The sequence below is a fragment of the Cornus florida genome, unplaced genomic scaffold (assembly GCF_030987335.1).
Source record: "Cornus florida cultivar Cherokee Brave unplaced genomic scaffold, ASM3098733v1 CherokeeBrave_3.0.0_Hap2_Chr09, whole genome shotgun sequence".
Lineage (NCBI taxonomy): Eukaryota > Viridiplantae > Streptophyta > Magnoliopsida > Cornales > Cornaceae > Cornus > Cornus florida.
The window spans coordinates 81,366,480-81,510,322 of NW_026775579.1; the positions used below are offsets into that span (position 1 = coordinate 81,366,480).

Here is a 143,843-nt window from a genome sequence, read left to right on the forward strand (position 1 = left end):
TAAAAAAGTAATCTTGCTTGCTTTAAGGAGCTTCGTATCCATTTCAAAGACATACTGATAAGTAGGATATTTTTTTGAAAGGTAAGAGAAATGGAAATTACATGGTAAAGAAATTCTAAAAATGTCGATCTAAAAGGTAAAAAGGCAATTGGATAGTGTCAGAGGATATTAAACAGAATTAACTTTGTTAATAGAAAATTTCGTTTAGAACTATTATTTTTACTTTTTCATTTTGAATGTTGAAACTATACCACTGGTTTCTTGTGTTAATTTAACAAAAAAAATTCTCTTTAACTTCTATTATTTTTTGTTTTATTTTTTCTTAATCTATTTTATTTTATTTTTCTCTTAGAGCACGTGTATTGATCCTACAACACACGCACCATTCAAATTAAGAGTGTGGTTCGAAAGCTTCTTAATCTATTTGTTAGATGTTATGTACTTCTGAGCAAATATGTTAGTACATTTTAAAATGTTTAAGTTGGAAGTTGAAAGCTAAATAGTTAAAGGTTATAATTCTTAGAATTTCCTACGAGTTACATGTACCTCTCTTTCTTAGCACTTTAATCAAATATACTCCTGTTATATTACATATTTTGGGTATTACCACTCTTTCATTGTTTTGTATTAATTTTTTTTTTTATATTTTATGGTGTTTATATATATTTATAGATTTTCATGTATTAGAAATCAATGTTTCATTTTGATGGATTGTCATGGAGATTGACAGCGTTTGAAGTTGTGGTCAGAAATATGAAACTTCAAAATACTATTTAATAGGAAATTTAAAGAGAGAACATTGTTGTAACTATTTTTATTTATAGTTATTAACAAATAAATGAGATAATAATGTGACTATTTATTTGGGATAAAAAATATATATTTATATATATATATATTTCTTGACAAAACTCAAAAAAAAAAAGTCGTCTGCATTGAATAAATTCTTTCTTTTGATAGGACCTAAAAAAAATTACTAAAGGAGTATAGAAAGTTTTTTCTTTTTTTATTTTAAAGAAAAGAAAAAAGTTGAAATCTAAATATATTTTAATTAGATTCGGATTTTAGTTTTAGGTTTAAATATTAAAATGGATCAGAATATGAATCTTTTTAGACGATCCATTCACGAATCTAAGTCAAATATAGATTTAATTAAACATGAAACAGATTGAGTTTAATCGAAATTTGATTCATACTGAGTTTATTTTTCTTTATAAGCCTATATATTAGGAGTTTATAGATTATACATGTATTCCATGACTTCGAATATGAAATGTGTGTAACAAAAAAATATAAATATATGAAATGTGTCATTGATCCAAATTCGTATATTGAGATCTTTTCTGAATTTTAATTCTTAAAAAATTTATCGAACTCGCTAGAAGAGAAGCAACATGGATTTTTTCATTAAAATATAAAAATAATTTTTTTGCTGGCAAACCAGTTAGACAATAAGAAGCCTTTTTGAATTATAGTGTAGAAGTTTAATCTGCAATGTAATGTCTGAAAAAGGCATTGCCATTTATACAATTAAAGCGGCAAATGACCCAAGAACCTGCAACCTAGACTTTCAATTTGGAGCACAAACAACTGAGTTTTCACCTAGTAACAACTGAGTTTTCACCTAGTAACAACTGAATATTGCACAGTGAGATGGTATTGGATGAGAATCATTCTGTTCTCTCCAGGCTTCATTTCCCTGTCCTAATTGTCTTTTATATTCTATATATCTAATTTATTAATTTACTTCATCTAAAAAATATCAATCTCTCTCTATGGACCATTTGTATACTCCCATAAACACTGATTTATATGTATGCGTATTATTTTCTAAACGAACATATATTATAATATTATTTTCTAAATATACATATATTATAATGTGTATGCCCCACACTTGAGCTCAAAATATGAAAACGGGAATCAAGAGGAGACAAATGCTGACCACACCATTATGATTACTACCAATTGTTCCGAAAGTAAAATATTTTATGTTATTTTATATTCAACTTTATCAAATTAATTATTTTAAGTAAACATAATATTATACTCAACTTTATCAAATTAATTAGTTTAAGTAAACAGGATATTTTTTCCCAATAAGAAGTAAAAGAAGAAAGTGAAACATTATCTTCACTAGGCATCTCCATCTCGGACAAAACATAATCTTCATCACGTGGGATGTTGTCGGACAACAGTGAATGGTATTGTTGGGATTTATATGCCCTGGCATAGCAAATTCCTGTTTGGATTAAAGTGACATATGTTCCTGACGTTTCTGAAATATTTATGTTTTATACAATTGATGAATTCAATGTATTATATTTCGATTCATTATAAAATTGATAGTGTCCATTTGATTACAAGAGATATTTATATATATATATATATATATATATGTGTGTGTGTGTGTGTGATAGCAATCAATGCATGATATATAAATAGTAATCATAAATTGTTCATAGTCAGTAATTATGGATGGACTCATAATTAATTAAGACTTGAACTGGATCCGCGTTAGGTTGAGATATATTGCAAGAGCCGTCGTATGAAATTGCACCATATCACCGTCATGGCATTTGACTCTTAAGCATAAGAAAAGTATAAACTCTTTTATTAATTAATAATTACTTTGATTTGTTCGGCGGATTCTTCGAGATCCTTAGACCGACACTTTAGGTAGTTATATAATTAATAGTTAGAGGGTTATATTTTCAATATTTGCATCATTACTACTTGTATTTATTTTGTATTGATTATGGTTGATCACAAAGTAAATTCGAAGGCCTTCGTGTGTTTTTAGACAAAATGATTTATTATATATTTATTTATTTAAATTATTATTTTTGTCAAACAAATGTTTTATTGTGATCGAGTCAGAAATAATCAAAGGTACCAAAATAAATATATTAATTAAGTAGTCGGATTGATGGCTTTATTTATCCGATAACTAATTATGCATAGAGGGGTCAAAGTGTAATATTGATTTAGAGGTTATTTATTATTTAATTGGAGTTCAATTAATTTCTTTTAGTGGAGTAGAAATTAATTTATGAATTAATTGAATTGGGTCCGTGGACCAGGCTAATTATTAATTCATTGTAGCCAATAAAATAATAGGCCCAATGGATTTTTACTCATAGCCCAACTTGATATTGGAATCATATTAGATTTGAGACATGTAAATTAGAGATTGAGAAGGATTCGTTGTTTCCTTTTCTTTACCTTTATGTTGCCTATAAATATACATGGTCTATGTATATTTTGGTGATGATTTTTAGAAGAAGGAAAAAGGAATTTATTTTCTCTCTCTAGAAAATTATGGTTTATGTTCTCATCTAATGGAGACTCCCACAAGCCTAGTTTTTCAAGGTCATTCATGGAGGCTTATGAGTGATTCCTAAAGGCAAAACAATTACCAAGAAGATGGAGATCCAAGGAAAAGGCATCTTGCTAAGGGATCTACAATAAGTGAGAACATTCACTTTAGAGGAAAGTTTTAAAGATTTACTCAGACTTTTGATGTAAATATTCAATCTGTTAATTGAATGATACATCATATTTTTATTTTTGCATAAAACTTGTCTCTATGTGATAAATCAAGATCTATGAATCAAAATCCCTCGAAAAGTTTTAAAACTTGTTCGTTTCCCAACAGTGGTATCAGAGCATGGTTTGATTTATTACTAGAGATCATGATTTTATGAAAACCATCATTCATGGATCCGAATTTATATATGCATATGTTTATATTATTATATGATCATGATGTATGTATAATTGTGAATGAATGATAATGAATGTTTGGGCCATGGATGAAACTTATAGGTTATTGGAATGTAATTTTATCTTTAGATGAATGTAATTAAGGCTTTGATTTAGCCGTTTGAAAGTTCAATGATGTAATTTAATTTTTTTCATTGTATTTCAAATTGTAAATTTATTTAAAGCCATGTAATATTCATCAAATGGTGCTATGAAGCTTCAAGAAGGTCCAAAAGGGTTAAATTAGGCTTCAGAAATTTTTTGGAATTTTTCCGGAATTTTTCGAAATTTTTCTGGAATTTTTTTTAGGCTAAATTTATATTTTATGGAATTTTTAAATGATTTTCTGAAAATTTTCGGCGATTTTCGGGCGACCGGAGTGTTGCCGACGGCAAGAATGGCGCCGGAATAAAGTCTGTTGATCCAGTGTAGCATGGTACACTAGCTTTTATTGCAACCGGATCATGAACCATTGGATCAGTTTATGGAAGCTGAGAAAGGATCCTATGTAGCGCAGGTACATGACAAGTTCAAGCTACACCCAATGAAGGGGAGCGTGAACATCACGCTCCAAGGGACGCAAACCAAAGAACCTTCCGGCGCGTGAGAAGCACGCGCCGGTATCCAGTAACTTGCTGGCGCGTGTTTAGCATGCGCCAGACCAAGCTGCAACATCTACGCGCGCGTGCCACGCGCTGCAGCCCCTTCCAGGTGCGTGCGAGCGCGTGGGGCCCCGTGCTATGCGCTGCTTCATCCCTCAGGCGCTTTCCAGTGCATGCGGGGTCCTCCGGGCGCGTTCCAAGCGCTGTTTTGCTATTCTAGGTGCTGTTTTGACCAATTCGAACGCGTACAAGCCTCTGCAGGTGTTCACAAGTTTTTGATTGACCCTTGCGCAATACTTAGAGCAATTAAATGTTAAAAGCTGATTCCATTGGCCGTTTTTATTTGCTTGATCATTTATTTATTTATGTGATGTATGAAATGCATGAAATAAATAATTATTAATTATTATTATTCATGCGTTGGATCCATGATATTTATTTAAATGGCTTGATTTATATTAGTTAAATTATGAAAATTAATTGGATTTAATTACTAATTAATTAGAGGGCACTTATTGGGAAACGAAAAATTATTTTTGTAAATTATTTTTGAAGTGTGCCTCAAATTAAATATTAGTGAATCATTTAAGTCCAAATATATTCTAAATTTAATTGGATTAAAATCAAGGCGTTTTGCATACATTATATCATGTAAATGAATAAATTCAAAACCCTAATTATGAATGATTAAAAATTTAGTGGGAGCGGGAATTTTTATACATTACCCCATGGCCTTCGTTATTAAAACCATTGTAATTAGATCTTCAAAAATAAGGTCCCACGCATGATTTGAAGAGTCTTAATATTACAAGAATGGTTGTCTCATGAAAATAATAATATTAAATGTTCATTGTAATTAGATCTTTAAAAATAAGGCCCTACGCATGATTTAAAGAGTCTAGATTATAATGACAAGATATTTAATGTTTTATTTTTCATTAGAGCATTAATAATGTTATACACTCAATCTAAAATCAATAGTGTTAGCTCCCCAACGGAGTGGTCTACACTAGGTGATTTTAGAAAGGCTAAACATAATCGAGAATCATTTCATATAGATAGACAAGGCATCGTCTTAAGAGATATGGAGATGATGGGATTTGCCCGCCAATAGCAATAATGAACTTCGCCAACCGAATAAGTTATTGGCGTATTGGTTATCCGATTTTTCATGCAGTGGTTAAGGGACCCACATACTATTTTAATGGAAGTGCTCGCCTAATAGTAAATGAATCTCAACAATAGAGATAATGAACTCCTCCAACAGGATAAGTTATTGACAAATTGATTGGTTGATTTATTGTGCTACAGAGTTGAGGGACCCGCATTAATTAAAAGGGATTGTTCACCAATAATGATAATGATCTCTTGTTCGATTGAGATTTATTATATTATGTAGTTAACAAACTCATTTTAATTTTAAATATGCATGATAGTATTAATAATTCACCTTGTATATCGTATGAATGCATTTATATTCAGATTAATTATGTCTAATCCAGTTTATCTGCTTGCTTACATATTCAATGTAACTGGACCTCATTAATATTGACTGGAAAAAGGAACTTAGATATTTTATTCACAACGTAAGGGTACAAATATATTTACTACTCCTAAATCTAATTCTTTTTACTTTAAGATACCCAAGAGAACATTAATGCTTTGAATAAGTAAAATAAGGCAAATGAGATGACTTGGTGCAATATTCTAGAGATTACCTCGAATAAGCTCCAAAGCTAACATTTACATTATTTTATTTTCTACAAGCATCATGTTAAATGTCAATAAGATGTTTTGGTGAGATTAGATAGAGAGTATGCCAAAGTACTATGTCAGACTTGAATAGCATCAAGATAGCCTAAGGAACTCCAGTATGAAATCGAATTTTGGAAAATGATTGTTTATTATTTAAAATTAGCTGGAGATCAATAGGGCTGACTTGGGTGGTAAGTTTCAAGTTGACATGATTATTGCCTTGTTACCAAACTCGTTCGACTCTGTTAGAGTGAACTAAATAAGGAATTAGTTTGAGTTCACACTCGCTGATATTCTTATAGAATTGGTAACAGATGAAGGGATAATCAAGAATATGGGCGTTCCTATCAATCAAACCTAGTCTATACCATCTTTTTCTAGGCCCAAGTGGACGGGCAAAACAAAGAAGAAGGATGATAATAGGATTAGGCTAGCACAAAACATGGGTATCCAAAAGGTTAAAGGAAATAAGGCAGTATATGTTGAGGGCAAAGAAAACTGTTTCTTTTGTCGCTAACTAAGACACTAAAGGACAAACTGTCTAAGCAATGACGTGGCATAGGAAAATATATATTTAATCATTGAGCCATGTTATGTGGTTGTATCTATTAATTCCTGATGAATAGATTCTGGAGCCACTAAACATGTTTGCAATTCATTGCAAGGATTTCAGGAATCCAGAAGCCTCGATGATATGGAATATATTTGTACTTAACCTGATGTCAAGGTTGTAGCTAAGTCAGTGGGAGTATTACATCTGAAATTATAGAGTATGAGGATATTAGTATTAGAGAATTATCTTTATGCACAGAGGTTAGACGCTATCTAATTTTTTGTTTCACTTGTGGTTTATAAAAACTGGATCGTTATTTTGTAAAACTGGTTTTATAAAATTGAATAGATATGCGATTACTTCTGGTGCATTGAAAGATGGTTAATATACTATAATCACAAACTCTTAAGATTTACAGGATGTAGAAATTAATGTTGCATATCTAGATTGAATGTTAAAAGAAAATTTGTTATTTCTGACTCATTGTATTTTTTTGTGTCTATTTTTGGGTTGTAATCAATCAAAATGAGATTCAAAGATTGGTCAAAAAAGGTTTATTACCTAGTGAGGCAGAGGAGCCTAAACCAAACTTGTGAATCCTGTTTTGAAGGATAGATAACTCTAAGGGCTTAATCAGCCAAATGAAATAGACATAAAGGACAATTGGAGTCGGTACACACAGACACGTGTGGTCTTATGAACATCCAAGCAAGATTACTCACGTTTTGGATAAGTTTATCTGATGCAACACAAGTCTTAAACTCTTGGTATATTCTGAGAAGGTCAAGACTGATGTGGAGCACAGATTAGGTAAACTTATCAAGATACTTCGATCTGATCGAGGAAATGAGTATTTCTTGGGATAATGCAAAGACTATATGGTCAATGAGGGTGTTGTGTACCAGTTTTCACCAATTGACGCTAAATGCATTTAGGTGTCAAATAGGAATAACAGAATTCCACTTAACATGGTTAGATCTATGATCAGTTATGCCACATTATCTCTTTCATATAAGAGTTTAGCGTTAATGACATCGATGCGCATTATGAACTGCATTCCATCTTAGTCTGTCTCAAGGATACCGTTGAGCTGTGTTTTTTACTGAATCTTAGTTTGAATCACATGCACGTATGGGGTAGTCTTGCACATGTGCGCTTGATATGGACAAGTAAGTTGGAAACAGATCATACGCATGATAGATTTGATAGCTACTCTAAAAGTCACTAGGACAGATTATTTTATGATCTCAATGATAAAAGTTGATTGTTTACACTCACTGTTTATCTATAAGAGAATCATATTATGAATCACATACCTAGTAGCATAGTGTTAGAGAATATGGTATGAGTACCAGATGTACCACATATGAACACACTTAGTATAGAGATTTAAAATAATATATGAATTCCCTATTGATGCGTTAGCATCATCTAGTACACAGATTCCTGCATCGGTACATTGATGTAGTGGGAGGATTATCATCCAATCCAATAAAATCATGTTTTTAGGTGAGACCATTATGGACATCCCTGTTAAACATGAGTTGGATCCAGTAAGCTACACGGAAGCGTGAACCGATATGAATACAGATCATTTTGGCAAGTTACTATGAAATCAGAGTTGGAATCTATGTATTCTAATAAATTCTGGGATCTTGTAGAACTTTCTAGTAGGGTGATACCTATGGAAGGCAAGTTAATCTACAAAAAGACACCAGAAGATTTCTTAGTGAATAAATCATGAGTGTACAAGGGAATGTCATTATTTTTCTGATTCTATATATATTGATGACATCCTACTCATTTAGGATGATGTGGAAGTTTTGTCATCAATAAAAAGGTAGTTGTTCAATTACTTTTAAATGAAGGATCTTCAAGATATAAGTTATATTCTTAGGATCAAGCTTTTGCAAGATCAGGTTAAAAAGGAAAATAGGCTTATCTTAATAATCCTACATTGATAAAGTTTTGACTAGATTTGGTATGTATAACTCAAAGAATGAGTTTTTGCTTTATTAATATGGATTGCTCTCTCTATTAAGTAGTTTTCTAAGACTAGCAGAGGAGATTGAGCAAATGAGACTGGAACTATATGCTTTGGCATATAGGAGTCTCATATATGCTATGGTCTATACCAAACACGACATCCGCTACATTGTAGGGATAGTCATATGATATCAGCCTAATCTTGGACTTGATAACTGGTCTGTTGTGAAAAATATTATTAAGTACCTAAGGAGAATCAATGATATCATACTCATTTATGGATGTGATGATATGATCCTAGTCAAGTATGCTAATTTTGATTTTCAATCAGAAGTAGATACTATGAGGTTCATGACTTTGTGTATGTTCACTTAATAGAAAGGAAATCAGTTGGTAGATTGTTAAGCAGATTTCAACTGTTGACTCAAACCTGCAGGTGGAATATATTGCAGCCTTAAAGGCGGCAAAGGAAGCCTATTGGTTTGATCTCATTGATTTAGAGGTTGTGGAGTATACTAGCCTGCCTGTTGAGCTATGTTGTGACAATAGTGCAGAAGTAGTCCAAACCAATGACCCAAGGTACTATAGAGGAACAAGATACACTGAGAAGAAGTATCATGTTCTACATGATATTGTCCGGCAAGAAAATGTACTTGTAGCTAGAACATTGCATTGGAACACAACTTTGTTGATCCATTATCAAAGGTGTCATTGATCAATAATTTTGATCATCATCTGGATAACATTGGAGTTAGGTGCAATTTGAATTGGCTATGAGGGCAAGTGGGAGCTGTTGGGATTTATATGCCCTGGCATAGCAAATTCCTGTTTGGATTAAAGTGACATATGTTCCTGACGTTTCTGAAATATTTATGTTTTATACAATTAGTGAATTCAATATATTATATTTCGATTCATTATAGAATTGATAGTGTCCATTTGATTACAAGAGATATTTATATATATGTATGTGATGGCAATCAATGCATGATATATAAATAGTAATCATAAATTGCTCATAGTCAGTAATTATGGATGGACTCATAATTAATTAAGACTTGAACTGGATCCGCGTTAGATTGAGATATATTACAAGAGCCGTCGTATGAAATTGCTCCCTATTACCGTCATGGCATTTGACTCTTAAGTATGAGAAAAGTATAAACTCTTTTATTAATTAATAATTACTTTGATTTGTTCGGCGAATTCTTCGAGATCCTTAGACCGACACTTTGGGTAGTTATGTAATTAATAGTTAGAGGGTTATATTTTCAATATTTGCATCATTGCTACTTGTATTTATTTTGTATTGATTATGGTTGATCACAAAGTAAATTCGAAGGCCTTCGTGTATTTTTAGACAAAATGATTTATTATATATTTATTTATTTAAATTATTATTTTTGTCAAACAAATGTTTTATTGTGATCGAGTCAGAAATAATCAAAGGTATCAAAATAAATATATTAATTAAGTAGTCGGATTGATGGCTTTATTTATTCAATAACTAATTATGCATAGAGAGGTCAAAGTGTAATATTGACTTAGAGGTTATTTATTATTTAATTGGAGTTCAATTAATTTCTTTTAGTGGAGTAGAAATTAATTTATGAATTGATTGAATTGGGTCCGTGGACCAGGCCAATTATTAATTCATTGTAGCCAGTAAAATAATAGGCCTAATGGATTCTCACTCATAGCCCAACTTGATATTGGAATCATATTAGATTTGAGACATGTAAATTAGAGATTGAGAAGGATTCGTTGTTTCCTTTTCTTTACCTTTATGTTGCCTATAAATATACATAGTCTATGTATATTTTGGTGATGATTTTTAGAAGAAGGAAAAAGGAATTTATTTTCTCTCTCTAGAAAATTATGGTTTATGTTCTCATCTAATGGAGACTCCCACAAGCCTAGTTTTTCAAGGTCATTCATGGAGGCTTATGAGTGATTCCTAAAGGCAAAACAATTACCAAGAAGATGGAGATCTAAGGAGAAGGCATCTTGCTAAGGGATCTACAATAAGTGAGAACATTCACTTTAGAGGAAAGTTTTAAAGGTTTACTTAGACCTTTGGTGTAGGTATTCAATCTGTTAATTGAATGATACATCATATTTTTATTTTTGCATAAAACTTGTCTCTATATGATAAATCAAGATCTATGAATCAAAATCCCTCAAAAAGTTTTAAAACTTGTTCGTTTCCAACAGGTACACCTTGGTAATGAATTTGTGGTATCAACCAAAAACTTTAATATACAATTGTTTATAGATTTATATTTTTAAAGTTTGAATAGCACTTTATTCTTTTCAAAGGAAGACAAAAATGATTCACAAGTAATTAAAAAAATAGAACAATGAAAATTTTTTATTTTGTTGAAAGTTTTCTTCATATCTATGTTCTGGAAACTAGGTAACAGTAAAACATACTCTCATATAACACTTTTTTTTAAAAAAAATGGTTATTTTTTTCCACATTTCTTGAGAAGTATTTACATAAAATAATAATAATAAAAAAAAAAAACCATGTTTCTTTATAAAAAAAATTACATAAGCATAGAACATAGAGTCAAAAGTCAATACATTTCAGTAAAATATGGAATATTCTAAAAAAATAATAATGCGAGTGACATGGGAAGACACTCTGCACAAAAAATTTGATACCCATGTTGAACTTTTTGTTTTTGGTGTGAAATGACTGAACTACCCTCCCGTACACTTCACCTACACAACCTATCTTCTCTCTCTCAGCTCATGATTTCTCTTCCATCAGCGAGAGTGCAGGAGGGAGGGGGAGAGAGAGAGAGAGATCAGAGAATGGATGGTGGGGTGAGCAAGATACTGGTATTTGGGGGAACTGGATATGTAGGTAAGTGCATGGTGAAGGCAAGCATCAAGATGGGACATCCAACATATGTCTATGGAAGGCCACTCACACTCGATACTAACCCCTCCAAATTACAACTACACGAGGAGTTACAATCCATGGGCGTCACAATCATCCAGGTAATTTAATTCTGTCACTTTGATTTTCAAACATATATATATATATAATATGTCATATCTCTCACTCTCATGAGTCATGACTGCAGGGAGAATTGGACGAGCATGAGAAGCTTGTATCAATCATGAAAGAAGTGGATGTTGTAATCTCTACACTTGCAATCCCTCAGGTTTTGGACCAACTTAATATTATCAACGCCATGAAGATTGCTGGTAATATGAAGGTACACTTATCAATTGTATTATATATATTGAAGAGAAATATGACCGACAGTGGTTCAATGTATATATATTAATAAAAAATTTCTAATTTTGAACGCTACAGTAACTATCGTAAGCCCTATTTATGGTTTGTCCATTTTTGGTGATGTCGCCCAATCATACTCAAAAAGAAATGTTTGATGCAAGGAATGCTAGCTATATATATGCTTACCACATGCAGGTATATGAAGATGGTACTCATCAACAATTTTTATTTAATTTTTTTTTCTCAAAAGTTACAATAAACATGTACACACTCACAATATTACTCTTAGCAATACTCGAATACTCAATCTATGTATCATATCATCAGCACTAATGCCCATTAGTGATCAACAAAAAAAATTTCATAACACATTACAAAAATAATGAAAATTTGATCCACATTTTAGAACTTTTTCCTTATAATCAATCGTATTATATAAATTGAAGTCCCACCTTAAGTACTTTTTGTTTTTGTTTTTTCTATTATGTCACTGTCATGTATGTACCTGCAGCGATTCATTCCATCAGATTTTGGATGTGAAGAGGACAGAATAATTGGTTTGCCCCCATTTCAAGCTTGCCTTGACAAAAAGAAGAAGATTAGAAGGGCAACAGAAGAGGCTGGGATCCCTTACACATATGTTTCTTCAACTTGTTTTGCTGAATACTTCTTTAATCATCTGTTCCATCCACATGACCAACCAGAGGAACTGGCAATATATGGCACCGGTGATGCCAAGGGTATTTCCTTTTTCAACTATACAATAAAGGACTTCTTTATTTCTTCAGTTATCTAATAACAATACTTTCTATTCTCATAGATTCGAAAATGAAACTGTTTTCTAAAAACTGAACCAAACAAATTTAATTCGTTAGTACCCTCATTTACGAGGGCTGGCTTTGACGTAATGGTAAGATTGCTCTATTGAGACCTTCAGGTCACGGGAGGACAGGTAAGACTGTGTACATCAAACCCTCCCCAGATCTCATAGTGGCAGGAGTAATATTGTTAATCTCTGTGCTCATTTCTTTTAATCTGCAATGTCATGTATAGTGGCGTTTGCATCTAAAGAAGACATTGCCATTTATACAATTAAAGTGGCAAATGACCCAAGGACCTGCAACAAAACAGTCTTGCTCCGGCCTCCACACAATGTTATGTCTCAACTAGAATTGGTATCACTTTGGGAGAAGAAAACAGGTCGAAATCATAGGAAGGTTCATGTTTCAGAGGAGGAGATTGTGAAGCTTTCAGAGAGTAAGGATGTTTCTACACCATTTTTCTAAATAGTATTAGTCTAATGTCTTATATGCTAACCATGTGGCTAAAGCTTGAGTTTTTAAGACAGTTCAAATTTTAATTTTCTTGCAGCCTCAGAACATCCGCATAATGTACAAGCTTCAATCCTTCATAGCATATTTGTGAAGGGGGACACAACAAACTTTGAACTAGGAGAGGATGACATTGAGGTGTCAGAGCTATATCCGGACTTTGAGTACACAAAGATTGACCAAATCATTGATAGTTTTGTTGCTAATCCACCAAAGCTCGAGTATACAGCATTTTGATCCATCCTAGAGTTCTTCGGTACGTACTTCTCACGGACTTCTTGGATATATGATAAGATAAAATATGTCTTGTGGCTTTAGAACTTGTTCTCAATAATCAGTATGATTTGTGGAACTAATAAGATTGACCAACAATCCAGTTGCTTGTATGCTGTGCATGATCTCCAGTTTGCTGCAGTTTGGGCTTATGTTTTGGTTTAGGCTTTCAATGTTGTTTATGTTCTGTTTTATTTTTCAATGTTGTGGCTTTCTGTAGTTTTAGGGGATTTGATGTTGTTGTTCAGTTCACTAATTGCCTTATTGGTTTCCATGAAAATGTGAATGTTATTTGTAAAATTGAATGATCTTAGCTTAGTGATTGTTTAACACTAGCAATCCAGTTGAGTTGTTTGACATTCTTCATAATAAAAAAATAGATCAAAGTCATAATTATGATGATCAAGGTCAGTGTTTATCAATTTGTACAAGTACCCAAAAACTAATTAATCACAATGAAACAAAACAAGCATGTGATATTTGATTGTATGAAGTAATAGAGAAACAAAAAAAACAAAAAATATAATTTTTGTGTGTGTGTGTATGTGTGTGTGTTCTACAAGTCCCAGCTAGGATTTGTAAGATGAGAATCCAGATTCCAGATTGACTATTTATATCTAAGTTGTAGTGCTTGTAGTAATCATTCCCAGTACCTTATTCCTTCCTTTGACAACCTCTTCAAACACTTGAGTCACTGCTGAATCAAACATCTCCAAACCCTCCTTGAGAGCCATAGACCTCTGCTCTAATAACTCCAAACTCTTCACAAGCTTGTCTCTGTCCACAGCTACATGCTTGTTTGTAACCTGAGCCTGAATGTCCATTATTGCTGCCTGAATCATCCGGTTCTCAACTAAGGCCAGCCGTGAACCAATATCCCCATCCCTCGGAATTATTTTCGTAAAACAAGCAACAAGCCTCTCAATAGATTCCAATATTGGCTTCAATTCATGAGAAAAACCGCGAAAATCTTCCTTATCCATCATCTTAATTGGAATTGGGAAGATTTCTACAGAAAAAATGAGCATAGACAAAATATTTATGCAACAGTTTATCGCAGAAATTGCATGATCAACAATAGTACTACCCTTACACCTGGTTTTAGGCATGCCAGCTTTATATAAATTCACTTTTTTCCACTTCTCAGCTCCATAGACCTTCTTACTCTCCTCTCTGAGTCTCTGAATTTCAGCAATACTTGCCGCGGCTTTACACTCGCTGTCGGATATATTCTTAACAGCAAAATCAACCATTAGTCTATACCTGGTGAGTCCAGAAATGGCTGATTTGAGCAGATTGCACAAGTCCAAAATATTTAGAGTGTCTTTCATGTACTCATCATCCAACAAACCATCCACATCAGCCCCTGAAATCGGCACTTTGGATTTCTCAAGAAATCCAAGCAACTCTGAGTGCATCTTTTTGAGTACTAGCATGGCTTCTTTGCACCATTGAAGCGAAATGGAGGGTTCTTCGAGTGACTTCTGGAGCTTCTGGAGATCGGTCATCAGAGAAGTGAAAACCGCCGCGACTTCATTGTTGTTGATAGAACAAGATAGGGTTCCTCTGAGCAACAATGGAGAGAAACATGTAAGAGACACCCTTTCCACAATTGCCTCCTTCATAGGTACAAGAAGTAGTTTCTTTTATTATTATTGGAATAGTACTTAACTAAACTTTGTTTGATGTATATAAACCACTTTTGATCAATTTGATGAGAATCAATTTTGGTTTGTGGTATAAATTATACCCTTTTTCTTACTAGTGGGGAAAGAATACTTGTAGCTGAAGAACTTTAGCATCAAACAATTTGATATGTTATAAAGGTGAAGAAGATAAAGTCACGCAAACAATTCTAAGATAGGTGAAGAAAAATTGTATATATAATTAAATATATCATTTATTATTATTATTTTTTTTTATTTAAAAAGTTCACAATCATATTTATGTTTGAAAGATTACGTTATAGAACTTAGCATCTTTACGTGACTAGTTGTCCCAATTTTGGATGCGGACATGGTGCCAAAATTGAAATGACATTAAACAAGTATTAGCTAGACAGTACATAGATGCTTGAACAACCAGTCATGTTTCTTACAAATACAACATGATCAATAAAATACATAAATAAAATGATAAATAAATAAAACAGTATTTATAAGAAAAAATTTACCAACCCTTTTTGCTTCATGGTTGAGGATAACGTGTTAAATGAAATGAAGGAAAAGAAAAGTAAGCAGAAGGTGCTTGGAAGAAAATTGAGAATGAATATATATATATAAGCATATATATATATATATATAAGCATCGTTGCATTAAAATTGATGCATGACATGCATAAGCCTATAAATACATAATTAAATGGAGGGAGACAATTGCATGTACTATGCACAATGAATATGGGAGAGGGAGGGTTACTTCTGACATAGGGAACCATGCTATATTAATTAGCAATTATAAACAAATAATTCACAATATCTTGCAATTGTACATAATCATTTGAATATTGTAGCATAAATAAAGTTTTTTTTATTATTTTTTTTGTTTTTTTTTTTGTTTTTGCTGTGTGATTAGCATAAGGAAAGTTAAGAAGCCAATGGAGCGACGACACTCACTTTTTTTTTTTTTTTTTTTGGGCTGCCAAATTGGCTTGTGTGGGCCGACCAACTCAGGCCCAATCTAATTGGGTCAACAGGACAATGGACTGAGCCCTGTCAACCAAAAAATTCTTAACCTAGGACTAGTGGCTTTTTGAAATGGCCAAATCAGGCATATTCTGCCCGTCACAATAATGGGGTCTAATTTGGTACAAACAAGAAAAAAATATAACCTTGTATTTATTTTCTTGTATCTATTAATCTAAATATGTATATACTCTTATACTTGAGGTTGCATTGATTTGTCTTACTCCCAATTTAGCATTCTAAACAAACTGGTTGAATAATTTTTCCAACTTAAAGATGCCCAAATAGGTGCGTAAACGCACTCCCTACGTGCGTGCATTTTATTCTCAATTCCAATGTGTATGCATGATAGATCTATTTAAGTATATTACCTCCACTGAAACAAAAAATAATAATAATAAAATAAAATAGTAATGTATCAATTGGTCATTACTATTTCCTCTTTTAATTGGCTTAGTAATTTTTTTTTTTTTTTGGAAAGAATAGTACATTCTAAGAATTTAAAAAATGTCAAATAAGGATGATGTGAGTGGGGTCAGGAACCTCATGACACCACCCTAACATCATATTCGCCTCTTGAATTTATAGGATAATAACGTATATGGTATGACAAATGTTCTATTTATTAACAAATATTTTAGCATAAATTCTTATGTGTGTTAACTTCTTGGTTAATTTTAACATTTTGTCTTGCCTTTTTTTTTTTTTTTTTTTTTTTTTTTTTTTTTTTTTACTAATTTTTCTCTCTATATCTTGCACGTATCATCAAAGATGACTACCATATCCAAATCCCATGTAAATCAAAATCTATTGGTAGATGAAACAAGCTACCGTATTTAACACTTTCTAGCAGAAAATTTCAGATTTTCAAAATAACATTTGATGTAATGTAAATATAAATACACGTCGTGTCTCTCTACAGTTAACTCTCTCTTTCACTTGTATCTTTCCACCACATATCATGTGAAACGATTACAAAATGAAAATAACATCTCCCATTTTCAAGTAAGTAATTCTACTATACAATCTTACACCACTTTGCCAAATTAACTAACATTCATATATATAGTTGGTGCATCTTCATTTCATTTTTATGTGAAATGACAAAACTACCCCTTTATCCCTGAACTGGTGCTCTGAGCTATCCCTTAATCCTCATATACACAAACATATAATATATATATATATATATATATAAATATATCAATCAAATTAATAGCCATTGAGATCAATAAACAACAAAATCGAAGCAAAAGTTAATTTGATCACCATGATGAGCTCTTGATCTTGAGCTTAGGATGAGAGTTCTGAATCAAGAAGAGCTTCTTCAAGACCTTCATGAAAGTCACCATGCCTGGCCTCTTCCTAGAAAGCACTGTGCCACCAGTTCTTGACAACTTTAAGGATTTAACACAACCAAACTCCACAATCCTCCCCGGCGACATATCCGGAAATTCCGGCCTTGTTCTGGACAGTAGTACTTCTTCATTCAAGTCCTCCCATAACATGTCCATCTTGTCCTCTTCATCACCGTCGTCTTCACTACCATCTTCATCAGTTAAACCATCTTCAGTTCTCGTCTTTACGCCCCGCTCTATCCACGAAAAGCTCCTTCTTTCAGTATACTTGATTGGGTTTGTTGCAGAAAATTGAAAGAAGTCATCTTTGTGATCTTCTTCTTCTTCATCTTTGTGATCTTCTTCTTTTGGACCTTCTCTTGCTGTGTATTCATGACCTGAGGTGGTTGCGGTGGAAGAGGTGCGCCACAGCGGTGGTGACTCGAGGAAGCGCGGTGGCGTGTCGGGGACGGTGGGGAAGCTGAAGTCTTCGGTGGCCATGGTTTGGTTAATGAGCTCCATGCAATAAAGAGAGAGGGAAATGATAGGCTGGTGGTTGGTGTGGAAGGTCTCGGTTGATGTTTGTTTTGGAAAGAAATATTAGTTCAACTGCTGCAGCTTTTTATTATTTACACTCACTTGTTTATTTGAAGTGTGTGGTGGGTGGCAGTGGGCACCACTCAATTTTAGGGGCTTAAGAAAGCTTTGTTCATCTTTCTTCATATATATATATACACGCACACACATACATATATATTTGATATTTGATATTAATTGCACAAAATTATTTCTCTTACGGTCTATTTGGAGGAGAAGACGAACTTTAATTGCACCGTCACTGCTTTCACACTCAAAACCTTGACCTTCGACCTCACATTTATTAGTCCAAAAAAATAAAAATTCCATTGTTGTAGACAATTAGTTTGTGTGGATAAAAAATATGACATTTGAACAGAAAATTCGGGCTTAAAAGACTCCATATTTTTTTTTTACTGTTATATATATTTCAAGTGGGACTATAATTCAAGGGTGGGAGAACTCTTCCATAGACGTTTTAGGTCTAAGTTATCGACTAAAGTAATTGTCTTTGTGTGAAAATCATCCGCATTTGTGTTAGAATTGAGCCAATAGACACAAGCACCATGTGACCACAGCCGTGCATTTAAACTTTTCCTTTGTGTTATATGCATAGATGTATATGTGTGTCTGAGTGCATATATTTAAATATATATATATAAGTTCAGCCTCCCATTTGTAATGGCTAGAGTTACTACTAGATTAAGCCAGCAATTAATTATTTATTGTAAGTTTCCGGTGTCTGAATATGTTGACAAGTGAATAGCATCCTAGCATGAAAAAACATGTTTTTTTTGTTTTTTATTTGCTACATATGTATATTTATAAATATATTATATATAATTGTACTCATTTAGTGACATCTCATCTAACGCCGGATTGATCGGGCAATTATAGAACAGAGACAATTACTTCCCTTTTTGCTGATTTTTCTACAATGTTTATGATATTGACTACTGGGCTTACAGAAGGCGTTAACCATATTCCTGGTGCTATAGGTTGTTTTCATTCTGTCATTTGGGCACGGAAGCTTCCACCCAGTATGACCCCATTAGAATAATGATGGAAAGCCCAATAATAGGCTAAATTTTCGAAAGCTTCCACACGTTATGTTGCAAGTCTACTACCTAATGACCTGATGTCAAACAATAGGCTAAATTCATATTTAATGACATTATGATATCATCCTCACTCACATAAATCAATAAAATACATCTAAAAGTCGGACTACTCGTCATTATTCTTATTAATGACTTTGGGATTGATGAGAGGTGAGATTTATAGTTGGATCAGACCAAGCCTCTATTCATTTCATTAAAGATCCTATAGGGAAGTTGTAAAAGTTGGTAGTGTTATCAGCAACAGAGTTGGTTCAAATCCTCCCAGGACTTGGGAAGTCCATATTTATCTACTTCAGAAATGTTGTTATTTCACTAAATTTCACAAAATCCAAGCTTTCTTAGAGCTTGCTTCAACCAAGAATATTTTTGCTTTTATAATTGTGTGTGTGAGTGCTTGACCTATAACACAGGTACCAAACAAATTAGACTAAAAAAAAAAAATTCAATGCATGAATTATGGTAACCTCTTAAAGCCCCAAATCCTTAACTTTCTAGGGAAAATCTTTCAAGAAATGCATAGAAATAAGCTCTTAAATGCCTTATTGCAGATGGTGTTTTACAGAAGGTACTCACAGAGAATACTATATTTTCTTGATTCAAAGTTCTCCACCTATACCTGCATGCAAGGAGCTTGCATTTCCTTCAGCCCCATTCCTCACAAAAATCCCCAATTACAGAGTGAACAATAAAGTACAACCAAAGAAATATATGCAAAGGGCACCGCATCATTTGATTCCCTCTTCTAAATGATTAATAATAAAAATTAAAAAGCACGAGGAAGAGTCTTAGTTCAGCTGTAAGTATATTGAACAAGCATGTTCTCTGAGTACCTGTACGGTTGTGTTTGACTTGCCTTTTCCTCAACTTCGTGAGCCAAATCAGCTGGGATGTCCCTTCTTGGAAAATTTGAGATCTAAGATACATGATACAAATTCAATATGCTCAATGCCACCACGATTGCCAAAGATGGTCCTTGAATGGAAGAAAGGGAAGGTTGAGGAGCTGAAAGGGGTATTCGAGTCATTTGACAGCAGCAGCTGAAAGAAAGCATGTGATATCATTTCAATCCAATCCAATCCAAGACGAGACAATTCCTGCCATCTTTTCTAATTGCAATTGGAAGGAATATGTGGGCTAGTTTACTCCATCCAATATAAATACAGGTTGATGATTGTTTCAGTGTTCCTCCCCGCCAAAAATAATGCAGGTCCTGGTTAATGGCAGATTAAAGTTTTGAACAATACCTTCATGGTGATTTGGGTTCTTGGCACCGAAGAGGGATACCTTCAGGATCAAATCCATTTTCTTCACTATACTTAGAAAGGCGCATTGACATGCATGGTGAAGAAGCTGTAAAGAAAGCACAATGGAACTGTTGACCAACACGCTATGGAAAACCAATTCAAAATAATAGGAAATAAGCCAGAAAAGCGGGAACATACAGTCATTCATGTCCTTAGTTTTGTGAAGAAGAAAGGTACCAGAAATAATGGTCACAAACCCACAAAATTCTGTAACAATTTGAGTTGGATTTTGCCCGGCCCAGTCCTGTGTCATGATGTATAAGACTAACAGAAATACAAGATTAACAGGTATGTTCCAGCATTAATTGTGAAACTTGAAATAAGTAGATACAACTAAATCCCTAAAATGCAAAATTAATATGAAACACCTAGGAATGGCAATGGGGGAGGGGATGCCCTCCCCATCCCTATCCTTGTTTAGAAGAAAAAAAAAGCCCCATACCCCGTTCCATTTAGGACAAGCCTCATTCCCACCCCATCCCCACCCCATCCCGCTTTCAATTTTTTTTTTAGTGTTATTTGATATATCGTGATAATATATTAGCATGTAACACTTTCTATAAATAATTATCAAAAAGAACATATTCATGGAAAATTATATGTATGTATTTGAAACATTAGTATAATAAAATTTAAAATAAAGGATATTATTGCATTTAATACATAAACAATACGGGGCAAGGTGGGGGGACCCCTTCCTCGACCCTGCCTCGTCTCAGTGTGAGAATTTCTTTTTCTTTTTCCTTTATCCCCATCCCTGCTCTAACCCCATTCAAGCTTTTTCCCTCACCCATCCCATTAGGGGGCAGGATGCAGCAGATTGTCATCCCTAAAAGTACTGAGCATGTTAGATGATAAAGGTACTATTTTCACATCCAAAATATATTTATACAGAGAAATAAAAAAATTCATCTAGTCAACCCAAACGTGATGCCAGGAAAGGATTCTATCATCTCATATTCTGTAAGTCATAGAGATGATGAATTTTTTGTTAGACCAAGGTATAAATGAGTGAAAAAAAAAATTACAAAAATATGCAAATATGACACTTCAACGAAGAGCCTCCTCAACCAACAACATAGAAAAGAGAAAATGAAGGGATTTGCAACTACCACTCTTCAAGTGACCACGAAAAGTAATATTAGCTGATCATCGAGAATGTTAATATTCTAAACATGTAAAGCATATGTTACTAGGACACGGGTATGTACCGGGTGCAGGCATGTATCAAATCCACAAACAAAAAGACACAATGACGCCACTAAAGATTCATACTACTTAATATTTTACTTCTATTTTTTGGAATAAAATAATATTTTTATATAACATAGTGTTCAAAATAGACGTTTAACTCTTTTCGAAGCTAAAATTGAATAAAGTTGAATTATTTGACATGTTTTTTAGGTGTATACCCCACCAAATGTGTTGGACACATACCAGCACCCTTGTCCTAGTGTCATGTATCTGACACGGATGCTACATGTAGTGAAGAGTCCATGTAACATAATTTAAGACATTGCACAATGTCAGTCCCATCAATCCAAGATGCTGTGAGAGAGACGAAGTACAAAAACTGGATCTCCAACTATAGTCATGCAAATTAGCTGACTTCATACTCAATTTAGCATTTGACAGCCCAAAGTTTACAGTTGCACCATCCTTTTTAATAATCTAATCTAAGCATACAAAACTAAACTACTTACAGCCCTCCTCCAAAGCCAATTTATGATTATGATTTTCATCGAATCTTTGTTTAGGAGTCATTCACAAAGGAATTGGCTATATCCACCTTTTTTTTTTTTTTTTTTTTTTGGCTATATCCACTTTAGCATCAAAATATACCTATTCTTTTCTTTTCGCGGATTGGCATTGCAGGAGAAAGGTCAGCTACTGGATGTTAGTATGGGTTGCAAAGAGGCAATCTAGCGCTTATAATTCTAACCCCAAGTTTCTAAACTTGTATTGCGAGAAGGCATTAAATGCAATAGAGTACAATAGTCAAGTTACACATTGATAAATGCATACTAATAGTCATGAGCTAAAGCTACCAGTGCGATCACAGTAGTTTCCTGGAGAAGTCTTTGTCATGCATCTTAGTAATAGTTTCTTGCAATTTTGGCAGATAAGCACAAAATTTTAAATATCTAAAGCAACAGAAGCACATAATAGATCAATCAAGAGTGTAGGCAGGTATAAAATAGGCAGCTATTCAAGCAAAAGCACAAGTATACTTTAGGTTGGCAGAAAATAATACCTTAAACATGATAACACTAGCCAAAATGGTTAATGATGTAAACGTCACATAGTATATAGGTGATACAACAGCTGTATTGAATGTATCGAGAGCCTGCAATTAGGACATTTAAAGAAATATATTTCAGTTCAAAACAATCAACAATCAAGGCCATAAATTTCAAAAAAGTTAATAACAATAATAACGCAGAAGATGAATTATAGCTCCTTTCTCTGCAAGGTAAAATTTGGGGAGGAAAAAGGGAAGAAAGATGGAAGAAAAAGCATGATGACCAAACAAATTCATGAAGACGTTAATAAAATTAAACGATAATACACACCAAAATTCCTTGAAACCACATATCACGCAAGGATTGTACTGTAGATAAAAAGTAGTAATCCATTCTATGATGGATTGCACAGAAGGACCTTAATATGGAAGATCCATAAAGTAAAATTTGGCAGGTAGGCAATCAGACACAAAATGTGCACAGCCAACCTCTACTTTTTGGGACTCAAAGGCTATTTGTTAAGGACAATGGAATGAACTAAAAAGTCCAGTGCCACTGGAACTTGTGTTCTTCGAATTTTTCCACAAAACCCTTGGGACTCAAAAAACTAGAGGCTCGGATTTCTAATATTGTATTCACTAGAAAACATGATACCATACTCATAGTTTTGAGAAAGTAGCTTAGTCATGATATCAAACCAATTATTTTAATTTAATAAGTTTTTATCATTTCCATTGCAAAACCCAAGATTATAAAATAAAAAATACAATGTTGCTGAGAGAGACCATAAACAAGTTTGGACAAGATAAGGCTGTGGCATCCACCACTTTCAAGTAAACCACCAGAATATAATCAAAGTGAATTAGAGTATTCAAATTTCGGATTACTGGAAAAGGCTACAAAGGCATTTCAAAATTACCTTGTTTAAGTAGTTCATTTGGGTAAGCACACATGTAACCACAACAACGGCAAAGACCCATGTTTGGGGATACAATAACTGATTAATTCCTGAAAATGTTAACTTCAATGCAATACCAAGTGCTCTGACACTCATAACCTGTCAGAATATATTACGCCATTAGTAAGAATTGCAAAAGCAAAAAAAATGTTACTTATACAGAAATAAGACAACCTACCACAAAAATAATGGAACACAAAACTACCTACCGAAAGTGAGCCTACAAGTGAACAAGCACCAATGTAAGCAATTATATGTGTCTGCCCATACTCTGGGATAAAACGGAAAATGATTACAAGAGCTGTTGTTATCACCAAACCTGCATACACAAGAAAGGCTGACACACACACACAAAATATTAATAATAATATATGTTCAGAAGACAGATGAATTTTTTTGGCACAAACTGTTTACATTGAGAATATGAATCTTACAGATAGTGAGAATTTCACCATTAGCACTAAATTTTCCACATATAAATAAATTATACCTGGGTCTGTGGCAAGATCCCAAACTTCCTTAACAGACTCAATTTCGCGTTCTTGAGGAGCATGTAGAACAATTGTTACTGAACCCACAATGCATAAAATACAACCAAGAATTCCAAAAATGTGTAGCCTCTCCCGTAAAATAATATGTGCAAGTGCAGCACTGCAAGAAAATCCAAAAGTAAGCATTCAGAATAGAGAGAATAAAAAACGTAAATATCACGTGTGGCTTTCCCTCTTGCCTGATTATGACACTGAGTGCACCAAGAGGAGTGACTAAAATCGCAGGTGCAAATGCATAAGCAGCAAAATTAGCAATTTCCCCAACAACCACTGTCACAATAGGCAAACAACCAAATTAGATCTTTCAACATAAATTTCTAATAAAAAATTCATAGACTACAAATTCAGATTTCACAATGTGAAAGAAAACTATATATATATATATATATATATATAACCAAAAATATAGAAAAAGTATGCATGTATAAAACCAGGAAGAATAAAAACGAGAGAATGAAAAATCTTCAAAGAATCTTTCATCTAGAAAACTATTCTCCAGTATAAGGGGAGAGGATTAAGGGAGGGAACAAGAACCACTACCAGAAAGATAAAAGCTACCTGTATGTATAAAGCTAGAAAAAAATACAAAGCAGCCTATAAAAAATGTTCAAAGAACCATACATTTAAAATTTTAAAGAACTTTCACCAATACAGACAAAGGAAGGGAAGAACCACTTAACCACAAAGACTAGAACAAAAATTTCAAAATACCTTTAAATTACACTAAATGCACAACAACTGCAACATGTGATAAACAAGAGGACGATTGTAATTTATTACGAGTATCACAGTTTTGGACTGCCAATTAATACTGAATAAAAATATTCAAATATGTTAACTATCTTTAAAAGAAATATTCAGATGAAAAACCTTAATCTACAATTAATACTGAATAAAAATATTCAAATATGCTAACTATCTTTAAAAGAAATATTCAGATGAAAAAGCTTAATCTATTTACCCAAAAAAGGGGAGATGTTTGGCTAACTATAGAATAATTCCATTTCAAGTAAGTTATTTTTTCTATCAATTATATTATTTTTCTCTTATAACTGATGTTGTATTCAAATAACTAACCCATATACACATAAGGGATACGAAACTTACAACTAGGCTCCTTCCAATAAATTCAAATATCCTACCCTGTAACTCAAAAATGAGAAGTGTTAAATACAGTATTCACTCGATACGAACTATATCCTCAAAGTTTCTTCTGTTTGCTCCCTCCAAATGCTCCACACGTGAGACAGAGGAGCTGCCATTCAAACCTCTAATGACCTTTTGTTAGCACGATCCTTGTGAAGCTTTCTACGTGGATAGGATGTATCAACACCTTTTGCATATTTTAAAGGAAATATCTAAGAAAAATATTGTGTTGGGTCCTAAGACCAGGATGGCCGAATATCAAAACCTAAATGCACCACGGATTGGTCATTGAAGCCAGGGCAATAACATTCATTGATCATCACCTTCTATCCAACTAGTGGAAGTATCCACCATTTTCTGTCTGTTAAGCCTCTCAGCTAAAGGACTTTCTAAAGATAACTGCAAATGCAGTTTATCAAACACTCCAAGGGGTTCAGAAAACTGGCCATCCATTCTGAGATTTGAACCAACCCTGATCCATATGGTCTCGTTTGGCACGGGACTCACTTTTTGAGAACCACAAAAGTCGGTTCAGTTTATGATTGATGGTTTAGTTAAATCAAACCAACCTGAGGACCGAGCCTTTTACAAAATAATATATCACCTACTCTGATCCCACGACCACCAAATCTCCAACTTACTGGAAACTTTCATCAAGAGCCTCATATAACCAAAAGTTTCTTCATTACCAATGTGGGCTTACTTACACAACAGATGAGTACTCCCCTTGATAACTTGTCCAATGTAGGTTCGAAAAGAAAATTCCTCCTGTCCTCCATATAGATTCCCCTTCCCACCTAACTTTCACTAACACAAGGTGGAGTTGCACCATGCCCAAGCAGGCCTATTGACTATTGAGGACGAGTTGACCAAGTAATTTAGACAGCTGCAATTAATCATATTATTACAGTGATTGGATAATTATTCTTTGTAAAAAAATGAAGGTTATAGTTTTGAAAAATATTTAAGGAACCAAAACTTTACCTAACTTGGCATTTTTTGTGCAAATACAAAATTTGAGTTTTCATATAATTGTAATTTGAGAGCCCAAAATGCATTTTTCAGAAGTTTTCCCTATTACCATAACATATTTTGGTGTGCTAGTACCTGCTTCTTGGTCAAAATTTTCCCTCCAATTCAACTTTTACCCTTGGGTTTCAGTTTTGGAGCATTACTTTTTATTCTTTCAGTCTTTAACCTTACAAATATGTTTTTAAAAATTAAAAAACAGAACTTAAAAAGCTTATGCCTCTGTGTCGCGAGGTTTATGCCTACCTTCTCAGGAGTAAAATGTGCAGTCCTGTGCTTTTGCTTTTTCATACTTTGCTTATATAGTCTATGGTGCATCAATACGTCCCATACGACACAAAAGAAAAGACTATGCAAGTGAATTATAGAATTAAATGGCTAAGCATAGGTAAAGAAGACAATTACTCCATATGTGACTTCTTTTGTGCCCAAATGTTTCCAAAGATGCTCAAAATACTCCAAAGAAAATCACTAAGTTGATTGATTTGCACACTCATGTCATATAATGCCTGGCAATATAGCCAACTATTTCTTTGTAACTGAGAGAAAGAAAAAGGCAAACTCACTTGCTATCATGCCAGTCCACCAAAGTGGCTCATACAAGTAAGAAAACCCTCCAGCACCTGTGACAAATTATCAGAAAATTTAATCAAAGAGAAGTTCATGCAACTTCATGGTGGCAGATCGAACAATTTCTGGGAGACAATACAAACAGAAATACATGTTAAAGCATGTAATATCTCGGGGCGTGCAGAACACACAGAATATTTGGCCATTACAGCAGCAAGAAGTGCAAGGATAGCATAAACAAGTGTTGTGGAAAAACAATTGGATAAGTTCTGGGGGGTAAACATGTGTGTGGACACATTAGTGATTGGAGAAAAAAATCTATAGTTCACTGGTGAAGATCTTTTACATCCTTAATATTTTGATGCAGTGGAAATCCTTCCACCTAAAACAGACATGTCTTTTGGTAGCTGATTAACAGACTTAAACATTTAAGTAACCAAATTATCAATCTCCTATAATTAATAAACTTACCAGGTAACAAGGTAAGGCATCACACAATCAATACATCTTCTAAAGCAAGTAAAAGGAAATAATTTTGAAAATCATGATGGGTGGACATTGTCTGTCGAACAACTTGGTCCTCTAGATATAACAGCTCCCTAGAATGAATTCTGAGACTCAAGAGACATAATCCCTCTGCACAACTCATCAATTACCTCTGCTGGGTGATAATTACTTATTACATTCTTAATTGGAGGTATTAGAGATGACACATAAAACCATCTTGAAAAGAATGATAAAACGTGAAAGCAATGCAAGCTAATTCCCTTCTAAACTGCCAAACCAAGCTGACTCCAATACAAGACCACAAAAATATTACCCAATTACTAAAATGCAAACTCAACCCAGCATCATTATCATGATAATGGAACTCATGTCAGAATTACACTATTCTTCCCGTGAAACACAATTTCATGTATTTTCCACATAACTCGCTAATGAAATATACATGAGAATATAGTCAACTATATATACCAACAGGCCAGTGGCCTAGCGGTACAAGGCCCCTACTTCCCAAATGGGGTCAGGGTTTCGAGTCTCAGTGAAGGCATGTGTGTGTGAGTACCAACTAAGAAAATAGAATATAGTCAACTATATTAAAGCCCTCATACATTTTATTCTAAGAACAGAGATTATATTAAACCAAAAAAACTCTAACGTGACATGAAAGGTTACCATCCTTTGAAACATGATGCTCATCTGAGAATCACACACAACATCGAGTCACCCCCTAAAGTTGGACAACGTTAATCCACTAAGGCCCCAGTATTGGATTTCACAACACCACCTTCGGACTTGCATAGCCCAGATCCACTCTATCAAGCAAAGTCAAGATTTATGCATTTTAAGTTATACACATACCAACAGGATTTTAACACCCAGAAAATTTTCATTAGCATCACACACAACACCTCCACTTTAACCCAGAACCCTCTGGAGTGTCCATTAATACGTGATTTAACAGAAAGCACCAGAGATTTGTCACTTTCCCACACAAAACTAGCACAAACTTGATGAATTTTGAGTAACCAAGTCTTAACAATGTGCAGCTACTTTGCAGATAAACAATGAACAGGCTGGATTCACTTTTCATATTGCTATAGCACAATATCTTCCAACATTCTAAACATGACATATTACCAAAACAAATCTCACCAAGCCCACCCAAATTATGGTTCGATATGGCACGCTAAATCAAATTAATTTACTTCCACAACTAATAAAAAACTGAAAAAAAAAAAATTAAAAAACAAACCATGGACTTTCTTTGCAAAATTCTCATTGAAAAAAAGAAAAATGAAAATTTTTCTGCTCAACATTAACATCCCTAGAACCATGGTTGTCAAAATCCTGATCTGGATCTTAGAATCTCACTTAGCAAAATTGATCCGGATTGCATGAAAAAATGATTGGAAACAAGATTGCGGTAGAATCACATAGGATCATTTGACGCTACTGATCCTACTAAATCGTGTTGTTTTGTTCTTCTTTTGAATTTATTTGGGCCTACAGTCCATTTTGCACAAAGAAATTTAAGCCTTTTAAATATACCTACTCTTTAGCCAAATTGCCTTTTTTCCTACCAAAAAAAAAAAAAAAGAGAGACAAAAGGCAAAGACCGAAAGCCAAAGATAGACACAATCCAGCTCTAAACTTCAAAGATATGGCTCAAAACTCAAAAATTTCCTCCATTTTGCCATTTTATTATTGATTTATCTTCCTTTTCTTTCATTTTCAGAATAAAAAACAGAGAGAGCTCTGTTTTCCCGCATATTCTTTGCCCATTTTGAACCAAAACAAGAAAGAACCGATGTCTTTTTACCCTCTGTTCTTTCTCTCTATTTCGTTATTTTTCGAAAGCAAAAAATAATAATCTTTCCAATTATGTTGCTAGGATAATTAGGCAACTAAATTGGTCTTGTCTCTCTCCGTTTCACAGTTCATTTTTTTCTCTTTGTTTAGGCTTTACTTTAACTGCTTCTATGAGATTCTGTTTGGTTGTTATTCTAATGTTTTAGGATAGCAGAAATCAAAAAATTGGTTTCAAGTGTTTGCCATGTGTCTTACTCGCTTAATGTTTTATATTAATTGATTTCTGCAAGAATGTTGGTGATATTGGTGTTTAGCCGTATTCTCTATTTATTTCAAAGATATTTTTATTTATAAAGTTAATTTGAATTATTTTTCTACTAGTTTTATAGAATCTTACGATCCTTGATCTAATTCTACGATCCCAATCCTATGAACTCCCATCAATCCTGCTTAGAATCCAGATCCAAATAAACTTGACTAAAACCGTCCCTAAAAATTTTCTACATTACAATTAAAAATTTTAGAGTGATCTATCAGATTATTTCCCTAATAGTCAAACTTCATAGGAGTTTTGACTGATAAATTCCATGAAAATATTTATAAGTGAAAGCACCACTAAGAGAAGCTTTCCATGCTTTTGAGAGAGGGCATGCCTGAACTATCTCTTGATAAATGTCTTCTGGGAAGAGAATATAATCAAGCTTTCAGCTCCAAAACATATACAATGCTGCACTGAATCACTACAGCAAATTAACTACCCTTAAATCCCATAAATCGCAAAACATCCGGATGAAACCTATCTATTTCAATTAAATTTACTGGAGAAAACAAAAGGCAAATGAAAAACAGTCAAGTTTAAATACTTCTTAGAAAAGTTTCATTTATGTACCCCAAACATAAGATACTTTTCAAACCACTAATAGATTGATTTACTGTAGTTTGACAAATTCACAGTACTCACTCCAATCATTTAAATTGTGACAACAAATGAAAACACAAAACAACCAAGCATACAACATCGTAGGATACATTGGTAATATACCTGCCTAGTTCTTGCACTGCTTTAACATATACATATATATGTGTGTGTATATATATAGATATATATATATATAAAGCTTCAAAAATATGACTAAAAATAACAGACAGTCTTGATCCAATCAATTCTTTTTTGAAACAAATATAGACACAAAACTCGAAAATCCAACTATTCGATTTGCATATTCTGCCCAAATTCTCGCAATGCATAGCGAGATCAGCATGAGATGCATTTTTAGGTCATAAAAATTAATTATTACGCAAAATCCTCTGAAATCAGACACATCCAAATACGACATCCAATGAATTCTATAGATTCTGAAGCCAATAGAAGGGCATAAACATATCAAAACAGTCCTACCAGAAATGCTTTGACTAACAAACTTCATGCAATAGTACGAAAAAATGGCTCAATGTCTATCAATCCTATTCACTCCAAATACAAAACAACATTTAACTTCCAAAAAAATCAAACAATTTAAGCAATGAAAATAGTATTACCTGCCCTAACTCCAGAAGCACCAGCCTTCATCAAACCCTTCTTTTTAATAATGAAGCTAGCCCCAATGAAAAAACTAGAAGACAAAGCCAAGACTAATCCCTTTATGTTGTCGGAGGACATGCCCTTGTACGAGTGTGACCAGCTTGAATACTCATCTGCAGTTGCCATTATAGCAGAAAAACCCTAAGAAATCCACTTCTTCCTCCTCTTCGGCGGACAAAGTCACCACAAAACCCTTAATTTCCATCCCATTATGCCCATCTGAACACAATCTCATCAGTCCCGGTCCTCGTTTGTCCATCTTCCATAGTAAGCCACATATATATATATATATATATATGTGGTGTAAGTATATGTATAAATGTATATGTAGAGATAGAAAGCAGTGAAATTAAGCGCGGATCTTGAGAAGAAAGAGAAGAAACCAATGGTTTAATAAATGCCCCTTCAAGAAAGAGAGGAACAGAAAAGTGATGGATGAAGATAAGCTATTTGAATTTATGTTGAAGGGAATGAGTTTTAGAGAGAGAAAGATAGGAGAGAGAGAGTGTGTGACAGAGAAAGAAGGGGAACAGAGCACTTTCTGAGTTAGTTCTGCAGATCGGGAAACAGAGAAAGATACAAACACTGAACAGTTTTTTTTTATTATTTATTTAAAAATCATATAACAGAAAGCTGGTTTTGCTTTTAATGCTTACGCGCGTACACAACTGGCTTTGCTTTGTCCTCTTTGTCTACAGTAAGCTACCACCTCCATTTTGTCATTTTCTTTAATTTGGTCAAACATTTATCTGGGTTTACAGTCAAAACCAAACATTTATATGGGTTTAGAGTCAAAATCATATGATAAGATTGAATCTAATTCATGCACAAAATAATGCTAGAGATCTATAATCTGATTTCTACAGATTTTAAATTTATATCGTACGGATTTAGGAGCTTCTAATTTTAACATCTCATTTAACAAAAGTAACGAATATTTCCCCCTAAATGAACCCTTGTATTACGTTTTAGTGTCACATTCACTATAATGTTATTTTAATACACAACAAAATGCATCAAATAATGCGTATAAAAAAGTTAATTTGTTTTAAACTTTCAATTCAAATTTTGACTTGATTTGAGGTGCTAGCAACTTAAACTTTAATATTATTTATATATTTTTATTTTAAATATATTATATATAATATTTAAATTATGATTACCCTTTTTTTTATTTTTTGTTTAAATTTTAATTTATAGCATGTTAATACTTTAGAGAATTGATTTCTTAAGAATTTGTTGGTATTTAAAAAATATATATATTTGCATGTTTTTAAATTTTCTTTGCTCAAGGAGTTATAATATGAAACATGATATCTCATAAAATTTTAACTCGAAAGATTGCCCATATGGGTAACCTGAATTCCTAATTTGAAATCTCAATTCAAATTTAAAATTTAAAAGATGGATTGGACTCAACTTTAATAGTAAGAGTTAAAAACCGTCTTAAGATTAGGTTAAAGTTCAATATTTATATATCGGGTTGGGCTTAAGTTCATCTCCAACCCACCCCACTACCGAATTGCACCTTAGCACATGTCATTTTAAAATTTTTATAGTTGTGATATTTGTCAAAATACACCAACCTTCCTTTTAATTTGGACAACTCTCATATTGGTGGAGTATTTGAGGTTTATTATAATGACCTCCCCTAGTAAAACTTTAATGTAAAAAGTCAATTTTATTATTGTATTATAATAATATATTTGTGTTACAAATATCTGTGAATCGAATATAACCAAATAATGAGTAATGCATACAACGTCTTTGTATTTGAATTTTTACGTTTTTATTTTTTTAGCCGAACTTTTATAACGTATTTCTAAAAAATAAATAAATTGTAAAATTATCAAATTATTAAATTTTCGAATCCGATTTTTTCTTGTACCATATTTTACCTTGCAGCTTTGACATTTGTCAATTTGGAATATCATTATCTTATTTTAGGCTCACAGCTCAACTAGTGGGTTACACATCATTATAAGATACCTACCAAAACCCCACCTTCTTTGTTAGTGCAAAAACTTACATCATAGGCAGCAAAGCATATCAAAACTATAAATGTAGATTGCATTAACCGTATTATACAATGATGAAAGTGTAATATAGATGAATAAAAAAATCAAATATGAACACTAACTGTAATGAACTAAGTTATTATACAATTTAGCATGAGCCTATGGTGCAAGCTTTTCACCACAGATGCTTTGGTTTTGATGCTAAGTTGTTTAACACAAATCAAGTAAAATCCAAGTTGTGATTGATATAAACCTAAACATCATTTTCAGCTAGCTTAAATGATCAAGGAACTGCTGCAAAAACACACAATACTATTTTGTCAAAACACAGAATGTCTTAAAAATGCAAATTCACTCATTTTTACACCAATGAGAAGTAATCCTTAGAACAGGCAAACTGAAACACAGAACTTCAGTCACATACAAATGATATTATTTTGTTTTATTAATGATTCAATTACAAAAAAAGTTCTAATTAACAGTATATTGCTCCCTTTGTATCAGAAAAAAATAATAATAATAATTTAAAATTAATACAGCTAAAATCGAACCCAGCAGCGAGTGCATTGTGCCATACAATCTCCTTTACAATCGACATTATACCCCAGCACTTTTGGATTGCGAAGAAGAAGGTTTCGTAGAGATTTCCCTGTTATTCCCCAATCCTTTTCTAAAACCTGCACATTGGTCCTCAACTCATCTTCAAAACTACATCCAAGAACTTCAGGGAATTTTTTTAGCAGCTTGCACAGATCATCGTCGGAAAGGTTTAGACCCCTTAAATAATCCAATATTTCATTTACAGTTTCAAATTTTGGCACCTCTTTCTTCCGCTCTTCTCCCCAGTAAGGCGAATGGATCTGCCCAAATGCTTTTCCTAGTATTTTATCTTCCTCCTCCATGCTGAACTTAAATGCGGATAAAGCTTGTCTGCATGCTTCCCACGTCTTCCTCTCTTCGTCGCTTAAGGCTATATTATTTGTTTGTGCAGTTGAACGCAACTCCCATTTCTTAGGTGCTAACATGGAGGTCCAAGCTCCTCTGGTCACATTTGATGGAACACCATTTGAAAAGTTAACATTTATAAGCGCAATATTTGGAGCAACTGGTGCAAGATCAGGCTGCAACAGAAGATTGTAAAGTAAGCTTCAGATTTTTAATCAGAAAAAAGAAAACCAAACATAAAGGAAATATCCCTTCTGTTTCGTGTTATAAATTAAATGTAACAAGCTCACAATCTAGGCATCAGTTGTATTTTTGAAGCATACGAAATTGAGTCATACACAGGAAGAAATTTTTTGTAGGAAAGTTTCCCTGGCAATATGCAAATATGCCCCCCAAATGTGAAAATATCATGGACATCTACCAAAAATAAGTTTTACCCCAACGCTTCTCTAACTATCCAAACACAAATATGAAATAACTGTACTTTATGTAAACAGTTTAATCGCTGATCAAAAACATTTTTAACATCATCTAGACTGTCCTCATTCCAAATTCTTTTTCAAACACTATTGATATGCTAGTCTAAAAGCTCTATCGTTGCATTCCTGGTAAACGATGCTAGTGCATTGCCTAGTATGTCCCACCTATATGGGATGTTGGGGTGGAAGACTATATTGAGACCTAGCCGTTGACATTATTTACACGACTCAAGTAAAAATTTAAAACCTTTTCTCAGATCTCCTTCACATGGAGACAAAGCTCAGTGTTGAAAAAAAAAAGTGAAATTTAAAGCCTTATAGGAATTCTATATTTGGTGATTTCACACATTTGCCTTTAGTAAAACCAGGTAGAAGTTGGTTTTGAGCCTGTTTGAGCATGCTTGATCTCCCAATTTTGGAAATCAAATTGAACATAAAGGTCATGCAACTGCAGCCTTTTTCATTGGTATAGACAGGGAAGTTGGAAACCTGGAATCAAACTTGGGTATGCGGTTTCTTAGTCGCCATTTTCAGGAGAAAACTAATTAAGAACTGCAGGTACGGCAGTTTATTTGAGTAACAATATTGACAAGAATGTAAGTAAAATATGTTAAAATAAAGCTAAAACTCGATTAGCTGTTCATAAAGTAGAGCCATGATTCACTGTTCATGCGTTGCGTGAGATCTTACCTATGACCCGCTGCCTGCAGTTAATGGAAAGAACATCTACAAGACTACAAGTTACCTTCCGAAAAAAAAAAAAGAAAGAAAAGAATTAACAACTACAAGTTCATACTAAAATTTAGGACCCACAAAGAGCCGGAATCTGCTGCATACAGCAGCAATCTTTAATTCATTAGAATTGCCCATGCATCATAGAATGCCTCTTATGTTTCACCACAAAAGAATATAAAAACTCAACTCCACAAATTAATGGGAATTTTTGGAGGTCCCATGGCAATGGATTCAGTCCATTGACTTCCACATCTAAATTAGAAATGAGTTCTTTGCAAAAAGAGGTCTTCTAAGAATGAACAAAGAACTCCGCTCTATTTTATTTAATGATACTGGTAATGTCCCTTTACCACACTAAAATTTTGTGGATCTTAATGCCACATAAAACAAAATAAATGAATATAATTTCCATGGATTTTCAAACATTCTAGGGTAATTCTTCACCTAAAAATAATGAAAGGTTGTCATGTTCATGAAAATGAAATACATAAATTAAACATATTTCCCTCCAAAAAACACTGATATGCTATGTTGAAAACATTTTCATTGAATGTCACATGGAACATATGAGTTCTAAAGAGTGAAAATATGCCCTAATGTTGAAGCCTTGCCTTTGAAGTTTGAAATAACCCACTCACCCCGTACCAGAGAAAGAGACAGTGATCATGTACTCTCCCTCTCTCTTTTCACAAAGAAATGGCCTCAAAATGAAAAATAAATTAGAATTTTATTAATTATTGATCTTTTGTTTCCATGTTTTGGTAATTATCAACATTATGATTCACATGATTATGTAATTTTTTTCCACCAACACCTAAAATCAGATGGGATCTGGCTTGGATACTGTTTGGAAATGCTAAAGTTTTCCAAATTTACAGAACTAACATCAGAGCTGGAACTTAGGTAGTGACAGTAACTATGGGCACAGTGAGAATAGGAGCTCCCAGTTAAATTGCTTCCTGATAAAAACCAAAACCACTTCGCCTTAAGATTGTTTTGGAACTTGTTCTTGAGTGATGTGCCATAATTTGTTATAAACTTATAACTAAAGTCACCTTCCAAACTAAGCATTGACATACATGCTCAATAAATTGGCAAAAACGAACATATCCAAGTACACCTTGGCTTTGGAAAACTATACCTTTTTTAGTTTTTTATAGGTTTAATGTTCCTGTAACCCCTTACCTGTGTAGCACTATACTTTCTGTAGTTTTAATATATCTGATATCAGCCTACTTATCAAAAATAAAATAAAAAACTACCGATATCAGCATAGGCAACCTACAGTAGCCTTTTCCTTTTTATACGACTCAATAATTTGGTTTGTTCACTTATCAAAAAAAAATAATAATTTGGTTTGTTTACTTTCTTCACTCTACTTCAAACTCCTAATTATTTGTATGCTCTCGTGGGGTTTCGCAATATCTCAACACTAAATACCAACGGAAACAGTTCAATTAGTTGTGCAAAGTGTTTAATATTATCAGTTCAATTAGTTTTGCAATTTCACACCGCTAAACGTGATGGTTGAACAACAATTGCAAAGCGGGGATAATCACACCAGTAAGTTTCTGCAATATGTTTAATATAATGTAAGTTATTCTTTGCTTCTGCAAAGCGTTACTAAACAGTTACAGTTACTCTTTTGTCTGCATGCTTTTGTAGGGTGTGGCATTTCTCACCAATAAATTTGATGGCTGAAGAACAAATGAAAAGAGTGGATCACCACAACAATGAAACCAGTTCAGTTAGTTTTCCCTTCTTCCCTCCTAATCACACCCCTACCCACCACTTCCGTTTTTATGCCATACCTGCAATACATGTTAAAATGGTATTGTTCTGTCAAAATTCAATTGAATTTGCAGCAAAAATACAAATGAATTTCAAGAGAGTTGCAAGTATTGGAACACCGCATCAATCACATCAGTTCATAGGATTTGGCGTTGAGCTTGAAACAATTCTATCCTGCTTCTAGCATTCTAAGTGAGTAAAACACGATGATATTTAAATTAGTTGTGTCATGTCCATGTACACAACACAACAAATATATCATTTTCTGAAGAAAAAAATTCAAGAGTTTGTCCTTCACTTTCATATACTACTAATAGTATTATCCAAAGTCCATACAGCCCCTTACAAAATTGAGTTAAGAAAGTCGTACTTACGGAAAAACAGAAGCGTGTCACAGAATCGCAGGTCAGCATGGGAGAAGCCAATGATTTTCCCAGCATCCCTGCACTGCACTGTAAAGGAAAAGAATAGAAATATAAAAGGAAATTAAGAAGGATAGATGATAAAGGCTGACAGACAAAACTAGACTGTTGAAAAATAAATTTGTCCTATGTAACCAAAGGAAAATAACAACAAAATGAAAGAATAATCATCAGATTAAGCTTAGAAGTAAAGCCCAATGAATGCACTAACTTTCAAGTAGAATAACATTGCTACTTACTACTTAGGTGCAAACTACTCATGAGTCTTGACGTTCCACTACCTAGGTGCAAACTACTTCAGAGTTGAAGGCTGCAGCACACTAACCTGATCAGAACTTGGCAAACTTACTGCGTGTATGAATGTTTGAACTTTGTACATCATCATTCAAGAATTATTTTGTGCAGTCAGATGAATGGTTGTTAGTACTAAGCTGTAGCAATAGCTCAATTCATAGGCCAGAGCCTATGAATTCTCTTTAAGAACTCATCAATGAATGCCTACTAACAAGAATCTAAGCCATTCTGTTTGTTCCCTATGTTACTAAGGGCCAACAACTCAGCTCCCACGGATATCCCAGAGATACAAGTTCATAGATTTCCAATGAAAAAACCATTTACAAGTTTGCACAGCTTCCTAACGAAACAACTGTTTTACCACAAGTGAAACATATCCAGCAATGACCATAGCGGCTTAGCATTTTTTTAATTAGAGATATAAATTGTGTCACTATAACATTCAATTACAGAAAAATAACCCTTCATTTTTTTATTGTTAAAACAAATCAGTAGAGATGCCAAGGGGGCATAACCATATACACACTACTTGTCAATGCACATACTTAGTAAGGCGTCAGTTTTGCGCAACACCTTCACCATTGCTAGTAGAGGACTGCATTACAGATCAAGTTCAGAATGTTGGTTTTCAAGGTTTTTTTGTGATTCAAAATTTTAAAAATTCATAACATCCAATTTTCCTTATGCTTATTCTCTTGCTTGAAGTGAGTAAAACTGTAAAGTGCAGATAGATACTAGTTTTTTTCTTTTTTGTCCGCAATTATCCACTCCTGGATTATTGCATCAGCTATTCTCACAAAAAACATTCCCATCCAGGTCTCTCCTCTTTTCTTTCAATTCTTTTTATTTTCTTTTATTTTTCCTCCAAAGAAACATAAAGTTCCAATTATGAATGAACCAGCACTTTTCTCAGACACAGTTAAAACACAACTCCTCCAAAACCAGAGGACGCAACTCTTCGTAAATCAAAAGAACTCATATAATACAGAAAAGTTGTTTTCCATCTTGTGCATTTCTGACAATGCTCTATGCCCATGAATAGAGTTCGATTTTCATTGTTGGCCATTCAATACTTCTTCACATTCTTGCGTTCTATTAACATAATATTGTGAGAATCCATATCAATGGTTTTTCAACGGTAGTAGAAGGTTCATTTCTCTTATTTGAGTTCATGTTCGTCCACTAAAACTTAGAATCTAGACACCAAAGGCTGTTTGGCTTGTGCATCTTACTACTAATGCCCATAGATGAAAAGTCCCATGTCCCATTTGAGACTTGTAGTAATAATAATGTAATATCTATTATTAGTACCGGTGACTTTAAGCTATTAATCTGTCTTCATTCTTTTGCTATCCTCTTATTCCTTTCTTGTTTGAAGGTTGACATGTTGAGTACATGATTCTAAGACAACTAAAAGGGCATTACTCAGTTTTTGTCCTGTCGTGGCATGGTCCTGAGGTGGGAGGACTCGAGACAGACCCGACTTTTGATATTTTCACAAAGTGGTTGCCCTGAGACACGAACTGGCGTCGGTGGCACCGATGCTCAAGTAACAAGCTCAAGAATAACAATGACTTCAAGAGTTATGCCTCTTCTCCTTTTGCCGGAGTTTCTACAAGTTCATCTACACCCTAGTAAGGAATCACAATCTCAAAGAAAGTTTCTTGGAAATCCCTGGCCAAATAGACTTTTTCCCTTCTTTTTTTTCCCAGTTGATAATCAAACAACCCCCACCCCCCCCAAGAATTGTTTGCACCCAAGAGGATTGGAACCTTATTTTTTTTTTTTCAACTTTATGTTCTTTTTAATTCTTTTTCTTTTCTACCTACTTCTAATTTCCACAAACAACCTAGAAACTCCAAAATGAAACATCTTGGCAAACAATCAAAATAATTATGGTAATAAATGTGATTTTGGGCGACCTCGTATCTAAATTGTAATAACGAGGATAAGAGAATTGAAACAAAACAATTACAACCATACAAAATTGAGTCGGTTCGAGCAAACGAAAGTAATTGTCCTCAGTTTCAATCTTTTAACATCTATTTTCATGCTGTGCATATTGAATTAGAACATTAAATTAAAGCTGTGTGTACAATTCATACCTGGATTAAATGGGTCGTTCCAGCGAACTCAGAGAGAGCGGCTGCCTTATGCAGTTATGCGGCTTATGCCTACAGTGTGTGTGTGTGTGTGTGTGAGAGAGAGAGAGAGAGAGAGAGAGAGACAGTTGAGTTGGCTGGGGGAAGACCATTCGGTGAATTGAAGGTGGGTTCCACTTCACTGTGATTAGGTCCGTGGGTTTGGATATTGGAATGGATTTAAAAGGACTCCACAGGAATTAACAATTTTCTTGGCAGTGTGTGAACTGAGCCAGGCTCGATCTACATGGGTTGGGTTGGGTTGGCCCGGCCCAAAACCTAATCCATCCTAAAGTTAGAAGACTATTTATTAATCTGTATCTTCTTGATAGGGTTCTCTCTCTTCATCCTCTTGTTGGTCTAAACCAACCAAAATAAAGTGTCCCGGAAAGCTGAAGTTATGAAGCATCTTATTTTGGTATATATATATTTATCCCGGCAAGAAACTCACCTACCCACACGTTCATTCGAGGACTTGAATTATGGACCTTCTTGAAAAACAAAAAAATACCAATAGATTACGGCGCTTCATATTTTGATAAATATATCAAACGGCACATTTATATACTTGACATACTAAAAATAATAACTTGTGGTTGATATGTAGCATAAAATGGTGCAAGTTCTCCTTTTCAAGAGAGAGGAGTTGAAAAGGACAAACATGGTAGTGCAAAAGAATTTTAAAAGACAGCCGATTATTTGATGAGGGGTGCTAAACACAGTTGCGAGCGCGACTGTGGAATCTCAGTCGCAACTTTAGTTATTGACGCGTGTATTTTCTTTGCTGATAATAAATTACTATTTTTCTGCTAACTTCCTTTTGGGCTCTCATTATGTGTAATTACTATACTAACCTTTTATCCTTAAAAAGACAATGAAAAATTATTTGCGGAAATTTTCTCTTTATTCCATCTCACTCTAAAATTTTCTTTTTAACAAAAGTCCATAAATGTTTGAAGTTCAACTCTAAAATTTTTCTGTATTCAAGTTATGCTCTGATTTTTCAGATTAAAAAATATATAAAAAAATCAGGTAAAAAAGTACTATAATCTGGTTCTCTTTCTAAAATTTCTTTTTTTGAAGTTAAATGTTTGAAATTCAAATCTGATTTTTTCAAATCGATATTCTCTGTTTCGAAGTATTCGATTTTTTTCAGATAAAAAAAAAAAAATCAGATGAAAAAAAAGTATAATCTGGTTTTCTTGCATTCGTCCTTTTCTCTCTCTAAAAAAAGTAATTGTCCTCAGTTTCAATCTTTTAACATCTATTTTCATGCTGTGCATATTGAATTAGAACATTAAATTAAAGCTGTGTGTACAATTCATACCTGGATTAAATGGGTCGTTCCAGCGAACTCAGAGAGAGCGGCTGCCTTATGCAGTTATGCGGCTTATGCCTACAGTGTGTGTGTGTGTGTGAGAGAGAGAGAGAGAGAGACAGTTGAGTTGGCTGGGGGAAGACCATTCGGTGAATTGAAGGTGGGTTCCACTTCACTGTGATTAGGTCCGTGGGTTTGGATATTGGAATGGATTTAAAAGGACTCCACAGGAATTAACAATTTTCTTGGCAGTGTGTGAACTGAGCCAGGCTCGATCTACATGGGTTGGGTTGGGTTGGCCCGGCCCAAAACCTAATCCATCCTAAAGTTAGAAGACTATTTATTAATCTTTATCTTCTTGATCGGGTTCTCTCTCTTCATCCTCTTGTTGGTCTAAACCAACCAAAATAAAGTCGCCCGGAAAGCTGAAGTTATGAAGCATCTTATTTTGGTATATATATATTTATCCCGGCAAGAAACTCACCTACCCACACGTTCATTCGAGGACTTGAATTATGGACCTTCTTGAAAAATAAAAAAGTACCAATAGATTACGGCGCTTCATATTTTGATAAATATATCAAACGGCACATTTATATACTTGACATACTAAAAATAATAACTTGTGGTTGATATGTAGCATAAAATGGTGCAAGTTCTCCTTTTCAAGAGAGAGGAGTTGAAAAGGACAAACATGGTAGTGCAAAAGAATTTTAAAAGACAGCCGATTATTTGATGAGGGGTGCTAAACACAGTTGCGAGCGCGACTGTGGAATCTCAGTCGCAACTTTAGTTGTTGACGCGTGTATTTTCTTTGCTGATAATAAATTACTATTTTTCTGCTAACTTCCTTTTGGGCTCTCATTATGTGTAATTACTATACTAACCTTTTATCCTTAAAAAGACAATGAAAAATTATTTGCGGAAATTCTCTCTTCATTCCATCTAACTCTAAAATTTTCTTTTTAACAAAAGTCCATAAATGTTTGAAGTTCAACTCTAAAATTTTTCTGTATTCAAGTTATGCTCTGATTTTTCAGATTAAAAAATATATAAAAAAATCAGGTAAAAAAGTACTATAATCTGGTTCTCTTTCTAAAATTTCTTTTTTTGAAGTTAAATGTTTGAAATTCAAATCTGATTTTTTCAAATCGATATTCTCTGTTTCGAAGTATTCGATTTTTTTCAGATAAAAAAAAAAAATCAGATGAAAAAAAAGTATAATCTGGTTTTTCTTGCATCCCTCTAAAAAAACAAGCTTTCAGTTTTGATTATCTTCCCCGCGACTGTGTTTAGCACCCCTCTTATTTGAATTGATAGACAGGTAATCTTGTGTAACGGGTGGGCGCTTACCCATTTATCGAAAAGTTCAAACTATTGGGTAGTGTTGCATACCCACCCATTTATACACACTTCAACCCCCATCCAAATCCGATGTGGGACAAGTTTCACTTGTAACATTCTCCCCCACTCGAACCCACGCAACGCCCTCATTGTGGTCGGACCACCCTGCCTACCTGGAGGCAGACCCGGATGCTTGGCGTGACACCAGATTAAGGATTGGGCATGGCTCTGATACCAACTGTAACGGGTGGGCGCTTGCCCATTTACCGAAAAGCTCGAACTATTGGGTAGTGTTGCATACCCACCCATTTATACATACTTTAACCCCCATCCAAATCCGACGTGGAATAAGTTTCACTTGTAACATTTTGGTTGCAGGTGAATAACTATTTGATATATAAGTAGATGTGTTCTCTAAGCTTTATTTAATTATTTCAACAATTCATGAACCGGGTAATAATTTCTGCAAATAAAGACACACCATTATGCACACAGACATATCGTCAACGTTGAATTTTGATTTGTTTTAATGGTACGGACTAAACATTGGATTATTGATATTATGATTGTGATGATATTAAATAGGTTGTTATTTGACGCGAGAGAGGCGTCTGGCCACACAAGAATACACAAGTTTTTCCTTTATAAAGGCCTATTGAAGCTTTTGTAGTTCGACACCCTCTCTCTCCTTCTCTTTCTCAAATTTTTTTAAGGTTTGGGAGAGAGAAATGGCACCAGCAAAGGCAACACTGGCATTGGCACTCCTTTGCTTTCTCTTGGTACAAGAGGTACGTACATATACATATATATATATATATATGTATATATATATATATATGTCTGCATACATATATAATATTGTAGCATGGGAAGATATTGTTAGAAATGACCTCCAACATGAGAATTCTATTCTAAATTTTTAGACAATTTATTTCCAAACGCATTTGGTCCTGCTTTGGCTCTAAATTGGTGCAGGTTCAGAGCATCTGGTTATGCACAGCTTTAAAAAATAATAATAATAATTAAGTAAATAATCCAAATAGTACAAAGTATTATTTAGACAAAAATATAAATTTAAACAAAAAGTCAGCAATTATACGTAACATGTATAAATTTCGTTAACTTTATATTTTAAGGATAGTAAAAAGAATTGAAAGTAAATAGAATATTTATATATATACATAGAAATGTGCATATAAGCATTTCTTCAACAAGCATAATGTGCAAAATTAGTATAGGAATGATCATTTGGTCAGACTAAAATACCCCTGCACCCTAACACAAAATAAATAGAAACAGCACATCTCAGTAAACTTGTAGAGCTCAATGCTCTATAATTGGCTATTACTACCACCAGCATATAGGTATATATATGTACCATAAATTCCAGATAAAAATGATATATTCATATGGTTTAAATCCTCATTAGAAGTTTCTTTCAGGCATCACAGTAGTCCCATATTTTGTTTTCCTTTTCTTCACTAATCAAATCTTAAACCCGATACTTCACCTTTAATATATCATTTTTATAGATCAAAGCTCAATGGTATAACGTTCACATCTTCAAAAAGGAGGGGAGAGATTCAATTTCGTGAAGAAAAAAAAAAAGTGTGCAAACTGACCGGACCAAAATAAAATGTATGAAAATTTCGGTAGTTTAAAAATCATTTGGTCACTATATGGGTTAATTTGGGCATAACCATGACTCGTTCTCTGAATTACTATGGAAAAAAAGCTACTAATTGAAATTATTTTGAAAATTTCAGATGGAGGTCTTCAGTGGACAGCAATTGTCAGTTGATGCTCAACAAATAGGTAAGTGTGTACAACATGAAGATAAATTGTCATGCATTTGTATTTACCAAAAAAGAAAAAAATAATAAAAAATTCATTTGCAGCCACTGAAAATTACGCTAAGAAAACAATTAATCTTTATCCAAATGTACTTATTTTCGAACACTCTCAAAGGGAATTTTGGATGGTTAGGGTTTGAAATATATTAGAGATCTTAGAATGGATTGTGGAATTTTAATGTAGATGGTATTAATACCTCTCACTTTTCTTATTTGGTTGAATTGTAAGAATATTTAGAGCCCGTTTGGGCTTGCTATTGGAATAAATAAATAAATGACGTTTCTCAATAGAGATGTCAAAAAAATTGTTGTTATTAAAAAGGATGTTAGGTATTTAGTGACACATTATAATAAGCATTTTTTTTACAATTAAATTATATTTTTATTACCATATTTGATATTAACAATTTTATTAAAATAAAATAAAATAAAATAAAAACCAAAATTGTCTAATGAAAAATAGTTACCTAAAATAACGCAAATTCAAAAGCTCTAAATTCTAGCTTCATTCAAACGCTCTACTGCATTAAATTTGATAACCATTACAAGCACTTATAATGGTTATCAAACACATCTAAACACAATTTTAAAAAATAAAAACGCTTCTAAGCAATTCCAAACGGGTTAGCAAAAGAAAAAATTATTTTCTTGCCGATCAACTTCACGCAAGAGAATTTGTCTTCCTGGCGTGAAGTCGATGGGGGTAGGATTCACCAAGGAATTGTCGGATTAAATATAAATACACCTTGTGACATTGTTTGCATAAAGTACTTGATTTTTGCTATTGAAATGAATAGATGTTCATTATGACTAATTAGGGTTGTGTTTGTGAATATATATATATATATATAGATTGCAAGGGCAAATGTGCGTTCAGGTGCAGCAAGGCGAAGGCGCAAAAGATGTGCATTAGGTCATGCAATTCATGCTGCGAGAAGTGCAACTGTGTTCCACCAGGTACCTCAATGAATAGGGAGATGTGTCCTTGCTATGCCGGACTAACTACCCATGGTGGAAAACCAAAGTGCCCCTAAATTTTCAACCCATTCAATGCAATGCCATAATTAACATACTTTTTAACTTTTTTTTTTTTTTTTTTTTTTTGGGTAAATTATTTTTTATTGTTTGGATTTAACAATAATAAAAGTCAGGATATATAATATACTGATTAAAACCATACCTTTCATTGGTTTTCAGATCTATAATTTACCAATTTGGATTGTAATATTCAATTCTCTCGATTTCAAATTTAAGCTATTGTAAGACGAGTAACACTTTTGCGATGCGATATCATGACAAAAATTTAATCTTTCTCTCTTAATTTCAATTTTAAGCTATTGCAAGACGAGTTACATATTTGTGTTGTATATCATGATTCATGAGACTGTTTTTTAAAAAAAAAAAAAAATCTCAAATCGAGTAGCTTATGCATAACTAAAGGCTTTACATTTTCTTGTACCAACTAATTAATTCCTTTTTTGCTTTGAAATGAAATGATCAAAATGTCCTCATTTAAATTTGTCTCAATTTTATTATTATTATTTTTTCTTGAGATGAAACACACATCCACATGCAGTGATAGACCTAGAAAATTTCGTGAGGATGACGGCAAACTCATATAGTGGGTCCATTTTGGTAATTTCAAAAAGGTTTTCTTCATAAACTTTTAAAAAATGTAAAGTATAAAATGAAAATATATATATATATATATATATATATATATATTCAGTGGGGTGAATTATAATTTTAGTAGGGTATCTTCATAAATTCTCAAAAAATTAAATTATAAAATGAACAAAAAAAAAAGAAAAAGAATTCAGTAGGGGCGAATTGTAATTTTAGAAAGGACATCTTCATAAATTTTAAAAAATTTGAGATATAAAATAAAAATATTAAAAATCTATGGGACGGATACCCCTACTAATCCTATGTTGGATCCGTACCAATCCACACATTTTTTTATTCACAGTCGGGCTTCAACTCCATTGGACTAGATACCAGTAAGAAATTTATGTCACAATTAAATCCCATCTGTATATAACTTATATTGTTCAGAAAATATATCCGTAAATTAGTGCATAACTTATTATTAATTTTTTTTTTTATTTTTAAAAGAAGAAATCATGCAGTAATTATACCACAGTGCATATATATATTGGATAAGACATTCATCATATACTTAAAGTAGTACATCAATCAAAAGCTAGTGCTATGGTGACAAAAACAATGAATTTGGAAGCTTAAATGAAGCTCAACATAGATGAGCAAATTATTATTGGTTTACTACATAATTAGCATAATTAAGATAGATATAATTTTAGAAGATGAATAAAAAGAAAAGAAATTAAGGACACTTGGGCTTATGTCCATGGGTCTTGAGGCTAGCATAGCATGGGCAAGCATTCTTGTTCCCATAGGTGCCCGGTGGGACGCAGTGGCATCTCGTGCAACAAGTTTTGCATGCTCGGCCGCACACATTCTTTCTTGATGCCTTCCTGCACCTCCTTGCGCATGCATAGCTGCAACCTATATATATATATATATATATATATATGAATTAATCACCGCTTAATTAAACATATTAATGGTTAAAATTTTACTTATAATATAAATCAAAGAAACATAAATGGTCAAATTAATAGTTTATAACCACAAATTGAATATATATGCACCGAATTTAATTGCTTACTGATTTTCTTCGGATGATATTTTTTGTGAAGAACTACTCTTTCACTTCCTTCATCTGCCTGTTCCAAATAATAATACATTCCACTTAATAAATTCCATTGGTTTTTTATACAAAATATAGAAGCAAAGAGAGAACATACTATAAAAGAAACTAAAGAGAACATAATCATTTTAATAATTAATTGAATTATGTGATAATAGAAATATGAAAATCAGCAAACGAAGTCTGCACACACTAGCTCAACTGATAAGGCGTTTGGGATCAGGGACAGAGCCATGATGTGGGTGGGGGGGGGGGGGGGGGTGAATTTTGGGGACAATAGTGCATTTTTTAGTAATTTTAGGTTGGACAAATGTAATATTTCATGGGTATATTACTGAAAATGAACAAATTATAAGAATAGATTATTGAAAAAAAAATCAGCGGGGGCAATTGCCCCCACTGCCTTCAATGTAGATCCGTCACTGTTTGGGATACTCTTCTGAGGTCTCCTATTCGAGACTTACCAAAGGTGAAGCCTAAACTTAAATTGCCCCCACTGCCTTCAATGTAGATCCGTCATTGTTTAGGATACTCTCCTGAGGTCTCCTATTCGAGACTTACTAAAGGTGAAGCCTAAACTTAAATGATGCAGTGATTTGTCAAATCAACCGGACTATAGAGTTTAAAGTGACTGATGGATGAGTAGATGTTTCGTTATTCAAAAAAATAAATAAATAAAATTGGCATAGGAATGTGGAAAGATATGCTTAATTTTTGGCAAATATAGAGGTACAAGATTTCAAAGAGATTGGAAAACTCACAGTAGTAAGAGAATCTGCTGCATTACTAGATGTTAAAGCTTCTGCAAAACCCTAAAAGGAAAAGTACTGATCAATTGCACATAAATCTCAGAGTCTGTTGAAATTAGTGACAATTTATTAAAATATAACTAAAAGAAAGCTGTATTGTTGCTGCAATGTACCTCTAGGAGAAGGATGGTGACTAAGAGAAGTACAAAGAGCTTCATCTTGTGAATGGATATATTTATGTGTGTGTGTGTGTGTGTGTGTGTGTGTGACTGAGTTTTGTAATTGAAGAGATGATCGAGAGAGGGGTTCCTATAGAAATTGAATTGTTAATGTGAGGAGGATGGCATGAATATGTGTGTTTGTGTATATATATATGTGTGTGTGTGTGTGAGAGAGAGAGAGAGAGACAGACTCATTCTCAAATCTTCTTTCACTTTTTAATTAACATATATATATATATATATATATATATATATATTTCTCTTGCTATACATGGTGTGAGCACAGCCGTTGATTCTTTGGGTGGTGGGTAAGTATGGTCATGAGAGACAGATGGTCCCCTAACCATTTGGTGGTCATGACTCATGACCAATATATGTTGTACGTATTGACATTATTGCATGAACATGATATGTTGTTGTTATTGCTAGGTTGGCATTCATTCATTATGTGTTTTTGTACACACTCACTCTCTCTCTCTCTCTCTCTCTCTCTCTCTCACACACACACACACAGTTCATCTTAAGAGATCAGAAGAAACTTTAGAGGTCACAATACTTTACAGTTAATGGATCATTGTTACTGCATTGTGAATAAATGCATGACAATTAATGTACTTGTACAACTCACGTGCACACATATATGCATGTATTAGAATACAAGATAACCTTTAGCTTTGGGAAAAGCGAACTTTTTAGAGCCCATGAATGGCTGACCATCAGCACCACTATGGTGAGAATCAGCTTCCATCTCACGTGAAATTGGGTGACAAAGAGGAAGCTTTTAAGAAAAGTGATGTTTTATTATTATAATTATTGTATACTGTATAAATTTTGTTTTAGAGTACAAGTATTATTTGTAATGGCGATACAGCCTTAAAAATAGTCTAATTTCACGTTTACTCTAACAATCACAACAAAAATAAAAATTATAGAGGATGAGAAAATTAATTAATTTGTTGAGTTGCCATGGGAGCAGCGATGTGTTGAAGGAGATACTAGTGGTGTTTTGAGGTTCCGTCTCAAACAAGCGTAGCACTTTTTTATATGGAGTATGAATATGCTTTAATAGAAATTTTATTTTTCAATTGTACGCTTTGTTTTACTTAGACGCATGTCTCGCCTTGCACCTAAACTCCAAAGAACTTCAAGCTTCTTAGTGCGCCTTGGGCCTCCATGGTCGAGCGAGAGTGCTAGGGTTGATCAGGTACATTGATTATTTAATTTTGATGGCTTATTACAGGAAGTCTTACACACTTATACTAAAAATAAATATTTTGGTAATTGTACAACACAAGTCAACCTTTTGTAAGGGTTCCGACCACCTAAAAATTTCTCCTCCTTAACTCAGACAGGAGTGTCGGTCAGGTAATTTACCCTTCAATTTAAAGACAAATTACCATGTTCTCTTCGGGACAAATGGGTGAATACTTGAGCTCTTGTCAGAAGAAAAATGGACAATCTTAATATGAAATGCCAAATTAAATCCTGACAAACTAGGGAGAGGGAGGACGTGGACACGGACTTACCCACTCAGGAGCTGAGCTAAGCACCATACCAACTAGGTGATTGGGTAATGCCTTCATAATTTTTATATTTACAACATGCATAACTATCAATTTCAGAAAAAAAAAAAAAAAAAAAAAAAAAATTACTGCCCGAAACAAAATTAACTAAATCAATTCATCCCAACCATATGTGAATAAATTTTGCTTAAATAAATTCCATCAAAATACTAAACCGTAGCTTTTCATTAACTGTTCAATAAATAAGTAATCATATTTGGCAGTTCTTGAGAGACCGACATATCACTTTACTGATGATGTTCACATGACTCCCGACAATACATAATCCCAAATGCAAAGGTATCAGCAACCTTCCAAATTGTAAAATTTTGAATGAATGCACATGTCCAGGACTGACTTTAAAGATCATAAACAGTTCATCCTCAAGTTGAATTCTCATTTCAGCGGCAAAATCATACAAAAGATTGATGCTTCAATAGATATGGAGCTCTTTAGTATGAAGATCTCAATCAACCTCATTGACAATACCCCAATACTCTGAAATATATAATTACTATTAATTTAGTAAAGCAGATAAAATAATAAATCCAATGGTTAAAAATGGAAACTCACTTCATCGCTTTCGTTCTGTCCGCCACTTGTATACTGGCTTGGAGGTTGGACAGACAATCTCATCTTCACGAAGCTTGCGTTTCCGACCCTTTTTCTGCTCCAGCAAATGCATTTATTTAATCATTTTAAGATGCACAAACCCAACACAAGGGGAGAAAAATAAGGCAAATCTATAATGTTAACACCTGTAGTTCTTTTTTCAAGGCCATATCCATGTATAGTTTCTCCAACTCATTTACTCTGCTTTTTCTTGCCTCTAACTCGCGGTAGGAAGCAGCTGTCTTCCTGCACATCAAGCATACATATTATGACATAAGCCCTAAATAAAAAGTTGCACAACAACTTCAGATCGCGGAGAAGTAGAGATAAACTGGTCTCTTAAATCAATCCCACCCCCCCACCCCCAAAAAAAAAACCACATAAATTGAATGACTAAGTATCATACTCGGCAAGATTTTCCTCTCTTTTGACAAGCTGAAGTCAACTTCATGTACCAAAAAGGGAAATTAAAATGAAAAATAACAAAACAAAAACAATGATTGAGAGAGTAGGCCCCCTACGATCCATCGACATGCAACCAGTGGCCGTGATCAATTGATCAAAATGCCTTATGCACTATACTTGGAATTTTTTCCAGATTTGCAAGTTCCCAAAAGCACTTTTATACAATTCAATTAGGTTTTTCCAAAATCGAAACACGTAGTCATGAAACCCTAATATAAGAATGCATAAACCCTAATTCAGTGAGTGCATATCATAGTGTGAAATTACCTTTGTACCCTTGGCTTTGAAGATTATGATTCTGGCCTTAGTTGAAGGCTTGAAGCTACGATTTCAACTTTGACGTTGACCAAGAGGTATTAACTTGACACTAACTAATTTTAAAACAACTACTGAGCTAACAATAAAATTGACCCAAAACTTTTCTGTTTCAGCCCAAATTTTCAAATTGAGATTACTAGGGTCAAAAATGTTTCCATGTGTTGGGGAGCTTGTATTGAAGGCCTGGTTGGGACGCTTGGGTTGAATGTTTTATTACCTTCGGCTGAGCCTAGGTTGACCCTCAATCTGCACGGGTTGCACCCTTTATCATAGGGTCTAATTTCAGTTTCATGTCATTCGCATGACCCTCAAACTTTGCTCAAAATATTGGCTAACGTCAATAGTATCACCATCATAACATGGCCAAACTCCTAATTTCCTGAATGAGCCAAACACAAAACCTTACCTACTTTGACACCATTTTAACTATCAATTCCTATAAACACTTGTAATTTGGTTGCTAACATAAATAGTGACATGTGACACTTGAATGGACAAAAAGGTCATGGTCTAAACCAACTTAAGTTAGGCAGTTCACTGGACTGAATGCACAAAAAGGACAACACGCCCCACATAGGCCAGAGACACAAGTAATCACTAGTTATAAAAGGCTAACTATCCAGTAGATGGGCCAAAATGCATGTTAACAATGTCTTCTTTATATTTTACCGTGTGACCATCAGGCCCAAAAAGTCCAAGCAGATAACTTTAAAAACTACCTGTCAAAGCTCTATTGTTAAATGGCATCTAATTAAAATTAACAAAAAAAAGGAAGGCACATCAGAATAGAGGTTTCCTTAATTTTTACTGTGTAAAAATTTCTTCCCTGTGATATAATTGTTAAATCATAATGGCTACCAAAGCCATAATAGTCTAGCCATGAAGACAGACAAAGTACCTTCTCTGCTAAGCCCAAATGCTCTATTAACTACAGAGTCACAAACACTGTAATCTAGTAAGACAGAACCGAAAAGGGCCATAGAGCACACATCAATTAAGATGCAGTGATGTGCTAAATTTATACTTCTACACGACGGTTTCCAATATGAATAATTTCCAGGAGAGACCTAGTGCATTCTAATTATATTATATTTTATAGTCTTCATACCTCACGGTGCGGTGGAAATCAGTGGCAGCAGCCCCCTTAAAGGTGTATAAAAGGCATGGAAAGCAGGCCTTAATTCGGCATGTGCTAGGTGATGTGGATCAAGTTGGAGTCTTCAAAATTAGGGATTTTTATTATGTTGCATCATTTATGAGTTTGGTGGGCATTATGATGCAATGAAAGCTGGGTTTTATTTACACTTATTTATGCTATTAAGCCATGAGCGATGAATTTGAAGAGTTAGTCTTATATATTACCTCAATTATGAGGTCAGTCCAAAAGTCATGGATTGATGGAGATCAGTGGCAGCAGCCATTAAAGGTGTATAAAAGGCATGGAAAGGAGGCCTTAATTTGGCATATGCTAGATGATGTGGGTCCATTGGGGATTTTGATTAAATTGCATCATTTACGGGTTGAGTTTGGTGGGCATTATGATGCCATGAAAGCTGGGTTTTATTTACTTTTATTGCTATTAAATGATGAGATAAATTTGAAGAGTTGTGTCTCTTATTGATTTTACCACAATTATGAGGTAAGTCCAAAAGTCATGAGTTAAGCTCCATGTAAGTCTAAGAGGCGTGAGTAGATTCCTATAAAAGTGATAAGTGTAATTCTACAGGAATAATAAAATGTCTTTTGAAATTTCCTTGGGAGTGATTCACAAATTAGGAGGCGTGAGACCTTCTTTAAGTGTGATGCCTAGGCTTATTTGGTTTGACTCCAATAGGCTATTGTTATTTCAAATCCTCTCTCGACTAACACATCAGCCCTGATTATCTGAATTTTCAGCCACTAAATTCTTTGTTTGTTGACTATTTGAGGCTGCTCTTGAAGTCCTACATCAAGGTAGTCCAAGTATTTTCTATACAACCCTACCCATGTCGTCATGGTAACAAACAATTGTTATCCATGAATCTGTCAATTTTTTTTTCCCTAGTTGATACACTCTCACACACATGCCTCCACTGAAGCTCAAACCCCTGACCTCTCTTTGAGAAGTAGGGGCTTGGTATCGCTAGGCCACTGGCCTGTTGGTTAAATCTATCAATTTTTTTATCTCTTATATTATGCTCATAAAAGAACTTAGGGTACCAACGGGCCAGTGGCCTAGCGGTATCAGACCCTTACTTCCCAAGGGGGTAAGGGGTTTAAGCCTCATAGGCATGTGTGTGTGAGTACTAATTATGAAAAATAAAAAAATAATAATAAATAATAATAATAATGGTACCTGGGGTCACATGGACATGGAAACTGGGATCAAATTCAACACTTCATTATACTTTAAATAATGGTTGAAATATTTAAATCCTTACATTTTGTATTACAATTATATTCTAGTTCTATATCCTAGACATTTTATTATTATAAATACATCTATCTTCTACACGTATTCACAAGTCCTAAGTACTCGTATCCAATATGGATTAAGGAGTCCCTATAAAACATGTGCTTCATAAATCATAACTAATAGCAAAGCATATCAACACTCCCATGATCATGAATTACCTGGGAAAAGAAAACCCGCATGATCATGCATGATCATGATCTGGCCCGACCATATTATGTATAATTAATTCCTTTCTCAATAATACAAAAAAATTACTGTAGCTGTTACAAAAATATAAGATCGATTTATTATACTCTACCTGAAGGGGAGAGCAAGCAAAAGGCCATCGTCCTACCCCAACTCAATTTCCTGTGGACCTAAGAGTGAACAATTTCTTTGTCCCTGACTCCCTGTAAGGGAGACATGGCTACAAGAGTGACAACTTAATAATAAAATTTCTTTATTGTCTTGATTAAAAAGAAACTTAGTCCCAACATTATCATCAATGTTACTCTTCCTAGTAGAGGCTACAAACCTAAAATGATCACTTCAAAAAACAAAGTTAGAGCAAAAATTTTCTAGCAAAATTTCTGAAATTATCTCGGTTAACAAACTACTTAATCATAACACTGTCATCTTCTCTACTCTCCAGAGCAGAAACTGAAAAAACTACCATGACCTGTTTTAAAGGTTCAAATCCTTATCTGCTAAATGACAGCATTTTAAGTGATTACATAAAGAAAAAATATTAAAGATTTGGGAAAACACTCTAGAAAAAAGGTTTAAAATAAGTATGATTACAAGTTTACAATTAAATATACATAATATAACTTTAGCAAAAATAGGAAAAGAGGCGCTAACTAGTGAATGTCAAAGCTGAATAAAGACCAACTAATAAATAGTTTCCTGACCTAGGATTGATTACTCACAAGGAGAAGAGATCAGAAAGGATGTTACTCATAAAATTGAAGTAGCCAGGACAAACTAATGTTACGTCCCGTATCGAGAGGTTACGCCATGCAAGTGCCACGTAGACAACAAATGCATGACAAGACAACAATTTTTTTTTTGTTCCTAGTTGGTACTCACAACCCCAGCCGCTTTCGGCTATAGCCAAAGCCCCTGAATCTAGAGCCGCTTGGCATCCAACCCAGTTCCAACGATGCACTTCTCGGACTGAGAAAGTGGAATTGCTTGACGTTGCATATTAGAACTCATTAAAGCCCGATATGCATCCCCCCACCCCCACCCCCACAAACCAAAAAAAAGGAATTATTTGTACCTAGCAGGAATCGATCCTGAGACCTGATGCTTCATGAAGCACCAGGCCCAAGTCTTTTCCAACTAGGCCATCCCCTTGGGGTTAACAAGACAACAAATTGATAAATCATAAATGAACACTTTTGCAAATCAGTGGAAGTAAATATGGAGATAAACTGTGAATTTTTTTTTACAAGAATGGTTTGGTAATGGGCAACAAAAACCCATAATTGCATTAGTGAATAAGCTAGCATGGTTCATAGTAAGGGTAATGCTACTAAATAAATGAGTTGACCAAAACCAAAATTAATATGAATTGAGATGTTAAGGAAAGATTGGATATTCATGGTTCAACCAAAGCATGCTATTCATAGTTTAACTAAAGCACGCCCCTAGATGGAGTCAAGTGACAAACAAAATTCATGTATTTTAGTTTATCAAGGAACCCTATACTTGCTAATGGAATTTACAATATATTGTTGCATTCATGATAGATCGAAATCAATAATACCAATAATATTTCTCTCATTCAAGTTTAAGAAATAGAAAACCCTACAAGTATAAATACCAAAATAATAATAATAATATAAGTTGACTTTTTTTCCTTTTGTTTTTTAATATCAGTTGATTTTCAACATGCACAAAATTTCAAAATGGATTGTGAAGGTCGTCCCACAATCCGGCCTCCATTTATAGAGGGAGCAGGGAGGGTAGAATAGAGACAGACCTAACCTTTGGACCTTTGGCATTAATGGCACAAAGTGACTGTTCTTAAGATTCAAACCCATTTCTTTAACAATTGACAACCCAAGCTTTCACCATTTTACCAAGCAATCACCCCATGCACATAATTCAGAACATATCCTCTTTTGTATGTTCTGAACATATACTAGAATAAATTGAACATATTATTTTTTTACCTTTTAATATGACTCGGTACGTTCTCAAATGCAGGCACTCTTCCACCTTCTTCTAAATTTCGTAGTTGTATCTCCTTAGCGTCCTCCCTGGATGATAAAAGAAAATAGTAATAAGGTACAAAGAATCCAGAACACATCATAATATTTTTTTTTGATAAGTCAGAACACATCATAATATTAAAGGCGATCTACTAACCTAATAGCATATTAAATTTATAACATCCATATGTAACACATATAGAGGCCTGATAAACCAATACTTTCTCTTAAGCCCTACCATAACTCAATTGTTGATTCTCTTCTTCCTTTCTTTTATTAAGAGATACAGAATTACCACATAATACATAGGATAGATTCCATACACAATTCATCGAGGTCCAAACATAAGGTCAAAAGTGTTTTACTAATCTCATACCCTGTCCACAAGTTCCTCAATAAATTGCACCTCTTTTCCATTGATCAATTAATAACTTTTTCCTTCTTCGGGCAGGATTTGCTGACAATCACCTACCTTCTAAAGAAAAAAGAAAGAAGATAAATGACCCCTTTGCAGATAGTAGCTACTCTGAAACTCAAACATTTATCTTCAACCTTGTCAATGTGAGCTTTAATCACTCACCAAGTAATGACCCCTGTACAAAACATAACTAACATTCTCTCATAATTCCGACCTACCCCTGGTTGGTAAAGGATGTAGCCTCGATACAGGAATGAGAGATAGGTAAGGAAAAGGATTGTGTATTTTAGATCTAGAGGGCTATTGTTGTATTAATTACCCAAGTTCTTTCACAGGGCCAACACAGCCATGACGAATCACCTAGGCACATTGCCACGCCCAACATATGTACTTGAATCCATGTAACATCGGAGCAAAGACATGCACATTCATTGAAAACATATATATCGGAGGATAACTATCATCAAAAGTTCAAAACTAAGCATCCATCTTTCTTTCTATTCTTTTCTTTTTTTCTTCTTCTTTTGGTTAATGTTAACTTGTTAAGTGTCCATCTCATAATCAAAATATCAGTCAATACAAGGAAAAGTGTCCATCGCATAATCAAATTTTATCAAGTTGATACTAGAATCGCAAAGACGGCAAACAACCCCGGAAAGTAATCACATTTATCAGTAAAATAAAAAGGAAGAACTAATATCTCCAGTTCAACCAAAAATTTCTATTTGCAGTTTAATTCAAATTAAGCAGAGAATGAAAAATAAATAGAGATCAGGAAGCTCACACCTGTCTTCAGCATAGTACACATGTCTGTTTGATGGCTGATTATCAAGAGAGTGAAGCATGGCTTTTAGCTTTTCAATTTTCTGCATCAAAGAAATGGATTTTAACGACAAGGAACCTATAAAGGAGGACTCTGAAACACTTAACACAACTGAAATCCATTTTGAAACACAAATTTACCTTTTTTTCACTTTGAACTTTCTGCAGGATATATCCTATATCTTGAGTCTTCATTAACATGAGTTCTTCTTGAGTATATTTATTTGCCTGACTCCTGTAACAAAACGTAACAAGTCAGGCTTCATTGTCTGTGGAGAAGGGGAAAAAGAAAAGAAAAGACGACAATGAAGTTAGTGTTACTCCAATTTATGGATTCCATCAACAGTTTTTGTTTTAATCATCTTGAAGTAAAATTCATCTGGGTTCCTGAATGATGCTTTTTCCTTGAGTTTCTGTAAAGGACACAAATGGCAAAAACATAGGCATGTATTAAAATAGAACATATTTCTAAGATCAAAGACCAAGTATAAAGGCACAACATGTAATACCCAAAAAAAATATAATGAACAGCAGCGTAAAATAAAAACTGTCAAATTACCCGTAAAGCCTCCTCTTTTTTGTGGTAAGCCTGTGCACGTTCGACATAGTCCTTGTGCTTTTCAAGAATCCCAAATTTTTTCCTCGAATGCCTTTGATATCAAAAAGAAAAAGGCTCAATTGATATGGATTGTTAACAAAATTAAACAGAATGTATTTCCAAATAAAAAGAATTAAATGGAAGGCACTCGTGGAGTAAAACACAGTCACTCACGGTTGAGCTCGTTCTTTGTGAGCTCGTCTGCTAACAGCATTCCTGAGGGAGGACATTTTGAAAATAGAATGGCAACCACCGGTATGTCAAGGCCAAGGAAGTAATCGAGATGTTGCTGTGATGTTCAAAAGAATACAAGCTTTAACCTTCTTGAATGCTGTAAATCACAGAAACATCAAAAGTTTTTATTAAGTCTTAGTACGATAGCAATAAAGTTCAGTCATTGTATAACAATAAATGCAGGTCAAGGTCTATTGGTAGACTTCAAATAAAATGCAACTTAGCACTAGCAATATGACATGATACAGGCCAACATAACATGAAATCAACCAATGTGCAAGAAATTATGATAAAAAATAGAACTGGAATTTAAAGAATTCCAAATAAAAAAATAAAACAGATGTTGGAATAAAGCACTAGGTGAAAGGTACAATTTGCTACAGAATCAATTGAAAAAAGAGGGGTAAGATAGCACTCAAAATCACAATGGTCTCATCACAGAACGTCAGATACAGAATGTAAGTTAGTTTATTAAAAGAAAAGGCAAATACAGACCTGATTACATTGAGTATAATTTAGATACAGAATGTAAGCTAGTCTATTAAAAGAAAAGGCAAATACGGACCTGATTACATTGATATGGGTGTGATGAAAGCAATGTGATTTTGAGTGTTATTTTTACTACTTCGTTTTGTTCAATATAAGTTTGAGTATTATTTTACTCTCTCTCTTTTCAATTGATTCTGTAGCAAATTGTACCTTTCACCAGTGCATAAGTAACAGATTATGCACAACCAAACTGGTAATTATTTTGCTTTCAATTATCCTAATCACAGTAGTAGTAATCTGAAGGTCCAATATTATATCAAATACCAACAATAGACTCATCTAAAATATTGTAACCTAAGTCACACAGAGCGGGAGCGGGAGCGTCGAAGATCAAAAATTTTGAGAGTCTTGAGAGCGCATGTGTATTAAATTTATATTTAACTATTTTATATTATGGAGGATTATATCATGCTATGATATATAATTTTGTGATTTTTTTTGTAATTTATTTGTCTGTATGGAAATATATTTATTTATTATTGTTTTGTTTAATGAGATATGTACTAATAATAAGCTAATTTTTTGACAAAGAAGTAAATATGTAACTTAGCGGTGGGTTGTTTGTCAATTACTTTAATGGGTCACCATTACTTTAATGGACCTTTTTATTTTTTATTTTTTTACACAATGGGCATTTTTTTGAGACATACATAATTCTTGTTTGGTAGTATAAGATATTTAGTACCAAAACTGAACCCCACAGAACTTGTGCCATACACCTGCAGTCCACATGTAACATAGGGTTTTTTTTTTTTTTTTTTTTTCATAATTGGGTTTGTATAAAAGAAAGAAAAAGTATTTACAGGCGCACAGAGGACATTCCCTCAGAATGAAACAGAAATGGAACATGTAACATAGGTTAAAGTGAAGTAGCATGTGCTAAGTGAATTCGTGGTGAAACCACGAACTGAATAAACAAATTCGTGTATCGCCTAATTTGAATTTGTGGTTTGTCGACGGATTCGCTCTCAAACTGCGAATCCACGTGCAAGGAACGAATTATGTGACTAAGATTGTAACCATGATTCACAATACAAATCGACATTAGAAGTCAAAATAATTATGAAACCATATTTCCACAACTAGAACAAAGAAAACCCATATCTATTTCCTAAAACACCAAATAAACATTTGGATGAAAGAAAATCTTCAGTGAATCATGCAAACAAGACTGGTATTCCCTTTGTATTTTTTCTAAAGGTAAACTGTAATCTTTAAAGCAAATGGAGTACAAGAAATATAAAAGAGCAAAGAAAATCCAATCACTCAGAAAACAAAAATCATAAACCAACTTCAACTCATAAAAGGGTTTCCATCTCAACATGAGTGGATATACAAATGAAAGTAAATACACAACATATGCCATGAAAGAAAATTTGGAGGCCACTTTAGATTTAGCAAAGACCAAAACAGGACCAAATCTGGATACAAATCAACCGCGATCAATTAAGGAAATATTCATAGATTCTAGTGACAAATCCATGCAAAAAACCAAAAAGTAATGACACGTGAATCCAATGAAAAACCCATGCCATGTAAAAGAACAAAAAATCTTGACAAATCATGCAGAAAAAGGAGAGGGCAAGAGGGAGATTTCACATCAATATATGTTTTTTTTTTTCTTTTTATTCATTCAAGGGTCTCTATTTTCATTCGACAAATTTTTTTTTGGTCGGGATAAGAAAATTTTCATTAAAATTGAGGGCAAAATGGTACTCTTGCTATGAACGTGAAAATTAAAGTTACTAACGGCATTAACTTTGACACCCCCCGTCAGAGTGATTTTTTTAATAGTTTCATCTTTGGGTAATTTGGACAAAGCTCAAGGAAGGTTGGAGTAATTTACCCGACAGGCCGACATGATATGTTGTTATTGCTAGTTTGGCATTCATTCACTATGTTTTTTGTATACACACACACACTCTCTCTCTCTCACACTCATACATATAGTTCATCTTAAGACATCAGAAACTTTAGAGGCACAATACTTTACCGTTCATGGATCATTATTACTGCATTTTGAATGCATGACAATGTACTTCTAAAACTCAAGTGCACCCATATATGAATGTATACAAGATAACCTTTAGCTTCAGAAAAAAGCAAACTTTTAGAATCCATGAATAGCCAAATCATCAGCACCACCAGTGGTGAATCCGATTCCTCTAACACATGAAATTGGGTGACAAAGTGAAAGCTTTAAAAGTCACTCAATGCAACATAGAATTACAAAGTTTAGATAGGATTGATTACCCGCATAGATTATCTACATTGAGACAAAACCCTGCTCGCAATATCAGACTCAAACCTCCAAATACCCTTAAGAATCCAATCATTCTGTGCCTTCCAAAGTTTCCAAGGAAGACATGGTGCAATGCATTTTAAACCTTGCACTCAGCCAAGGTTGGTCCAAAGCTTTACTTGCTCTCGAACACGCATCGTACTGGCCATGATTAACCACTCCACAGTTGACTCTAGCTAGTAGCTAAGCACATACAGTTTCCATACTAGCACAAATTTGGGTTATCTACAGAGCAAGTGACTCACATGCTCAGATTCCACTCCACACACAGACAAATGACATTGACCTGAATTTTCCTTTTCGTCAAAGCTATCAAAACACCAATTTTTCCCATTCAAAACTGCAATCCTGTCATCCAAACTCCTTCAAAGATCCAAAATTCTTAACTTTTGGCTTAACTTTTAGCTTCCAGATTTCAGCCCATTGATTACCCTTGTCGGCTTATCCAGTACATTCTCCATTACTTCTTCCAGTCCTGTTCCAATTTAGTAGTAGACTACTTAGGGGTTGTGTTTGGTAACATTTAAATTTATGTGTTCCTCAATTCCTATTTCTAGGCGTTTCTGTCTAGAAAACAGAATCAGCATGTGAAAACGTGCATTTGTTTCTTGAATTTTGTAAACAGTAAACAAGAATCATGTTTGGTAATGTATATACTGCACAAAATTTTGAAAGAAAAGTTTCAGAAACTTAGAATAAAATATTATGTCAGAATAAATGGAGAGACAAAAATCCATGACAATATTGTCTCAAGCATACACTGTATTTTATTTACCAAAAAAAAAAAAAAAAAAACATACACTGTATTTAAGAAAGTAATGAAGAACACAAAGGAAACTTAATGTTAAGTCAGTAAACAAATGATTGCGGAATATGCACAATGAAGCTGAGTTTGAAGTGGTCTGCGTGAATTGCTACTTAATTGCGTGTGTACACATAAATATAAATGTGTATATGTATATAAATCTCTGTTATTTGCATAAGGTGGGTTTGCAACATTAAACGTGTCTATGATATGCTCGAATCCACTAGCTAGGTCTATTTATACGCATAAATCGATATCAACTGAAAGTATTAATTTGTGAAATCAGCATAATCCATATTTCTAGGGTTTCGATTTGGTCAAGTTTCACATACATACCTGGAGGTGGCAGTGAACTGCTAGTTGTCGTCGATGAATTGTGGCGTGTCGTGAGGAGAGAGACCAACCTGGTGTTTCTTTAGCCGAGAAGAAGAAGAGAGACGATGGAGTGAGTCCAAAATAGTTGTGATTGCAGCCCTAAAAGCTGCCCGATTGATACCAAAATTAAGCCCGATTTAGGCCCAAATTAGGCTTAAAATTAAGGCCCAATATGTCAATTCCCCTTCGACCCATAGTCTTGGCCCAAAATTAGCACCTATTGTCCTATATGTTAACTCTACAACCAAACAAGCATCTGCAGTTCATCAAACATCACTTTGTCAATAATCAACCATATATTTTCCGAAAGGGCCAGTCTGTATTACATTGGATTTCAAAGTCTACAAGAGGAATGGATCTGGGCCCATTTGGGATGGTCTTACAAAAGAACCAGACAGGCCCAGATAAAAAATGAGAGAGAGGACATATTTGTAAATATAATCAAGTACAAAGGCATATAGGTCATTTGATCGGAAAACGGATAGGATTAAATCCAGAGAGTGGAGAAGGAGGACAGAGCTCTCAAACATGGCGTCGTCCATGAGCCTATCCTTCTGTTCTCTCACTACAATACCATCTCACAAGCAAACGACATTACTTTCTGTATCTAAACCCAACCTCAGCTTTCTCTCTCCAATTCCCTCTCTCTCTTCCCTCAGACTCGACCCCTCCTTCCCAAGAAAATCCACGTTGTCGATTGTTCCCAAATTTTCTGAGACTGAAATAGCCGTCGTCGAATCCGAACCAGAACCTGCGATTTCTGAACCTTCGGAAGTTGTAGAAACCAAAAATGAAGAACCTAAGCGCGAAGAGGTCTTCGCAGTTGTTATGGTGAGTGATACATAACTCTTTAACGTTACTCAGTTCTATGCGACCCTATCTTGATTTTTTGGTTAGCCAAATTGTAATATTATGTTAGCAGAGTAATTTTGTAGTTCTACATGTTTCTAGAGTGATTCTGTGGTCACTCAGATGACATTTTTCATTGTATTTACGTTTGTTACTGTAATTTCTTGGTTCCCAATGATTTTTCTGATTTTATATGTGCATTTTGGGGGATTTGGTCATACCCAGATGTTAATTTTTTTCTATTATTTGTGCTTTTGGAGTAATTTTGTGGTTGTCCGTATGATATTTGACATTTTCATATATGTAACACAGGGTCTGAGGCTAGCTCAGGTTTTAGTCTTGATTACTTTTGTTACTAGAGTAATTTTGTGGGTGCTCAGATTGTGAGTGTTGTATGTTATTCAGAGTAAATTTGTAATTGTCAAGATGACTGATATAGGGACCTAATTTCTTGTGTTTTGGACTTTGTTTAGATCGGGTCTCGACAATATATTGTATTTCCTGGACGCTTCATTTACACCCAGAGACTCAAAGGTGCAAATGTCAATGATAAGGTACATATTTGGCATTTTTCTTTCTCTTCTAGTTCATATTTTGTGTAGTATTAATTTGTATGTCATTTTCTTATAAGAATGATAAATGTGCTCTAATACTAGTATCCTATTTGGCCTTCTATTTTGCTGTTTAAACCCGACCTCCATGTTGGTGAATTAAATAAGGTGTAGTTATATTTTGTTCAAATGTGTTTGCAATATGTAGGTTCTCTATAGTTTGATTTTCTATTTTTATTGATAAATTTTGGGGATTTTAATTGAACTTAGGGAAGTCAAACTAAATTACTAAAATATTTGAAGAAATTAGTCTGCTGAAATTCAGTTTTCATTTTAATCGTGTAGACAACTTTGTGGGTGCATAATTCTCCTGGAAGTTTTTGAATTTCACATATGACTGTAGAAGGTCTAAGTTCTGGTGAGGTGTTCTTGAAGTACTCTTTTTAACTGCATCATTGGCATGTGAAACACTGATGAGATTTCTGAGGGTCTAGGTCTTAGTTCTGGTGAGGTGATCTCGGAGGACTCTTACTAACTGCATCATTGACATGTGAACTGCCGATGAGATTTCTGAGGGTCTCTTAAAAGTGTGGATTGGTGTGTGTTATGTTGTTGTGGGACATCGTTTTTCTAGATAGGATACGCTTTTGCATACCCTTCTGCCCTTAAAAGGGGACCTGATATCCCATCCAGGTTATTTAAAGAAATTTCCAATGTTGACATGTTTGCTAATTAGAGATACAAGTCACTATGAACAATAAAAGCTTACTATTTTTAGATTTCACTAATTTTATGGCCACAAACATACTCGAACATGAAAACAAATAAAAATTGTCAAATAAACAATCAAACGACACTCTACTATATCAATGTAATATACATAATCAAAAGGAAGGTCTGGTTTCAAGTTATGTGTACGTGTGCGCGTGTACGATAGTTTTGGTAAAAGAGTAAATGAAGGTGCTGACTGTGCGAGGAAGAATTGTCGAGAATCAGCAACAAAATGGACAGGAAAGGCCACAATGTGTGTGAGAATACACTGCTGAATCTCAAGAGACTGCAAGTAGTCAGCTGTTTTGGGATACTGCAACATCTTGGCTGAGTCGATCAACACTATCCTGTTAAGGTGAGTCAATGACAACTCATGTCCACCTTGTACTCAGACTTGTTCTCATCTTGGTGGCCGCTGAGACCAATCTGACTCGGCCAAGTCTCTTAGCCATGTTTTGGAGTTTATGGTATGATGTTTGGAGTTTATGGTATGATTGAGACAACAGGTATTATAGAATGTGCACATCATGCAACTACCAAGCCAGTAGTTATCACCAAGACGCTCAGCGGGGCGGTGAAGTGGACAAGTTCTGTTGCGCAATTCAACATTACGATAAACTGTGGGTTTTCTTTCATTTTCCTTTACAGTAATACGCTGCTGTTTGAAACTTTGATGTCTCTTTATCAATGTTCTGGAATGGTGTTGTTTGGCTCCCTGTGGATACTGTTACCTTCCTCAAGAATAAGTAATATTTTATTTTAGATGACCTTGGCTTTGCTTGGTCTTCTCGTCATCTTATTGTTTGCAATATTGTAATTTAGTCACATTCTAATTTTTCTGCAGATTATTCTGAACAAGGTTTTACTCGTTGGAACGAAAACGAGTACCTACATTGGAAAGCCAGTGGTGCCTAATGCAGCTGTACATGCTGTAGTTGAAGAACAGGTAGTTACACTGCTTCCATGAGTATTTTCTTCATTCACTGTGTATAGTTTTATTTAATCACTCAACTCATCGGCTGCACCCTTTCCTTGTAGGGATTGGATGACAAAGTGATCGTCTTTAAGTACAAAAGGAAGAAGAAGTATCGAAGAAACATTGGTCACCGACAGGTACAACTAATTTCTTCATGTGTTCCACACCACTGACTTTTAGTCAACCATTACAAAAGGTTTAAATGCATGAATAAAAAATCTATTGAGCTCATTAGTCACTATATTTGCACATATGAGCAATATGTGCAACTAATTTATCTAGCTCTTATATAATTTCTGTAAAGAAAAACTGCTGTAGCTAAGTGTATTCTTAGTATTTGTTTAAGTCTCCTTTATTTTAAACATTAATGATGATTTTTTTTTTTGTTTTCTTTTTTTTTTCCCCAGTTATATCAATTTTGAGTTTGTGATATTACGATTATGGGGTTTTAATTTTCTGTCTATGCCTTGCCGTGGTTTGTTGAAGGATTTGGTTGGATGTCAAAAGAATGTTTTTTAGCTGCATCATCTTCTCTTTCTCATCGTTTTCTCTAACTCTCATGCACCTCTCCGTTCTCTTCTCCTTTCTCACTACTACTATCTCTTGTTCTTGTTTCCCTTCTTCTACTACACCTGGCTCAGCAAATGGCTGATGGGGAATCCAGAATCTGTCTCTGCACCACTTGTGCATTCCTAGGCACATAGTACTTGCGTTGTGTCCACAGCGCGACTGATCCTTCCATTCAATGCTCCCCAAGTGCATCTATCTTCTAACTATTCCCTAACTCTCTTTTCATCCCTAGTCCTTGGCCTTCACCATGCTTTGGGTGTTTAGTAATTTGCACACTTATGTCACATGAAATAGGTTATTTAGGAAACTGTCTTAGCGGTAATTTATTATTAAATTTACCTGGAAAAAAAGATCATATTATTAGAATTTTGCCTTTGATAATAAATTAATCATATTTTATTTACATTGCATATAATTTCTCTCTATTTTTCTAAATGACTCTTCCATGTAACCATGCTTAGTTGAGGTTATATGCCAATTATGGTCTACGTAATTTAATAACCCTATTCTGTATTAAATACATAGACAGATACCTGTTTTTCCATTCTTTATCCATAATGATGATGTGATGTTGTGACATCTACTTAACAGCCAAATTCGCGGATAAGGATAATGGGCATCACAGGGTATCAAGACTCGCCAGCGGTCACACTTACATAGGAATTCTACACTCAGGTTTGAGGTCATACTGGACGGTGGCATCAGAGTTCTCAGGATTCCTTTCTTTCTTTTTGTATGTTGTTTGTTTGCAGGATGTGTAATTTTGTATTTACTTTGGATGCCTTGCCTATTGGCATGACTATTTTGAGGCTATATTGAAGTTCTGACATTTAGGAAATTTGTGTTTTTGTCTCAAGATCTTCAGAGCCAATGGTTTATAATCTTTAATTTTTTTGTGGGAATTAGTTCATTTCATATCATGTCCAGAATGTTATAGCCATTTGGGTTCTGTTGTGAAATATCTCCATGCTGGAATGACATTTGAAGACCCCTATAGTGTGTGTGTGTGTGTTATCTTGAAGAAGAAATATTGTGCAAAGGGTGCAATGCCACCAAAAGGCTTATAATGCATCTCATGGTAAGGAAACGGACTTGGTTCTTCAGAAAAAACAACTAAATATATGTACTAAACACCAAATACATGGTCTAAACAACACTTGAGACCCTCTATGACCGTCCTTTTGTGGCGGCCTCTTACCCGGAAACTGCTATACCTCTACAATTAGTCTTAAAGTAGAGCACATTTTGATCAGCTTCCATTTGCTTCCTAAATTACCACTACAACGTGATACAGTTTGCATTGCCTTGTTATAAAAGGTTTGGCGAGAAAGCAGAACTTAAGATGATGGACATGATCATTCCACCGGTAGCCCTCTAGCATATATTTTAAGCCTTTGTTGAATTTGGCGTGGCTTGACACCTAGGTTAAGTGAATCCTCTCAGCTCTCTAAACTCATTGTCTAACCAAAACGGTTCTGCCACTCAATGTCACTCTTTGACAAATTGGGATTGTTGCCAAGAAACTATATGAACCAATAGGAAAATGAAAGGCAAGACACTTTCAAATGATGTAATTTTTTATTCGAGAAAGGCATATAATTTGAATATGCTTTTTCTACCATGATTTTTCTCTCCCTATAATAGAAGCAGGTATTTGAAAAGGAGGATGTCAAAGCCATTAACAATGCAGCATCAATTTTCTTAAGACCATCCATGGAGCTATTCTGTTCAAGTACCCGCCAGTCCATGCATATGAGGTGCACTTCTGACTTTATGGAGGGGTTTAATTGTCATTTGTGAACTGGGTTGTGGGTGTAGAACATGCCTGGATATTAGAAAGCTCAGATTGTTCAAACTTTATTGCACGAAGTAATTTGGAGTTCTAGTGTGAAAAGATCCTCTCGCGGATGGATAATGTTAGCCCCTTAACGGTTGTCCAAGGGAAGACATGGACATTTCAAGGTCATGCCATGTCTTGGGAATACTTTGGCTTTAGTTAGACAGCCATGAGGATGCTCAGTGGGTTATCAGCGTGCACAAGATGCTCAGCGTGCACACGGGATGCTTAAAAGGATGCTCGGTGTGCACTGGGGGTGCCCAGTGGCATTTTCGTAAATATGGTGAAAAGTGAAACTTAGAGTTTTGACTCGGGATCTTTATGGAGGTACCTTAAGTCCATAGAAGCTGGTTGGCGTAGACGGCACTCAATTTGGATGTCGGGAAAGGCCTGAAAGGCCATTATGACTCCTCAAACATGGGTGATGTTTACTCCTGTCAGAGTGCTAGATTTCCCTAAGACTATACTAGGGAGGGGTCTGTTGAGCACATCGGTTAAGCTATGGCATGGCTTGCTTAGAGGGCTTAGCCAACGTGCATGGGCACGTGTTGCACCACTCCAAGGTGGTTGCACAAGTGGGGAGCATCCAAGATATTGAAGGGCAAACAAGTGGGCACCAACACGCGCGCTAGTGTGCAGCGGCGCGCGCGCGCGTGTGCAAGTGGGCGCGCGGGCAGGCGTCCAACCTAGTGTGCGTGAGCGTATAGCTCGGCGTGCGCACGGGCGTCCAGGCGGGAGTACAACCACGGGCGCATGAGGGTTCAGACATGGCGCGCGTAGAAGGGCACCAATGTGTGCGCCGGCGTGCACTTTGGCATGCACCCGAGCGTGCGCACAGGCGTGCATGGCTTGGCACGCCGTGCACTCAGAGACATATATATGTGGGTGCAGATTGGTGGACTTAGTTTGGGCTAGGTTCACAAGGTTGACTCAGATGTGGCTAGAGCACGGACCACACAAAGTCATGGCTTGTGGTTACAAGAGGTGGTGGCTAAGTGGGCTCGGTCGGTTAGGGGAAGTTACTAGCACTTCCCACTCATCATGGGAAGTGGGGGAGTGCTGAATAACCTCCCAAGCATGTGGCACAATTCAGAGAGGACCAACACACAGGCGGTTAAGGCTGGTTTCTTCCATTGTGCAAAATGTAACTTCTTGTGGTTATGTGGCATAAGCAGAACATGCCAACAAGTCTAACAGTTAGGCTTGTCAACTGCATTATAGTGCTGGCACATTTAGAGGATGCCAGCACGACCCTAGGTGGATGGGGGTGTCATCCATCATCTTAGTGGACAGTTATGGGCGGTTTTGAGAGTGGCCTATATAATGCTAAGGTGGGCTTTGTAGAGGGGACAGAGAGGAGGGTGTGAGCCTTGGTTCTTTGTACGAGCTCATGTTCCTTTGTAATATGTTTAATATAAGCAAAGGTTGGGGCTTGTCCCTGTAAACTGTGTGTGCCTTATTTACATTTCTATATTGTGTGTATTGTGTTGTGTGTTGGCTGAGACTTGGTGGCCCCAAATGCCATTACAGAGGCAAAAATTTGTGGTGTAATTGAGCCCTGTAACAATTGGTATCAGAGCCCCGTTCTACGATGGCTGGAGGTAATACTCGTGAGAGAGTTTCCCGTTTGGAAGAGTTTGTGGGTTTTCCTATAGAAACAGAGGTATAAGATGGTGCAGAGAGCCTTGTGGTTCGAATCGAAAACTTGGCTTCTGAAGTGGAGATCTTGAAGACTGATTCTGATGGGTTTGGTGACTTCATGCAGGCCACCAAAGAGCAATTGACCCGTATCTCTAAAGATGTTGAGTCATTGACTGACGTCTTCAAGAAGAACCTGAAATACCTTGAAGATGAAATGTCCTTGGTGAAGAGGGCCATTCATGGGAGTTCCAGAGGCGGTGGTGATCCTCTTTCACAGAAGATCAAGGTGCCGGATCCCAAGTCTTTTAGTGATACCCGAAATGCCAAAGAGTTGGAGAATTTCCTATGGGACATGAAGCAGTACTTCAAGGCTGCTCGGATCCCCGATGGCGAGAAGGTGACCATTACAATCATGTATCTGTTTAGTGACGCAAAACTATGGTGGCGCACACGGAAAGAGGACAATACTTCTGCGGGTAGGCCTCGGATTGAAGTTTGGGAGACCCTTAAGAAGGAATTGAAGGACCAGTTCTTGCCTCAGAACACTGCATGGATTGCAAGGGAATCTCTGAAGAAATTGAAGCACACATGCACCGTTCGTGACTATGTGAAGGACTTTAGTTCCTTGATGCTGGACATTCGAAATATGTCAGAGGAAGACAAACTGTTCAATTTTATGTCCGGATTGCAACCATAGGATCAGGCAGAACTCCGTAGGCAAGGTGTGAGGGACCTTCCTACTGCCATGACAACGGCAGATTGTCTTGTAGATTTCAAGATGACTGGGTCTACTACACAAGACAAGAAGAAATCCAAGGAGGGGAAGAAAGACAAAGGCCAGTCCTTCAGGTTCAAGGACAAGAAGAAGGACAATAATCAAAAGAAGGATAAAGGCGGTGGCTTTGTCAAGGCCAAGGCAGATTAAAATAACAAAGGGAGTAGAAGTGGGACTAAGCCCAACTACGGTTGTTTCATCTGCAATGGTCCCCACCGTGTTAGGGACTGCCCCAAGAGGGAGAAGCTGAGTGCTATTGTCGTTGATTCAAAAGGAGATTCAGACTCGGAATGTGGTCCAACCCGAGTCAATCCTCTGCAAATGTTGAATACTCTTACTGAAGAACAGTCCACGGAGTTAAAAGGGCTCATGTTCATTCAGGTGACGCTGAACGGCAAGGAAGTTTTGGCAATAGTGGACACGGAGGCCACTCATAACTTCATTGCGCAGAGGGAAGTAAGTAACTTTAATTTAAAGTTAATTCCACATGCTAATAAGATGAAAACTGTGAATTATGAAGCCAAGCCTGTCTTAGGCATGGCCACCACTTCTATGAAAGTTGGTTGTTGGGAGGGCGTAGTTAGTCTTATGGCTGTAACCTTAGATGATTTTGATCTAATTCTTGGAATTGAGTTCCTTACGAAAGCCAGAGTGGTAATTATGCCATATTTGGAAGGAGTTTTTATTTGGGACAGGTATTGTCCATGTTTTATTCCATCAGTGGCTCTTTATGGGCACCAAAAGAAGGAAGATCATAAATATGGCTGCATCGAAATAATCTCTACATTGCAAGTGAAAACAGGTTTAAAGAGGGGAAACTCTACCTTTCTTGCAACTATGATAGAGATCAAACCGGACCAGTTTGTTGAAGTTCCGGATTCTGTTGCTGAAATTCTAGAGGAATTTACAGAAGTGATGCCACCAGAACTACCTAAGCAATTGCCCCCTCGACGTGCTGTTGATCACAAAATAGATTTGGAGCCGGGTTTTAGGGCTCCTGCTCAGGCCCCATACTGGATGGCGCCTTCAGAATTGGCTGAACTGCGTAGACAGTTGGATGAGTTGCTGGAGTCTGGCTATATTCAACCATCTAAGGCACCGTATGGCGCGCCGGTGTTGTTCCAGAAGAAGCAGGATGGCTCAATGCGGATATGTGTGGACTATAGGGCTCTGAATAAGGTGACTGTGAAGAACGAGTACCCAATGCCCAATGCCGCAGATTTATTTGACAGGTTGTCAAGGGCATCCTACTTTACTAAGCTGGATTTACGTGCAGGTTATTGGCAGGTGCGTATAGCAGAAGGAGATGAACCCAAAACTGCATGTGTAACTCGTTATAGGTCTTATGAATTTCTTGTAATGCCGTTTGGGCTAACTAATACCCCGGCAACCTTCTGCAACTTAATGAATAATGTGTTTTATGACTACATTGATCGTTTTGTTATTGTTTATTTGGATGACATTGTAGTCTATAGTGAGTCATTGAAAGATCACTTAAAACACTTGAGATTGGTTTTCTCAAAACTAAAGGAGTTTCAGTTATATGTCAAAAAGGAGAAGTGTGAGTTTTGTCGCCAAAGTGATGTTTTTGGGGCATTGGATCAGTAAAGGCCATATCAGAATGGATGAGAGAAAGGTGAAAGCCATCATTGATTGGTCTGCACCTACCAAAGTGACAGAGTTGAGATCTTTTCTAGGGTTGGCAAACTACTACAGAAAGTTTATAAAGGGGTATTCCAAGAAGGTCAGTCCTTTAACGGACTTGCTAAAGAAGGACAAACAGTGGGTTTGGTTTGAGGAGTGCCAGAAAGCTTTTGAGATGCTTAAGCAGGCAGTGTCTACAGAACCGGTCTTGAGACTGCCTGACTTTAGTTTGCCATTTGAAGTGCATACTGATGCCTCTGACAGAGCAATTGGTGGGGTCCTAGTCCAAGAAGGACACCCATGTGCCTTTGAAAGCAGGAAGCTTAAGGATGCTGAACAGAGGTATACAACTCACGAGAAGGAGATGACTGCAGTGATACATTTTCTTGACGCATGGAAGCACTATCTGTTGGGTACCAAGTTTACAGTGGTGACTGATAATGTGGCCAATACCTACTTCAAGACACAAAAAAAGCTTACTCCAAAGCAAGCTCGTTGGCAAAAGTTTCTTGGGGAGTTCAATTTTGTGTGGGTTCACAGACCTGGAAAACAGAATCAGGTTGCTGATGCCTTGAGTAGGAAAGAAGTGCAGGAGTATGTGGCGTCGTTGACAACGGTGTATACTGATTTCCTTGACAGAATCAAAGAACAATCTCAGTCCGACGATGCCTATTAGAAACTTAAGCAATAGGTTGCTAATGGTGAAGTCAGAAAGTATTGGATTGAAGATAATTTACTCTATGCCAGAGGAGGTAGATTATATGTTCTTGTTAGAGGTTTGAGACTGGAATTAATGCAGGAGATGCATGATCCTCAGTGAGCTGGATATCCAGGGGTGGATAGAATGTTGGCGTTGATATCCAGATCATATTACTGGCCCAAAATGGAGGATGACATAGAGTTATATGTCAAGACTTGCTTGGTCTGTCAAAAAGACAAGCATGAGAGGAAGAAGGAGGCAGGGCTACTATAACCCTTGCCTATACCAGAGCGTCCATGGCAGTCAGTTTCAATGGACTTCATTTCTGGTTTTCCTAAGGTGGAAGGTATGAGATATATTTTTGTTGTAGTAAATAGATTCTCTAAGTATGTAATTTTCGTTGCTGCACCACATGCATGCCCAGCGGAAGTTACTGCTGGTTTATTTCCTAAGTTTGTGGTGAAATATTTTGGCTTGCCCGAGGATATTGTTAGTGATCGTGACACCAGATTTACGGGAAGGTTCTGGATAGTGTTATTTGGCTTGATGGGTTCTGAACTGAAGTTCTCCACAGCAAACCATCCTCAGACTGACGGACAGACTAAAAGGATGAACCAGTTATTGGAAGAATATCTGAGGCACTATGTCACTGCAAGTCAGAAAAATTGGCTGGAATTGCTAGACACTGCACAATTCTTTTATAATTTGCACAGGTCTTCAGCAACAGGAATGAGTCCCTTTCAGTTGGCAACAAGGCAACAACCTCACACACCACAGGAGGTGGTAGTGCAGAGGACTGGTGGAAGATGCCCTGTAGCATACCGATATGCCCGTTCCATGCAAGAAATGGTGGAGGAGGCACAGGACAGCCTTGGCAAGGCTGCGAGAAGGATGAAAAAGTATGCAAATATAGGGAGAAGGCCATTAGAGTTCCAAGTGGGAGACAAAGTTCTGTTGAAATTAACTCCACAGATTTGGATAAGCAGCAAGACTGTTCACAGAAGGCTGATTTAGAAGTATGATGGTCCCTTTGAAGTTGTGAAGAAAGTGGGAATGTTGCTTACAGATTACAGTTACCTGAGAAACTGAAAGTCCATCCTATTTTTCATGTGAGTTTCCTCAAGCCTTTTCACGAGGACACTGCAGATACATCAAGACAGCAGGCTAAGAGAGCCCCACCTGTTATTCGGTTGCAGTTTAATAAGGAAGTGGAGAAGATTTTGTCTCACCGGACCCAGGGACAGAGTAAGAAAAATCGCAGAACTGATTACTTGGTGCAGTGGAAAGGATGCAGTGAAGTAGAGGCGAGTTGGGAAAGGGATGTGACATTATGGCAGTTTGAGAAACAGGTAAGGGAATACTTGGACAAGTCGACTAGGGCGTCGACTTCTTTTGGTGGGGGTGGTTTGTTAGCCCCTTGACGGTTGTCCAAGGGAAGACATGGGCATTTCAAGGCCATGTCATGTCTTGGGAATACTTTGGCTTTGGTTAGACAGCCATGAGGATGCTCAGTGGGGTTGTCAACGTGCACAAGATGCTCAGCGTGCACACAGGATGCTTAAAAGGATGCTCGGCGTGCACTAGGGGTGCCCAGTGGCATTTTCGTAAATATGGTGAAAAGTGAAACTTGGAGTTTTGACTCGGGATCTTTATGGGAGGTACCTTGAGTCTATAGAAGCTGGTTGGCGCAGACGGTACTCAATTTGGATGTCGAGAAAGGCCTGAAAGGCCATTATGACTCCTCAAGCATGGGTGATGTTTACTCCTGTCAGAATGCTGGATTTCCCTAAGACTATACTAGGGAGGGGTCTGTTGAGCACATCGGTTGGGCTATGGCATGGCTTGCTTAGAGGGCTTAGCCAACGTGCATGGGTACGTGTTGCACCACTCCAAGATGGTTGCACATGTGGGGAGCATCCAAGATATTGAAGGGCAAACAAGTGGGCACCGACACGCGCGCTGGTGTGCAGCGGCGCCCGCGCGGGTGTGCAAGTGGGCGCGCGGGCAGGCATCCAACCTAGTGTGCGAGAGCGTTTAGCTCGGCGTGCGCGCGGGCGTCCAGGCGGGCGTATAGCCACGGGCGCATGAGGGTTCAAACATGGCGCGCGTAGAAGGGCACCAGTGTGTGTGTCGGCGTGCACTTTGGCGTGCACCCGAGCATGCGCACAGGTGTGCACCCGAGCGTGCACTCAGAGACATATATTTGTGGGTGCAGATTGGTGGACTTAGTTTGGGCTAGGTTCACAAGGTTGACTCAGATGTGACTAGAGCATGGACCACACAAAGTCATGGCTTGCGGTTACAAGAGGTGGTGGCTAAGTGGGCTCGGTCGGTTAGGGGAAGTTACTAGCACTTCCCACTCATCATGGGAAGTGGGGGAGTGCTGAGTAACCTCCCAAGCATGTGGCACAATTCTGAGAGGACACACAGGCGGTTAAAGGTGGTTTCTTCCACTATGCAGAATGTAACTTCTTGTGGTTATGTGGCATAAGCAGAACATGCCAACAAGTCTAGCAGTTGGGCTTGTCAACTGCATTATAATGCTGGCACATTTAGAGGGTGCCAGCACGACCCTAGGTGGATGGGGGTGTCATCCATCATCTTAGTGGGCAGTTATGGACGGTTTTGAGAGTGGCCTATATAATGCTAAGGTGGGCTTTGTAGAGGGGACAGAGAGGAGGGTGTGAGCCTTGGTTCCTTGTACGAACTCATGTTCCTTTGTAATATGTTTAATATGAGCAAAGGTTAGGGCTTGTCCCTGTAAACTTGTGTGCCTTCTTTACATTTCTATATTGTGTGTATTGTGTTGTGTGTTGGCTGAGACTTGATGGCCCCAAGTGCCATTACGGAGGCAAAAATTTGTGGTGTAATTGAGCCATGTAACAGATAATATGGTCGACACTTTTTTTTGACAAATGAAGGTAGCAAAATCAACAGAATATTAAAGTATAGATGATACCAAATGTGACCAAGGAAACACCATAAAATGAGTTTACAACATATGTCCTTATCTCCATTAATGGCTAAAATGACTTCAAGATGAAAATTGAATCAGAAATTACTTTGTATATAGCTGCTACAATCAACATTCATGTACCCGTGCAATCCAGATTTTTTCTGGCTCCCAGTTGTCCATATAATCCCCACTGAGAATATTTCATTGACATACAGATACAAGCAATGAAAAGAATACTTTTGCTTTTTGTGCTTCTATAGGGTAAATCCACCAGTGTATCACAAGCCAAGATTAAATAGAGTCTCGTTTCCTGGTGCTTTTCGCAAAAAAGGGCCTTGCAAGAAATTTCCTCCTCACCAACAGTCAAGAAAGTCATCATCTTAAACTGGCTAGAGGATGGAGGGGGCTCAACATCTTTTTATTCATATATTCGCTTCCTCTTCAAGACGGTAGGAAGCATGGAGATAGAGCCAATGAGGAATAGCACAGATAGCGTCTTAAAATCATATAGGTCTTTGACTGACTTCAGATCCCCAAGAGCAAGGCCAGCCTGATGATAAGAAAAGTAACAACAACATTTAGGTGAGATTAGCTACTTCAGCATTATATATTACTATTTCATCAGCCCAAAAACTATAAGCGTTTCATTTATGAAATTATGGTACTCTATAATGCTATATTTTTCAGCAAGCTTCCATCGTTGTATAGTTCTTCCCCCCTCCCCCATCATTCCCACATACATGCTTGTCACATGAGATTGATGCCTACCTTACATATTGTATAGCTTTTACCTATTTATTTTTATCTTTTTTTCTTTCCTCCTGGTAGAGGTTTAAAGTAATTTATAATTATAATTTATACACATACTTATCGCATGAGATTGATGCCTAGTAAACAAATATGAGCAGCCTGGTTTAAAGTTCAAGTTTCACTTTAATTCATTTAACATTTCAGATTTATGTGTTGATTTTACACAAAACTTCTCAACTTAAGCAGTTTGATTATAAGTTACATCAATTATGTCCCATTTGTAGCCAACATGTCATCAGAAAATTTAACCCATGCTATAAATAAATTGGGTGTGTTTGACATTTAGATTCTAATTCATCTTATGTCAGATCAAAGCCTATGTGGTGAAGGCAATACTTTCTCCTAACCCTAACTGATTATTTTTAATTTTTATATGACACATTCATAATCAGTCACTCTCTTTTCATCTGCATCTGAAATTATCAATCACAAAACTGCTTAAAGCATCAACAGTCCATCACCAAAACCTCACAAAAATGAAACTTCTATAGCCACATCAACAAATCCAGGTCCACCGACATGGTGCTGAATTAAGCATTTGTATCAGATTAAGATATGACAAAATCATTTTATCATTGGTGCCAATGTCATCGTGGTTGCTGATAAAAAATAATGAAATTGATGGTTGTACCAAAACTAAAAATCAGTAACCATAGAGGAGATCATGGATTTATATATGCATAAATCAAGAATATGTTCAAAATGAAGCATTACTAATAAAACTTATTTAGTGACATTGTAATCTCGTCTAATTGATCCGAAGGTAAAGGGAGGAGTGTAAACTTATCTACTGCTAATATATACAGCAGTTATTTATTATTATTACTATTGTTTTTATGAGAACGAGGACTCTCAAATGGTTTGCAAATTCCAGATGCACGCAATCGCCCGCAAACCACGTGCATCAGTTAAACCCAAGCCTCGCTTTCGGTGAGACTCGAATCAGAGACCTAAGGGGAGTACCCCAAAGGCCTTACCAACTGAGCTGCCTATGCGGGTTCATATAACAGTTATTGTTACTTCCACAAAAAAGGCATGAAGTGTTTCTAAAAAATCCTGCGTGCCTGCTAGAATGCATATTGTGAAGCCAATGGGGAGGGAGAAATAAAATAAAAAGAAACAAAAACTAGCACATGAAAGTCAACTTAGATGGAAGGTATGGAATCGTGCTTTTTTATTATTATTAAAAATAAAAATAAAAATTGAAAAAAATTATAAAAAAAAAAAGACTTACCCTGACAGTAATATAAGAGGCTGGAATAAGACCAATCAATGTTGCCAGAAAGAAGACATGAAAAGGTATATCCACAATCGGAGATGCCAAATTGATGAAAAGATTGGGCAGGGTTGGAGTTATCCTCAAGAAGAGCATGTAATTCAGTAACTTCTCTCTGCGCTTACCTATCTGAGTCCAGAATGTTTCAGATTAGCATTGTACCAGAAATGAAAGATATCATGATAGAATAAAAAAAATAAAAATAAAATAATAATAATAAAAAAATAAAAATTGAAAATATAATAAATAATACCTCTGATTGGAAAAATCTCAATTTATCAGGCCATAACCAACAAACTATAGGCCTGCCAATTAACTTAGAGAGAAAATAGCATGAGGATGCTCCAGCTGTGGCGTTAAAAACAACCAAGAAAAGGCCTTTGATAACACCAAAAAGTGCTCCAGCTAGCAATGACATGAAAATGGTGCCAGGGATCATAAATGTCTGCATGAATATGTAAGTTGAGCAGTAACCCAGAATGAATTTTGCTGGGTAAGCTTGAGCATATGTTGCGAGATGCGTTCTGAAACAAAATTTAAAACAATATAATTCAGGGGAAGCATAATGCAGCTCAACACAAATGCAAAAACTAGAAGAAGAACTAAACATTTTTATAAAGAAGGTACTAAATAACCCCTGGTTGGATGTAGCAGATGGATAAAAAAAGATACGATTCATTTTTATTTGATGATGCACTTGATTAGAATATAACCTAAATGAGATATGATGGAAAAAAAAGGGGATTCCATCTATCATTTCATGTGAATACACAGCTCTTATCTTATATCAAAATTTAGCCTTTTCTTCTTCTTCCATCATTATATCAAGAGAATTATCCTGTCCAATTTGCACTCATGTGTTGGACACATATCTAATATCCATAACCCTGTGGCTTCACGCCGATATGGCTGGGGATCAAAAGAGTCCATGTAACATCGAATCAATGATGTAATACAAATATAAAATAGAAATAATTTAAAACAGAACCGCACATGCTTAATTACCAGTTACACATATAGCCATTTCGGCATCATTGCAATAGGCTTTCCTTCCAAAAAATTACGCATTATTTAGCATCAACTGTGCAGGCCATTTTATACCAAGTCAAATCACAATATGACAATGTTTTTTTTTTTTTTCTTAGTTGGTACTCACACACCCATGCCTCCATTGAGACTCGAACCGCTGACCTCCCTTTGGGAAGTAGGGGCCGGGTACAGCTAGAACACTTCTCCGTTGGTTAAAAAAAAAAAAAAAAAAAAAAAAAGGGTAATGTTTCTTATAGGATAATCCAATTAACATTGTTTTATGCATGTTGAAGACCCTTCAAGATCTAAAACTGCTAATATCTTCACAAATTTATTATACTGCTTAAGCAATCAAGGTATTTTGTCATCAAAATATTTTCTTCACGGAATTGTTAATACAAGGGACATTATGGGTTTTCAAATTTAATTAAACAATAAATTTCTATTGTTCTCAAAGCGAACCACCTCATAAGAACTTGGCAATCTGCTAAAGGTTCTTTAAAATTATTTCAATCATATCGTCATCGTCATTATATCATCGTCCTTGCCTTTATCCAGTCAAATGGGATTGGCTACATGACTTCTCTTATTGTCCATTACAAGCTTTCTTGAAGTCTTCTCTTACTACTTCATTGTCCATCCCATGTTAGTTTTGATATGCATTCCTCTATTACCTGCAATTTGAACTGCCCTCCTTATTAGTGCATCTAATCAAGTCCGTCCTACCATTAATGTGTGTATAGTAAGGAAGGATATGACAGCATATGGATTGACCAAAGCCATGGCCTTGAAAAGATTAGAATGGAAACATAGGATTCATGTAGTCGACCCCATGTAGTTGAGAAAAAGGCTTGGTGGTTGTTGTTGTACTACCAGTAATCTATATTCTCTTATTTTATCACTAATAAGTGTCTTATCCTATTTTCTCCCTCACACGTTGATTATTAATTATCTCTTTTACTTCTGTCATTCATCTCACCATTCTCAATTCAGCAACGTGAATGTGTTCGCGTTTCTTTTTCAATGTCAATCATCTATTTAGCATAAGATTGTTTGCCTAAAAACCTTGCCTAAAAACCATCGGGTCAAGTTTCCTATTAACCTATTTGATATTCTCATATCACCCTATTGGGACCCAGCGTCCTGAGTCCTCCCAGGCCTAACGGCGTGGTTTTTAAAACGCATTAAAATAGTTAGGAGATGTCCACACATATAAGTGCCAACAACCTCCCTCCAAGGCGAGGTGGGAAGTCACAATTATAGATCCTAAATATGGGATGCTTATTTTGGTCTTGAATTTTGAGACCAAATTTCAACTAAAAATTTAATGGAGCTGTATGATAACAAAACCTAAAACATTAACAGAAAATCACGTACAGTATTATAGACTATTGTATGGTTTTATCCAGCTTAAATTCAAACATAAACAGAGAAACTAACCACCAAAATCACCATAATAAAGATGTGAATGTATGAAGAGACATATAATACTTTACAAAGCTTGAGATGCAGAATTTGAGCTGAAAAACCTACTTGAGCATACGAAGATCCGAAATTGTACGTGGCAGCTTGATTTTGCTATACTCTGCAGCTGGCATCGTCAGGTATATGCAAAACAAACCCGTCGAGAACACCAAAAACACACCCAGAGCGGCTACAACTTCCCATCGCGTCAACGGAAACTTCCCCTCCAATTTTGCACCGATCGGCTTCTTCCTCGTCGGCGAATCCTCCGCATTCTCTTCGTCCCTGAACCGCCCAGTCTCAACCACCAAATTCCTTTGCGCCGCCATCAACAATGAGTTCGGATACAAAAAAAACACCGCCGAAACCCTAAGCTTCATTATTCGCAGTCACTGCCATTGATGGCGTAGTAGACTCCACATTGATCCAAAAAAACCCTAGCTTTTATCCAGATTGGAGCTTCAACAGCTTCAATGCAGCTCATCACATTGATCGAAAGATTGGAAACTGGCAAAAATCAAAACCTTATTCTTTTAAATATGTGAAATCAAAGAACTTTTTAACGAAAAAAAGTGACCGCAGAGAGAGAGAAATGGAGTTCGAATGAAAACCCTAGAAATGGAGTCTTGTAAATTGATTTGGGGATTATTGTTTGTGAGGTTAGGTTTCAATTCAACAAGGGAACAGTAGGCTGCAAATGAAATTCAGAAGTTTGTGTCATGTGTGATGTGTGATGTGAGTATGTATAGATAGATAATACTCTCCATTTATTACCAACGCGTTTTCACATGGGAAGATTTATAATTATGGATAAATCCGTAAATGGCTGTATAATAAGATAAGAGGATAAAATATGTGTAGTACGTTTCTTTCCGTTTGGTTGGTGGGAAATAGCAAGAAAGTAAGTAAATAAAAAATTATTAAACCACGTTAAAAGTTTTTTTATTAAAAATAAAATTTATTATTCATAACTATCTAATTTTTTCATTAAAATTTGTTAGAAATAGTTTTATGAATTTATTCTTTTTTGGTAGTTTTCATACTGATTTTTTATATACCTTTTAATAGCAAGAAAATACGTAAATAAAAAATTCTTGAACACGTTAAAAGTGTAGTTATCAAAAATAAAAATAATAAAATAAAAATTTTGAAGAAAAATTACTATTCATAATCACAACTACCTAACTTTTTTCATAAATATTTTTTTAGAAATAGTTTTATGAATTTATTCTTTTATGGTAGTTTTCATTCTATTTTTTTATAATTTATTTTTTTTAAAAAAAAAAAAAAAACTTCATGTTGATAAAATACACAATAAAAATTTAATTTTCCTTCGCACTATCTTTTATAACTATTAATTTCATTCTAATTAAACGGAACCCAAGGAAAAATACAATCCCCAACCCCACTAATTAGAAAAGAATTAAATAAAAGATTTGTTACAACTTATAAGGTTTGTAATTGTACAAACCAGAATTTGTTTTAGCATGAATTTCATATAATTTCTTACAAAGAAGATGTAGAAGGCTTTATTTCGATCTATACATGATGCAAAAGCTTAAATCTTAGTTGTCAAACCTTTTTCTTTTTCTAAATCTAAACTACACCCTTTATTTTAGAACCTTACGAGCATCTCCAGCAATCTGTTAAAATATCATTTTATGTAAAATATACACGGTCACGTGTGATGTGTAAATTTTTTTTAACTCCAGTAATCTGTTAAGATACATAAATGTGTAAAATTGTTGTGTATTTTACATAATTTTTTTACACAGCCATATCAACATATTTCCTCTCTCCTCCATCTTTCACATTCTATTAAAAGAATTAATCTTATATTTGGTAAGTTTGTAAAAGTTATGTGGATCCTGACATGACACGTGGTTGGTTGTTATTGAAGGATATATTTTTACACAGAAGATTTATAAACAATCGTTGGAGCGAAAAATATTCTTTCAAAATTTTTGTGTGAATCAATCATGACACATCATATTTACACAAAAATATATACATAACGGGCTGGAGATGTTTTTCAGTAATATGTTAAAAATTATTTTATGTAAAATATATACGGTTACATATGATTTCTAATTACAGATTTAATAAATTTTCATTAAACACTTGACTAGCCATAGTAGAACCATTATTTCTTCAGGAAAAACTAAAATAAAAATTATCCCTATGAGCATGAAAAAAATAAAATGTGCTATAGAAGTGGGTCCACACATATATCAGTACATGGTAATGTTTTAAGACATTGGACTTTGATGGTTAATTGACTTGGTAAAACATGATTGGTAGAGTTTGTTAGTGTGAATAGTTGGAGGCATTTGATTGGTACATTAATATGGTGATATTAGATTGGTACGATGATATAGCAAGTTGTAACTATTTGATTGGTATAATAACGTGGCAATAGAAGATTGGTATGATGATGCAAAGATGGTGGGCACATAAGCCGTAACTAACGGCAATTCATCTATAAATACGTATGGTAGGATATTGTATCGGGTATTCTTTCTAGTAATAAAACTTTTTTCTATTTCTCTTTGGCTAGGTCTTTGTATACATATTTTATATTACACTTCGTCTCTCATTATATATTTTATATATTTATATATTCATGACAAAATGAAAATTTTCTGCATAGTTTAGAAGTTTGGTTATTAGGAAAAAGAGAAATTTTGAGGAACCACCTAACTTTTCCCATAAAAATTTCCTACCAAAAAAATAAACACACAAAAAAATTTTCTTTTGTTTTGTGAACTATATAAATTTTGTACTATTGAAACCATAAAATTATAATTTCTTGTATAATTTTCTTTTGAAAAAACTTTCATGCTAATCAAATAAATAATAGAAAATTATTTTCCATGTTGTTCACTACTGCTTACAGCATACATGAGCATTTCTACGGAATTTTGTTAGGGTGATGTGTTATTATTGTTTTGAGGCTCCATGGCGGGAGCAAGCGGGGAAGAGGCAAGACTTTTGTGTGAGTTACATGTGTTCACAAGTCTCGCATTGCTTAGACGTGAAAGAGGGAAGTGATATATGTAAGTTCAAAACCCTTTTATAATACAATACAAATATGTCGAGATTTGATATAAATGCTTATGATTGAAATTTTAATTCTAAATGTGTACCTATAAGATTCGGAAATTATTATTGTGGTGAGACTATTGTTATTTATACTTATTTATTCACATAAAAAAGCTGTATTCTATTGAATTAAAAATATTTTTACTTGTCTTAAGTTCATTCTAAAATCTGTTATGTTGCATTAGTTTAATGTGTTTTATCACATCATAATAAATAAATAAATAAATAATGAAGTTACTATGAACACAGAAGGAGATGAGTATTCTCAATCATATTATACAAATGTGAAAAAAATATATACTACGTATATATTATACAAATGAGACAAGTTTATTTATATTTGAAACTTGTTACACTAACTCAATAATTAATTAAATAAGAAAAAAAAAAAAAAAACACAACACCCAATAATTAAATTATGCATCATTTAATCAAATTTAATCGTATTATGTTAAATTCAAATAAAAAGTGAAATAAATATAAATAAATTATATATTAATATTGATTAATGACTTTTTAAATCGGAGTTAAAATACAACTCAAAAACACTTTTCAACCAATCAATCAATCAAATTTGGCCCGTCTAGCAAGGTAGTAGCTTTGAGAGTAATGACACCCCCAGACTCTTAGAATTTACTTGAAATATGAGATACAATAATACAATATAGAAAGAAAATATAATATTGAGAATCAAAGTTTAGACTTGGCTCTAGGCGATTAACCCAACTAATTTAAAGGAGGTTTTTGTATCTATTACTCTCTTGGTTCAAAATTAAATTTGTGAGTCACGATTTTTAAAATTTATTTTTTATTAATTCATATCTTAATTTTTATTTATGTATTAATATATAATTAATGGGGACCAATAATCACAAGACCATATAATAAAAAATTTCTATAATATATACTTTCCATTATATCACCAAATCGCTATTATTAAGTTATTGGATCTAGTGGGACGGGGCTCATTTTGTAGTGATACAGTACTTCGGGCTATACACATGTATAAGTGTATAGCACAATTGCTTGAAGTTTAAAAATATATATATATATATATATATATATATATATATATCATTTTTCAACACACATAATCGCGTTAAGATTGAAATAAGAAATAAAAGCACTTGGCTTTGTAAATGAATGTTTATTCATTTTATATTTCTAGAAACATTATAAGTCAATTTATATTAACTATAAAAAATTCAAAAAAAATAATATTTATAAATTGAAAAAAGGAAGAAAGAAAGAAAATAATCCATTCCAAACAGTTACTTTCTTAAGAAATAATTACTTAAAAATTATTAGAGAATTCAGTCATTCCATACAAGTAGGTACGATGCCCCCTTATGATATTGTCCGCCTTGGGCCTGAACCCGCACAGTTTTGTTCTTGGGCTTCACCCCAAAAGGCCTCATACCAATTGAAGATGACACACTTACATATAAGCACTTCACCTTTCTTCTACCCAGGCGATGTGGGACTGTGTACCCGTAGCTCGCCAATGTGGTAGTCTATCAGTACCTCTCGCACCCGCTCACGACACACCTGCCCACAAGGTCATCATAATCCACTCTCCTTGGAGACCCAACGTCCCCGTCAGCACACTTCTGACTAGGTCAGGCTCTAATACCATTTGGGCATTGTGCCCCCAAACTTGAAATCCTGCAATTAGACAGGATGTGAAATGTTCTTAATTTTTATTTTTTTATTTTGAAAATTTTTGTTAAGGTCTTTTGTGAATTTTGAAATTATAAGTATAAAAATGCAAACAATATAAAATTCCAGTTCATTGGGCCACCTTCCACTTGTACGTGAATAAAATGCAGACCTCCACTACTTTACATTTAGAGAGAGCCTTCATTACTTACATTGAGAATGCCACTTTAAATATTAAGATTTTTTAAAAGAATATGTAATTAATGCATTGTCTTTCTTTAAAATTACCAAATTGCATAGTATAACCTCCTTGTAATTAGACGAGATGTGATTTTAATATGTTATTGATTGATGCACATTTTTATCACCAACAGTAGTGAGACTCAAAGATAAACTTTCAAAAAATAGCTTTCTCACAATTTAGAAACATGTCTTCACAATCAAAAGTTCTTTTATAACAGTCATCAGCAATGGAACTCTTCCATGTATATATATCTTTGACTCAATTTGTTCCCTTTCCCATGTTATTATATACACAAATCATTTGTAAACACCCAGAAAATACACTCCACCAGAAACAGTGCATTCAACAAGACAACGATAAATCTGCTGCACGAGATTAGAATTGCAGAGCAGAGGTAATGGCAGCTGTGCGAAAAAAACACATGGGTTACACGGCATCAGTTAACCACGCTGAAGAGCTCGGGGCAACGAAGGGATTGGTGTTCATGAAGGGACATTGGAATCACAGCATCGTCTTTGAGGGAGATTTGCAAAGGTTGCAGCAAAGCACTTCAAGCTGCAACTGAAAGGCCTGTTTAGAAAATGCTAACTTAAAGGTTAAATGCTTTGCAACTTGTAGTTTCTCCCAACAGAGTGGCCAATGAAGGACAATCAACAACAGGGTATAACAAAAATTATGGAATTAATTCGTATTTATAAAACCATACCATCTAGCTCTATAAAAGCGTATTATATATTAGCTAGTGAAATGAACCAAAGCAAAGAGTCACTAGTACTTGAAGATTTAACCAGTGGATTCCTTCTGCGAAACATCCTCACTGGTTTCCTTCTGTGAAACATCCTCACTGGTTTCCGTGGTTTCCTTCTGTGAAACATCCTCACTGGTTTCCTTCTGTGAAGCATCCCCTGACGACGCCAATAGTTGATTTACCAAACTGTCGTTTCCTTGAAGTGCATCGGCCAAGTTAAAGTTCAAATTGCCTCTCATGGTTCTGCTGCCAACCGACGCATCACCCTTCCTCATCATTGTTGCAAATTCTCCATAATCTATACGTCCATCCTGTGAATTGGTGTAACAAAGTGCCACAGTTAGCATCAAACATTTCCTCCAGTAAAGACATGTTCTTTTCTGATTCACTGTCACATTTTTTTGGAAAATTGAAGGTAAAAGTGATTAAATTTTAGGTTATTCATCAGCAATTCAAATGGTACACTTAAATACCTAAAATCACATTAGGAGAGAGAGAGAGAGAGCAACCAGAAAACCGATACCGACTATACCTAAAATCAAATGGACTGAACAGTGGAATTACCATTCTAATTTAGAGAACCCACTTAAAAAAATTGATATCGTATAAGCAATTGTTCTCTTTAACACACCTTGCAAATGGTAAATTCATAAACTAAAACTACAACACCGTTAAACTTATAAGGCCATTCAAAATAAAATGAAGAACATGTTTATGCTGAAATAATGAGACATTGCCAAATTGAAAAGTTGTAAAGTCAAATGAACTACAAATGCTCAAAGTATGACATAATCAGAGAGACTCACATTATTTTGATCAATTTCGCTGATCATTTCATCCAGATGAACATCTCCTAGACCAAAGTCTTTGCAAGCCTGTTGAAGCTCATCAATGGTTATGTAACCACTACCGTCCTTGTCAAAGAAAGAGAAGGCTGCAATCAAATTCTCCTCTCTTTCCATCTTATTCATGTGCAAGGTAGCAGCAAGAAATTCACCATAGTCGATTGTCCCACTGTTGTCAATATCAGCCTACCAAAGTTCGCCACTAAGTTTATCCAACTGTCTTGTTATAATAAAAAAACTGAAAGTCGAAATGAGAAAATCATTTTAAATGAAAAAAATTGTGTTAAGATATTATATTTACCGCACTCATAAGAGCCTTGATCTCAGGTTCCATCACTTGAGAGCCGACTCTTTTCAAACCCTCTTTCAGTTCATCAAATGTTATTGTCCCGCTGTTGTCTGTGTCAATCATCCTGAACAACTGTTTTAAACCACCAATTTCTTCTTCTGAAAGTCTTTCAGCTATGACCTGCAAAAGGTAATTTCAGTTAAAGAAATCAATGATCCGTTTACATGGATTTAACACAATCATTATTAAAAAAAAAATTTAGAACCTAAACCAAATGAAAATGGAGGCCGGCTCAAGAACAGAATGTGCCAAGTTCAAGTCCACTAGCAACCCAATGAACATGGTTAGTGGGTGATGGTGTGCATCTCAAATCAATATGGGTTTAGGTGAACACCACCACCACGACAACACACACACACAAATCTAATACTGTTAGTGTAGACAGATATTGATACATGTCACTAAGCATAATTTTTGTGGAAAAAGGCAGTCCAATCAAGAAATTGCTTGTGAATTCCATAATGATGGCACAACTTATATTACTACTACTAGTACCATGCACAAGACTATCAATAGTAATTCAAATACCTTTTTCGACATCCTAAATAGTTATGAGCTTTAAATATGATTCGTATATAAAACCTTTTAGCTATGTCAGGCTCCAAATTGAGTACTTCACGTTCTAGATAATATATGATCAGCTTGATCTTATGAATCTGAATGCAAGCAGATGCAAGTTTACTATCACTTTTCGCAAATTACAGGAACAATGTGAAGCATGCAAAAGTGCATGGGATAATATGGACATGAGTTACCGATGAGAACAACAATATGACAAATTCTTAAAAAATAGGATATGATACACTGAGAGCACAACAATATATATGTTTAGATATATCTTGTATTTATGTGGATATGGATAAAAAAAATTAAAAATGCATATGATTTATGTATAAATATAAAATAACAATTGTTTGTAAAGTTATATATATTGTGACTAACATTTCTTTATAAAAAATTATTACAAACAAGCTTAAAGTTATGTTCATGGTCATAAAATTTGTACTAAATTAGAAACGACATCCAAGGAGTATTGGTATCCGATACTTTGTAGCTGGAAGCTTTAGCGACAACAAAGTCATAATAGCTATTATTCTATGCTTGTGAAGATTCATTTGCAAGATAAATTAAAACGGGGAACCTATTAACAAAAGCATACCCGCAATGCCATTTTCTTAAGTTTGTTCATTGCTGAGAACTGCTTCAGCCGTGACAAAACTGCAGGATCCAGGGGTTTGTCAGGGGCAAGTTTGTCGTCCACGATCCATGGGTGACCTGGTATAAAAGCAGAATCAACTGTCATGAATAATAATGATATACAAGAGCTTTAACGAAGAAAGGACAAAGAAGCCCTTTCTACCATAACAAGTTCAAAAAAGTTATTTTTTGCTATAGTAAACAAATGACTCACATAGGACTTCGTGTGCAGTTATTCTTTTCTTCGGGTTCCTGTCAAGCATCTTTTGAACTAAATCTTTTCCACTTTCAGAAATGTGAGGCCATGGATCAGATTCAAAATCTAACTTGCCTTCTAAAATCTGTCTGAAGATGCCTGAGTCAGTTTCTGCCAGTCAAAAAGAAAGAAACAAATGAATTATCAGTCTAAGAGTAACATGAAGAAAAATAATTTTGTTTTGTCAGTAATACAACTGCAGCTCCAGAGAGTTGTATATTTCAGCTCATCCAGAAGGCTACCTGCCCAAAAAGGTGGAACCCCAGATAATAATATGTATAGGATAACACCAGCACTCCATACATCTACTTCAGGCCCATAAAATTTATGCAACACTTCAGGTGCAACATAATAGGGACTTCCAACCACATCAGAGAGATATTGCCCTGGAAAGAAAGGAAAAAGTTACCAACAATTCATATTTGATGAAATACCGTGCAAGAATATAGGAAGAAAAATGGCAGACATGAAAGTAGATTGCAGCTCATTTTTCAGTAATTACATGGAAGTCATAAAACACTGAAACTGAACTTCTAAAAGCTATTTATATGAATTGGGGCTCTCTTGCATGCATATGAATCATATGATAAATTAGAAACTTGAGAATAGTTTATGTAAATAAATGTATATTGCATGCTCTGGCATTGTGAGGAAACAAGTTATAATGCCTTTTAACATGATGTTATTATTCCAGGCTTCTGCATGTTACATGTAAACCCAGGCATTGTCACATAACACATTAGCCTCCTACTTTAATGACATTAGCCAAGAAGTAGGCAAGGAACATATTTGACATAATGATGCAGGAACACCTCCATAACTGCACATCCTAAGCAACAAGTTTCATGGAAGTATGATGCTAGATAAACTCATCAGTCTGAAGTTTATGGTCAGAAGCACTTGCTGCTTAAATGAAGAAGAAGATTTTATGACTTAGACTTCACATCAAAAGCTAGCCTGCAATAGCTTGATGCTTCATGGATGATGGAGTCAAAATACATACCACAGCTGAACCAATTTAACTAAGAAGAAGGAAATATTTTACTTTATAATTGATTTTTGAATTCTATATGGAAGCCTTGTTTCACCTACTGGTTTCTCGTAGGTAGTTCTAACTTGTTCAACAAGGTCTATGACATACCTCTTAACATGAACCTGGTCTCCTTTAATTTGCAATTAAAAACGAGTTGGAACAATTTTTGATACTTATGGAAAATCAAGATACCTCTTAAATCACTAATGAAAAGAATGGAAACAGAAGTTACTCCCTAATGATCAATAGGAGAGCAAAATGCTTTATCCTCATAAACAACAAACAGAAAACGACAATTCAAGAATATATATCTCAAAACCACAAAAACTTAAATAAAAAAAAAAAAAAAAGCAAAAGAACCCATCAGCCAATGGCCTCCTAATTAGAGTCATCTCATTTTGAATAAGAAAAACTGAAACCAACAATTTCATTCTAGGAACAAGCAGCAAAAATTAAAAAATCAATTACTGCCTTTGGAACAAGTAAACTACCAAACAATAAAACTCAACTTCAGAAAACAAAAATATTAATCTCACAATTTAAACCCAAAATTCCGTTCTGATAAACAACCCAAAAAATATAATTTAATTTCTCAAGACAACAAAAATGTCCAGTCTGAAAGAAACCCATCAACCAATAGGTTACTACTAATTATTTGGCGGCACCCAAAAAATTCATTCCAAACAATTAAATTAAGAAGGTGGATTATAGCCCAAGAACCAAAATGCCCATTCTAGATGATGAATAAAGAAATCTAACAAGATCCATCAACCAATATGCTGGTAATCGAATAGAAATACAAGAATCTTCAAACACACCAAAGCAAAACCAATAAATTGACAACGAACAATAAGAGAATGAAGAATATTTAATCATAAGAAATACAACAAAAGGAAGAGATCTCAAGAACGAACCAGGCTTGTAGAACACTGACAACCCGAAATCGGTGGCCTTAAGCTTAGCATCCTCATCAGGAGTATCAAACAAGAAATTCTCAGGCTTGAGATCTCTATGCATGACCCCAAGAGAGTGACAAGCCTCCACAACCCCAACAATGGTCTTGATCAACTGCGCGGCTTTTCGCTCCGTGTAATGACCCTTCTGGATAATTCTATCAAACAGTTCGCCTCCAGCACAGAGCTCCATCACAAGATGAACAAACACATTGTCTTCATAGGTCCCTTTGATTCTCACCACATTTGGGTGCTCGGACAAGTGGTGCATTATCTGAATCTCTTTCCAGACATCATCGTAGTCCTCGCGGCACAACAGCTTCCGTTTGGGGATCGATTTGCAGGCGTATTGGGCGCCTGTTGATTTCTCTTTGCAGAGATAGGTGGTGCCAAACTGGCCTTGGCCGAGCTTCTTGCCCAAGACGTAGTGGTCTCTGAGTCTTGGGGTTTGATAAGGAAGGACCGCCGTGGAGGACTTTGATGTCGCAATTGTGGTTGGCTTCTTCATGGGTGGTGTTGTTCTGGAGAGATTGAGATTGGAGATCTCTGTTTCTCTCTCTAGTTTCTTCTGGGTGTTATGAAGATTGGGATCTCGGTTTCTCTCTCTAAAAAGGATTATTTTGCTGTACAGAGGGTCGTCCGCAAAGCTTGGGTGAGTCAAATTGTGATCATAGAGATGGGTTGCAAAAATAGGAAGAAACTATTAAAACTATTGATTTTTTATAATTTGAGGATCGTGAGAACAGAGAATTATCCATTTTCTCTCTCTTCTTTCCTTTTCCTTTATAGTTCTATATATATATATATATATATATATAGATAGATAGATATAATATTCATAACTTCTAGTTCTTGAATTGGAACTTGGAAGGAGAGAGAAAAGTACCGGTTTCTGTTGTGTAGTTATATATTATTTGGCGGGGTTATTGCGGGGGCTTGACTTGTGTATATGGTGTCATAAATAATCAAGCCACGTGTGGTGGAGTGATTGGTGGAATTATGTTGACTGTGTTTTGGATTTCTATTTTTTTTGTTTTTTGCAGAGCACTATAAATGTGATGCCAATTTTGATTGGTCAACAAGAATTTAAGGATATACATATTTCTTTACATCACCAAATTGGGAAGACTGATCTTACAAGTCAATTTCACTTTGAAATAATTCTCTTGGTTTTTTATATATCTCAAAATTTGTTCCAACGTAATGGAGGGCTAAATAAAGAAACGGCGACTTTCATCCAATACACATAAATGCAATTGAATTCTATACTCAAATGTGTCCCACCAATGGACAATATTGTTCCGGGGGACACATTGTTCACTAAATATATATTTACATCATAATATATCTTATTATGGAGTATATATAGAGAGGGACATTGAGACATATTTACATAATAAGATGTACATATATATATAGAGGGACATATTTACATAATAAGATGTACATATATATATATAGAGAGAGAGACATAGATACATATTTACATAATAAGATGTATATATATAAATTCGTATTCATGGAGTATATACATAGAGAGACATAGGTGGATATGTAAAAGGAGAGATTGATAATTTTGTGAGGAGATAAATTAATAAATTTTTGGATGGTAAAATTAATAAATTACATATATAGAATATAATGAAATAATAGAAAAAAAAAATTTAAGGAAACATATATAATATACAGGGAAGGAGAAATTGCAGGGGACATTTTTACACATCTTCAAAAAAATATATACATATTATAGGAATATATATATATATATATATATATATATATATATAATAAGGGAAGGAAAATAAAAAATTAAGGTAGCATGTTTGTTAAAAATATATATATAATATATTTGTTAAGGAAAATTTCTGCCTGTTAAGAGCATCTACACGTGTGATGTGTAAATATATATATATATATATATATATATATATATTAACGTCAAATCTTTTTACACAACTACATCAGCATATTTCATCAACATCCTCTTTCTCATTCATTAACGAATCAACCCTTTATTAAGTAGAGTCCATGAAACTGGTTGGTCGTTATTGAAAATATATTTTTACATACACAAAATGTATAAAACAACCACTTGAGCTAAAAATAAATAATCTAAAATATTTATTAAATCTATTATGACACATCAAATTTACAAAAAAAAAAATATATATATATATATATATACACACACACACACAACCACTGGATGCTCTAATTATGAGGAAAAAGAAAAAAGGAAGGAAAAAATAGCATTAACACTAAAATGGTACCAACTCAAGTTGCGTTTGATTCATCAATGAACCGTTGAGAATCAAGAGAATAAAACTATCTTGTTAAATCCACCACTATCCAGTTTGAACCATTTTTGCAAAGTATTTTCTCATACTCGTGATCACACAGTACCAATGAACCATGTTCACACTACATCTCTTGCTCTACGAATTGAAGTAGGTGAAATGCTGGATAAGAAACACCCTGGAATTTCTTGTTATCTGTATCAGTAAAGCTGTATTTATAACCCTTGTTGACCTAAATTTATATTCACGGCCCTTTAAAGCTGGTCAAGTAGCAAATAGGCTTAGGAAATGTCGACATTGTCCCAACATCCTTGGGCTTAAAAAAAAAGACACCGTTGAAATGAATTTGTATTAGTTAGTATGAAATACAATCACAGTACCCACATTGAGAATTTCAAACCTGTGCTAAAATCTGATACCAGTGAACAAAACAGAATTCCCATAAATTCAACAGCTTAAAGCCAAAAAAATTCTCAAATTTCCGAAATATTGGACTTTAAAAATGCTCAGGATTCATCCCATGATCATGCAAATGAGGACGCATTTCAAGCTCTAATATTCTCATATATTCAACACATTATGACTGCAGTTGCAACTGGCTTATATCCTGCATAGTAGGTCGATATTACAGGCTAGAGTTACCGTATATAATGCAAATTGAAGGTGTCCAAATATTGTTTAGAGTCAACACTTTATTAAGTTGGCATGTGCAGTGCCATAAACACGAATATATAGTTGTTTATACGTTAGGAAAGAAACACCTTTCTTTCTTTCTCCTGGCCGAGCTATACAGGCCCAAGAGCTACTACTTCATGCTGACTTGAAGTTTCACACGTTCATCCTTCCATGTCCGGAATGCAGCTGGACAGTCCTGCTTGGGACAACCTGAAGAACTCCAGGTTGTTCTGCGAAAAAACGTATATTTCAGTTAGTTTTCCCTTTCCTTCCCTCTTATCCTGATATAAGTTACTCTGGGGATAAGAACATGCAAACCCATCTTCTGAGAATTATGCACATATAATGCTTCAAGAGAACCAAAACTATGGAAAAATGAGAGCCTCTGTAATAAATTTGACAAGAAATAAATTGTGCCCTTCACAATATATGTGTTGAATATAAATTTTTATTCTTTTTTTTTTTGTAAGTACATGTGCCAAGTACATTCATATGTAAAAAGACTACATCGCCTTTTATTTCACAAAAGAATATTGCTATTTTATTATAAAATTACAACTGAAGATACACAACTCGATTATTCATAGCTGAACCAGAGCTGAATTCACAAGAGATAATTCATATGAGGTTAGATTCGCATCAGATAAACATATTCTAACACCAACACTCTTCCTCAAATTTCACTGGGGACACAAACACAAGCGCGCGCACATATGCATATATACTTGACAAAATGGATGATTAGAATGGATGATTAGGTCCAAGCAGAAGAACTGATAACGGCAACAAATTACCTAGGAAGGGAATCTTAAAGATAGCGGCACAATAACCTATGAAGTCTATAATAGATGGGCACTATTTTCTTACATTCATATTTGTCACTATATAATCCATAAATCTTTGGGTTGCCACAATCCATTGGTTAGATTAGTTTTATATACCTAGTTGAATGCCTAAATTTGATTGTGGAAGACCATTCAGGGAGCAGCAGCAGATTCCAGATCATAATTCCTTCCCCATCCAACCTAGACTTCTAGCCCACTCTCCAACCAAAAACAAGAAGCACTTGTCTAATAGAGATTCATTTAGTGGTTGTATGAGTTCAGAATTCCTTAAAAATTAAGAAAGAAAGCAATTGTTACATATATTCTTCTCATGTTATTTCATATTTGAAATCCCCTTGGCTTATTTCTTAAATTACAAGTTAGTAAGAAGTTTACCTTTGGGCTTTTAATAACTTAACCATCATCATCATCATCATCATCCTTGCCTTAATCCTATATGAGGGGGGTTGGCCACATGAATTCACTTTCACCAATCTTTTCTATTACAGGCCATTCCCCATACTATGTTAACTTTTTAAAGTCATTTTTAATAACCTTGTCCCATATTATTTTTGGCCGCCCTCTCCATCTCACTTTCTATAACAAGAAGTCTTCCTCGCTTCACCGGCACGTCTCTAGGTCTCCGATAGATGCGTCCAGACCATCTCAATCTACTCTCTAATTTTCTCACAAATGAATGCTACACCTAATTTCTCTCTCTCTCATTAGGAACCTCATCTTTTCTAGTCACTCCACACATCCATCTTAACATTCTTACTTCCACTAGATGAAGGCATCCTTCTTGTCCATTTTTAGGGCCCAAAACTCATCCCATACAACATACATGGTCTAATAACCGTCCTATAAAAATTTTCTTTTAGCTTGTGTTATTATTTTATCACATGATATGCAATACTAGCTTACCTCCATTTTGTCCAACCCGCACCTATTCTACAAGTCATGTCATTATCAGTCTCTCCATCACCCTAGGTACCAAAATTGGTTACTTAGAGCAACCTTTTGGTTTCAAAGTTCTATCATTATATAATCAATGCCCGAATCTTTGTTAAATTTACATCCTTCTGATTTTAGTTCGATTAATTCCATCCTTCTGATTCTAAAACATTTCTCTATTTCTAGTTTTATTGTTAAGTTCCATTTAGGGGTATCCAAGAGCACGATATCATTGGCAAACATCATGCACCATGGAGTTTCCTACTTATGAAATAGATGGAAACCTTTTGTTTCACCATATTCCTTTCATTTTAAATTCTAATTAAGTATATGAAGGTTAAGGCTTCAAGTCCACATAGGATCAAAGTGAGTGGATGTTGTATTTTCCATGATCAAAAACAGAAAAAGATGATATAAACATATAGTGTAATTAAATGTATATGATGTGTCTATGTACAGGTACTTAACTTTTGGTCACGTTTCAAGCCAAGTCTGCCTGTCCTAAGATTCAAGATTTAGGGAGACCAAACAGTTATATATATGTACCTGACACATGTAGCCAAATCCATATGACATGACTTCGAAAACGAGCAGAATAAGTATTCAGGTATCACATCAATAGCATCTCCTTGAAGATACACTTATATTTTAGATACACTTATATTTTAGAAGGTACAAAAGAACAGAGGTGCAATTCCAGGAATTAGGAAAGAGAGTCTTTAATTATTCAACATACATTGAACACTAGCACAAACAGCCATTTAGAGAATCATGTGGTAAAGATACTCAACAACATATTATCCTAAATATTTGAGATCGACTCTAAAATGTAAAATATAAAATAAGGCAATGGGTGTTGGAAGGGGTGAACTGACTGCAAATCTAAACCATGTCATAATTTACAAGTACCCGGTGCCCTCGTACTTTGGTACTTTGAATCCGGCTCACGGATCTTTTCACCATTCAACCAATGAATCAATCCTACTTTTCACATATATAAATATCTCAAACATCTCAAACGAATCATTGCTTGGCAATGGTGAAAGATCGGCACTGTTTAGACAGGGCAAGTAATGAATTATGGCCAGTAATGGCCTATACACACCAAATATTAAAATGCAATATAAGTCAAAACCATTTAAATTGTGATGAAAATACAAATTTTAGATGAATTTAAGCGTGAATAGGATATATGCCCCAAAAATTCCAACCCAAATCATAAAATTGATGATAGAGGAAAGAAAATCACCACCAGTAAGAAAGAGAGAGAGAGAACCCTCACCTGAGATTTGGGAGACCTGCTCTGGAGTGAGTTTGGCGGAGAAGCCACTCGCAGCGTTCTTGTAGCTGTACAGCAATGCCCCCTTTGCCGCGTCCTCGCTAACACAATCAACAAACGTATTTCACAAAACAAATCAGAAAACAACAATTCATATATATATATATACACACACACATACACATAGAGAGAAATTAAAACCTGCCGAGGACGGAAGCTAGGGTTCGAATGTGGTAAGCTTCGGGTTCTTCGCTAACAGGCTTCTCAGTGTAAACGATGTGAACCGTTGCCGCGGAGGAGGAAGATGAATCTACAGCCTTGTCTGCCATTGTTACAGTAATCGAAGAAGACGATGCCCAAATCAACAACAGTGAAATCAACAATAAGATGCTCCTCTGCATTTCCGTCCTCTGCTTATGTATAATTTATATATAGATCTGAGCCCTCGATATATGTACGACTTGGGGAATATTTCTAAGTGTTTGGTTTGGTAACAATTTATTAAGACTTAAGGACGAAGTTTTGCAAGCTCGGTCTTATCTTATGTGTCTCGAGGTGTCCGCTTTTGTTTTGCAAGCTAGCTTGGCCTGCTTCGACACGTACTCTCTCTTCATAGCCACGTGTACAAGAAGTCTTACTTACGGATGACGAGGCTATGTAAGAAAAATGATACTTGTAAGGAATATTTCTCAGACTTAATTTTTCTGACCTAATTGATATGGCTTTGTCAAGTCATAATATTTAAAGGATAATTATTAAATTTCTCTTTTTTATTTTTTTTACTATCTTTTCTGCTATCATTTCCCATCTTCACTTTCAAGAATTCAATATTTCTCTTTTATTTTTTATTTTTTATTTTTTTTTTTCTCTTTCTCACACTATCGAATACCTTCATGTAATTACAAAAAAATATTTAATTAATTGTTAGTGACGATGTCTACTTAAAAAATTTCAATAAAATCAAATTCTATTACAGAAAATGAATGTAAATAAAGTTTAAAGTAGTTGTTGAGACTCTTTATATATTTTTTATGATAAAATTATCTTAATAAAATTAAATTGTATTGTAGAAAATGGATGTTAATGGAGTCCTAAATCTTAATAGAGTTCAAAGTGATTTTGTGAGTATTAATCTTTTGATTTTTGACTCTCCTTTTCCTTTTAGTATCGTCTCTTATTTTACGATCAATTAAACCTATCAGACTCATAATGTTGCGTTTGGTGTGTATAAACGGAATTGAAAGGAATGAAATGGAATGTCCATTTCAACCATTCTTTTGTTTGGTATGCAATTTAAAATGGGAATGACCTTTCCATTGGAATGAAAGTTCATTCCACAATTTAGCCTATAGAATGGCCATTCCATTCTCAAAAAAAATTTTAAAAAAAAATCAACTTCCCAAAAAACTCTCATATTCCAAGTCCAAAAACCACCACTACCTTTCACCACAACCACAACCACTTCCGCCTTCCACCACCACCACCGCTGCCATCGACTTTCACCTTCGTCCACTGTTTTCCACCGTTGCCACCGCCTTTCACCACCGACACCGCCTTCCTTTACCGCAACCACCGCTACCGCCACCACTATGATACCCCCGGATTTCCGGATGCGGGTTGGCCAAGCCCACGCCTGATTACCCGAGGATATCAAATCAATTAGTAATTAACGAACACAGAATACAATTAAGATAGCATGAATGAATAAAAAATTACTGAAAAGAAACTAAAATGAAAATCCTTTATAGGAAAAAACCTCAGAATAAAATTTTATAAATAAATAATTAGTCTTATACATACAACTTCTCCAATTCTAAAACAACTCGGGAATCCATCTCTAATGGACCCCTAATAATAATCCAAACTGAAATGAAAGCTACTTAAAGAACATCCAGAGCAAACCATGGAGAAAAGTCCTACGTCGTCGGAAAAGTGAGTAGTAGTCTCTGCTCAGCACGATCAAGTCTAAGTCTGGAACTGACGAGTACCTGAAAAATAGAGGTAGGTCAGGCCCACGAACAAGTTCTAACCAACTACAATCCAAGCAGAGACTCGATAAGCATATACATTCTAACCAACTCAACAATAACTAAATAGTCCGTAGATTTATATATATATATATATATTCATACTACATGACTTTCACTGGACTATAGGCCCGTCTCAACCTGACTAGTAGGCACTATGCAAAACGCACATGAGGTGGACATGACTACCTAGACCTACCATGGTACACATCTAACCATCATAGCCAACTATGCATCCTACTACATATACGCTCCCTAACCGTCGACTCTGAGACTCAAGCTCATATCGCGGTACCATAACATAAATATATAAAGTCCGTTCCAAGTGTGTCATTCAAAAAGTTTATTGACCTGACACCTAGTTATAAGTAGGACTTAACTTTTGTAGTTAATCTATCTTATTTCAATATAGGTAAGACTTAGTGTTTGAACTAATCCATCCCCAATATAGGTAGGTCTCAGTGTTTTGAACTGAGCCGTCCCTAATATGCCACCGTCCCATACCGGTGCATAGACATCCATATAAGTAGGACTTAACTTTTTATAGTTAATCCAACTTATTCCGAAATATGTAGGTTTTAGTGTTTTACTAATCCATCCCTAATATGTCACCGTCTCACACCGGTGCATACAATCCATCCATCCAGTAGATGATAATACAAATATATATATATATATATATATATATATATATATATATATATATATATGTAAATACCAACTAATCTATAACAAAAATAACAAGAGTCCATCACATGTATAACCAGTATATGTGTATAACATACTTGTTCTGTTTTACCAATACATGATTCTCTAATAAGATCAAAAACACGGAGAGCAGGTATAATCCATTATGTAATTCACTATGAGCATAATAATAATATTATCAGAATTAACATGCTCACTTTAAACCATTCCAAGATATGCAGTAAATTTATAAAACACAATACTGTATATTTAGCAACTAGGTTCCCATTAAGCATAACAGAGTAACCAAGTTCCAGTAATTGATCATACATGTCCAAAATAGCACAACAGAATATACCAATTCACATGCTTCCATTTATACCAAACCAACACTAACTGAAACAAGTTAAATTCTATACGTCAGTTAATCCGTAGCTAGCAGTAATTAAAGCTTAAGCATACTTGTTCCTACCACTGTTCCATGATTAACATGTTGTAACCATCCATAGTAATCTACTAAATTAATTTTTAAGCGATTAAACTCTTCATCTCCAATGACAGTATCCGGATTTTCATATACCGACTTATGTTCTGTATCACCCTGAACAATGGTGTTTTAATACACAGTAATCAACTCTTAAAAGTTATAATATGAACTTAGATCATCTCAAAACACCTCAATATAGCTCCTGCCAAAACTTAAAAATCCCAAAATCCAAGCACCACAGCCCAACCAGTCGCCCAAAAACTCAGAAAATTGAAGAACTGAAGAGAGGTTGCTCCAAACAAGTTAGAGCCGCCTCCAACCAAGATGGAGCCGGCTCCAAACCACTTGGAGCCGCCTCCAAGTCACTTTGAGCCGGCTCCAAAACATTTTGGAGCCTCCTCCAACCTCCTCTTCCCCTATCTGCTTCTTCTCTTCAACTGTGTCTTCTCTGGTGACGTCTAGTTTGATCAGTCCTCAACTCTAATGATTTTACTGAATAAAACTAAGTTCCAATGTCCCAGATATTGTAAAAACCATTAATCCTAGATCCATTCTATTTAGAACAGAAAAATTTTAAAAAGAAATAAAACAAGCAAATACGAAACACACAAACACATACTGTTACAGATGAACCTACACATACCAACCAGATTCACATTCATACTTTCCAGTGTTACAAGCTAATTTAATTCTTTGTATATCAATTCACATGCCTTATATATCCCGTTACGTGAATTATTTTATGAGTTGAATACGAAAAACCATAAAACAAGCAGTATAACTCATGGCTACCTTCAGTGGAAAATAACAGAGACATGTAATCCAGTTTAAGTTTGATTCTTATTTAATCCTGGAGTTGAATTAGACATGCAAAGAACACAAGTCAACGGGATAGAGTTAGGATTAGAACTTGCCTGTGAGTTTTCAGTTCAAAACCTCAGCGTCGTCTTCCTACGTTTCTCCGGCGAACTAGGAAATCCTCCTCTGTTCCTTCCCTGCCTCCACTGTCATGAATAGGGTTCTAAAACCCTAGGAAAAACTTAATACCTATATTTATAGGTTTACATAAGACCTAGGTTCAATTCAAACCCTACACTAAATCCTAGTCGGCCCATAGAAAACCCTATTTAAAATCTACGTCGGCCAACATACGTGACTTCTCAAAGAACCCTAAGTACTTAACATATTTAAAAAACTCATTTAACTTAATTACCTAATTAAACAATTCCTTACAACAGTGAGATCAAAATAAAACAAATAAACAAGTAAGCCAAATAAATACAAATTAAACATATAATTAAATTAAATCAACCAGTCAATTCACACATCACGTAATTCAAAATTTACACATAGCCACATAAGCACTTATAAATAATAAAATAAATACTGAAAACAATAAAATAAATAGTAAAATTCCGATTATATCCCTTTCAAAACTAGAGGTATTACAACCACCACAGCTGCCATCGCTTTTCAGCACCGCCATTGCCACCGTCTTTCACCATAGCCACCACCATTGCCACCGTCTTTCACCATAGCCACCGCCTTCCACCGCCACTGCAACTATCGGCACATTCTACCATTGCCATCGCCTTTCACCACCATTACCACTTTCCAAAACCGCTATCGCCTTTGATTGTCACTTCCTTCTAATGCCGCCACTGCCTTACGCTACCACCACCACTGATATCACCACCGCCACTACCTTCCACCACCACCTCCACCGCTTTCCATCACCACCACCACCACCTTCCACCGCCGCCGCCACGATCTTCCACCACCTTCCACCACCGCCACCTCCACTGTCTTCCACCACCGCCACTTACACTACTATCTCCTTCCACCACTACCTCCGCACTACTGCCACCGCTTTCCACCAACACCACTACTGCTTTCCGCCGCCGCCGCCGCTACCTTCCACCAACGCCAGCACCGCCACCTTCCAACACCATTACCACTTTCCATAGTCCTCCTTAACCATTACTGCCATAGCCTCAATTTCCTTAGCATATGGCGGCGGCTCTTCGGGACAAACAGGTTGCTCCTCCACATAAGTAGCTGCTGTTGGGACCAGTACTTCTTCTTGGCTAAGTATAAGAAACCAACTGCAAAGAATGCCAAGAAGAATAACCCACCAAGAGAGACACACATTTAAAACGTTTAATGGTGGTGGTGGGATTGAATAGTTTGGTGTAGGTATTATAGGAGGTGGTGCAGCAAGTGGTGTTGCCAGTCCCCATTTTGGTGATGGTGTAGCAAGTGGTGGTTGACCCGGTAGTGTTGGCGGTTGCAATTTTGGTGGTGGTGCAGTAAGTAGTGGTTTACCTTTTGGTGTTGGTGGTTATACTTTTGGTGGTGGTGTAACAAATGGTGGTTGTACTTTTGGAGGTGGTGCAACAATTGGTGGTTGTACTTTTGGTGTTGGTGATTGCAACTTTGGTGGTGGTGCAGCAACTGGTGGTTGACCTGGTGGTGTTGGTGGTTACTATACTTGAGTAACAAGTTTTTCATAATAAGACTAATTGATTGTTACTATATTTGTCTTTTGACTTTTTTTTTTGAAGTCTTTCATTTATAGTCATATTATTGTAAAACAAGTATTTGCTATTATTTGTTTACAATTCTTTTCTAACTCACTTATAAATAGAGTTAGGTATTTGTAAACACGATTAAGAGGGTTCATAATAAAAAGTGATGTAGCCATTTAGGATTTGTATGTCGATGTGAATGCAAGCCCTAGTGGATGAATCACGTTACATTCACGTGTTGTTTTATCTTATTTCACGTGTTGTTTTATCTTATTTCTCTCTTCCAATTTTTTACATATTTTAATACGCAAATATAACGTAGTTCAACTATTAGGACTTACATCCACGTCGACATACAAAACTCAAAAGGTTATATTATTTTTTATTATGAACTCTCCTAATTATTTTTACAAAGACCATCTCTACTTTATATATAGGTAAGTTATAAAAGAGTGCTGAACAAGGACCAACAAAAACTTTTGTTTTATAAGAATATGATTATTACTATAGATAGATAGATTTATAGATAATGATGACCAGTTTTATTCTATTTATTTTATGTTTGTATTTTAATTGGTATAATTGGTATAAAATATAATATAATAGTATAGATAGATTTGTTTATACCCTGGATCACCCCACCAACAAAAACTGCTTTTTCTTTCTCCGCCTGTGATGAAATCGAGATCTCCCTTAACCACTTCGCACGAGAAAGACCCCTAATAATGATATAATAGTATATAAATAGATAGATTTATTTATAGATAATGATGATCAATTTTATTTTATTTTATTTATTTTATGTTTATATTTTAATTGGTAGTTTATGCTTGTGTTTTAATTAGTATAGAATATAATATAATAGTATAGATAGACAAATAGATTTATTTATAGATAATGATGATCAATTTTATTTTATTCTATTTATTTTATTTTTTTATTTTAAAATTTAACTTATTTTGTATTTTAATTTTTAACTTATGTTTATACTTTAATTTGTAACTTTTAATTGATAACTTACGTTTATATTTTAATTGTTAACTTTTAATTGATAACTTATGTTTGTATTATTATTGGTAACTTATTTCATTTTTTGTAATTTTTAATTGGTAACTTATGTTTGTAGTTTTATTGGTAACTTATTTTATTATTTATTTATTTTTAATAATTTATTTATAGACATTGATGATTTGAAATTCTTGACACCCCTTCTACTTTTAATAATAATAATAATATAGAGATATACAGGGTCTATTGGCGCATTGCATATATCAATATCTAAGTCAATTATTAATAATTCCAATATAAGTCGAACATCGTTTTATAATACTGACTAAGATATCTTTTCTAAGAAAACTTGGAATTATTGTTGAAATATATGCAATTTTTTTTTTTTTTTTTTTTTTTACCTTGTGTGTAGATTCTGTAGAAAGGGTAAAAGAAGTTCTTGGCTAATCAAAATCACTTGGACTTTAGTGACTTCCTAGCATTAGGGGTTTAATTTTCACTAAGAGCTTACGACTGTTTAGGGTCATGCTTTCGCTGTCATACTCAGTGACTTATCCGGCCTGAAGTGGGGAGACACCATTTCTGAATAATCGAGAATTAGTTGGGGCAAAGTCTCCAATACCCCCATATGATTAATAAAAAAAAAAAGAAAAAAAAAAGAAAAAAGAATTTTATTATCTATTCTCTCATCTATTTTGAGTTTAGGAATGATGTACCTGTTAATAAATCAATTCAGGCCCAATATTAACAAACCATAACCCACAAACAAGTATGTATTTGAATCATAGCGGGTTGGTGATTACACAATGGGCCTAAACTCTAAAGCTGTAGTATTTCAAGGCTAATATTGGGCGCTCATCTTCATGGACCATAACGACGTTGGACCAATTTTTAGTACGTACAAGGCACAATCTAAGCTAAATATGTTCTATAACGAGCCTTCTATGGGGTATTTTTTTTTTAACCCGATCGCAGTTTTCGTTTTTTAGAGTATTTCATAATTCATTGAGCAAATTTAGTCTATCACATACACCGAATAATTATAAAAAAAAAAAAAAAAAAATTGATATTGTTATTAGATAAGGAATTTATAGTTGAAAGAAGTTAAGAAAAACTTTCTTCTTTCGTTCGTGAAAATGATCATCGAGAGCCATGCCTCCTTTGTGGAGGAGGGACTTGTACGAGTTGGACTATTGAGCATTTAGTATCATAAATGTAAATGAAAGGTTGAAGCACTAATTGGATTGGCTAGTATGTAATCAACGCATGTCACTTAATTAGATACGGAGTAATATTTTTACAAAAAAAAAAAAATAAATAACGTTTTTGAAATATTTAATTTTTAAAAATAAAAAAATAAAAGTGAATGAAATAGAAGAATTTAAATGAGATTGCAACGATGAATGACTAATTTTTGGCTAAATAATCTTGAAAGAGAATACAAAACCGTTATCCAGAACCAAAATAAAGACATGATTTGGATATGTGATATATTTCATTAATTAGTGATTAAGTAAATAGATATTGGATTAAAATTATATTATTTGGTCAACTTATAAATATCTTTATGGTAATTAATTATTGGAGAAGTGTTTTCCTATTTATTCCTTGCTTTGATAGAAAGTGGAATTAAAGTTATTAAAAGAAAAACTGGTATTCTCTTTGCCTTTATAAAAGTGCATATATCCCATCAATTAATCAGTTTCCACACTTTGAAGTTGCAGCTTAGTTCGTTGTTAAAGGAACTCGATGTTAAACTTGATCTCTACAAGATTTACAATCACAGATCTTATATTTAACTACTTTATTGACGTGTTATAAATATGTAAAAATAATAAAGTTCTAAGATTTGAAATTTATGCTTATTCGTGATTAATGTTTAAGACGAATTATTAAAGTTTAACAACTTGATCTCAAATCAAATCAGTTCCGTTATCATTCTTATAGACTAGTTCATTATAAACAAAAGATTATTACTTAGCCACTGTTAATGATAAATTGATATTCGAATTAATGCGTTAATTTTATTTAATTTTTTTACTTACGTTTAAATTTGTATTCCAGTCCAACCAAATCAATCATGTAAGTGTAATAATTTATCGATTGAAAATCCATAAGCTCACTGGACTCATGTGACAATACCAATAACTAAATCTTACCACGTAGCACTGAAAATTAGGCAATTCATGGGGACTCAAGCAAAAGGACACAATACCACATGCGACTGGCAAACAGAAACCTTCGTCACGTGCACGTGGGTCTCTCTCACTTTCAACGTGTCCACCACTCCCCCACAAAGAGGGCACGTGGGTCGTTCTTTTGTCCCTATTTTCTGCTATAGCAATCCCGTGCTCGCTGCTCTTACCGTAGAGCAGCCAAGCTTTTCCGTAAATGTGAATATGTGATTCTGATGAAGGGCAGATTAGTAATTGACACTATTCCATAGAGCTATTCCGGGTCATCGGATCCGGATCGTAATGCTTGGGCCCATGGATTAAAGTCTCAATGAAAATCACACTATTTTGAATTTTTTTTTTTTTTTTTTGATGACCCAGAACTCCTTGAAATTAGGCCCCTAATGTAGCACAGTTTCATAGCCACACACCGGATGAGTGGAAAACATAAGAGACTTGGGAGGTTCAAACACTGACCTGTGGAGTGCAAGCACCGAGCTCCTACCTGCTACGCCCCCGGGGGCACACTATTTTGAAATTGTGATTGAATAAAACACAAAGAAATGGTTTTTTATTTTTTATTTTTTAAAGTAATGCTATGGTGAGGTCCATTTCATTTAATTTTTCATGAGCTATTTTTAAATTAGCACATTTTAAACTTAAAAAATAATACATTACATCATCGCGTAGTTAATATCAAACTATCCCTTCTCAATATACAAAAATCAGCTCATAATATCATAAAATAAAATCATACGGTCAAAATAATTATTTATTTGATAAAAGGAAGTTAGTAAATTAGTATAAAGAGAATATAATAATTCAGAAATTTTATAAAATAATTTTCATACAATCCTCTTTTACATGGTTAGATGAACCAAAAAAAAAAAAAAAATTAATAATAATAATAATTAGAGAACTCATGGTAACTCTCATGAGATCGACTTCATGATAACATTTTTTATTTTTTTTTTAATTTCTCTATTTTTTTTTTTTTTTTCTAATTATAGAATACTTGAGTTCATAAATTTCAAACCCCACACACTTTCTCTATTTAATGGTTGTCCAATGAAATTTATTATGGCCCTTTATTGACAATCAAGGAGAGTGCCCTTATCTTTTAGGCCATGGGTCCTTCTTCCAGACACGTGTTAGATGATCAATTAAGAAGAAATTTAGTTGAAATTGATCCCAAAAAAAAAAAAAAAAGACAACAAAAAAAAAAAGGGAGTTGGACCATTATCTCAACTTCATGAACCATGGTCCCCTCCCTTGCATTAATCGTTTGTTTGTACTTCTAAAATGAATATATATACACCATATATGTCATACATCATTTTTTTGAGGTAACTTAAACTTTGTCTTCACATTAATAATTTTACCATATTTCTCAATTTTTATTACATCTCAAAATTAAATTGTTTAACAAGTCAATTCAAGCTTGTTCAATTTTTTTGAGTTCACATTTTTTAGTGAAAGTGTAAAACTCACTTCGATTACTTCTTGATTTCGTTTGCCGAACAGTAGTAGATAGAGATGTTTGGGTAAAGTAAGCTTATGAAAAGAATTGTACATAATTATCAAAACGTTACGCTTACAAATTTTGTTAAATCCAACAATCTAAAATAACAAGCAAATCGGTATAAATAATATTTCAAAGTATTAATAAAGGTAAATGCACATATATAATATATATATTTATAATACATGAGTTAAATTGAATTCTTATATGATTCAGGAGAGTGTTTTGACCAATTGAGTTACCCAAATCACGGACTTTTTTGAAAGATTATTAATCATTTTGATTCGTACCTGAAGTTATTACCTTTGACAAAAATGTAGATCAAGACAGTCTTTTAAGTGAAGCAACCCAATTGTCAATGGCAGCCAATTAGTCTCAATGAAGTGTAAAACAAAGAGGAAAATAACAGATCAAACACAAAACAGATAGATAACATTTTTTAAATTTGATGGAATCTAAAATAGTAAACAAATATGAGATTGAGATATATATAATGTGAGAAATATTTTAATAACAATGTAATAAATTTACTACAATTTATATTGAACCACACACTAAACTCCAAACTAGTTGACCATTTGGACCTATCAATGGTCTGATCTATTTCTATTCAACCATTGAAAAAATTGTCCTTAATTGCGATTCCTTAGCTACCAAGCTTTGGCATGTTATTATGCTTAATGAAACTTACACACTTAGTTTATTTGTTAATCGTTGACCGGCTGAAATAGTTTGGGAATTACGTAATGATTTTTTAAAGGAATTATCTCAGTACAGTAACATCTTACTATTACAGAGTTGGTGTAGGGTATTAAATACCTCTGAAATATTATATATATGTTTTATTTAAATATAAACTAGGTTACATTTTCAAAGAAAGACTATTTTTTTATTTCGAATTCGGAATTAGTAACTTTTATCCAAATATGTAACATGTCTAAAATCATATTTATCATTAATATTGATTTTAAAGGACTTGGATATTATTAATGTTGTAGTTTTTGTTTTTCATATAGTAGAATGTGTAGCTATAGCTGTATATATATAGTCTTTTATCTTTGTCTTTTAAGACAATTAGAAGATTAAACATTTTTAGGGTTCAAAGACATAAAAAACCACAATGTTAGGGATTGAAATTGACTCACAAAATGCTGTAGGAACACCTAAAATTCAGACCTCAAGTTTTTTTTTTTGGTTTTCATACTTCAATATAATTAGCAATCATTTTGTTTGTATATCCAAACAAAGTAAGAAAGAGATGTTTACCTATTGTACTACGATCATAAATTCAAATTCAAATTGTGATTGAATATCGCTCTCTCATTAATTGCGGGAAAGTGATGGTGAGGAAAAATGAAAACCCATAATAAAATTTTCTTAAATTTTCGCGCAATAAAATGCATGCTTCCCACCCAACTGATAGCATTTTTGAGTGACAAGAAAATGAAAGAGGGAGAGTCCTTGTTAGTAAATTCGCGTACGATATGCGAATTAAACGTGTACGTACAAATTTTGAAAAGATACTTTCATTTGTCAATTAGAGTTGAAAGATACGATAAAATATGTTTTTTTTTTTTCATTACCCTATATCTAACGCGTTTATTCGTTTTTGTTGTTCTATTTAATTCGTGTTTATACTTTAGAGTAATATAATTATTTTTTTTCTTTTAGTTCACAAACTTCATGTTTCTAATGGTGTATTTTTCTGAAATATACATTCTTAACACAAATTACTATCTTTTTTTATCGTCTTTTGCTTGATATAGCCATTATCTTTCACGTTATTAAAATAATATTATTTGTTGTGCCAACATATACACATTTCTGATGATATAGTCACCAATGATGAAGATCTTTCTTGGTTAGATGGTGGTATTTAAATTTAGAATAATTTTTTATTTTTATTTTGGGTAGCATAGTTGATTATTTGAATTAAAATTTTTTCATTAATTTTGTGATGAAATTGTTCATGTCATGGACATATGGTTATTGCTTCATTATATTTAGATAGTTTAAATTTTTTTTTTTTTTTAATGATTATTGTGATAGTGTCAATTGTAATATATTTATTTTATTATTTGTTACAAGTTCTTTATTATCCACTCTTTAGTCCTTACAGATATATGATAATATATGATATATAAGAAAATAATAAGATATGTATAGCCGAATTTTTGATCCCGAATTTTTAGTGCATATAACGTATTATATACTTACGTATCCGTATTTATATTTTTAAGTTTCTGTTTTTTTTTGCCGAATTTTTTAAATGTATTTAAAAAAAATATATCGAATTATACTAATACGTTTTTGTATCCGTATTTTACTAACTATGAGAGGGACAACCATATTTGAATTTTAAATAAAACACAATATAGCTTATTTCTCAAAAAAAAAAAAAAAAAAAAAAAAAAAAAAAATAGTAGAATTACTCATATGTTCTTTCCTTTCTTTTTTTAAATTTTTTTATTTAATTTTTTGGAGGGGTATTTAAATAAGATATGGATGTGTTACCTAAAATTTTAAAAGATTACATTAATGAGACATGGATATCATATCGATCGTAAGATTTTGACCCATCGGTGTGTTACCATTTGAGTCACATTCATCCAATGCTCTCTAATTACCCTAATAGCATCTCTTCAAATAATGATCCAATGAAATAGCTCCATCAAACCATCCTCACCCTCTCTTTCTCTCTCACACACTCACACAGTACCATAATGTCACGGGGGCCGTTTTTATAGTTGATATGATTTCTTTTACTTTCACTCATACAAGAAAATACAGGGAGAGATAAATGTACCTCTATTTATATAGACAAGAGAAAAAAACAGGGGAGAGAAAATACAAAAAAAGAAAAACTCTCTCCCTCTCACTCACTCATTCTCTCTCTAGAAATGGCTTCCACTGCAGCCGTCAATGGCCGTGCCAAAACTGTTCCGAATGAGAAAAACAACCCATTTCCCAATCCAATCCGATCATCCCCTCGCCGTACTCCATCCTCTTCTTCCTTCTCCTCCAATTCCTCATCGGGATCATTGTCCTTCTTCAATGACACCCTGTTTAGTCCCAACACTCCTCTCCGGTCCTCCGGTATCCCATTTTCTTGGGAACAATTACCGGGAATTCCCAAGAAACAAACACCCGAGAACAAGGACCCTTCGAAAAGTCTCCTTCCATTGCCCCCCGCGGGGACTTCGATTTATTCCAAAAAATTAAACCCGGTTGAAATTCCCCTGCCCCGGAAAAAGTACTACAGTAGCAAGAACTCTAGGAGGGACCCATTTTTCGCGGCATTGCTCGAGTGTTCCAAGGATGATCAAGACGCAATCGACCATTTTTGGAAAGGCTCCAAGGCCACCAAGAGTTTGAGTGACCGGTTCGGGTTCGTGGGTGTGTACGCTTCTTGCAAGAGAACTTGTGCGGTCTCGGAGTCAATTATTTATCTTCCAAGGTATAAGAGACAGGACGAATTCATTCGTCGATGATCAGCCGGTGCAAATTCCGGTGATCGGACGGTCCTGCCGGTGCCAATAGATTAATCAGTGTTTCAATTTGATGTTTCTTTGTTTTTTTTTTTTCTCAACTCTTGTTTGGATGTTCTCCGAGGACAAGTCAAATATGTGCCATAATCTTATAGTTTAATTTCTTGTATTAATTATTTACTAGGAACCAGTGTCAATGTGCTTTGTTTAGTTTATGAATTGTACTATTTTGTTTGATTTGTAGACCACGTGCTAGCACAATCATCCATGTCCTAGTCGATCTACGCATGTATATATATATATATATATATATATGTATGTATTATCCCTTCTGTATTAGATGCGATGTTTAGTGGCAGTATGTGACAATGTGTGAAGGTTTCCTAGCATTCGGGAAACCTACATACTGGACCACAGCAAGAGAACATGCAACCGAATTGGCAATTAGTGATTCAACTTTTTATTTAATTTTCTTGCAATTTGTTTTTTATTTTCTTTGGCAAATTAGAGGGAGAAAGGACTCGAACACCGACATACTCAACCGGGAAGATGGATACCTACCAAGCTTTTCATACATTTGATTGGTTGTGTGGACAACTTTGTTTGAAATCGATTTGTGGTTTCAAAAGCTGCTTTGAAGACCCTCTTGGGACACCACACCAACCCTTAATTGTAGGGTAGGCATTTGAAAAATTAGATGGCCCTTAATGGAATTTCAATGCCCTTAATTACTTGCATGAAAATGCACAAAGAACTCTTTATCTTAGTCGTTGTTGGGTTGGAGAAATGTCATCAAAATTAGCATTCATGCCTCATTGTCTCATATTGGCTTGGACTTTGGGCAATGTTTAATGTTATTAATTCAAAGACTATCAAGTAATATTGGTCCCCTCAATGGGTGTGATGTTAGGACACATAAACGAAAAAACAAACCATAACAAGTCAGACATTTACCCGTTATAGCAAGCGGTGTCACCATTAAGATTAATGCATGTTTCATCAATGTATAGTATTAGGACAAGTAAACCGAAAACAAATCATATTTTCATACTTAACAACGTAGAAATTTACCCATTACAACAAGCGTTGTAATCATTAATGTGTGATGTTAGCATCATTAAACCGAAAACAATCCAAGTTTTCATACTTAACAAGTTAGGCATTTACAAACGTTGTGTCGGTTTAAAGGTTTATTTATTTATATTTTAATTTATATATGTTCTCTTTTAATTGGTGAGCTTCTGCAATAAAGGATCAAAACATAAGGTGAACCAAATGAGTTAGTAGGGTCACTAAATTACAACAAAGAGAAAAACAAGCTCAAAGAAAGAGACAATTCTTATTACTGCAAGTTGTGCAACTCTCTTATCCATCATGGAAGAAGCAAACAGAACAACATTAACTCCTAAAAATATGATGTTTAAGGCCACAATGTGACCTTTTTTTTTCTCACTTTTTGTGTTACATATGATGAAAGTTTTAGTGGGCATTTTTTTTTTTCTTTTTGAAACTTTATAGCTTCTGAGAAGAGCCGAAAGAAGCTTCGATATGATGAGCAATAGGTCCCCCAGGACTTTGTGCCCCTTGTTGCTCATCTATCCTCATCATTTGATTTAGAGGGATATTAGCAAAATAAAATAAAATAAAGTAAAATTAATGAATATAATATATAATTACACACACACGCACACTCATATAATGATGGTCGGCTTCGTCTTGACCTGTATAGAAGTGTTCTGGTAAGTAGAGGGCTAGTGGGGACCATAATACATGACTTGTATGTTTGTATATATTGGGAGGAGTTAGAAATTTCCATTTGGAGGGCCAAATTAGTAGTATTACATAATTAAAATTTGACAGATTTATAAATCAGTTATTAGTATATATATTAAGGAAAATTATATCTAAAACATAAGAAAAATGAACCCAGGGACGAAAACCTATATGACAGAAAAATTATAGAAAATATGAATGACAAATTATAGGTTAAAAAAGAAACGATAATTTTAAAGCATTATTAAATAAATTGTTTCAAACCCAAAATTCAAATATCAGCCGGGTATAAATAAATTAAATTAATGGATTTAAAATACAATATCCACCATATTATATGGACCCTTTACAAATAGGTAATGTATGTCTTATCTATAACATTTAGATATGAATATAAAATATGTGTCGAATATTTTTAATTAGACGTGCACTTAAAAAAAATTTATTAATTTAATTTTATTATATTATTACTTTAAAACAAGTGGCATACTTATGTTAGCACTACATTAGGAAAATAAATTATTCTTATCTAAGGCCATGAAATTCTCATACATTTGTTTCCGAAAGCTACCTCAAATACCCCAATTCCTTTTCAGTTTTGTAAATTTCCTCATGCTCCAATTGACAACTTCCTTCAGTATTGTCAATGCTCCTGCAACTTTTTCATTTTGGCACAGAATTGGAGAAGGTAACCTCGCTTTATGTGGGAAGGAAAAACATGAAACCTGTTTGGTAACGTTTTTATGATTTGAATAGTATAGAAGCGTTCTTAAAAAGAAGTTAAAATCGAAAGCACCAAAGCATCATTTTGATGATTCTGGTTGCTCAAGCACTTTAGTAAAAACACTATAGTGATGGCAGTACCTGAAAAAAAAAAAAAAGAAAAAAAAAACGCTAAAATGATCTGGTCATTTTATTTTTCAAACTGTTAACAATTTTTTACTAAACATGTTTTCATATTTTTGCCCTAAAAATTTTGTAACAAATATACGTTACCAAATATGCTTCTGAATAGTATTGAATTCACTTAAAACAAAAGCATTGCTTCTGTTTCGGCTCAGAGTAAAAATACAAAACAATTGTGATTTCCAAATAGACCCTAATGTTACATTTAGTGTGCAAGAATAGAATGGAATGCTAGTGGGAATGGAATGGTATAGCCATTCTCATTCTATTGTTTGGTTGTAAATATAAAATGTGTAGGAATGGAATGATAATAACCCATCCCAATGTTTGGTTGGACCAATTTAAAATTTAGAATGGTATAAATTTCAAATTGAATTATCCAAAATATTCCTCTTAGTAACAAATAAATTAAATTAATAAAATGACATTTTCTAATAATTTTTTAAAAAATAAATGGTGGCAGTGATGGTGGTGGAGGTGGAAAGTGGTAGTGGTGTAGGTGGTGGTGTTGGAAGGCGGATATGGTGGCAATGGTGGAGGCGGCAACGGCGGTGGTGGTGGAAGGCAGTGGGAGTAGTATGGTGGTGGTGGTAGAAGGAGATAATGGTGTAGGTGGCGGTGGTGGAAGCCAATAGAGGTGACTGTGGCGGTGGTGGAAGGCAGTGGAGGAAGCGGTAGTGGCAATGGCGACGGCGGTGGTGGTAAAAGGAGGCGGCGGTGGTGGTGGAAGGTGGTGGCGGTGGTAAAAGACGGTGGCGATAGTGGTAGTGGAAGGTGGTAAAGGTGGTGATGGAAGGCAGTGACGGTGGTGGTGGGGGTAGTGATGGAAGATGGTGGAAGACGGTGTCGGTAGTGGAAGGCGGTGGCGTTGGTAGTGTCGGTGGTGGAAGGTGGCGGTGGCATTAAAAGGGAGTGGTGGTAGAAGGTAGTAGTGGTGGTGAAAGACGATGACAGTGGTGGAAGGTGGCGGAAGGCGGTGGTTATGGTAAAAGGCGGCGGCGGAAGGTGTTAGGGATATTGATTTTCAGATTGTAAAATACTTCTATTTATGGAATGGAAAAGATGTTTTCAAATAAGAGAATAATTATAATAAAACAATTAATATTTAATAATAATTAAACAACAAATATAATTATATCAGAACAAAAAATAGATTAGAACAGAGAAAGATAGTTCTGGCCTGTTAGATGGAGAGGCACACAATGCGCTGTCCTAAAGCCTTTGAAGTCTCCCTTACGTGCAGGTAATTACGATCCACCAAAGACCCCAAGATACAACTCCAATTGTTCCCTATGCGCACGATCACAGAGAAGCTTTCACCAAGTTTTGATGTCACGTTGCCCCAGAGAAATAGAGAATATATATATAGTAGAAGTAGACTGTATGATTGCAGAGAGAGAATATAATTGCAGTAGTTTTTTCTGAGAGTAGAAGAGTACTTGTTTTATTAATCTCTCCGCTAATCAAAACCTATATATTAATAGACTTTATCATGTCTTTTCATCAACAGGTATAAACCTAGATGTGCCATTTGGCTAAATTACTGTTAACATTATTAACAATTATAGCCCTTAATTTAATTTTCTTTAATTTAATTATTATCATCTGCAGTTAATTAGTTAAGGACTTTTGAATTTCTGACCAATAGAAATTCTAGAGTTGGAAGTTTTAAAACTTCTCTTATAACTCTAACAATCCCCCACAAGTTTTAAAACTTTTAAAGATAAAGATCGTATAGAATATATACGTAATTTTTTTAAAAATATCATAATTGGGCAATTGAATACTATGCAATGGGTGCAAGAGTCTTCCAGACTTGAACTTGCACTTAGTGTCGATAGTTTTCATTTGAGAGTCCTGAGAGACTGGGTCTTGAACTCAGTCCTTGAGTTAAACTTTAACATACCACACACATAGTATTGACGATAAACTTAGTTTCACGGTTTAACGCTATTAATGATCGTGCGCTTGCATTTTGATTCTAATGAGAGTTACTAGAGAACAACCCAATTCTCATAGTCGCGGCCTCACGAAGGCTCTCATTTAGATGAGTCCTCTAAAGGTATATGTGACAGATACCTTACAAGAGTATGCTTACCTCGGGCTCATTTAGGGCAATGCCCTTCCTAACATCACATTAAACAGCACAAATGCCATAGGGATGGGTAGGAGAGAATCTTCTTGAGAAACTTTCTAAATAAAGTGTTGTAAACAAGTCACGCAGTACGGATTGTTTTTACCCATTGAACCTTCTTCATGAGATCTCTAATCACAAAGGATGGGTCACCTCCGAATGTGACTCCCTTATGGGCTTAAGCCCATCCCCCTCGACAAATCTAAGACTACGCTCTTAGACAGACCTTGAGTTAATTGGTTAGCTAAATTCTTTTCTGACTTAATATATTCTAAGGAGATTATACTCCTATTCAACATGCTCCTCACAGACTTATATCTTACTTGTATATGTCTATTCATTTTCTTATTTGTATGGGATTGTCTCACTAGATCAATAGTTGCCTTACAATCACAATGTATATGTATTGCTGGAATTGATTTATTTACTAATGGTAAATGTAATATTCATAATTTTAAAAGGATAGTCTCAATATTTATTTATTTGTTTTAATTATATTTTTAATTATTTAATTGATTATTTGACTAATTGCTTATGAATTTAATTGAATTAAGTGTTACTTGAGTATTTGATTATGTGTCTATGTGTTATTTGTATTTGTCTATGTGTTAATTGTTTAATTAGATTATGTGCTTAAATGGTGTTTTGATTAATTGTAAATTAAATTTTTTTTTAAATTTTATTATTTTATTTTATTTTTCTTTTATGGTTATGGTTAGTAGTAATGGGTCAACCAATTGGGTCCCATGGACTACTTGGATAGGAGGTTGGATGGGTACGGATTATTACCCATGAATAGTTGTGTATGTATATATATATATATATAGATATATAGATATATATTATATACATATATAAAAGGGAAAGTCATTTATTAATTACTTTTATGGTAACTTGGGTAGTAATATTTAATCTGATGTATATGTTTTATATTTAAATAATAAAAATTTACATAGATTTGATACATGTTATGTTTTAAGTTACTTTATAATATTATGGTAACTTAATTATTATTGGATAATGCATTAATAAATAATTGGTAAGTTATTAATTACTTTTATGGTAACTTGGGTTGTAATATTTAATCTGATGTATATGTTTTATATTTAAATAATAAAAATATACATAAATTTGATACGTGTTATGTTTTAAGTTACTTTATAATATTATGGTAACTTAGGTATTATTGGATAATCCATTAATAAATAATAGGTTGTATATAATTTATTAATTTAATAAAGATATACATAAATTATATACATAACATATTTTACTTACCTTTTTAATATTTTAATTTTAATATTTTTTTAAGTTGACTTGGATTAGGAAAAATGTTAGGGTTATTTTATTTAACCTATAAATATATAGCTATATGTTGTAAAAAGGGACTAGAAATATTTACGTGATATATTCTAGGGAGAGAGAATTAGAGAAGGAAGGAGGAAAATGTAATACCCCTAATTTTAAAAGGATAATTTGAAAATTTTAATTGAGGATTATATAGTATTTTTACTGAATTATGTGTTTGATTTCTTAATTGATTAAGTGAGTATTTATTTAAATTGTATTTGTTTTATTTATTTTAAATTAATTGTTTAATGGTTATTTTATTTAATTATTTGATTAATTGGTGATGTAAATAACATGTTTTAGTTGATAGTTGATTTGATTTAATTGTGTTAATTGCGTATGTGCTGAGATGGAATAATTGGTTAAATTATGTGTGTCGTATATATTAGGGTTTTATTCTTTATATAATTTAGGGTCGCCGACTTGTAATTTAAAAAGGGTTTAGAATTAGGGTTTAGTGGAAGCTATTATATATGTTCTGTATTATCCAACTTAGGGTTTAGCCGTATATATATATATGCTTGGTTTGTGTCAGCGAGGGTTGAAAATCCTATTCACGTATTAGTGTCTTGAGAGAGAACAAAGAGAATAGAGAGAGACTTAAGCAAAATATACAGAGGCTCAAGGAAATATTCGAAGGGAGCTACCCGTGGGTTGAACCAAGAAATAACAGAGGAATGGAATGGTGATCAGAGGAGGAGAATTACTTGGGTTGCCGGAACTGAGAGGCGTTGTTGAAAGGTTTCAAATTGAAACCTAAAGGCAAGTTTCAGTCTATCTCTTTCCTATAAACTTGTGTTATATGCATTCTTTATAGTCTCCAGGGTTTAATTCAATTTTTAAAACTGATGGTTGATGCATGTTTCACCGGACTGTAACTTGTTTTAGGTTTAATTAACTGAAATCAGTTCCTTGCATAAACTGTGTTGTTTTGATTTAAACATCTGTATATCAATTCAGAATAGAAACTGAAGAGTTCTAGGACTGATTTATATTGAACCTTTAGAACTTTAAGAAAAGTTGAAACGGAGGACTGAACTATGACGGAATCAAAGAGGCCAAACAGAGGAAACATAAATTGTTCCGGCCATGGTTTATGTTTTTCTGTCAATTAATTCATATCTGAATTGGAGGAGTTTCTAGGATTGTTGGAGCTTAAATTAATCCTAAAAACTTTAAAAAAATTTAGGACAGAGGACAGGTACTTCGCCGGAAGCGAAGAAGAAGACCAGAGTCGGAGAAGCTAAGCTCTCAGGGGGAGAGCCGGCTCCCTAATGGAGGGAGCCGACTTCCATGAAGAGAGAGTCGGCTCTCCACAAGGGAGAGCCAGCGCTGCGTGCCTTAGAGCCGGCTCCCATGAAGGGGGAGCCGGCTCCCTTGCTGAATTACCCCTTCGGGGTGTTTCGGGTAATTTTCTGACTTTCAAGGGCTTAAATGAAATTTTGGAAAAATGTTGTGGGGTTTTAAATGTTTAAGATTAACTTGTTAAAGCCTTAAAATAGTTGGTTTATTTTTGGGTGCTAATCCTAAGAGGCATCATGAAACCTAATCATATAATAGGTATACTGTAAATGATGGTGGAAGGTTTAATTTCTAGTTTTGTTCTAGCAATTAAATGGTCGGGTATGAAAATTATTTTTTGGGATTTTATGTCAATAATATATATAATATACTTAAGTCCCACGAATGTTGGTTAGGTTGTGGTTATGGACATCATGTAATTTTTAGCTTTTAAGTTGCATGTCGTCAAGAGTTGTAAAGGTTTAATTGCTAGCTTTGTTTTGGCAAACTGAATGGACTAGTATGAAAATATCATTAAATTTTCATATAATATACTCCGGTTAAACTTTCAAGTGTCATTATGTCAGGCACTGGGTTCATAAGGAAGGATTAATGGACATCATGAAATCTATACAAGAATTTGCATGCTATCAGGGATTTAGGAGGATTTAACTACTGGTCTTGTTTTAATAATTTAAGTGAACTAGTATGGAAGAATTGGTTAGGATTGCTAGTATAATGTTGCTCAGTTTATAATTCTGATGATCATTATATCATGCTATGGATGTTAATTGCTGAACTAATATAAATTCTTGTTCCGTCAATTATATGGGAACGGATGGATTAAATTGTTTATTAGTTTAACAATTTTAAAAGGAGTTTTCTTTATGATTATAATCATATACTGGATGCATGATAGGATATTAATAATATCTGATTTCTATTATGCTAGTTTCTGGATATACTTGATGTTCTGATGAATGTGCATCATTTGTGGATCATTTGTATTATATGTACCGGTATGGGACGGTGATATATCAGGGATGGATTAGATCAAAAAGCTATATCCTACCCCTTTCATACATACGGAATGGATTAACTAAAACGGTTAACTCCTACATGGATACATGTCCTGTCAACTAAAACAATTGAACGACATAACGGATGGTTGTTTTATTTTCTGCATTAGGAAGGAAGTTATATATATATACTTATGGTACCGTGATACGAGCTTGAGTCTCCTGATCACGGTTAGGGTGCGTATATCACAAAGGTTGGATAGCTAGATATAGCTGATGTTCCCTGGTAGGTCTAGGTACTTGGCCGCTGAAAAGCGTGTTTTATATGTCACCTTCTACCCAGGTTGAACTATGTTATAGGCTAGTGAGCATCCTATTGTGTGTGTGTGTGTGTGTGTGTGTATGTGTATATATATATGGACTATTGTAGATATTGCCGAACTATCTAGGATTTATCTGCGTATCGGGTTTATGTACGGATTGTAGTAGATTGGAACTTGCATGTGGGCCTGACCCACTCCTATTTTTCAGGTATTCGCCAACACCAAGCTTAGAGTTTGATCGTGTTGATGCAGATACAGACACTCACTCTTCTGGTTACATAGGATTTCCTTTCTATTTTGGTTTTGGATTTTAATTCTGTAAATTTATTTCAAGATTTGGAATTAGGGGTCCACTAGGTGAATTCCCGAGTTGTATGGATTTAAATTATATTAATTTATTTTTTTTAAGGTTTGAGGATTTTCAGTTTAGTTCTCTTTCAGTTTATTATTATTTTAGATCTTAATTCAGTTTTATTTCTGCTTGTTTACATATTGATTGTTTGGTATCCCTTAATTCTGTGCTCGGACTTGATCACCCGTGGCTCTAGAATCGAGGGGTATCACAGAAAAAGAAGGAATGAGGAGAAAAACCATGTAGAGAGAAGATCAAAGAAAAAGAAGTTTAACTTTCGATCTGAAAGTTTAAGGTAAGTTCTTCTTCTATCTCTTTTCCTTTGATTCGTGTTTCTGTACATGCCTAGGAAATTTTAGGATTTATTAAATATATAAAATTAAATAATTATGCATGTTTAATTAGATTAGAACATAGGTTTTATGAATTTGGTTCATATTTGTTCTTGTGTTATGAATTGATAAATGCATGATTTTGATTTGATTTCCGGTGTGAATTTTTACATGTTTAAATTATGTATTTTTCATATCTGTGAAATGATGGAACGTAGAAACATGCCTAGGATTCCTGAACATTAAATAGGAACTAGGTTTGGGCTTAAATAAATTTAAATATACTCAATCATAATGATGCTTACTATTTGAATGTTTTAAACAAACGAACGGATTTAATCTTTTAAAATTTTTTAGTATTTAAGATTAAATGTGCAGGATGAATTGGATATGGAGAATGCTTATTTGACGGTATAATAAAATATCATCATGTATAAGATTCAGTTTGTGTAGGACATATGATATAGGAAGCTTAAATAAATAATAAGTTATTCATATTTTGTGATAACTTGATATCATATTATCATAGATATTTCTGGATTGTTTGATGTATTTTCTTAATCGTTACATCAATTGTTGGATTGTATGGTTTAATGCACCGATATGGGACGGTGGCATTCTAGAGACGGATTAACTTATCAGTTAAGTCCTACCTATTTTATATAAGGGAATGGATTAACTAAACTGTTAAGTCTTACTTATATTCAAGTTAGGTCAGCTGAACAAGTTAAATGACTTATGGAGGATTAATTTATTATATAAGGGAATGGATTAACTAAAATGTTAAGTCCTACTTATATTCAAGTCAGGTCAGCTGAACAAGTTGAATGACTTATGGAAGATTAATTTATACTGGATAGGATGGTTATTAGATTATATATATATAAGTATGGTGCCATGATATGAGCTTGAGTCTCAGGATCAGTGGTTAGGGCGCGTATATCGCTAGGAATGTGTAACTAGATATAGTGTAGTTGTGTACCCTGGTAGGTCTAGGTACTCATGCCCACCATATGTGCGTTTTGCATGTTACTTACTATTCAGGTTGAGACAACCCTACAGTCTAATGATGTTCCTTTAGTGTGTGTGTGTGTGTGTATATATATATATATATATATATATATATATATACGGACTACTAGTTACTGTTGGATTGACTAGGATGTATACGTGTATCGGATCTCTGCTTGGACTGTAGTAGAGTAGAACTTGTTTGTAGGCCTGACCCACCATTATTTTTCAGGTGTTCGTCAAAAGTAGAGGTTGTTCGTGCTGAGCAGGGATCAATCTACTTCATTCTTCCGATGCAACATAGGAGTTCCTTTATGATTCAGTTTCCTGATTTAGACAGTTATTGCTGTCATTTGTTTAGTTTGGATTTTCTAGGGGTCCACACAGTATAGACTCCCGAGTTGTATTTTGGAGGATCAGTTGTATCAGAATAGTTTATAAATTAATGGAAATATATTCTGAGGTTTATTATTAGATTATCATTTTAGTTTCTTGTCAGCATTTTATTTATTTTTCTTTATTCTTTTGTACTCTGTGTTCGTTTATTGCCGATATTGTTTTTGATATCCTCGGGTATTTAGGCGTGGTTCTGGCTAATCCGCATTCGGGAATTCGGGAGGTATCACAGTAAATCTAATAAGAGACTCTTGATCCATTCAGCTTCAGTGCATGTTGTATCTAATGCTATAAGCTCAAATTCCATTGTACTTCTGGGCATAATTGTTTGTTTTCTGGAACTCCATGATATTGCAGCTCCTCGTAAAAGAAATACATAGCCACTGGTGGATTTAACCTCTAAACTATTGGTAATCCAATTAGCGTCACTATATCCCTTTACCATCTCAGGAAAACCTTTATAACATAAACAATTTTCAAAAGTTCCTCTTAGGTATTTAAAGACTCGTTCTAAAGTTGTCAAATGTTCTGTACTCAGGTTATGAGTATATCTACCAAGTCTTCCCACAGCATATGAAATATCAGGCCTGGTTTTATTAACTAAATATAGTAAAGATCCAATCATTTGTGAATATTTTAATTGAAAAACAGGATCACCACTATTTTTCGTCAAATGTATATTAGGATCATAAGGAGTTGACACAGGTTTACTCTCAAAATAATTAAATTTTCTCAACATCTTCTCAATTGTATTATATTGACTTACAGTAATTCCTTCTAAAGTTCTCTCAATTTTCATTCCTAAGATCATATAAACTTCTCCAAAATCTTTCATATCAAAACTCATAGATAAGTATGTCTTAATATCTTTTACTATTTCCAAATTTGTTCCAAAAATTAATATGTCATCCACACAAAGACATAGTATCACATGATCCCATTACTCTCTTAATAGTATAAACATTTATCATGCTCATTTATTTTAAATCCATAATCCAAAATAACTCTATCAAAATTTTCATGCCACTGCTTAGGAGCTTGCTTAAGACCATATAATGACTTGACTAATCTATATACCTTGTGTTTTTGTCCTTTTACAATATAACTTTCGGTTTGTTCCATATAGATTTCTTCATCTAAATCTGCATTTAAAAATGCGGTCTTTACATCCATTTGATGAATTACTAAGTTATGTATGGATGCTAAAGCTATTAATATCCTAATAGTGGTAATACTAGATACAGGTGAGTAAGTATCAAAATAATCTATTCCTTTCTTTTGTGTAAATCCCTTAGCTACTAATCTTGTCTTATACTTGTCTATACTTTCATCAGGTCTTAACTTCTTTCTAAATATCCATTTACAACCAATGACTTTATTTCCAGGAGGCAAATTAGTCAGCACCCAAGTATTATTTTGAATTATAGATTCAAATTCACTATTTATAGCCTCCTTCCAAAAAGAAGCATCTATGGAATACATGGCTTCCTTGTAGGTGTTTGGTTCTCCTTCTACTACAAATGTATAGAATCCTTCTCCAAAATTATTCTCTATTCGGGGTCTTTTACTTATTCTAAGTTCAACTTGAGATTCAGGTTCCTTTTCGGAAGAAATACTATAAAAAGGTTTTTCTTAAGTAGAGTTTGATTGTTTCTCAACTATATGATGTGGAATTCTTGTTTTAAATGGAAAAATGTTTTCAAAAAATGTAGCGTCTCTAGACTCAATTATTATATTATTTGATATTTCACTAATTTCAAAGTTAAAAACTAAAAATCTATTAGCACTACTACTATTTCGGGCATAACCTAAGAAAATAGCATCTACAGATTTAGGTCCTATTTTCTTTTTCTTAGGTTCAGGTATAGCCACCTTTGCTAAGCACTCCTTGTGATACCCCTCGGATCCGGGACACAGGTTGATTAGGCTCAAGCCCAAATCCGAGGGAATATCAAACAATTAATATTTTAAAACGAATACAGATTACAAAAATTAAATTAAAAGAAATAAATATTAAAGCTGGAAGAAGGATTAAATATAAAATCCTCAAATACTAAAGATAATCCAATAATCTAAAACCTCAAAGAGTACAACTCGGGAATCCATCTAGTGGACCCTTAACTCAAATCCCAACTGAATATAAAATAATTGGAAATAAAACCAAATCTAAAATATGGAATGAAATCCTACGTCGTCGGTAGAATGAATGATAGTCACTGCTCAGCACGATCAAGCCTAAGACTGGAACCGTCCGATACCTAAAAAATATAAGAGTGGGTTAGGCCCACGAACAAGTTCTAATCTAACTTCAATCCATACAGTGACTCGATACGCAGATACACCCTACATATCTCACAATATCTATCTAGTCCATAAATACATATATATCCACACTAAGGGATATTCACTGAATTACAGTAGGGGTCTCAACCTAAATAAAAGGCAACATGCGAAAACGCACCCAAAGGTGGGCATGAGTACTTAAACCTAAAGGGTACACCTCAACCTATCATAGCCAGCTACGCATCCACTGCATATACGCACCCTAACCAACGAGCCTAAGACTTAAGCTCATCTCGTGGTACCATAACCATATATCTAAAATCCGTCCAAAAACAGAGTATGTCATTCAATTATTCATTGAGCTGACATACAATATACAATCCAGTTAGTCACTCAACTTATTCAGTTGATATAACTTAACTACAACCAACTAATCCAGGAAGTCATTCAACTTAGTCAGTTGATCTGACTTAAACACAATTAGGATTCAATATTTTACAATCCATTCATTTAATCCAATAGCTTAGGTCTTAGCGTTTTGAGCTAAACCATCCCTAGTATGCCACCGTCCTATACCCGTGCATACAATCTTTAATATCCATGTAAATTACAACATATAAATAATAGTTTAGCAATTTACAGTCCAAAAACCATTATCCAAATAATTGCAAAAGAGTGTTTAACATTTCAGAAATTAAAAATCCAAGTGTATCCATGTAATTGTAGAAAAGTGTTTAATATTCCAACAATTAGCATCCAGAGTATGCATAGATCAATTCTAATAAATAAATGACCCTATCATGCATTTAAAATAAGTTTTATAATCATACTATATCCCATTAAATTGCTAAAATTAAATTAAGCAATTTAGTTCCTTTCTTCCGTTAACAGCATGCGCAGTTGTATATTTTTTCACTGTTCCATCTTTTAGCATAGAGACATAAACTATGCAATAAGAGGTTTTAATAACACTTGAAATTGGAATTAAGAACCCCAGTATACTCACAATATAGTTCAGAAAGAGTTAAAATCATCCAAACGACGCCCAGAAAAGTCCAGAAAACACCAACGTGAGAGAGCCTGCTCTTAAACTTGTAGAGCAGGGTCCAAAAAACAATAGAGCAGGCTCCAAAACTTCTTGGAGCCGGCTCTAAAGGGGTTGAGCAGGCTCTACATCCCCTAGAGCCTGCTCTACTCTTCGGGGGGAGCCGTCCCCTTCTTCCATGGAGTCGGCTCTACTCTTGGGGGGGAGCCGTCTCCTTCTTCCATGGAGTCGGCTCTCTCCCTCTCTGAAAGCCTGAACCTCCTCCGGCCTTCTGATTCATCTCCGGCCGCTTCCACCCCTTTGTTCTTGGTAAAAACTGAACCTAAGGGTCTTAAATTACATCCAGTTATCAATCCAGTCCTTTGTTTACCACAATTTGCATTAAATGAACAATTAAAGCAACTACCGTTTCAACATGCTCAAAGATTAAAAGGTGAAACCAACTTGTAGTAACACTTCCAGATTAAGTTTAACACATACAGATGATGAACTTAATATATATTAAACATGCACGATTCAGTTTTATGATTCATTAAACCCTAGAGCCTATCTAGGTGTACAGAACACAAGCCAACGGGAAAGAGGAAAAAAAGAACTTGCCTTTGCAGTTTTGGACTCAAAACTTTGTCGCCGTCTTCCTAAGCTCTCCGACGACGTTCGTTTACCGTCCACACAACCTCTTACTGCTCAGCCTTCCCTTCTCCTAGGTCCAACCCTTAATCCTTAGCCGCAACCTCGATTATAAACTCTCTGTTTTTCCTCACAACCTTACCCTGTTTTTACAGAACTAACTCTACGCTTATTTGATCTGTGATAAGATCTTAAAACCCTAGGCTAAAACATAATGGTGTATTTATAGACTTAGAACCATACAGCCCTAATCCTAATATGATCCAAAAAAGAACAGATAACAGTTAAGTCGGCTAAATACGTGAAGTTAATTTACAGCTATAACCGTAACTTAATTTACTACTAATTTTAACATTATAATAATCACACTAATTTAATCCCATTAAAACTTTTAATTAAACTAATTTACATATTAAAATGAATAATACAAAATTAAACCTATTAAAAAAAATACAACATACAAGTAAATAAACAATTCAATTAAAGAAACAAAAAATCAACTAATGCAATTTAAATTCATAATTAAACAATTAGATCACAATTAAATCAAAAAAATAATGAAAACAATTAAACACCTACACAAATAAGCAAATAGTCTCCCAAAAATACAATAAAATAATAATTAAAATTCCGAGACTATCATTTTAAAATTAGGGGTATTACACTCCCACACTCCTAGGAATTTAATATTAAATGTTCTTCCTTTCCAAATTTCATATGGGTCTTTTCATTATCTCCAACAATTACTATATTAAGTATCAAACATGTAGTGAGTATTGCTTGCCCCCACAAATTATCAGATACACCAGAACTAGTTAACATAGCATTTACCATGTCCAACAAAGTCCGATTTTTCTTTTCTGCCCATTAGATTGAGGTGAATAAGGGGCAGTAACTTCACATATAATTCCACTTTCTTCATAGCATTTACCAAGAACATTCCATTGATACTCTCCTCCTCTATCGGATCTAAGTCTTTTAATTTTCTTCTCTAGTTGATTCTCCACTACATTTTTATACACATTAAATCTTTTAAACACCACATCCTTTGTTTTAATTAGATATACATGAGAATATTTTAAACAATCATCTATGAATGTCACGAAGTACTTTTTCCCACTTCTAGTTGGAGGTCTATTTGAATCACATATGTCACTATAAATTAATTCTAAAAGTTGGGTATTTCTTTTAATAGATTTAAAATGTCTTTTAGGTTGCTTTGCTTGAACACATACTTTACATTTTTGCTTCAAATCAACCTCAGTCTTTGGAATTAAATTTAAATCCATTAATATTTTAATTTTCTTTAAGTTTACATACAAGATTCAACACTAATAACTTGAAGAGAATTCTTATTAACTTCAGAAATTACATTCATCTTAAACAAATCTTCAGTAACATAACCTTTTCCAATAAAAATATTATTCTTAGTAATCACTATTCTATTATACTCCATTACAACTTTATATCCTTATTGTACTAAGGACGATCTACTAATAAGATTTCTTCTCACTTCAGGAACATGTCGCACACCCCTAAGAATCAAACTCTTTCCAAAAGTCATCTTTAGCTCTATATCTCCAATTCCAAGTACATGTGCGACCGAGTCATTCCCTAAAGTTACACTTTCTCCACTTGAGTTCTGAAATTTTTTAAAGCAATCACGATCAAAACATACATGTACATTAGCACTAGAATCAAACCACCAATCTCTGTTGTGGTAAGTGTAATTAATAGTTGGATTGAGTTTATACCTTAGTGTATTTTCAATTGAATTTTCTTGATCCACTAACACATTAACTTGAGCTTTAGAACCTTTTTGATTTTGAAATGACTTATGCCTAGGCTTTGTGATTGATCTTCCCACAGACATAGCAATGTTTATCCTCGTTGCCCTTTAATATTTTTAAATTTATTATCCCGATTATTCTAGACATTCTTAATAAAATGTTTGTGGTGGTTGTTATTTCTAGTAGTTCCCTTAAAGTTCCTCTATTTAGGTCTAAAGTGGCTCCTATTGTTATTAGAATTACTTGTATTTTTAACTAAGTTTACTTTAGTTATCTTTTCATTCTCACTTTAGACACTTGACCTATGTTTTTCTTTAACCCTTATTGAATTAATTACCTGGGTCAAGGTTAGATCTCCTTGTTTATGTCTAAGGGACCTTGCGAAATCAGACCAAGAGAGTGGTAATTTTTCAATAAGACAGGACACTCTAAAGTCCTCACTTAACTTAGTTTCATTCATTTCCATTTTCCTAAGTAACTCTTGAAATTCATGAATTTGATTACTAATTCTTTTATTTTCCACCATCTGATAGTTATTAAAGTTTGAGGCAGCAAATCGCTCTACACCAGCATCTTCAATTCCATATTCTGCTTCTAAGGCATTTTAAAGGTCTTTAGCACTATTAGTGATATGACAGACATCATAAAGGTGATCCAATAGTGCACTTAAAATTCTATTGTGGCAATGAAATTCAATTTGTTCAAGAGTTAACCATGAGGACAACTCTAAGTTACCTTGAGATTCTCCTAAGGCAGATGTAAGTCCTAAGACAGTTGTAATACTCCTAATTTTAAAAGGTTAGTCCTGGATATTTCTTTGGTTATTTACTTACATTTTGTAATGGTTAATTGTTTAACTTATTTGTATTAGTTGCACTAATTGTATTATTTGCCTTAATTGTATTATTTGCCCTAATTGTATTATTTGCCTAATTGTAATTATTTGTTTTATTTGAATTGTTTTGTTTGTAGTTATTTTAAATTATTTATTTGCCTTTATTTCATTTGACTTTATTTAATTAAATTTCATTATTAACGTGTCTGTTTAGTGTTCTAGGTATATAGTTACATTAGGATTAAACTGTGTAGGGGTAGCCGACGTGGGTTTGATCACAGGATGCTTTATGGGCCGAGGGGGGCTCTGTCTGTAATCTGATAAGGATTAGGGTTCAGGGATTTAAGTTATAAATACACAATGATAATCTATGTCTAGGGTTTAGAGCACAACACTTAGTTCACAGACGTAAACCCAAGTTGCAGTAAACACATAAACAGAGGGTTAAGGATTTCAAGGTCTGCCATAGGAAGGCAACGGAGACTTAGGCTAAAGGCAAGTTCTAACTTCATCTCTTTCCTTTTACTCGTGTTCTTTGCATGCATAAGTAGCTCCAGGAAATCATTAAACGGAATTAATTGAGTATGCATGTTAAGATTTCCTTATATCAGTTTATGTTGCAACTTCTTGTAAACTGTTTTTTTTGTGTCCAACTGTGTGATTGCTCTTTTACATTACTGTTAACCAATGCATGAGGGATGTAGATAGGTTCTCTCTGGGTAGGTTTGATCACAAATAAAAGTGTTGAAAGCGGTCACAGAGAGGGACGAGCTTAGTGCAGTTAAACGGGGACGAAACAAGTAAACAGAGGAGAGGGGGAAGAGGAGGCGGCTCCAAAGGATGCTGGAGCAGGCTCCCCATGGTTAGGAGCCGGCTCTACCATGATGAGAGGCAGCTCCACTAGGTGGGAGCCTGCTCTCCGCCTGTGGTTGCTCCAGTTTTGAGATTTTATGAATTCTGGACTGCGGTTTGACATGGCAGAGGTGTTTAGGGGCTATGAATGAGACTTATGGTTGATGAGTGAGATTAATTTAAGGTCTTAGAGGGCTTGGTAATGCATATTCAATCAGTCAGTATCGTCTTTGTAATGAAATAAAAGTTCTAAGTAAACTAGTAAACTGTTTTGGAGACTTAGGATTTAAACTACACCACTTGAGGTGTAACAGTTTGGTATGGGAATGGAGCTAGGCTATAATCATGGCTCTGTGATGGACTATGAGTATGCAGGAGTATAGAATGCACTACATACTTATAATGGAAGAAAGAAGTATGCTCACATTAACTGTTTTCACTCTAGATCACCTGTGTAGTATTATGGGTTAAGTATGTGAATGTGTCAGTATGTGTATGTGTAAAACCAATCTGTCATGCCTGCTGAGATTTAATTAAGGGTTATATACATGGTCTGTATTATCCATCATGAAACTGTGTAGAGGAGTGTTGAATAGACTTGTTAAATAACCAAGTTTTAAACATGATTAATGTGAAGCAGTTGATATTTAACATTGCACAACTGACTGTCGATGGTTGGATATACTGTATTGTTAATAATTACATTTAATATGTGTATGGTCAACTGTGGATGTTGGATAATTATTGGATAGACTATATAGTAGATAACCATATTTATTACCTGTGTAGTCAATTGTGGATGTTGGATTACATGCACCGGTATGGGACGGTGGCATGCTTAGGTTTGGATTAGTTGCATCATACTAAGTCCTACCTATACGGAATAAAGGAATGGATATTAAAATAAATCCTACTTATAACTGAGTCAAAGAAGCTGCAAAAGCTGAATGACCACTCGGATTGCTCGTGAGTTATGTTAAGCTAAAGAAGCTGGACAAGCTGAATGGCTAACTGGACTTTCTATGGATAGGACGGAATTTAAGTATAAGTTATGATACTGCGATTTGAGTTTGAGTCTCAGAGTCGTTGGTTAGGGAACGTATATGCAATAGGATGCGTAGCTGGCTATGAGAGGTTGAGGTATACCTTGTTAGGTCTAGGTACTCATGCCCACCCTTGGGTGCGTTTTTGCATGTTACCTTCTATTCAGGTTGAGACCCCCTCTATAGTCCAGTGAGAGTCCTGTAGTGTGATTATACTTATATAAGGACTATTAATTATTGCTGAACTGCTTATGATGTATATGCGTATCGAGTTTCTACTCGGATTGCAGTGGGTTAGAACTTGTTCGTGGGCCTGACCCACTCCTATTTTTCAGGTGTTCGTCAGTTCCAGGCTTGAGGTTGTTCGTGCAGAGCAGAGGCGGTCTTCCATTCTTCCGACGATGTAGGACTTGTTCTTTATGGTTTATTATTGGACGTTCTTCTAGTGTTTTTCATTTCAGTTTAGATTTCCGTAGTAGGGGTCCACTAGAGGTGGATTCCCGAGTTGTTTAATTTATGGAGTGATTGGAGTTATTGGATTTAAATGCATTAAGGATTTTATTTTGCGGATTTCTATTTTAGTTTCTTCTAGCTTTCTGTATTTATTCTTGTCTCATTTTTGACATCTGTGTTCATTTTAACATATTGATTGATTGATATCCCTCGAGTTTGGGCCTGGGCCTGATCAACCCGTGTCTCGGATTCGAGGGGTATCACAACAGTCAACCAATATTTAATTTGTTTTTGCCACCTTTGAAAATTCACACCACTAAACTTTTCTAGTTTAACAGTATTAGCCTCTTCCAATTTAGACATATTCATGTTTCCTCAAAAATACAAAGTGTTGACCCTAAAGGTCATATAAAGACCGTCTAAAGATTTTGATGATTACAAAACATTAAAAGTGTTCTCGGACTAATGTTTACATTGAGCATGTAGAGCAAAGGAATAAAATACGCCAAGCAATTACAACCAAACAAACAAGACAAAGATACTATTTCAAGAAAAATCAAGTTTACCTCAAGCAGAATGCAACCATGATCAACTTGAAGAAAAAGGGGTAAATAGATTGGTGAGTGATTAGGATCATTGTCAAAGTAATTTATGAATTGGTTTGAAGCTCATATCTATAGGCTCATGCATTTACTTAAAAAATATTTTTTGAAATCTTGCATTTAAAAGAGAAATCAAAATTTCCTTAGATCTTGTAACCAGTTAGGAAGATTCATCTAACCGAGTAGGTGAATGGACAGAACACTCAATTGATCAAATCCATCTTATAACCGGTTAGGAAACATCACCTAACCGAGTAGATGAACAAAGCAGAAAGCTCGAACTGATTTACTGCATCTTGTAACTAGTTAGAAAGTTGGTTCTAACCGAGTATATCAACACACACAGAATGATGCATCCTTTTATGACCCTTCATAACCGGTTAGGAGAACCCAAGTAACCGATTACTTTCGCTCAAACATAATACAATTTTTCTTGGCCAATGTTGTAACCGGTTAGGAGAAACTATGTAACCGGTTATCTTCGCTTGAACAGAATAACACTTTTCTTGGCCAATGATGTAATCGGTTATCTTCGCTTAAACAGAATGTCATTTCTCTTGGCCAATGATGTAACCGGTTAGGAAGTCTTCTGTACTTGAGTAGTTGGTCTTAAACTTAAAAAACCTTCTAGCTGATGTAACCGGTTAGGAAGGATCCTGTAACCGGTTAGATGAGATCCAATCTCATTATCTCGAGTACTTTAAATGAGCTGAGACAGATCTGAAACTCTAGTATTTATTGCTCCAATGGTTATTTACTCATTTAATGCTCCGCAACCAACTCCAACAGTCTCCTCATTTCTCTATATAAGGCCAAGCATTGAAGAAGGTAAGTGCGCGGTTGTGAGATAATTTTGAAATACTATTCAAGAGCATTTACTCTAGCATTTACTCATTCAACCATATTAGATTTGAGCTTCATTCTGATTCATTTATTACTCTAGTCTTGTGAGCTTACATTTGTATATTTATCTTGAGAGAGATTTAATCTTGTACTTCAACTACAAACTTCTCTACAAACTTGTAAGGGTTGGTGTGACCCAAAAGAAGCCTAGAAGAAGGGTGTTCTTCTAACAAGAAAGGGAAGCAAAGGCTTGCTTCATGTGAAGGTTTGCTCTCCGCCATTAAGGAGAAGCTTTAATAGATTGAAAAGTCTCAAGAAGGATCTTGAGCCGAGGAGTTGGAATTTTCGAACCTCGCTAAAATCTTCGAGTCATTGTTCGCAATCTCTTATCCCTATCCTCTTACATTTATGCTTTGTATTATTTATCTATGATAATTGCTTATTGCATATTTGTTGATTAAAAGTTAAATTTGTAAATTTGAAAAATTGCCCATTAACTCTATTCACCCCCCTCTAGAGTTAATTAGTGTCTAACACAAATGACAAATCAAAATATATAAATTTGTTAGAAACTAAAAGAAAAATATCACTATATAATTCTATTTTTTTTTTTTAATAATATATTCCAATTCAAGTAACAGTGAAGCATACAATAATAAATTACTTGTATTCTAAAGAAGACATACATGCAATAAATTTGAAATAGGGTAGAAAATAATTAAACAAATTATTATTATTTAAAACAATACTATTTAACTTTCAAAATGAGAGATTTTAGAAAAATAAATCAAAGCAAAGTCTCTTTCTTATTTAAAATTACCGACAAAAAAAAAAAAAAAAAAAAAAAATGGAAACAATTCATGCAAACAGATAATAATTTATAAAGTAACAATTCTATAAGGTAAGAATTCTATTAAAGTAACAATCTGTCTTCATACAATCTCTTTTTATAAAGTAACGATTTCATCAGTGTGCATATAAAAAGGTTATATGTAAACAATCAGATATATATATATATATATATATATATATACACGGCAACAATCATAAGCGAAGAATCATATATATATTCCCGGCAACAATCTAAACCAATTGGATAGGCAAACAGAATATATAACCTAAATCAATTAATAATAAATTACCAAATTAAAATTAGACTTCAAAGGCTTTAGATTGTTAGGGATATTGATTTTCAGATTGTAAAATACTTCTATTTATAGAATGGAAAAGATGTTTTCAAATAAGAGAATAATTATAATAAAACAATTAATATTTTATAATAATTAAACAACAAATATAATTATATCAGAACAGAGAAAGATAGTTCTGGCCTGTTTGATGGAGAGGCAAGTAATGCGCTGTCCTAAAGCCTTTGAAGTCTTCCTTACGTTCAGGTAATTACGATCTACCAAAGACTCCAAGATACAACTCCAATTGTTACATATGCGCACAATCACAGATAAGCTTTCACCAAGTTTTGATGTCACGTTGCCCCAGAGAAATAGAGAATATATATATAGTAGAAGTAGACTATATGATTGCAGAGAGAATATAATTGCAATAGTTTTTCTGAAAGTAGAAGAGTACTTGTTTTATTAATCTCTCCACTAATCAAAGCCTACATATTAATAGACTTTATCACGTCTTTTCATCAACAGGTATAAAACTAGATGTGTCGTTTAGCTAAATTACTGTTAACATTATTAACAGTTATAGCCCTTAATTTAATTTCCTTTAATTTAATTATTATCATCTGCAGTTAATTAGTTAAGGATTTTCGAATTTCTAACCAATAGAAATTCTATAGTTGGAAGTTTTAAAACTTCTCTTATAACTCTAACAGAAGGTAGTGGTGGTGGCGGTAGAAGGTGGTAATGGTGGTGGTGGTGGTGGCGGTGGCGGTGGCGGTAGCAGTGGTGAAAGGTGGCGGCGGCGGCGGCGGTAGTGGTTGTGGCAAAAGAAGGCAGTGTTGGTGGTGAAAGACGGTATCGGTGGTGGAAAGTGGTGGACAATGATGAAAGTTGATGGCGGAGGCTGTGGTGGTGGAAAGCGGTAGTAGTGATGGTGGTAGTGAAAAGCAGAGGTGGTTGTGGTGGAAGGTAGTGGTGATTTTTGGACTTGGAATATGAGGGTATTTTGGAAAGTTGATTTTTTTAAAAAAAAATTACTTGAAAATGAAATAACTATTACATAGGTTTAGTTATAAAATGGATTTTCATTCTCGGGAATAGATTTTTATTTTAGTGGAATGATCATTTTATTTTAAATTTTATATTAAATAAAAGAATGGTTATAATGAACATTTCATTCTATTTTACTCCTATACACCACACGTAACATAAGTATTCAGGGCCAAGATGCATTGAGCTCTGTCCCTATCATTTATGTTAAAACGATGGTTCTGTAGTGTTGTAATTAAAATTGATAAAGTCAACTATATATCAAGAAATATGGAAAAGCTATAGATCTCTATACCTCATTTGTTACACATGTAGGTAGGTTGGTAGGTCATCATCTACAATCTAAATCTTTGCATGTATTTAACATATTTATACATACACATGTATCTATGTCATCTCCAACCATTTTCTTTGCATTTATTCAACATCTCTCCCTTTCTTTGTCAATTTTCTACCAGAACATGGCATAATTGATTTTTGAGCAACAATTCAGTTGTTGACTTCTTGACATTCTTGTTGATCACAGCCTCACAGGTAACGTCCTTTTATATGTTTTTTTGTGAACATATATTATATGTGTGGTCCGACACAAGTAACCATCTTCTTAATTGGGAGCAACATCAAAATTTAGCTTGATTGGAGCATCATAACCATTGATAGCCAGTAAATTATCAACGTGGTCTATGCTTGAGTCTATTGCATTAGTATTTAAAAAAAAAAAATCAAACGTCAAAACAATATAGTTGATGCAATAGCATACTGAAAGCAAATTCTTATTTTTCATGATGTCGGGTAAATTCCAAGAGAATCTTTATCGGAAATACTAATTCATCAGTATCATTAATTAATTATATTTTATTATCAATAAGAATGTATTTATTTTGACAGTCTTTTCATTATGTGTCAATGTTCAATAATAAATGGTATTATGTGATCAGTACTCTTGATGCATTAAAATTTTTCTCAAAATTTTATTAAAATGACACTAGTGTAACTATGATATTGTCCGCTTTGGGCCTGAACCCTCACGGTTTTGCTCTTGGCCTTTACCCCAAAGGCCTCATACCAATTAGAGATGACACACTTACATATAAGCACTTCACATTTTCTCTACTCAGACGATGTGGGACTTGTGCACCCGTAACTCGCCAATGTGGTAGTCTGACAGTGTCTCTTGCACCCGCCCATAAGGTCATCACAATCCACCCCCCTTGGAGGCTCGACGTCCCTATCGGCACACTTCCGGCTGGGTCAGGCGCTGATACCATTTGTAACGGCCCACTCTACCACATGGTATGATATTGTCCGCTTTGGACTTGAGCCCGCACGGTTTTGCTCTTGGGCTTCACCCCAAAAGGGGTGATACCAATTGGAGGTGACACACTTACATATAAGCACTTCACCTTTCCTCTACCCAGGCGATGTGAGACTGTGCACCGGTAGCTCGCCAGTGTGGTAGCCTGTCAGTGTCTCTCGCACCCGCCCACAACACACCTGCCCACAAGGTCATCACAATCCACCCCCCTTGGAGGCCCCACGTCCCCGTAGGCACACTTCCGGTTGGGTCAGGCTCTGATACCATTTGTAACGACCCATTCCACCACATGGTATGATATTTTCCGCTTTGGGCCTGAGCCCGCACGGTTTTGTTCTTGGCCTTTACCCCAAAAGGCCTCATACCAATTGGAAGTGACACACTTACATATAAGCACTTCACCTTTCCTCTACCCAGGCGATGTGGGACTGTGCACCCGTATCTCGCCAGTGTGATAGCCTGACAGTGTCTCTCGCACCCGCCCACGGCACACCCGCCCACAGGGTCATCACAATCCACCCCCCTTGGAGGCCCGACGTCCTCGTCGGCACACTTCCGGCTGGGTCAGACTCTGATATCATTTGTAACGACCTACTCCACCACAGGTATGATATTGTCCGCTTTGGACCTAAGCTCCCACGGTTTTGCTCTTGGGCTTCACTCCAAAAGGCCTCATACCAATTGGAGGTGACACACTTACATATAAGCACTTCACCTTTCCTCTACCCAGGCGATGTGGGACTGTGCACCCGTATCTCGCCAGTGTAATAGCCTGACAGTGTCTCTCACACCCGCCCACGACACACCAGCCCACAGGATCATCACACTAGTGTTATTCGCCATTGCGTGAGATTCCTATCAGTATAAAATTTGAAACACCTTCACATGCTAAGAGACTATTTTGCACTTCAAACTTGTAACATTAGATCACAATTGAGCAATTTGACCATTAAGTCAAAATACTTGACTAATATAATCTGTTAAAAACCCTTTATGTTTTTTTTTTTTTTTTTAATTTTTTATTTTAAGTACACTTAATACGATCAATATATTGAAATTATTTACGTGTAAAGACCTTCAAAACTTAAAATACCCATTTTTCAATTTGGCAACTAATTGGATGATACTAATCCGTATAAATGATCATAAACAGATGATTAATACTACGTACTATTTTAAAATAATACAAATATTTCATTAATAGCTTTCCTGTTTTCAAAACGATAGATATGTTCAAAATACAAACCATATTTAATCCTAGATGTTAAATGACAAAAAATACGTACAAATAAATTTTTTTCCTTCTTGAAGTATATGTATCAATTTCACAATACAAAAAATACGTACAAACATGAATGACATATTTAATACCTAATTGATTGAACAAATTTTTCATAATGAAGAGCCAGGTCCTCTATATATGGATCGATGTTGAAAGGTAGGTTCAAACATTAATTGCCTAAAGAAAAAAAAAAAAATGAGAGGACTAAAGTAGTATCACACATTTGATATATACAAATGTGTGGAGTATCTAATAAGTGATTCCCAAATTAAATTTTTGGAAGCATAGCATGTTATCTTTACCTAACCCTTAGATTTTTATTAATTTCACATGTTATCTTTACCTAACCCTTAGATTTTTATCAATTGTTGAAATTGCTTGCATGTCATGCGTTTCGTTTGAGAAATGCTTCCATGCCCAATGGTTGAATGCAAATCTCATGTTTTGTTTGACATCACAATTTGAAGTTTCAAAATTAAAATTGGAAGTTTCAACTCGAAATGTACTGCTTGAATATAATACAGTAAATTAATATTATAATTGCAAACATCTCAAATCAACAAATTGAATCCTATAAAATCAGCAGGGATTTAAAATACCAAAATCAACTAATGAAACCTTTTTATAATTCACTACGTGAAAAAAAAAAAAAAAATAAAATTATCACTAACTAATTGAATAATGTCACCGACCAAATCAAATCTATGAACTGATACGATTAGACAACAGGGGCCTTCCTTGGGACTTCCATTTCCTCTCTCTACCTTTGCATCACTCATGTTTTCTCTATTATTATTTTTATTATTATTATTATTATATATTTTTTTACCCTTGCAAACAGAACCCAACAAAGACAACCACTAAACACTGTCCTTGGCTGCTAAATGAAGAATATCTGCAGGAATAAAACTAAGAGCAGTATCCATACATATGTGAGAACGAGATAACTTAACTAGAGCGTTTGTGACCTCGTTACCATTCCGTTGAACATGGCTAAAATGTGCGAAAGAGAATCGTCGAAACGTCACCTGAATATCAAAGCAAATTTAACGAATATCAGTCGGCCAAGGAGTATCTCCATTGACGGAATTAACCACGATCAAAGAATGACATTCAAACCAAACATGAAGATATGAAAAGGAGACGGCCCAAAGAGCCGCTTTTCTAAGACTTATAGCTTCTGCAACCGTGGCACTAACAGCAGGGAAAGGAGAAAAAATCACCGCCTGTAAAATATGGCCCATAGCATTACGGAAGACAGCACCACCAACCCCCATCTAGGAAGAAGTGAGAAAAGACGCATCTGGAAGGCACAGAGTAAAAGATGAATGAGAAAGAGATTATATCATTTTTTCTTTTTTTCTTTTTGTTTGTTTGGATGGAATAAATGAGAATTAAATAATATTTTATTTAGCTTCTTAGGAGAGAAGGGAAGGAAGAATTTTAATTATAAAGAAAGTTTTGTAATTTATAAACTTTTATAATAGTCTTACCTTTTTTCCTTCGCATATACGGTCTATATTTGGAGAGATAAAAATTTGTATGCTTTTACAAATGGAATTTGTTTATTCATTCCTATCTTCCCTCCACCCCTCTACCTTCTTTCCTACCAAATGGAGGCATCACTCAGGTTTTCTCTCTCTCTCTATATTGTGGAGCTCTCAATCTAGTGTAGGTCATTCAATTCATAAACGAGTTTCAGAGGGCTCATAAGGTTGTTGAATCGTTTTTGTTTTCTCATATTAACGGAGGTATATGATCTAATTGAATTTTTTTCTGAATAAAAGGCCTTATAAATTAGTGGAATTTCTTATATTATTCAAACAATAAAATTTGAATTGAAACTCAATTACACTTGAATTATAAATTTTATCGAAACAATGAATTTAGAATTGGATTTCGGTAATAAAAAAAAAATTAAAAAATAATAATAAAAAAAGTAGGAGAATTGGATTGGTAGGATTGCAATACCAATGCAATCTAAATTCAATTTTAATTCCGTGCCATCAAATATAGCATACGCGCATGGATAAATGTATGCACCACACATATGGGTACAATATGGAAATAAGTGGTAAAACTTATATCTCCTCCTTAGAGGTAATTCAGCTATAGATTGTGCACTTCTAACAAAGTAAAACTGGAAACACAAGATCTGTGGTGAATATACGCATTTATGTGCGATTATTTGATCAACAAGGTGCCGTAGAAATTCCACATATTTATAGAAAAATATAAAGTATAATATTCATACATAATGATTTAAATTAATGAACAATAACACTAATGAATAATCAAAGAATAATTCAACATTAAACTGAATAATACATCATTTGAACAATATGGATATAACAATGAACATGAATTTAACAAGATAAATAATCTAGCAATATAATATTAATATTAGCTCAATAATATAAATTAAGAAGTAAAATGATAATAATAAAATAGGTAAGAAAGTGTTGGCCTAATTGTTGAGGCATGTGACCTAAAGCTAATTGTCCTCCCATTCATGCGGGTATTGGCGAAACTAGTCATCTCCAAGATACAACCCAATCAATTCTTAGCGACATCTCCTTCATGTGCACGAGCACAAGAAGATTAGGTCCAAATCTATATAGGTCTAGTTGCTCATAAACTCAATATGTAAAAGTACTTATATACTCTCAAGGAAAGAAAGGTAGACATATATTATTTTCCTAATAGGCTAACAATCTTATACACAAAAGTATCACTCTGCAACATATCAGTCTACCACATATCACTCTATCATTACCATGCACATAAGAGATATATATAAAGAGTAAATATGTAACATCTAAGATAATATAATGGTAAAAATAATTATTGAAATAATATACCCCATAAATATTATTTAACTCATGTAATAATAATTAATATAAATATTATGTAACTCATATAATAATATTTATAATAAATAATTATATTAAATATTATTTATGTTTTTATTAAAATATCTATAACACAAGGTCCGTGTGGATGTCCTCTTCGACACCTATAGTTCCTAAAAATGAGCTCATGATAATAACAACAACAATAATTTGACCACGTCAATAATTTTTTTGTCCGAAAAACTAGTAATTTCCCTATCATTAGATTTGGCACGTGTTCAAATATACCCTAAATTTTCGTTTCCGAGAGATTTGTCCATGCAAAATGCAATATAATTACTGATTTTTCACATTCAAATTCTGTAATTTGCCCAGAAGGCACGTGTAATATACCCATAATATTAAACATAACTTTTCCATTCAATAATTCCTCCAACACAAGTGTTGTCCAAAATAATTTTTTCCAAGAAAATAAAAAACAGTCCAAAAAATGGTAATTTCTCTTCTTTTCACACAAATTATCCAATTCTCTTATAGTACAAAACTTGCAAGGGTGCACAAAAGAACCGGAACCGTGGATCCGGAACACGAACCGTTTTTCACGGTTCTCACGGTTCCGGTTTCAGTTCCGGTTCCGAATTTAGGAACCGTGTACATACGGTTCCGGTTCCGGTTCTAGCCCGTGGGAACAGGTAAGAACCGGAACCGTATATATATATATATATATATATATATATAATATGTATTATATATTTAATTTTATAATGAAAAAAAAAAGTAAAGATAAGGCTGGCTGGACCGTATGGCTTAGACAATTTTCTATAATATATATGTATTATAGAAAGGATTTATATTGGCGGGTGTCTCTCTTCGGCAGTTGAACAAAATCCCATCACGACTGACCTTGCTGCTTCTAAATTCTCTCCTGTTTTATTTTTTTATTTTTTATTCACGATATGCCGTCGTCCATACGGAAAACACACGGTGTTCAGTTCAAATACAAACAAGAAAGGAAAATAGTGAAAAAATGATCACAAAGATGGTACACGGGAGATAAGGTTTAGTAAGCATTTCATCGAATTAAAGGTGGGTTGAAAACTGTTATAACCGTTTTGTATGTATTGGTTTGGTTGTTGGATTTAATTGTTGGTTCCAGTTTGGGTTGAAAAGTAGAGAGAGACGACATTCGGACTTAGATCATTGCATTTTCCTCCAAAATTCGTCCAAGATTATTAAATTCTTGGTTGGTGTTCTTTGCCCATAAGAGTTTTACGTGATCATGTTCTCTATAATCAGAGTTTTTCAGATCCTCTCAACATCGAGTTCTCAGTTCATTAGAGATGGAGATGTTTCCAAGGTGTTTTTTCCATGGGATGACTTTCATACAAGGTTGTGAAAATCGGGATTCTACGCGGAATCGTTTTGATCTTCGTAAAATCGGAATCGTAGAATCGAATCGTGAATCGTAAGATTCTACGAAACTAATAAAAATATAATTCAAACCTGCTTTGTAAACAAAAATTATCTTTAAAATACATAGAGAATAAACCAAAGCACAATATATATATATATATATAAAAGTACATTATATAAGGGATAAGTTCATATAAAAATATTCAAACAGTTTCTTTTAAATTCATAATTTAAAATTTTAATTTTTTTATTTTCCTTTGCAGGTTAAAATATGATTTGTTGCATAATAGTTATAATAGACCCTGCTACATAACATAGTGCCTCAAATATATCAAGAAGGGTAATACGATAAGTTTACAAATTTTAGGTCAAGTATACAATATACATCTTTTGTCTATCTGTATGGTCCGAGTCTAGGAAATCAGCCGACATCCAAAGATAAGCGGCATCTCCTCTCGTCTCTCTCAAGTAAGGTCACTTAGTCTCGAACTCTTGATCTCGTTCCCTCTCTCTCCTCCTCCTCTGCTTCTTCCTCTTCTTCTTCTTCTTCGTCTTCTTCACCCGAAACCTTAGCAACTTTTTTTTTTCCTCAGGCATCTTATCTCTTCATCGGAGTTGCTTTATCGATCGTGAAAGAGAAGAACCGTAAAGTCTATAATAAATCTAGGGCTTCTTATACCCAAAACAAGACCACAAATATGGAGTAATTCAGAATCGCTGGGATCGTGTAGAATCGTACGATTCTACGATTCTAACAACGATTCTACCGATTCTATCCTGATTCTACCAATTGAGCGATTTTGTTAAAATTTAGATCGATTTTGAGTTCTGAGTCGTAGAATCGTGCGATTCTACAACTTAGAATCGCGATTTTGATAACCATGCTTCCATACCTATTGCAATTTGCATATTTTAACGGTTCGGTTCCGGTTCCGGTTCCATGCTTCACGGTTCCGGTTCCGATTCCGTTTTCAAAGAACCGTCGTGAACGGTTCCAGTTTCGGTTTCGACCGGAACCGTGACAACCAGAACCGTGTGCACCCCTAAAAACTTGCACCAAATGTTGTCTTCTATCTGAAACCATGTCAATATGGAATCTCTCTAAAGGTAACTGATGGAGGTCTACAATGTTAGGTTGTCAACTGATTATTTTGTGAAGTTTTATTCATGTGTGAATGGGGGAGCCACCTTAGGCCCAGTGGGGGCAGTTCCCCCACTGGAAATTTATACCGTTTGCATTTTGTATATATAATTTTTGATAATTTTAAAATTTACCCCACTGTATATTTTCAAAATTCACAAAAGACCTTAAGAAATTTTTCAAAAAAAAAAAAAAAAAAACTCTCTTTTTCTACTCATTTGCCCAACAAGATTTTAAAAAATTAGAAAATTAAGAACTTGTCACGTCCCGTCTAATTGCAAGGAGGTTACATGACGTAAACGACACCCAAGCATTGAAGAACGTTGGCATGGTATGGGAATGTGGAGTTCTAGAGCATTCAAGATTGTGTAAAGAATTGTGGAGTATTATTAATTTGTGGAGTTGGCTTGGTGTACAGTACCTATTAGGCTCCACATTACCTATCATATTTGTTATAACTAGGGGTGGCAATTGGATAGGTTTGAACAGGTTTCGGGCTGGTCATAAATGGGCTGATTATGAATGGGTCATAAATCCACTAACAACCCATTTGCGGTGGGTCATAAATGAGTTTGGAAATCAAATGGGCGGGATAATCTGCATCCAACCCAATGACCCGAACTTTGGAAAGTCACAAATAATTCAGGTATTGAGCAATCATGTGAGTTCATATCGAATCCAATAATCAGAATCGGGTTAACTCAGATATAACCACAATTGACCCGTGACTTGTAATGAGTATCTATTTTTACCCATTAATTGACCCACTCACTTAAATCACTCACCTAATAGTTTAATTTTAGTGGGCAAGTGGCGTTTGATGAGTTTAGACATAAATTACCACCCTAGCTGTAACTACTTTGTGTTTACAAATTTGCAAATGTGAAATTGAAATCATTGCAATTACCGAAGCTTTTGGGGAATTCAAGTGAGAACCACAATATCCTCCCAACACATTAATGACGAAACTCATTTTCTGATTTTACAGTGTCATGGATTAGTGTTGGTCCTTTAAGTATGAGATCTATGCTCATTCAATTACCAAACCAAGCCCATTCCATAAAATTTCAAGCCCAATCCAGCCTGAAATCTCCTTGTAATTATTTTATTTTATATCAATATTATGATTAACCGGTATAAATCTGGTAAAACATAATGACACAAGTAGTGTTTATATTACTAACATTTAGTGGTAAATGTGCTTTTTCTAATAAAATTAGTAACTGAGAAGTAACAAGAAATTATTATATGGTCTGGAATTACATGGTCTCAGCCAATTATAACACAACACACAAGTAAATGAGTTGTGATTGGTCGGAATCATATAGTTCAGGACCATGTAAAAAAATTCTCAATAACACAATTATTTTATGACAACTAACTAAAATTATATTATTTCAATGTGCATTCTATCCGTAATCTACCATATGTCACTCCATAAATGGTGAAAAAATTATCTTCTACATTTTCTTTGTGTATTCAAGGTACCAAGTATAAGAAACCAAGAAAGATCATTGTATAATCATTTTCTTGATCATTCCTCAAACAATAGAATGAAAAATGTCAAATATAACAAAATAATGTTGACATCACATTTAAAATAATCTGATTTTACTATGGAACCTAGAAAAGGGAGTCTTAAGAGTATATTAGAACGGGTGAAAATCACCTCCAGTGAAATAGTGTGTCATTTCTTCTATTTTGAAATGAGTGGTCCAGAAATGGCCACGTCCAATATTTGGGATGCACAGTAAGAAAATGTTGGGATGAACCGTAGGAAAATATTGTGATACACCTTACGAAAATGTTGGGATGCATTTTTACTTACAAAAATGAAAGAAATGGACTACTTTGCAAATGGAGTGCAAATGGAGATGATCCTTGTCCAGAACGGGTGAAAATCATGGAAAGTTTTTACCAAAGTAGTACTATTTGCTACAGCAAGAAGGAAAACATGCATAACCTAGGTCACATGGAGTAGAAGCAGGAGCAAGAGCGAGTGAAGCGTAAAAGCGGCAAAATCTAAGTCTCATATAATGAGAGGGAGCAAAAGCACGCGAGGAGCGTGAAAGCGGCACCCATTTAGAAAAATTGTGTGACTTAATCCATAACTATTTACTAATTTTTCACAGGGCCGCTTGTACCACCAGTTAAAGGACAAAAGAAAAAAGGCATTCCGTCATGGCTGCAAAGGTTCAGATTCAATTTCTCTGAAACTAGGTGCACCATTTGACCAACATTATTCAACAGAAGGCTTGCAACATGCAAAAGCGATTCAACCATCGGATTAACACAATACCATGCATTGACAACAATTGCATTACATAATCCCAGAAACAACGTGAGTCGAAAAATGATAGATTCAACGTAGCTAGGAGAAGGAAAAAAGCAGTAGTCTGCAGAGGTTTAAACCGAGTATATCCGTACTACAGTCCATGAATACACATAACCTAAATGCATATGTATACTACTTGCATGAAAAATCATAACTACTAAACTCGTTTAGGGGGGAAAATGTTTTAAGCATTCTTCTGAT

General features: G+C 34.5%; 11 protein-coding genes across 16 annotated transcripts; 4 read left to right on the forward strand and 7 right to left on the reverse strand.

Moving 5' to 3' along the window:
- Positions 1 to 11,481: 11,481 nt before the first annotated feature.
- LOC132274618 (eugenol synthase 1-like) lies at positions 11,482 to 13,821 on the forward strand. Its single transcript, XM_059775940.1, has 5 exons — positions 11,482 to 11,670; positions 11,757 to 11,891; positions 12,426 to 12,654; positions 12,968 to 13,171; positions 13,286 to 13,821. Exons 1-5 carry the CDS (start codon positions 11,482 to 11,484, stop codon positions 13,480 to 13,482), a joined length of 954 nt encoding a protein of 317 aa, XP_059631923.1. The 3' UTR covers positions 13,483 to 13,821.
- Positions 13,822 to 19,749: 5,928 nt separating this feature from the next.
- LOC132274617 (probable magnesium transporter NIPA4) lies at positions 19,750 to 31,550 on the reverse strand. 5 transcript variants are annotated; one of them, XM_059775938.1, is made up of 10 exons: positions 30,890 to 31,548; positions 27,034 to 27,090; positions 24,472 to 24,562; positions 24,232 to 24,392; positions 23,951 to 24,078; positions 23,703 to 23,840; positions 22,795 to 22,887; positions 20,718 to 20,784; positions 20,481 to 20,586; positions 19,750 to 20,273 (listed from the first exon to the last, which is right to left on the reverse strand). In XM_059775938.1, exons 1-9 carry the CDS (start codon positions 31,056 to 31,058, stop codon positions 20,483 to 20,485), a joined length of 1,008 nt encoding a protein of 335 aa, XP_059631921.1. In that variant the 5' UTR covers positions 31,059 to 31,548; the 3' UTR covers positions 19,750 to 20,273; positions 20,481 to 20,482. The 5 variants fall into 5 exon arrangements, with proteins under 5 accessions (XP_059631921.1, XP_059631919.1, XP_059631918.1 ...); XM_059775936.1 differs by having other exon boundaries at positions 20,679 to 20,784; positions 23,951 to 24,060; positions 30,890 to 31,547; XM_059775935.1 differs by having other exon boundaries at positions 20,679 to 20,784; positions 30,890 to 31,547.
- A 1,811-nt stretch (positions 31,551 to 33,361) lies between these two features.
- Positions 33,362 to 39,881, reverse strand: LOC132274619 (uncharacterized). Its single transcript, XM_059775941.1, has 3 exons — positions 39,722 to 39,881; positions 37,275 to 37,352; positions 33,362 to 34,071 (listed from the first exon to the last, which is right to left on the reverse strand). Exons 2-3 carry the CDS (start codon positions 37,338 to 37,340, stop codon positions 33,490 to 33,492), a joined length of 648 nt encoding a protein of 215 aa, XP_059631924.1. The 5' UTR covers positions 37,341 to 37,352; positions 39,722 to 39,881; the 3' UTR covers positions 33,362 to 33,489.
- Positions 39,882 to 43,112: 3,231 nt separating this feature from the next.
- LOC132274621 (cypmaclein-like) lies at positions 43,113 to 45,657 on the forward strand. The gene is made up of 3 exons (XM_059775942.1): positions 43,113 to 43,207; positions 44,186 to 44,234; positions 45,125 to 45,657. The coding sequence occupies exons 1-3, from the start codon at positions 43,148 to 43,150 to the stop codon at positions 45,304 to 45,306; spliced, it is 291 nt and encodes a 96-aa protein (XP_059631925.1). The 5' UTR covers positions 43,113 to 43,147; the 3' UTR covers positions 45,307 to 45,657.
- Positions 45,658 to 46,484: 827 nt separating this feature from the next.
- LOC132274622 (snakin-2) lies at positions 46,485 to 48,180 on the reverse strand. The gene is made up of 4 exons (XM_059775943.1): positions 47,926 to 48,180; positions 47,765 to 47,815; positions 46,962 to 47,019; positions 46,485 to 46,798 (listed from the first exon to the last, which is right to left on the reverse strand). The coding sequence occupies exons 1-4, from the start codon at positions 47,968 to 47,970 to the stop codon at positions 46,617 to 46,619; spliced, it is 336 nt and encodes a 111-aa protein (XP_059631926.1). The 5' UTR covers positions 47,971 to 48,180; the 3' UTR covers positions 46,485 to 46,616.
- A 1,512-nt stretch (positions 48,181 to 49,692) lies between these two features.
- On the reverse strand, positions 49,693 to 61,768 carry LOC132274623 (probable U3 small nucleolar RNA-associated protein 11). Of its 2 annotated transcripts, XM_059775945.1 has the most exons (11): positions 61,648 to 61,768; positions 60,458 to 60,981; positions 57,596 to 57,752; positions 57,383 to 57,473; positions 57,145 to 57,236; positions 56,965 to 57,058; positions 56,788 to 56,867; positions 55,545 to 55,631; positions 50,294 to 50,393; positions 50,109 to 50,202; positions 49,693 to 50,033 (listed from the first exon to the last, which is right to left on the reverse strand). In XM_059775945.1, the coding sequence occupies exons 3-10, from the start codon at positions 57,649 to 57,651 to the stop codon at positions 50,110 to 50,112; spliced, it is 693 nt and encodes a 230-aa protein (XP_059631928.1). In that variant the 5' UTR covers positions 57,652 to 57,752; positions 60,458 to 60,981; positions 61,648 to 61,768; the 3' UTR covers positions 49,693 to 50,033; position 50,109. The 2 variants fall into 2 exon arrangements, with proteins under 2 accessions (XP_059631928.1, XP_059631927.1); XM_059775944.1 differs by lacking the exon at positions 60,458 to 60,981.
- Positions 61,769 to 62,188: 420 nt separating this feature from the next.
- Positions 62,189 to 66,241, forward strand: LOC132274624 (large ribosomal subunit protein bL21c). The gene is made up of 5 exons (XM_059775947.1): positions 62,189 to 62,517; positions 63,009 to 63,089; positions 64,702 to 64,803; positions 64,896 to 64,970; positions 65,995 to 66,241. The coding sequence occupies exons 1-5, from the start codon at positions 62,215 to 62,217 to the stop codon at positions 66,061 to 66,063; spliced, it is 630 nt and encodes a 209-aa protein (XP_059631930.1). The 5' UTR covers positions 62,189 to 62,214; the 3' UTR covers positions 66,064 to 66,241.
- Positions 66,242 to 74,922: 8,681 nt separating this feature from the next.
- On the reverse strand, positions 74,923 to 80,319 carry LOC132274625 (uncharacterized membrane protein At4g09580-like). The gene is made up of 4 exons (XM_059775948.1): positions 79,605 to 80,319; positions 77,296 to 77,566; positions 77,001 to 77,171; positions 74,923 to 75,506 (listed from the first exon to the last, which is right to left on the reverse strand). Exons 1-4 carry the CDS (start codon positions 79,913 to 79,915, stop codon positions 75,375 to 75,377), a joined length of 885 nt encoding a protein of 294 aa, XP_059631931.1. The 5' UTR covers positions 79,916 to 80,319; the 3' UTR covers positions 74,923 to 75,374.
- Positions 80,320 to 84,727: 4,408 nt separating this feature from the next.
- Positions 84,728 to 91,386, reverse strand: LOC132274626 (calcium-dependent protein kinase 11-like). The gene is made up of 7 exons (XM_059775949.1): positions 89,883 to 91,386; positions 88,178 to 88,321; positions 87,894 to 88,046; positions 87,642 to 87,757; positions 86,435 to 86,602; positions 86,095 to 86,319; positions 84,728 to 85,599 (listed from the first exon to the last, which is right to left on the reverse strand). The coding sequence occupies exons 1-7, from the start codon at positions 90,427 to 90,429 to the stop codon at positions 85,324 to 85,326; spliced, it is 1,629 nt and encodes a 542-aa protein (XP_059631932.1). The 5' UTR covers positions 90,430 to 91,386; the 3' UTR covers positions 84,728 to 85,323.
- A 1,248-nt stretch (positions 91,387 to 92,634) lies between these two features.
- On the reverse strand, positions 92,635 to 96,464 carry LOC132274627 (subtilisin-like protease SBT3.11). Its single transcript, XM_059775950.1, has 3 exons — positions 96,152 to 96,464; positions 95,954 to 96,051; positions 92,635 to 93,123 (listed from the first exon to the last, which is right to left on the reverse strand). Exons 1-3 carry the CDS (start codon positions 96,349 to 96,351, stop codon positions 93,047 to 93,049), a joined length of 375 nt encoding a protein of 124 aa, XP_059631933.1. The 5' UTR covers positions 96,352 to 96,464; the 3' UTR covers positions 92,635 to 93,046.
- A 12,724-nt stretch (positions 96,465 to 109,188) lies between these two features.
- On the forward strand, positions 109,189 to 110,114 carry LOC132274628 (uncharacterized). The gene has a single exon (XM_059775951.1). It carries the CDS (start codon positions 109,284 to 109,286, stop codon positions 109,872 to 109,874), a length of 591 nt encoding a protein of 196 aa, XP_059631934.1. The 5' UTR covers positions 109,189 to 109,283; the 3' UTR covers positions 109,875 to 110,114.
- Positions 110,115 to 143,843: the final 33,729 nt, after the last annotated feature.

Excerpts from the sequence above, each read along its gene's own strand:
- LOC132274627 (XM_059775950.1), bottom strand. The coding sequence starts at position 96,351 with ATGCAGAGGAGCATCTTATTGTTGATTTCACTGTTGTTGATTTGGGCA. Across the intron at positions 96,052-96,151 it reads CTAGCTTCCGTCCTCGGCAG|CGAGGACGCGGCAAAGGGGG; the intron begins GTTTTAATTTCT and ends TGATTGTGTTAG. Across the intron at positions 93,124-95,953 it reads GCAGGTCTCCCAAATCTCAG|AACAACCTGGAGTTCTTCAG; the intron begins GTGAGGGTTCTC and ends GTTTTTTCGCAG.
- LOC132274628 (XM_059775951.1), top strand. The coding sequence starts at position 109,284 with ATGGCTTCCACTGCAGCCGTCAATGGCCGTGCCAAAACTGTTCCGAAT.
- LOC132274623 (XM_059775944.1), bottom strand. The coding sequence starts at position 57,651 with ATGTCCTCCCTCAGGAATGCTGTTAGCAGACGAGCTCACAAAGAACGA. Across the intron at positions 56,868-56,964 it reads AAGTTCAAAGTGAAAAAAAG|AAAATTGAAAAGCTAAAAGC; the intron begins GTAAATTTGTGT and ends TCTTTGATGCAG. Across the intron at positions 55,632-56,787 it reads GTGTACTATGCTGAAGACAG|GGAGGACGCTAAGGAGATAC; the intron begins GTGTGAGCTTCC and ends TTTATCATCCAG.
- LOC132274626 (XM_059775949.1), bottom strand. The coding sequence starts at position 90,429 with ATGAAGAAGCCAACCACAATTGCGACATCAAAGTCCTCCACGGCGGTC. Across the intron at positions 86,320-86,434 it reads TCAAGGCTCTTATGAGTGCG|GCTGATATTGACAACAGTGG; the intron begins GTAAATATAATA and ends GAACTTTGGTAG. Across the intron at positions 85,600-86,094 it reads GCGAAATTGATCAAAATAAT|GATGGACGTATAGATTATGG; the intron begins GTGAGTCTCTCT and ends ACCAATTCACAG.
- LOC132274617 (XM_059775935.1), bottom strand. The coding sequence starts at position 31,058 with ATGGCAACTGCAGATGAGTATTCAAGCTGGTCACACTCGTACAAGGGC. Across the intron at positions 24,393-24,471 it reads GCACTCAGTGTCATAATCAG|TGCTGCACTTGCACATATTA; the intron begins GCAAGAGGGAAA and ends ATTTTCTTGCAG. Across the intron at positions 23,841-23,950 it reads CACTTGTAGGCTCACTTTCG|GTTATGAGTGTCAGAGCACT; the intron begins GTAGGTAGTTTT and ends ATATTCTGACAG.
- LOC132274624 (XM_059775947.1), top strand. The coding sequence starts at position 62,215 with ATGGCGTCGTCCATGAGCCTATCCTTCTGTTCTCTCACTACAATACCA. Across the intron at positions 64,804-64,895 it reads ATGCTGTAGTTGAAGAACAG|GGATTGGATGACAAAGTGAT; the intron begins GTAGTTACACTG and ends CTTTCCTTGTAG. Across the intron at positions 64,971-65,994 it reads GAAACATTGGTCACCGACAG|CCAAATTCGCGGATAAGGAT; the intron begins GTACAACTAATT and ends TCTACTTAACAG.
- LOC132274625 (XM_059775948.1), bottom strand. The coding sequence starts at position 79,915 with ATGAAGCTTAGGGTTTCGGCGGTGTTTTTTTTGTATCCGAACTCATTG. Across the intron at positions 77,567-79,604 it reads TCGGATCTTCGTATGCTCAA|AACGCATCTCGCAACATATG; the intron begins GTAGGTTTTTCA and ends ATTTTGTTTCAG. Across the intron at positions 77,172-77,295 it reads TGAGATTTTTCCAATCAGAG|ATAGGTAAGCGCAGAGAGAA; the intron begins GTATTATTTATT and ends TTCTGGACTCAG.
- LOC132274621 (XM_059775942.1), top strand. The coding sequence starts at position 43,148 with ATGGCACCAGCAAAGGCAACACTGGCATTGGCACTCCTTTGCTTTCTC. Across the intron at positions 43,208-44,185 it reads GCTTTCTCTTGGTACAAGAG|ATGGAGGTCTTCAGTGGACA; the intron begins GTACGTACATAT and ends TGAAAATTTCAG. Across the intron at positions 44,235-45,124 it reads AGTTGATGCTCAACAAATAG|ATTGCAAGGGCAAATGTGCG; the intron begins GTAAGTGTGTAC and ends ATATATATATAG.
- LOC132274618 (XM_059775940.1), top strand. The coding sequence starts at position 11,482 with ATGGATGGTGGGGTGAGCAAGATACTGGTATTTGGGGGAACTGGATAT. Across the intron at positions 11,671-11,756 it reads TGGGCGTCACAATCATCCAG|GGAGAATTGGACGAGCATGA; the intron begins GTAATTTAATTC and ends TCATGACTGCAG. Across the intron at positions 11,892-12,425 it reads AGATTGCTGGTAATATGAAG|CGATTCATTCCATCAGATTT; the intron begins GTACACTTATCA and ends ATGTACCTGCAG.
- LOC132274619 (XM_059775941.1), bottom strand. The coding sequence starts at position 37,340 with ATGCTGGGAAAATCATTGGCTTCTCCCATGCTGACCTGCGATTCTGTG. Across the intron at positions 34,072-37,274 it reads TGACACGCTTCTGTTTTTCC|CCTGATCTTGCACCAGTTGC; the intron begins GTAAGTACGACT and ends CTTCTGTTGCAG.
- LOC132274622 (XM_059775943.1), bottom strand. The coding sequence starts at position 47,970 with ATGAAGCTCTTTGTACTTCTCTTAGTCACCATCCTTCTCCTAGAG. Across the intron at positions 47,816-47,925 it reads TCACCATCCTTCTCCTAGAG|GGTTTTGCAGAAGCTTTAAC; the intron begins GTACATTGCAGC and ends TTTTCCTTTTAG. Across the intron at positions 46,799-46,961 it reads ATATCATCCGAAGAAAATCA|GTTGCAGCTATGCATGCGCA; the intron begins GTAAGCAATTAA and ends ATATATATATAG.